At 48.0% G+C, this 106,928-nt stretch overlaps 5 protein-coding genes, 1 non-coding gene and 1 pseudogene across 16 annotated transcripts; 4 read left to right on the top strand and 3 right to left on the bottom strand.

Annotated features, from left to right (window-relative positions):
* Positions 1-7,281: 7,281 nt before the first annotated feature.
* LOC142862238 (U5 spliceosomal RNA) lies at positions 7,282-7,402 on the bottom strand. Its single transcript, XR_012913314.1, has one exon. It is a non-coding gene; the product is annotated as a U5 spliceosomal RNA (small nuclear RNA).
* Positions 7,403-20,858: 13,456 nt separating this feature from the next.
* Positions 20,859-35,766, top strand: SLC25A19 (solute carrier family 25 member 19). 2 transcript variants are annotated; one of them, XM_012778796.3, is made up of 8 exons: positions 20,859-20,959; positions 24,280-24,449; positions 24,634-24,789; positions 26,165-26,324; positions 31,868-31,962; positions 32,212-32,395; positions 33,097-33,227; positions 35,106-35,766. In XM_012778796.3, exons 2-8 carry the CDS (start codon positions 24,318-24,320, stop codon positions 35,292-35,294), a joined length of 1,047 nt encoding a protein of 348 aa, XP_012634250.1. In that variant the 5' UTR covers positions 20,859-20,959; positions 24,280-24,317; the 3' UTR covers positions 35,295-35,766. The 2 variants fall into 2 exon arrangements, with proteins under 2 accessions (XP_012634250.1, XP_012634252.1); XM_012778798.3 differs by lacking the exon at positions 31,868-31,962 and having other exon boundaries at positions 20,860-20,959; positions 26,165-26,335.
* A 1,574-nt stretch (positions 35,767-37,340) lies between these two features.
* Positions 37,341-42,127, top strand: MIF4GD (MIF4G domain containing). 4 transcript variants are annotated; one of them, XM_012778787.2, is made up of 6 exons: positions 37,341-37,475; positions 38,360-38,491; positions 40,128-40,237; positions 40,415-40,570; positions 40,658-40,750; positions 41,307-42,127. In XM_012778787.2, exons 2-6 carry the CDS (start codon positions 38,410-38,412, stop codon positions 41,532-41,534), a joined length of 669 nt encoding a protein of 222 aa, XP_012634241.1. In that variant the 5' UTR covers positions 37,341-37,475; positions 38,360-38,409; the 3' UTR covers positions 41,535-42,127. The 4 variants fall into 4 exon arrangements, with proteins under 4 accessions (XP_012634241.1, XP_012634247.1, XP_012634242.1 ...); XM_012778793.3 differs by having other exon boundaries at positions 41,276-41,524; XM_012778788.2 differs by lacking the exon at positions 37,341-37,475 and adding an exon at positions 37,476-37,599.
* MRPS7 (mitochondrial ribosomal protein S7) lies at positions 42,029-45,007 on the bottom strand. Of its 2 annotated transcripts, none has more exons than XM_012778785.3 (5): positions 44,883-45,007; positions 44,155-44,346; positions 43,992-44,055; positions 43,461-43,640; positions 42,029-42,646 (listed from the first exon to the last, which is right to left on the bottom strand). In XM_012778785.3, the coding sequence occupies exons 1-5, from the start codon at positions 44,963-44,965 to the stop codon at positions 42,425-42,427; spliced, it is 741 nt and encodes a 246-aa protein (XP_012634239.1). In that variant the 5' UTR covers positions 44,966-45,007; the 3' UTR covers positions 42,029-42,424. The 2 variants fall into 2 exon arrangements, with proteins under 2 accessions (XP_012634239.1, XP_012634240.1); XM_012778786.3 differs by having other exon boundaries at positions 43,461-43,628.
* Positions 45,008-45,105: 98 nt separating this feature from the next.
* GGA3 (golgi associated, gamma adaptin ear containing, ARF binding protein 3) lies at positions 45,106-60,182 on the top strand. 3 transcript variants are annotated; one of them, XM_012778774.3, is made up of 17 exons: positions 45,106-45,312; positions 50,687-50,771; positions 50,903-50,978; positions 52,782-52,880; positions 53,608-53,731; positions 54,013-54,116; positions 54,242-54,322; positions 54,628-54,765; positions 55,350-55,431; positions 55,523-55,639; positions 55,910-56,155; positions 56,491-56,561; positions 56,814-57,133; positions 57,267-57,484; positions 57,753-57,922; positions 58,043-58,153; positions 58,403-60,182. In XM_012778774.3, the coding sequence occupies exons 1-17, from the start codon at positions 45,273-45,275 to the stop codon at positions 58,511-58,513; spliced, it is 2,193 nt and encodes a 730-aa protein (XP_012634228.1). In that variant the 5' UTR covers positions 45,106-45,272; the 3' UTR covers positions 58,514-60,182. The 3 variants fall into 3 exon arrangements, 2 of the variants coding, with proteins under 2 accessions (XP_012634228.1, XP_012634232.1); XM_012778778.3 differs by lacking the exon at positions 45,106-45,312 and adding an exon at positions 45,482-45,759; XR_001157529.3 differs by lacking the exon at positions 58,403-60,182 and having other exon boundaries at positions 57,818-57,922.
* Positions 60,183-60,926: 744 nt separating this feature from the next.
* NUP85 (nucleoporin 85) lies at positions 60,927-101,926 on the bottom strand. 4 transcript variants are annotated; one of them, XM_012778779.3, is made up of 19 exons: positions 101,549-101,665; positions 94,009-94,102; positions 91,030-91,192; positions 86,096-86,166; positions 84,781-84,824; positions 83,405-83,474; positions 80,773-80,894; positions 73,982-74,116; positions 73,754-73,876; positions 73,391-73,522; positions 73,074-73,180; positions 65,753-65,836; positions 65,535-65,600; positions 65,203-65,354; positions 64,344-64,461; positions 64,145-64,245; positions 62,321-62,472; positions 61,485-61,586; positions 60,927-61,119 (listed from the first exon to the last, which is right to left on the bottom strand). In XM_012778779.3, the coding sequence occupies exons 1-19, from the start codon at positions 101,579-101,581 to the stop codon at positions 61,018-61,020; spliced, it is 1,971 nt and encodes a 656-aa protein (XP_012634233.1). In that variant the 5' UTR covers positions 101,582-101,665; the 3' UTR covers positions 60,927-61,017. The 4 variants fall into 4 exon arrangements, with proteins under 4 accessions (XP_012634233.1, XP_075850857.1, XP_012634237.1 ...); XM_075994742.1 differs by lacking the exon at positions 101,549-101,665 and adding an exon at positions 101,848-101,926 and having other exon boundaries at positions 60,928-61,119; XM_012778783.3 differs by lacking the exons at positions 94,009-94,102; positions 101,549-101,665 and adding an exon at positions 92,443-92,460 and having other exon boundaries at positions 60,928-61,119.
* On the top strand, positions 75,720-76,335 carry LOC142861974 (large ribosomal subunit protein eL39-like; annotated as a pseudogene).
* Positions 101,927-106,928: the final 5,002 nt, after the last annotated feature.

The following is a 106,928-nucleotide window of genomic DNA, read 5'->3' as shown; positions in this document are numbered from 1 at the left end:
AGCCCGGGGCACTATGTGCCTGGCTGCCAGGGAAGTAGGGGTGAAGCCCTGCCATGTCCGACTGCCGCTAAGGCCGGGATCCTTGCCCTCATGCTCTCAGGTGTCGCTGCCCCTCCTTACCCCGGAGCCAGTGAGTTTCAAACCCGGGAAGCTGGAGGAGAAAACACTGCTTACACTGTCCTACTCTAGCTGTAGCAGGTCATACCACATCCTGTACTGGGGTAGAAAGTGAGAGTGTTCTCTCTCCATTCTTCTTGCTCTTGAGGTTAGGTCATGGCTATCACCCCGTGTGTCCCCTGACCCATCCAGGTGAGCATGAGGGCAGCGTCAAGAAGCAAAGCAGCAGGATTGTCGCTCCTGTCTCTGCACAGTGGGCTGTGTTTGTGGCTTCTCCCCCAGCCACCTACACTCGAACTGTCCCAGGAAGCGGGGAGATTGGGGAAGGAAAGATAGCTAGGAAGGCTAAGGCTGCTGCAAAGTCCTCTGTGTCTGTCTTCTATCCACTTTTGGTCCCTTGTAGTGCTGTGCCTGTGAAATTCTCTCCACCCGCTCCCCTTCCCACAACAAAAACCAGGCCGCTTCCATTTCTCTCCCCGGGAGTCGGTGACAACATTGGGCCTTTGGGTTCCCAGCCTGTCGGTGGGAGTCTCCCTTGGACTCTGGTTATGGACATGAACTCAGCGTGGAGCGCTGGGCAGCGCCAGGAGGTGGCATCTCTTCTAGACAGCGCGTCCTCCCCTTGCTCCCTGCCATTCTGCTTCTCCTCTCCTCGCTGATGATAAAGGAATCTGGCGTTCTACACCTGGACCATTTGATTGTTTTATTTTGGAATTGGTGTATATCATGAAGCCTTGCTGAACTAAGTTTTGTGTGTATATATTTAAAAAAAAAATCAGTGTTTAAAAAGACCTATGTACTTAATCCTTTAACTCTGCGGATAGCATTTGGTAGGTAGTGATTAACTGTGAATAATAAACGTACAATGAATTCTTCACTCGGTATCTTTTTTCCCCCTTGCCTCAGTTAAAGCTACTCAAGTGTCAGGTCCAGGAGTGGGGACTTGGGGGTCCTTATTTTCGACATCTGTGGCTTACATTGCCCTGGGCAAGTGTGTGGGTCCCTTGGGGACTCAAGCTTGTTAACAGTACAGAATCTCAGACCCCACCCCAACTCCTAGGGTATTTTGGTTGAGGGCAGAAACAAGCATGCCTAGTGTTTTTGATGTAGAGAAACCACAGACCACGCTCTGGAAACTCTGGTCTAAACCAAGAGCTTTGGGAGGACCAAGAGCTTGGCTTGTTTGGTTCCTCCTCTGCCCGTGTTCAGGGGGCAGGACAGAAGGATCTGTGACGAAGCAGGTTCGGATGTGCTCACGAGCCAAAACACACTGTTGCTCACAGGCTGCTCTCAGGGTGGGAGTGGGCCCTTTCAGCCTCACAAGGCACTGGCTACAGAGACCAAAAAAAAGATTTGTTTAGGAAGCAATTGGACAGAAAAGAAATTAAACCTAAGGAATTTCTACTTGTGTTTTTGGTCTAGTTCTTAAATAGACCTCAGCACACCACCTCGCTGTAGCTGTGCTGCTTGGGTGGGGAAGTGTTCGACTACCCCCTTCCCTTCATCGACTGCGTGTGAGGAGGAACTGTACCCGGCTCCACCCTGCCGGGGTCCACTTAGCCTGGCTACCTCAAAGCCAAGCAGAAGTTTCCAACACGGGCCATTTAAGTGAAAAGGCAGCGACTGTCATTTAGCCTCATTTGAGGCTTTTTGCTCAATTCCCCACCCCTCTCCCTGCCATTTGCTTCAGAAGAGCATCCAAGTTCAAGGGGAAATAATTGCTTTTGTGCGATCATCAGTTTGGTCACAGCTTTCTTGATAATTAGGTCTCATGGGTCTGTAACTCCTGGGAAGGCATCTGGGTGGAACCACCTTCGGGAAGCTTCCCAGCATCTTCCAGAATTCCTCTGGCCGGGTGTGCGGCCAGGGAAAAGGTAAGGGTCAGCAGATGGCCTCGTTTTTCAGAATCCCCCCACACCCTGCCATGTCACTGACACTCTTCTCTACATTTGGTGGCCTGGGATCCTGTGACAGGCTTGTTGTCTTCAGACATGAAGGAGACGATGATAAACCACAGTGCCAGGTGGCTTAGGGGACATTTTGTAAAGAGAAAAAGGCCATTGCACAAGTACTCTGCCCTTCTTGGACATTTTCCATTCGACCCCCGTACAGAGTAGGTGATCTTCAGCTTGAGACATTTGCTTTACAGAAGTTCCCGGGTAACCAGGAAAATGAAAATGGAATTGTATTTTTGCACCTTGGAAATACTTTTGACGCAAGACACTGTATGTACGTGGAATACTCATTCCCCAGACCTGAGCCCTTTTACTTTCAAGAATAAAGAGAAAGATGCTCGTGGACTTCTGTGTGTTCATTTGGGAGCTTCTTAAACTTAGTCCTATGAGGTCCAGGCTCCTCGCTGCAGCCAGCAATCCAAGGCCAGTGACCTAATGTGCTCACCGCCATGGCTAGCTTCAGAATCTCAGTGATGTTGGACCTCAGGTCATTTATGACTGTTAAGAATATAATTTTGTGTGCCAACAGCACTGAGTTATGAATATTACATGATGGTCATATTGATTCAGCCACTTACTACTCAGAGCATTCCAAACTACTTTTAAAACTTAACAGTTACTTTAAAAGCCATAGTATATCCCATCCAAAAAAGAAATTACTCTTTCAAGTCTTGATTGTGGCCCTCCCTTGAGCAACACTGGTCTTAGGTCTCCAAGGACAGTCTTATTTCTTGATATTCCTGAGTAAGGGTTTAGAAAGCACAGCAGGACGGAACTGCTGGCAGAGGTCCTGGGTAGAGGTCATGGGATTGTGTGCAGAGATGGGACAATCAGAATCATCGAATCTACACTTGAATCTGAGGAACAGATGTTGGTAAATTAAAAAAAAGAAAAAAGTTTAAAAAAAAAAAAAAAAGAATCATTGACTCTAGTTAAACAATAATAGCCTAGAACTGAAAACCATCCTTTAAAAGCTCTGTGTTTCTGCTTATGATGAGGACGGGGCATTTTAGACAGGAGTCTCCATTCTCCTCATTTGCTGGCAAATATTAAATCTCTCCTCCTCAAACCACTTGTCTTCGTTCTTCTGATGCTTTTGGTAACAATTTTAGCTATCTTCTGAGTGAGAGTCCACGCTTCGACAGTGGGACTTCCAGAATAGTGCTTGCCTTGTGCTGTGGGCTGGGGTATGGCCAGAGGCTAGGGGTGGCGGGTGGAGGGCTGGCCCCTGCTGTGCTGAGGAAGCAGAGGGCAAGGAGATCTGCAGGGGGCCTGGCATATGGTCCTATGTTTATTTACCCCCTTTCAGGCGTGGTGATCCCTGCTGGTGGCATGTGCAGTGAGCCTCATTCCTGGGGCGTGTGGTGCTCTACCCTCCTGGCCCTGGAATTCGAGACGCTTTTCGAACCCCGTCTAGTTAGAGGCTGAGGAGGGCCCCTGTATCTTCTCCCCAAGCCAGCAGCCTTCCCTTTCCACTCACCCTGAGGCGTGACTGCTCTGAGTCACCCTGAAACTGGAAATTACCCCACTTCAGGCTTCTATGGTACTTGATGCAGATGCATTCTTCAGCCTCGATTCTTGCATCGTTGTGCAAGCCGTTGGGTGAGAGACTTTCCTAGGGAAGTGAGTCTCAAGGGTGGGGGCGGGGGGCTGGGGCAGAGGGGACCTGACCTAGGTATTGGGTGAAATTGGTCTGGACAATTGTTAAGAGCACAGTAGATGTCCAGGGAGGGAGCGTGGGGGTGCCTGGAGGTGGCTCCCTCCTGCAGTGAGGGCGGAGTCCGGGCGGGTTTGTGCGGCTTGGAGCGCAGGCTGGACAATGCCCGCTCTGCCCGTGGACAGCGAAGGCTTCCAGCGGCCTTACAGATGAGCCACGCGAGGAAAGGGGAGTGTCGAGAACGCCTGATTTGCAGTAGTGCTCAGACCAGAGCCAGGACCGCCTGGAGGAGGCCAAGGTCACGTTCGCTGACGGGGGTCAGGCTCTGTGGCCAAGCCTGCCGTCTGGCTGGTTCTGGACCAGGTGCCCAGCCTCCTTGCAGTCCCGAGTGGCCATGTGCCACAGTCCCAGCATGGGAGTGACAAGCTTGGTCAGCCACGTCCCCGCCCCTTTGTCCCTTCTGCTGTGGCTGGGTGCAGGAGAGCCAGCGGAGGACTCAGACCCCCGGCTAGGCTTGGTGGCCGTGAGAAAAACGTCTGACGTGTTGCGCCACGACGTTGGGGGTTCTTTCTTCCAGCAGCTCCCCCACCCTGCCTGTCCCAGAGCCACCCGGGGGGAGGAGTTAGGGAGAAACTTGAGAGGCCCATTGGAAAAGTTAGGTTTTAATGGAGGAAGTGGAAGCGCTCATTATCCTCTGAAATGTAAGGAAGCGGCAGTGACGGCCAAACCACAGGTCTCCTGAGACCGGCACCCTCGCCCGCTCCCAGCAGCCTCGGCGGGGGCCTGGGGCCGAGCTGCTGGGGGGGCCGGTCCTGCTCATTTATTTCTCTCTTAACATTCTGACGACTTCAGCGTCCTTGTCCAACCACTGGACGTGTCTGTGTTGAGACCGGCGCCAGCTGCACCCTCTCAGCTCGTTCCGGCCTCTGCTAAATGCACTCTCACTCAGAGAAGTCCTCCCTACATGTCATTAGGAATAGCATTCCTTTTTCCCTTTTTCTGAAACGCAGTCTTGCTCCTTCGCCCCAGGTAGAGTGCCGTGGCGTCTTCATAGCTCACTGCAACCTCCAACGCCTGGCCTCAAGCCATCCTCCTGCCTCAGCCTCCGGAGTAGCTGGGACCACAGACGCCACCACCATGCCCGGCTAATTTTTTTTTTTTTTTTGAGACAGAGTCTCGCTTTGTTGCCCAGGCTAGAGTGAGTGCCGTGGCGTCAGCCTGGCTCACAGCAACCTCAATCTCCTGGGCTCAAGCAATCCTGCTGCCTCAGCCTCCCGAGTAGCTGGGACTACAGGCATGCGCCACCATGCCCGGCTAATTTTTTCTATATATATTAGTTGGCCAATTAATTTCTTTCTATTTATAGTAGAGACGATCTCGCTCTTGCTGAGGCTGGTTTTGAACTCCTGACCTCAAGCAATCCGCCCACCTCGGCCTCCCAGAGTGCTAGGATCACAGGCGTGAGCCACCTCGCCTGGCCAGGAATAACATTTCTCATGTCTCCACACTTTCTATTCCTTCCCTGCTTTTTTTTCTCCATAGTCCCTCTCACTACCTCACAGGTTTCCTGCTGTGCGTGTGCTTTCTCCTCGTCCCCCCACTAGAGAGCAAGCGCCTTGGGGCAGGACCTCGGACTCTGCTGCTTCCCTGGAACAGCGCCTGAAACGCACGGGATGCACCGTAGTATTTAATCGTGCAATTTACGAGTAATATGTTCCAGGCGGGGCGCGGTGGCTCATGCCTGTAATCCTAGCGCCCTGGGAGCCTGAGGTGGGGGATCGCTTGAGGCCAGAAGTTTCAGACCAGCCTGAGCAAGAGTGAGACCCCATCTCGACAAAAATAGGAAAGTTAGCCGGGTGTGCTGGTGCTCACCTGTGGCCCCAGCTACTGGGGAGGCTGAGGCAGGAGGATCACTTGAGCCCAGGAGTTTGAGGTTGCAGTGAGCTACGATGATGCCAGGACACTCTAACTAGGTGACAGAGTGAGACCCTGCCTCCAAAAAAAAAAAAAAGCTGTACATCCCAGACGCTACGCTAGGAGCGAGCAGCAAGGCTCATGGTGCGGGCGTTCTCCCGCCTTGCAGCAGACCTGGGGATGGGACGAGTGGCGTGAGAAGGCGCGTGCGATGGGGGGACATCCAGCAGCGGTTCCACCTGTCCAGTGGTTGAGGAAGACCCGACAGCTGTGCTTCAACCGAGAGCTGAAAGCTGAACAGGACGGTTTCTCAGTGGCGGGAAGGAGTGTCTTCCAGGCAAGGAGGCGAGACAACGCTCCAAGTTCCAGAAAGGCCGAGTGTCGAGAGGAAGGGGGGACACAGGGCCCAAGGAGAAGCTGGTGCACGAGCAGGAAGTGGAGGCTGGACCAGGCAGGGCCCTGGAAGCCACAGGAAGGAGCTAGAAATGGGCACCCTGAAGGGTTTGTTTGTCTTTAAGGACAGTTTTGTGGAGATACTATGAACATATCATAACATATCATACCTGTTTAAAGTGTACCCTTCAAGCCTGAGCAACACGGGGAAACCCTGTCTCTACAAAAAGAGAAAAGCTGAGCTGGGTGTGGTGCCATGATTCTGTAGTCCCAGCTACTCAGGAGGCCGAGGCAGGAGGATCTCTTGAACCCAGGAGTTGGAGGTTACAGTGAGCTATGATGACTCCACTGCACTCCAGCCTGGGTGACAGAGTGAGACTGTCTCAAATATATATATATATATATAATTCAATGGTTTTTAATATTATTGGCAGTTATGAAATCATCACTGCGATCAATTTTAGAACATTGTCATCACCCCAGAAGAAACCATGTACCCACTGGCAGTCACTCCCCTTTTTCCCCAACCCTGCCCTGCTCGGGGCAAACACCAGTCTACTTCCTGCCTCTGTGGATTTGCCCACTCTGGACATTTCATTTAAAACAAATCATGCAACATGTGGCCTTAATGTGTCTTCCATTTAGTATGTTTTCAAGTTTCATCCGTGCGGCAGCACTTGTCAGTACTTCACTCCTTTCTGTGATGAGTAACATTCCGTCGTAAGGGTCGAGCACACTCCGTCTGTCCTTCATCAGCTGACAGCCACCTGGGTTGTTCCTGCTCCGGTTACTACGAATAGCGCTCCTCTGGGCATTGGTGTACAAGGTTTTTTTGCTTGTTTTAAAATTTTTCTTTTCTTTAACTGTTCATAGGTATGCAGATTCAGGGCCCCAAAATATTTGAGTTAAGACTCAGAATTAAGCCGGGCGTGGTAGCACCTGCCTGTAATCCTAGTACTCTGGGAGGCCAAGGTGGGAGGATGGCTTGAGCTCAGGAGTTCGAGACCAGCCTGAGCAATAGTGAGACCCTGTCTCTACTAAAAATAGAAAGAAATTAGCCAGGCAACTAAAAATATATAGAAAAAAATAGCCAGGCAACTAAAAATATATAGAAAAAATTAGCCAGGCAACTAAAAATATATAGAAAAAATTAGCCAGGCATGGTGGCACACGCCTGTAATCACAACTACCTAGGAGGCTGAGGCAGGAGGATCGCTCGAGGCCAGGAGCTCAAGTTCAGCCTGGGCAACGTAACCAGATCCTGTCCCTAAAAATATTTTTTAAGACTCAGAATCGTTCTTCTTATCCATGGAAATCTTTTGTAAAAGGCAACAGACTTAAATGATCTGAAGAGAAACCAGAGTGTCGTGTATAAGGTTTTATGTGGACATATCGTGAAAGGGGTTTGGCTTGGTTTTGTTAACCCTGCCTTACTCACTGGGAGCTGAAAGGGTTTTAGGCAGAGGAGCAGGCAGGACCCGCATGGCTGGAACAGTCGGGAAGGAGGCAACGTGAGGGACTCCCCAGTCAGCCGTCCTGACGGGGGTGGCAGAGGGGGCAAAGAGAAGCCGGCGCAGCTGAGCCGTGGTTAGGAGGGCGAGGTCGCCAGGCCCGAGAGGGAAAGGGTAGGAGGGGTCCGGCTTGAGCAGCGGGGTCTGAGGGGCTGCTGGTGGGGTGGGAACCGGCAGGAAGAGTGGCAGGGGGAGGAAGGGCCCTCAGGTTGAACGGGAGGTGCCTGAGGGAGGGCGAGCAGCTGGGAAGCAGCAGGGCTCCGGGTCCAGGGGCTGCTGGTACATCTGTGGCCCTGGAGCCACGGCCAGGGTGGGGCCTCACGTGCTCCCTCCCATGAGCAAGCCCAGCCCTGAGCACCAGGCTCGGGGACAGGAGGCCACAAAGAAGCTGAGAAGAGGCCAACGGGCAGCAAGCGAACAGGACCTCGCCTCACGGGGACTCTGCTGCGAGGACACTCCCTGGTGCCCACCCGGCCCAGGCCCCGGCTCCCCGGGGATTGCGGTGGGGTTGTCACAGCAGTCTCCCCCTGCGTCTCCACCCTCTACCCTGTCTCTGTCCCCAGCAGACCCAGAGAGGGCGAAGTCCACCCTTCTGATCTTGCGGGAGATTGGAGGATCTTGCGGGAGATTGGAGGCCTGGGGCGAGGGGCTGCACTCCTGACCCTGTGACCAGGGCCCTTAATCTCTGACCCCCTTCCTCCATCTGTTTAAAAATCAAACCAACAAGAATGTCGCCAGGTTGGTCTGAGGATCTGATGGGATTAGATATGCTTGTGTTCTGCAACTGTCAGGTGCGGCCCACGACAGGCACTGATTCCACTTACATTCGAGCCGTTTACAGTCTGCACTGGGTCCAATTCTCCAAGACGTCGGCCACCAAGTCCCTCAGAGTCCTCGGCTTTGGCCAGCATCTATCTTCCTCTCGGGTCCCAGCTTGCCACCTCTGCGCCCAGCCAGTGTCCTCTCTGACTAACCCTCAGCCCCTCCTTAGCCCCAACCTGACGCGAACGGACTCTGCAGACCCCACGTCCCCCGAGAGCCCTTTCCAGAACAGTCTAGTGAACTCCCTGCTCGCTCCAACCCCGAACCGTGAACCGCCCGCCCCTCCTCCGTGCACGTGTCTGCAGTGCCTTTGCCCAGCTGGGAGCTGCCCACTGCGCCCTCCCACCCTCCCGGACCCCCACCCACCCGTTGCCAGCCTCAGGACTGTGCTGCTGGTGGGGGGAGCAGGGGTCAGCACCCCAGACTCCAGGGTGGCCTTGGACGGGTGGCCTCCTGTGCCTTTTTTTTTTTTTTTTTTTTGAGAGAGAGGAAGTCTCACTCTGTTGCCCAGGCTAGAGTGAGTGCCGTGGCGTCAGCCTAGCTCACAGCAACCTCAAACTCCTGGGCTCAAGAGATCCTCCTGCCTCAGCCTCCTGAGTAGCTGGGACTATAGGCATGTGCCACCATGCCCGGCTAATTTTTTGTATATATATATTAGTTGGCCAATTAATTTCTTTCTATTTTTTTTTTTTTTTTTTTTTTTGAGACAGAGTCTCGCTTTGTTGTCCAGGCTAGAGTGAGTGCCGTGGCGTCAGCCTAGCTCACAGCAACCTCAAACTCCTGGGCTTGAGCGATCCTTCTGCCTCAGCCTCCCGAGTAGCTGGGACTACAGGCATGAGCCACCATGCCCGGCTAATTTTTTATATATATATATCAGTTGGCCAATTAATTTCTTTCTATTTATAGTAGAGACAGGGTCTCGCTCTTGCTCAGGCTGGTTTTGAACTCCTGACCTTGAGCAATCCGCCCGCCTCGGCCTCCCAAGAGCTAGGATTACAGGCGTGAGCCACTGCGCCCGGCCTAATTTCTTTCTATTTATAGTAGAGACGGGGTCTCGCTCTTGCTCAGGCTGGTTTCGAACTCCTGACCCTGAGCGATCCACCCACCTCAGCCTCCCAGAGTGCTAGGATTACAGGCGTGAGCCACCCTGCCCGGCCCCCTCCTGTGCTTTTGGAGTAACTGGCTCAGGAATCTTGAACAAGTTACCTGTGTAAACCTCAGTTCCAGAAATTGAGTTTGAGCAAAGAAACTGATTATGGCTGATTAGATGACACAGGATGACGTCTCTCTAGTAACCAGCATGAGGTGGCTTAGGCAATGCCAGCGCCCACACCTGGGAAGGCCATCGGAGGTTAGCTGGCCTCTTGTTCTTAGCAAGGGCAAAAGAATTCATCCATAATTTCTGTTCTTTTCTTTTTTTACTTTTCAATCTTTATCCATTCGCAGGGTACCCTGGTGATCCGTGTGAGCTTTGGACCCAGGTGTCCTTTTTCCAGAGGGCTACGTGGCTGTCCAGACAGGATGTATGAGAAGATCCACTGTCAGCCTGTGATTTGAGGGGACGCGTTCTAAACCCCGAGTGTCCGTGTGCTGGGGCCTTTTCTGGGCTCCCTGCTCCCTCGCTCTGCCAGCCTGTCCCAGGCCACACGTCCCTGAGCCCAGAGCAGGTCCTGCTATCAGCTCGGGCCATTCCTCTTCCCTTGCTCTGCTCAGAATTTCCTGGCTCTTCTCGCTTGTTTATGTTTTCAATGTAAACTTTAGAATCGGCTTGTCTCCTTCCAGAAAAAAGAGGCCTCTTGGTGTTTTTATTTGGATCATGTTAAATTTATAAACTACCATAAGAAGAACTGACGTTTTTATAATGCTGGTGTCCCTATCCAAGAACACAGCATGTCTTTCCCGTTTCATGTCCGTTGGGAATGTTCCAAAGTTTCCCTCGTGGGGGTTTTGTACGTTGCTTGTGATGTTTGTTCCCAGATATTTTATCGGCTTTGTTGATATTTTAAATCAGATCTTCTCTCCCATCACATATTCTAACTGGCTGTTGTTTGTCTATGAGGAGGTACTGATTTCTCTACACAATTATTTTTTTGGAGACAGAGTCTCACTCTGTCACCCCGGGTAGAGTGCAGTGGTGACATCATAGCTCACAGCAACCTCAAACTCCTGGGCTCAAGTGATCCTCCCACCTCAGCCTCCCAAGTAGCTGAGACTACAGGCATATGGCATGCGCCACCACACCTGGCTAATTATTTCTAGTTTCTGTAGAGACAGGTGTCACATGTTGCTGAGGCTGATCTCAAACTCTGGCCTCAAGCGATCCTCCCGCCTCAGCCTCCCAGAGTGCCAGGATTACAAGCGTGAGCCACCGCGCCCGGGCCTCTGTACAAATATTGATCTCACTTCCCTACTGAATCATCTGTTTGTAGCGATTGGCAGTTGATCTCATATGGACAAAATTGTGTCTCAATATCATGTTCAAACCCCACGACCAGGTGAGCTCCAAGAATTTCTTGCACTGCTTGCAGCTCTCCTTGTACCGGAAACGGTGCAGACAGAACTCCGTTACATGAGCAAACGGCTGAGGCTGGGGACGGCTGTGGGTCTTCCATGAGGTGCTTGCTGACTCCTGTGATGAAACCTGTTTAAATCTGTTCAAAAATCTCATCTGAACAAAATTCAAAGCATTTTGCTCTGAGTAAGGGGTAAAAGTCATTTCTCAGATGCTGTCTGGCCATCAAGTTGCTCTTCCGAACACTTTTGTAGCCTGAGAAAAGTAGCCGGTGGGGAGAAGACCTCGTTCCCCAGCCTCAACTCAAAGCACAGATGGGCGAGCAACAAACCCTCAAATGCAAACTCGGGCCTCGCTACTAGACGGGTGTGCGTGAGTGTCTGGGGCAGACGTGTGGGGGAAGGGAAAAGGGCCCTGGCAGGGGCTGAAGATGGGGAAAATGAGGTTGGCTAGGCCTCCCTGCCATTAGCTGGAACAGCCTCTGCTAAGAGAACAGAGCTCTTGTGACTGAGGCCAGAGAGGTCAACTACAGAAGGCCCCGAGAGAGCAGGAGTCCAGAGCACACAAGGACAGGTGGCCAAGATGGCTTCGGGGCCCAGCTGCGGCCTCAGTTAACACGGGCCGCCCGACTGCCGGCGGACTCAAGCCCTCATCCGACCACTGAGGACGAAGTATGAATAAAAAGAGACACAGAAACATCTTGGCTATAATAACTGGTTCTAGAACCTCATGGAAGAGAAAAATAGGAAATACATATGGAAGGAAAAAAGATAATCTTTTTTTTTTTTTTTTTTTGAGACAGAGTCTTGCTTTGTTGCCCAGGCTAGAGTGAGTGCTGTGGCGTCAGCCTAGCTCACAGCAACCTCAAACTCCTGGGCTCAAGCGATCCTCCTGCCTCAGCCTCCCGAGTAGCTGGGACTACAGGCATGTGCCACCATGCCCGGCTAATTTTTCCTATATATTAGTTGTCCAATTAATTTCTTTCTATTTATAGTAGAGACGGGGGTCTTGCTCTTGCTCAGGCTGGTTTCGAACTCCTGACCTCGAGCGATCCGCCCACCTCGGCCTCCCAGAGTGCTAGGATTACAGGCGTGAGCCACCGCTCCTGGCCGGCCGTGCACGGTCTTAATCCCCAAACCCTGTGAATGTTACCTTACAAGACAAAAGGGACATTGCAGATTTAATTAAGTACAGGATGTTGTGATGGGGATTATCCGGGACTGTCCCCGTGGGCCTGATGTGATCCCAGGCATCCTTGTAAAAGAGAAGCAGAAGCATTGGTGTCAGAGAGGAAGGCTACATGGTGAGGGGCAGGGAGACTGAAATGGTGCCTTTGAGGATTGAGGGATGGAGCCGTGAGCCAGGGAGTGTAGGCAGGAAACTGAACCCCCCCTGGAATCCTCCCTGCAGACGAGCCAGCCCTGCCCAAACCTTGACTTCAGCCGAGAAACTGATCCCTGACTTCCGACTTCCAGAATTCATGTGGTTTTAGGCCACTAAGTTTGTGTTGGTTTCCTCCAGCAGCAGTAGGAAACTAATAGACCTTTTCTGCTCCCCTACTTATTTTTGATGAGCAGAAATTTTAAATTTTGATTAAGTCCAATATGTCTATTTTTTCTTTTAGTTTCTTTTAGGCTCCATATCTTGCCTAAGAAACCTTTGTCAGTCCCCACATTGGGAAGATATTTTCCTATGCATTCCTCTTGAAAGTGTTGTGGTTTGAACTATTATTTAGGTCTTTAGTCCACGACGTGCATATGCTGAGATACAGGATCTAGGTTTCCGTTTTCCACGAGGACACCCAGTGGTCCCAGTGCCGTGTGTCTCCTCCATCAGAAATCAGAAGTCCATCTGAGTCCGGGACTATTTCTGGGCTCTCCATCCTGTTCCATTGATCTGTTTGTCCACCCTTATGTTAGTGCCGCACTGTCTTGACTATTATAGCTTTTTGGTAAATCTTGAAGTCAGGATAAGTCTGCCAACTTTGTTCTTTTGCAAGACTGTTAGAAATTCAAATTCTAGGGCATTTGAATTTCTAGACACATTTAGAACAGCTTATCCAATTCTATTAAAAAAAAAAGCCTGCTGAGATTATGCTTGAAATTATGAGACTCTATAAATCAATCTGGGGAGAACTGACATCTTAATAACAACTTGCATTTATTTTTTAAAGTGCTGTACCATACAGTTGTCCTGGAGTGGAGGAATAAGTAGTGAAACAGCTATAAACTCAAAAGATCATTTCGTACAAAGCTACAGAGATAAAAAGTAAATTATAGTCATCAGTTGCTGGGGGTGGGATGGGGTACAGGGTACTGCTAATGGGTACAGGGGTTCTTTCTGGAGTGATATAAATATATTCTGGAATTAGATAGTGGTGATGGTTGCACAATATTGTAGATGTGCTTAAAAACAACCCACTGACCCAGCTACTCGGGAGGCTGAGGCAGGAGGATCACTTGAGCCCAGGAGTTTGAGGTTGCTGTGAGCTAGGCTGACGCCACGGCACTCACTCTAGCCTGGGCAACAAAGTGAGACTCTGTCTCAACAAAACAAAACAAAACAAAACAAAGAAACAACCCACTGAATTGTACATTTTTAAAATAAGATTTTTATGTTATATGAATCATATATATATTCTTTGTTTTGTTTTGTTTTGTTTTGTTTTGAGACAGAGTCTCAATTTGTTGCCCAGGCTAGAGTGAGTGCCGTGGCGTCAGCCTAGCTCACAGCAACCTCAAACTCCTGGGCTCAAGTGATCCTCCTGCCTCAGCCTCCCAAGTAGCTGAGACTACAGGCTCATGCCTCCATGCCCAGCTAATTTTCCCATATTTAGTAGAGACTGGGTCTTGAGGTCTCCCTCTTGCTCAGGCTGGTCTTGAACTCCTAACCTTAAGCAATCCTCCCACCTCAGCCTCCCAGTGTGCTAGGAATACAGGAGTGAGCCACTGTGCCCAGGCTCTCTTCTTATTCTCTATTTATTTATTCATTCATTCATTTGTTCATTCATTTATTCATTTATTTATTTAAAAGACAGGGTCTTGCCATGTTGCCCAGGCTGGAGTGCAGTGGCTGTTCACAGGCGCCATCACAGTGCACCATAGATCCCAACTCCTGGGCTCAAGAGATCCTCCTGCTTCACAAACCCCTCAAGTATCTGGGATTACTAGGACATGCCACCCTGCCCAGCTATTTTTTTTACTTTTATTTTCTTATAGAGCTGGGGTCTCACTATGTTGTCCCAGCTAGTCTCAAACTTCTGGGCTCCAGTGACCCTCCTGAATGGATCTGCCTCAGCCTCCCAAAGGACTGAGATTGCAGATGTGAGCCACTGAGCCTGGCCTATTTCAATACTTTAAATTTTTTAGTGTGAGGTGGGAAAAAAAAATACTTTAAGTTTTTAAAAAGGAGAATTATAGATCCAGAGTACAGATTTACCCATTAAATTGTTTATGCTTATTATTATTTCTTATTCTCCAAGTTTTCCACAATGAGACAAACTACTCTTAAGGTTCAGGAACCTTCAGGCCCCACTCTATCTACCATAGTCTGCTTCTTAGTCTCGGGGCTGCCAGACAGAGTCATCCTCTGGTCAGATGGGACCAACCCGAAGTCATGGGGGGAGAAGACACAGTCTGTGGTTGACACGGAACACGCTAACCCTTCCGCCCCACACAGACACCTCTGCCTTGGTGACGGGCCCTCCCTCACGCTCTTCCTCCGCGCATTTGGTGACAGGGTGAAGACGGGTTTCCCCCAGAGCAGGAAGTTCCCTCTCGGGGAAACTCAGAAGTGGGCGATGGGTGAGGTGTGGTCACCCACGACCGTCAGTGATCTGGTCAGAGAGAAGTGAACACTGGAAACCAGAAAGCTGGAAGCCTTGAGACCCGCTAGCAAACTCAGCACCTCTCTTCTCTGCCCCTGACGTTCCCTATAGGCTACCGGTGTCTGGCTCCGCTGAGAAGGGCCGCAGACAAAAGTTCAAATGCACAAGAAATCAGATCTTGAAAGTTACTGGACAGTGAATCCTCTTTCTTTTTTTCTTGCTTAGTTTACTGGTGTTTGAGTCACTTGATGAGTCAATCTGAAAGGGAAAAAAAAGGAACCATAGCAAAGGCACCCCTATTTTGGGCCCCTGAAGCCTGTCAGAACTTCCTCTAGAATCCTCCATCGGTGGTTGATTTCTCATGATTTTCACAGACTTACAGCCCTCAAGTTTAAAACAATAAAAATGATGGGAACTTTATCTGTAAAAAACCTGTACGTGAAGGCTTATAGCATCTTTATTCATAAATGGTAAAACTTGGAAATAACCATCTTGGTTACTTGGTCTTTCAATAAGTGAATGGGGCCGGGTGCGGTGGCTCACGCCTGTAATCCTAGCACTCTAGGAGGCCGAGGCAGGTGGATTGCTCAAGGTCAGGAGTTCGAAACCAGCCTGAGCAAGAGCGAGACCCCGTCTCTACTAAAAATAGAAAGAAAATAATTGGCCAACTAATATATATAGAAAAAATTAGCTGGGCATGGTGGCGCATGCCTATAGTCCTAACTACTCGGGAGACTGAAGCAGCAGGATTGCTTGAGACCAGGAGCTCGAGGTTGCTGTGAGCTAGGCTGACGCCACAGCACTCTAACCCGGGAAACAGAGTGAGACTCTGCCTCAAAAAAAAAAAAAAAAAATACACCATCAAGTCAGGAAAAAACATGGAGGAAACTTAGATGCATATCGCTAAGTGAAAGAATGTCAGCTTAAGAGGGCAGGAATTATGATTTTCCACTGCTACCTCTCCAGCATCTAAAACAGTGTCTGGTCAAAGCAGACCCTCAATAAATATTTGTTGAATTAAAAAAAAAAAAGGTAGGCCAGGCTCGGTGGCTCACGCCTGTAATCCTTGCACTCTGGGAGGCCGAGGAGGGAGGATCAGGAGTTCGACAGCAGCCTGAGCAAGAGTGAGACCCCGCCTTTACTATAAATAGAAAGAAATTAATTGGCCAACTAATACATATAGAAAAAATTAGCCGGGCATGGTGGCGCATGCCTGTAGTCCCAGCTACTCGGGAGGCTGAGGCAGGAGGATCGCTTGAGCCCAGGAGTTTGAGGTTGCTGTGAGCTAGGCTGACGCCACGGCACTCACTCTAGCCTGGGCAACAAAGCGAGACTCTGTCTCAAAAAAAAAAAAAAAGGTAGAAACAGAGGTTCTTCACCTCACCCTGAGTGACGTGAAACTGGAAAGAAACAAGGCAGTCTTGGATGGTCAGCTGGGATGTGTATCCCCAAATCAGTCTGGTCTCTGCAAGTGTGGGCCACAATAAAAATGCTCATTCCCAGGCCCCACCCCAGACCTGCTTGATCAGGATTAAGTGTCCCTAGGTAGGAGGAGGTAATCTGCATTTTAAAATCAGCATCCCAGACCTACCTGGTGGCTCACGCCTGTAATCCCAGCTTCCTGGGAGGCCGAGGTGGGCGGAACATTTGAGCTCAGGAGTTCGAGACCAGCCTGAGCAAGAGCAAGAGCCCATCTCTACTAAAAAAATAGAAAGAAATTTGCTGGACAACTACAAATATATATAAAAAATTAGCCAGGCATGGTGGGCATGGTCCAGCTACCTCAGGAAGCTGAGGCAAGAGAATCACTTGAGCCCAGGAGTTTGAGGTTGCTGTGAGCTAGGCTGACGCCACGGCACTCACTCTAGCCTGGGCAACAGAGTAAGACTCTGCCAGACCAGCATGAGTACAAGCGAGACCCCGTCTCTAAAAAAAAAAAAAAAAATCAGTATCCCAGATGATTCTTGTATCAGCAGAAGTTAAGAATCACTTGGAAGGTTACTAAAAATGTATATTTTTTTTAGACCTGTGGAGATACACAGGCAGCAGGGCTTGGACAGCCTGTAGTCCAACCCCTTTGTATAGATGGAGAAAGTACTGCCCAGAGAAGGAAAGAGACTTGCCACAAGACACACACAGCAAGCTGCCTTCTGACTTTCAGGCCTCTTAAAAATAACTGAACAACTCAGACAGTGAAAGATGCCACCTCCCGAGCACCAACTCAGGCAGCTGTTAAACGCCAACTCTGTCTGGTCCAGGCCAAGAAGGTATTTACTCCTTCCGAAGAGGTGGGGGAAGTCCGAAGGAGCTTTTAATAGGTCTCTTCAGGGTAAGGGTCGGTGAGGTCACAGAAGGACTCACTTCCCCAAGCTGACGGGAACCGTTATTTTCTGGTTTCTTTTTTTCACATGAAATGATTTACTAAACATATTTAACCTAAAATGAAATGACCGGATTTCAAATATGCAAAAACTAGATCCAAGGTGTAATCCCAGGAAAACCGGTATCTACCACTAACCTCATCTCATTTCAGCCACCAATTTGCCACCATCTGACCTTGAGGGACCTTGGGCACGTCACCTAGTCCCTCTGGGTCCCAGCTGGACTAAATGATCTCTGCAAATCCATCCAGTTCTGACCATTTGTGGCTCCCTGAATATAACGCACTGTAAGGTTAACCTTTAGCCACAAGTCTTTCCTGCCTTATCGCTTGAGTGACCGGTAGGGAGGCTTACTCTAAAATGTGGGCTGATGTAGTCCAGAACAAAGTAGAGCCAAAGAGCTCTCTGCCTGAAGAGATTATTTGGAAAGAGGTCACCGATCAGTCGAAAAAGCTGATCTGGAAACCAGATGGACCGGCCGGGCATGGTGGCTCACGCCTGTAATCCTAGCACTCTGGGAGGCCGAGGCGGGAGGATTGCTCGAGGTCAGGAGTTCAAAACCAGCCTGAGCAAGACCCTGTCTCTACTAAAAATAGAAAGAAATTAATTGGACAACTAAAAATATATATACAAAAATTAGCCAGGCATGGTGGCACATGCCTGTAGTCCCAGCTACTCGGGAGGCTGAGACAGGAGGATCGCCTGAGCCCACGAGTTTGAGGTTGCTGTGAGCTAGGCTGACGCCATGGCACTCACTCTAGCCTGGGAAACAAAGTGAGACTCTGTCTCCAAAAAAAAAAAAAGAAAAAAGAAAACAGATGGAGCACAAAGGCTGGGCTTTCACGTGGAAAGGAGGCAACCTCAAAGCAAGGAGACAGAAGAAGTAGGGGAAGATGAAGGCAGCCCTGAAGGTCACAGGGAGGCACACTTTTTAGAAGGACAAGAAGTCAAATTTCTGTCCTAGGTTCTGTCCATTGAGAGCCACCTTTTCATTTAAAAAATTTACTTATGTATTTTTTTTTTTTTTAGAGACGGGGGTCTTGCTATATATTGCCCAGCCTGGATTCGAACTCCTAGGCTCAAATGATCCTCTAGCTTCAGCCTCCTGAGTAGCTGAGATCATAGGCACACACTACTTAACAAGTTAAATACCCTTGCCACATGATCCAGCCATTCTACTCCTAGGTCTGTACCCAAGAGAAATGAACACATATGTCCATACAAGACTTATACATAAATGTTTATAGCAGGCCGGGCGCAGTGGCTCATGCCTGTAATCCTAGCACTCTGGGAGGCTGGGGCGGCCAGATTGCTCGAGATCAGGAGTTTGAGACCAGCCTGAGCAAGAGTGAGACCCTGTCTCTACTATAAATAGAAAGAAATTAATTGGCCAACTAATATATATAAAAAAAATTAGCCGGGCATAGTGGCGCATGCCTGTAGTCCCAGCTACTTGGGAGGTTGAGGCAGGAGGATCCCTTGAGCCCAGGAGTTGGAGGTTGCTGTGAGCTAGGCTGATGTCACAGCACTCACTCTAGCCTGGGCAACAAAGTGAGACTCTGTCTCAAAAAAAAAAAAAAAAAAAAAGGGAAACTCTAAATTTTTAAAAAAATTTAACAGAAATGTTAACCAGTGCAATGTATGATTTGTATCTCAATTCAAACAAACTTTTTTAAAAAACACATTTACAGGCCAATCAGGGACATGTAAACAGTAATTCATATTTGATGACTTTAGGAAATTATTCTTAATTTTTTGGGGGGGGAAGTGACAGTTTTGTGGATATGTTTTAAAAGAAGAATGCATGTCCTTTAAAGATATATACTGAAATGTTTACTAGAGAAATCGTGTTATATCTAGTATTTACTTCAAAATAATGTTTGGGAGGGGGCAATATAAGTGTACATATAGAGGAAACAAGGTTGATCATGAGTTGGTAATTGTTGAAGTAGGGTAGTGACTACAAGTGGGTTCATTAGGCTATTCTCCCTACTTTTGTGTATGTTGAAATTTTCCACAATAAAAATGTTTTAAAATTGTGAGTCAAAGTGATTACACTAATATAAAAAATGCAATTAAAAAGTCAGGAAGAAATACTGTCCTGCAAAAGACAGATGCTAGTTGTGTAAGGGAGGTAGAATGAGTCATTTCCTCCTTCATTTCTACATTTTCCGTGTTGATAAATATGTGTGTGTGTATATATATAATATACATTTCTCTGTGTGTGTGTGTGTGTGAGACAAACTCTCACTCTGTCGTCCCAACTAGAGTGCAGTGGAGTCAGCCTAGCTCACTGTAACCTTAAACTCCAGGGCTCAAGCAACCCTCGTGTCTCAGCCTCCCAGAGTGCTAGGATTACAGGTGTGAGCCACCGTTCCTAGCCCATGTTTTTTCTTTTTATTTTTTTTTTAATTTTAGTGCATTATGGGGGTACAAGTGTTAAGGTTATATATATTGCTCATGTCCCCCTCCCCCCTCGAGTAAGATAGCGCATGTTTTTAATATTATTTTTATTTATTTATTTATTTTTTTTTATATGTCAGTGTTTTCTTTTTTTTTTATTTTGGCATATTATGTGGGTACAGATTTTAAGGTTTCAATAGATGCCCATTCCTCCCTCCCCCCACAAGTCTGAGTCTCTAGCATGACCATCCCCCAGATGGTGCACATCTCACTCATTATGTATGTATATACCCGCCCCCCTCCCACCTGCCCAGTACCCTATTACTGTAGTACCTATGTGTCCACTTAGGTGCTGCTCAGTTAATACCAGTTTGCTGGTGAGTATATGTGGTGCTTGTTTTTCCATTCTTGGGAAACTTCACTTAGTAGTATGGGTTCCAGCTCTAACCAGGAAAATATAAGATGTGCTATATCACCGTTGTTTCTTAGAGCTGAATAGTACACCATGGTATACATATACCACATTTTATTAATCCATTCTTGGATTGATGGGCACTTGGGCTGTTTGCACAGCCTTGCAATTATGAATTGTGCTGCTATAAACATTCGAGTGCAGGTGTCTTTTTTGTAGAGTGTCATTGGATATCTTGGGTAGATGCCCAGCAATGGGATTGCTGGATCAAATGGTAGATTCACTTGTATCTCTTTAAGGTATCTCCATATTGCTTTCCACAGAGGTTGGACTAGTTTGCAGTCCCGCCAGCAGTGTAGGAGTGTTCCTCTCTCTCCGCATCCACGCCAGCATTTATTGTTTGGAGACTTTTTGATAAAGGCCATTCTCACTGGAGTTAAGTGATATCTCATTGTGGGTTTGATTTGTAATATTATTTTTATAATGAGAATAAAACAGGGTGAAAAAACCCTCTATAGTTTTGCTGTCCTCGTCCTTAAAAACCCATCTATTCTCTTCCCCATGATCTCCAGGTTTCTGTTAGGCTTCCCGCTATCTTTTCCAAGTTTAGATTATCTGGGTTCTGAGACTAGTAGAGTTTTGAGGAAAGCATGTCCAGTTCAGCGCGCCTTAACCTTACGCCCCGCCTGCAGGCTGACTTCCAAACCACACGGCAGAGCAGGGCGACCTCTAAGGTCGCATCCTGGCTTCACCGCCTTCCGACTCGTGAGCGACACTTGCGCGCGCAGCGGGACTACATCTCCCAAGAGGCTTTGCGCTTCCCGGAGCGGGGGCAGCCCTTAATAGCTGAGGACTACATTACCCAGTGATGTCTTGGCGAAGGCGTTGGCTGGACTTTAAGCGTACAATCATTGGTCCAGTCCCTGTCGGGAACCGCACAGTGATTGGCCCAGGAGCCCGTCAGTTTCTGCCGAGAGCTGTTGAGTTTTGGATTGGACTGAGCAAGAAGGGAGCGAGAGCTGAGAGCGGGCATCCGGGCCGCACCGGCCGAACCGGGTGAGTGACCTCTACCTTCTCCCTTCTCGCGGTCCTTTCGGGGACCTGCACCCTCGCTCTCCAGGGAGGGACCAGGGGAGCACACAGGCGCAGGTACTCATGTGGGGGCGGGGACTCTACTCACGTGTCACACCTGACCTGAGAAGCATCTTTTGGGACGCCAGAGGCAAAACCCCGCGCACACCTCTGGGCACCTGAACACCTGGGCGTCTTCTCGGATTTAGGGAGCAAAAACACACCCTGAGGCACACCTGGACTCCTGTGTAGCCACGCGGGGACGTCTCCAGAGCCCCTCAACTGAACCCTTGGGCACATAGGCACCCACTCACTGTGGGGCACTTATGTACCCGAACACCGGGAATAAGGCTCCAGTCTCCTCCTGAAACTGAGCCAGGACACCTGCCACTGGAGTTTGCTCCTTCCCTCTCAGACGGGCAGGAAACTGACACTGCTTGTGACCTGATTTTCCCTGGGTAACGGCTGCCCCTTGTTTAATGGCTTTTCACAGGTGCCTACAGAGGAGTTCCAGGGTGGATGAGAGAGAAAAAGAATCCATGCTGGGTGGCGTGGAGGTTGTCATTGTGTAGGCAGTGTCCTCCCTGTTACTACAAGTATTCAAGAACTAGGTTAATCTTGAAGTCTCTTCTAAAGTCTCTTCATTTTACATTTAGTTTTAGTTTACCTTTTCTTTTCTTTTTTCTTTTTCTTTTCTTTTTTTTTTGCCATAACAAATTCAAACAGTACAGAATTACATAAAGAGAGAGATCGATCTATCTTCCTTCTCCCCTTCCCAACCTTTTCCCAGTGGTAACTTACCAACTATCTGTTGGGGTGTGTGTGTGTGTGTGTGGTTACAGACTTCTTCCTATGCGTTATACAACTGTGTGGAGCATACGTAGGCTTTGCTGTTTTTCTTGTACAACAATGGGATTATACTAGACATACTGTTCTGAAACCGATTTTTGTTTGTTTGTTTTGATCTACTATGGCCGTCTTTCCAAGTGAGTGTGTATAACTCAGGCTCATTCTTTGTAATGGCTGCATGGTATTCCACTGCACGGATGTCATGTAGTCTATTATTTACCTAGCCCTCTGTCGATGAGCATTTGTGTTATATTTGTGTTATTAACAATGATGCAATGCACAGTATTTCACACACCTGTCCTATCCTAGTGTTTCTCCAGATCAGTGGTTCTCAAGCAGGAGCAGTTTTGTCCCTCAGGGGATATTTGGCAACGTCTGAATGCATTTTCGATTTTCACAATGGGGATGTGGTGGTAGAGACCAGGGGCAGTGTTAAACATCCTATAATGCACAGTTCATCTCCCCAATGAAAGAATTAGTCTTCATTCTAAAATGTCCAGCCCAGTGGTGCTACCCCGTAGTCCCAGTTACTGAGGAAGCTGAGGCAGAAGGATTGCTTGAGCACAGGAATTTAAGAGTGTGAAGACACTGGTGCACTCCAGCCTGGGCAACATAGCGAGACCCTGGCACATGCATGAGTGCTCTCTAACTCTCTCTCGCTCGCTCGCTCTCGTTCTCTCTTTCGCTTTCTTTCTATATATATATAACTAGTCATTAGCTTTGAGATTGAGAAACGCTGCTAGAAAAACATAATGGAGGCCGGGCGCGGTGGCTCACGCCTGTAATCCTAGCTCTTGGGAGGCCGAGGTGGGCGGATTGCTCAAGGTCAGGAGTTCAAAACCAGCCTGAGCAAGAGCGAGACCCCGTCTCTACTATAAATAGAAAGAAATTAATTGGCCAACTGATATATATATAAAAAATTAGCCGGGCATGGTGGCGCATGCCTGTAGTCCCAGCTACTCGGGAGGCTGAGGCAGAAGGATCGCTCGAGCCCAGGAGTTTGAGGTTGCTGTGAGCTAGGCTGACGCCATGGCACTCACTCTAGTCTGGACAACAAAGCGAGACTCTGTCTCAAAAAAAACAAACAAACAAACAAAAAAAAAAACATAATGGAATTAGATATTTTTGAAATAGATATTTTTTAAAAACTAGTGCCCAAAATATTGTGGCATAGCTACTTGTGTGAATATTATTCAGCCGTTTAAAATGATATTTGTGAAGATCTTATGGCAAAATGGAAGCATGCTTATGACATTTTATGTTTCAAAAGCCAGGATCCCAGAAAAAAAATCAGAAGGAATATGTGAAGTGAAAAGTGTTAAGATGGTGGGGTTCTCTTTTCCTCTCTCCCTCTGAACTTTCTGCAAGGTCATTATTACTTCTATAATCTCAAAGTTCTTTGGTTTTTTAATACTTCACTCATTAACTATTTTTAAAGCCTTTGCTATGTGTCAAGCACTGTGCTGGTCTCTGGAAATACAGCAGTAGTTAGGTGACGGGGTCCCTGCCCACTCGGAGTCTCCTTCCTGAGTGCAGGCGACAGAGAGTGTACATTAGCAGGGGCTGTGAATGCTAGAAAGGAAATAGTACGTCTCCTGGGAGGGGTGCTCCTTAGCTGAGCTCCTTAGCTGGTGGGTGAGAGGAGCTGACCTTGGAAGAGTGAGTAGGGAGCGGGAGGGGACTGCTTTTCAGATGTGGGTGCAGAGGCGAGGCCGACAGATAGGGACTCTCGAAGCGTTTTCTAGGAACTGTTCGAAAGCACTCAGACCACTCCGGTGGGGTGAGGAAGAGGGAGAATGGTCCAATGTGAGGCTGAAGAGGTCAGCAGGTCTCTGCCAGCTGGGGCCTAGGAGCCTCGTTTCATGGCGTGGCATGGCCCCCTTGTGCCAGGCTGGGCCTGAGGTGTGTGCGCAGATGGGGGAGGGGAAATGTGAAGGGACCTGGGGGTCACTGGGCACTTCCTTTTGGTAGTGTGGGCTGGTTAGAGAATCCCAACCCCCATTCTCTGGCCCCATATATCCTCTGTCCCCCTCAGGGTTCCCCTTGGATGGGCTCACACTTTACCTCAGGCAGGGGTTTGCCATCAAGTTGCCAGATGCCATTGGAAAGCCAGCTGATTTCTGGGAGCAAACCATTGCCTGTCAAGTCTGTTCATTCGTGCAGTCCACAAATATTATGGGGCTCTTACTGTGACGGGCTCTGTGCCAGACACTGGAAATGCTGGGGTGAACGAGCGGGCCGAGGCCATGTTTCCATGGGCTTACACTCTAGTGAGGGAGAGACAGGAATCGAATGTACAGTATAAGTACCCGCGGTATAAGTGCTATAAAGAAGACTAAAGCGGTGCTACTGCAGACAGGCTCGTTGGGCGGTGGGGGCTGTTCTGAGGTGGCGATGTTTGACCAGAGTTCCTGAGAAACTTGCCTTGGCGTTCACTCCATGTTTCTTGCGTTTAGCTTGATACTGATGGACATTGTATGGGCCAGAGGCAGGGATGGTTGGCTATGACCCCAAAGCAGATGGCAGGAATAACTCCAAGTTCCAGGTGGCAGCAGCTGGGTCTATGTCTGGACTTGTCACACGGGCGCTTATCAGTCCCCTGGACATCATCAAAATCCGTTTCCAGGTACTCTTTTCCCCTTTTTCCATGCAATCGGCTAGAGTACAAGTTCAACCTTTCTTGCAAAAGCAGTTCCTAAAACTTGGAATTTTGTCAAGATAAAGCACTTTGTTGCCGTCATTACCTTTTCTGAAATTTCTCCTTCTCACCCCATCCCCATTGTCCTGACCTTTGTGATTTTGCTTCCTAGCTTCAGATTGAGCGCCTGTCTCGCAATGACCCCGGTGCAAAATACCATGGGATCCTACAGGCCACAAAGCAGATTTTGCAAGAGGAGGGCCCAACGGCATTCTGGAAAGGACACATCCCAGCCCAGATTCTCTCCGTAGGCTACGGAGCTGTCCAAGTAGGTGGCAGGGGACAAGACCAGGCCCCTGGGTCACATTGCTCAATGGAGAAGCAGAGGGAGGGTGAAGCAGGCAGGGACACTGCCTGGGGTGGGTGGCAAGAGGCAGTCCCCACGTTTCCCACTTGACTAACTGGGAACCTGCCTGACCCATTGAAGACGTTGTCAGATTGAGCTGTACCTTAGACATTCCCTTCCCTATGTCCCCACTGCCCACCCCAGGTGACTTAGATGTTGCACCTATGATATTGACTTGACACCACACCCTCCCCACCAGGGCTTGGCAAATTTCATTTTTGGAAATACCATCTTCACATATATGCTTCATCTGAACTTCACACGAGCATTGTGAGGAGGGTAGAGCAGGTGTTATGTGGATCTCAGGGAGGGTAAGTGAGCTGTCCGAGGCCGCACAGCCTGTATGGGATGGAGCTGGGATTGGAACCCAGGTTTCTTGACTTCTAGTCATTCATTCATTCCGCTGAGCGCCAGTGTTATTTCACAGTTTACAGCATGTGGCTTTACGGTGGTTGTGGTAACAGCCAACCCTTGTACAGTGTGAGCTGTGGGCCAGGCCCCTGCTGTGAGCACAGTACATGTACCCCATCATAGCAGTCCTCTGGGGTAGGTGCTGTTATCACTCCTTTTTTACAAATGAGAAGACTGAGGCAAACGGAGATTTTTATTAAATAATTAATCCAACCAAAATCACTAGCTAGAAAGTGGCAGAGCTGGGCCTCCCACCCATACAGCTAGTTCCAGAGATGTCCCTGCCTACTCCTCCTGCGACATCCCAGTGACTGCTCCAGTCAGGCGCTTACCAGATGGCCATGTCTGTGCACGTGGCACACAAGTAGATATCGTGGTGTGATGAATAAGTACGGCACCGGCTGGGCACAGGACGCCGAGCCACCTCGAGGTGGCTGAAGGCACATCCAAGTGTGAGGGTTACCCATGGAGGGCGTAACCCTCGCGCAGCCCAGCGGGCTGTGCTCCAGAGCACAGTGGCTCTCACACAGCCCTGCCGCCAGCACATTGGAGGGGTCCCCTGCCCGGAATCAGATGACGGCCATCTTTTCCCAGTTCTGAGAAAATTAAGTCAGAGAGTGGCACTTTCTGATATTAATTTTCCCATATATCTTCTTAACCTTTTGGATATTTGGCTTTACTCAAATTAAGTATAAAATGGCATCTGAGTTTCACACATAATTACATGTATATTGTATTCTGTCGCTGCTCAAGAATAACATTTCCTCACCTTTCCTCACCTCCAGGACTGGGCCCCACCTGTATCACAGGTAGTGTATTGCAGGGTGGCATTTGGTCTCAGCTGTCATCCTTTGGGCTGTTAATGACCTTTTCACTCAATTTGCAGTTTTTGTCATTTGAAATGCTGACGGAGCTGGTCCACGGAGCCGACCTGTACGACAACCACGAGTTCTCGGTGCACTTTGTATGTGGTGGTCTGGCTGCCTGCGTGGCCACCCTCGCCGTGCACCCTGTGGATGTTCTGCGCACCCGCTTTGCAGCTCAGGGTGAGCCCAGGGTGAGTGGTCAGGGCCAGGCCCGGGGAGCCTGAATAAGATGGTGTTGTTACAGGAGTTGGGGTTCTTCTCCCTGCAGAAAGTGAAGCTGGGAGAAGCTCTGGTTTTCAGTTCATCAGGCAGTTTGTAAGACTGTGACTGTGGTCAGCACCATGCAGGGTGCTTTCTGTCCTTGTCTGGAAGGAGCCCACAGCCTCCCTGGGGCAGCAGAACCTATAGGTATGAAACAGAGAACAAATAAATACCCACCAGAGGGCTGGATCAAGAAAGGCATCTCAAAAGTGAGACTCAAGAACTTATTGCTGCAGTTTGGGAGGCCAAGGCAGGAGGATTGCTTGAGGCCAGGAGTTTGAGAACAGCCTGGGCAAAAGCAAGACCCCATCTCTAGCTGGGCGTCGTGGTGGCACCTGTCGTCCTAGCTACTTGGGAGGCTGAGGCAGGAGGATTGCTTGAGCCCTGGAGTTGGAGGTTGCAGTGAGCTACGATGATGCCACTGCACTCCAGCCTGGATGAGAAAGTGAGACCCTGTCTCAGAAAAACAAAAACTCATTGCTCTATTATTGTGAGAGTGTCTTTGGTTTCTACAAAGAATGGCTTGGAGGAAATGGGATAGTTGAGTCAGACTCAAGGAAGAATTTAGTAAAAGCAAGGGATTAAATCCTGAAACAAACCTTCCTACCATAATCTCTGCTTCCTGGACATATTTAAGAGTAACATTGTGTGTGTGTGTGTGTGTGTGTGTGTTTGTGTTCTCAACCAAGAAAGAATAATTTTTCCACTGTCTCCCTTCTGCTTTAGGGTACTGTTGGTGGGAAAGGAAGTACACTTTAAGAATTTGATCTGGCCAGGCGCAGTGGCTCACGCCTGTAATCCTAGCACTCTGGGAGGCCAAGGCGGGCGGATTGCTAGAGGTCAGGAGTTCAAAAGCAGCCTGAGCAAGACCCTGTCTCTACCAAAAATAGAAAGAAATTAATTGACCAACAAAAATTGTATACAAAAAATTAGCCAGGCATGGTGGTGCATGCCTGTAGTCCCAGCTACTCGGGAGGCTGGGGCAGTAGGATTCTGAGCCCAGGAGATTGAGGTTGCTGTGAGCTAGGCTGACGCCTCGGCACTCACTCTAGCCTAGGCAAGAAAATGAGACTCTGTCTCAAAAAAAAAAAAAAGAATTTGATCTGAGACCAGTTAACAATACCTGTGGTTTCAATTCTGCCATTTCTTTCTTTGTGGTGTTTGGCGTGGAGAGCCTGAGTCAGGGAGGCCCTTTTGTTTAGAAGACAGCCTGAGGACCTATTTGGTTGAGAAGAACACAGATCTGGCTGGGCGTGGTAGCTCATGCCTGTAATCCTACCTCTCTGGGAGGCCGAGGCGGGTGGATTGCTCGAGGTCAGCAGTTCGAAACCAGCCTGAGCAAGAGCGAGACCCCGTCTCTACTATAAATAGAAAGAAATTAATTGGCCAACTAATATACATATATAAAAAAAAAAATTAGCCGGGCATGGTGGCGCATGCCTGTAGTCCCAGCTACTTGGGAGGCTGAGGCAGCAGGATCGTTTGAGGCCAGGAGTTTGAGGTTGCTGTGAGCTAGGCTGACGCCACGGCACTCACTCTAGCCTGGGCAACAAAGTGAGACTCTGTCTCAAAAAAAAAACAAAAAAAAAAACTCTTGCAATTTCCTGAGTGAGAAGAGTGTCTCTGATTATTCGTAATGAGCCCCTTTCCATCACACCTGAGTTTATGGTAATGAGGTCACTTAGAATGGAGCCCTTAGAAGGCCTCTGCATATAGCTGGTCATCAGGTGATTAGAGGGTTGGAACTTTGAGCTCCACTCACCAGTCTCTGGGAAGTGTTAGGGTTGGAGATTAAACTCTATTAAATATTATAAAAACTCTTGAACAACAAGATTTAATGGGCTTCGAGGTGGCTGTACACCCGGAGAGGGCGTGGAAGCTCCGAGCCCTGCTCCCTGGGCATCTCTTCATCTGGCTATTCACTGGTTTATAATACCCTTTATAATAAACTGGTAAACATAAGTATTTCCTTGAGTTCTAGCAAATTACTGAACCCAAGGAGGGTGTTGTGGGAACCCTAATTTATAGCTGGTTGACCAGAAGCTCGGGCCACAAGCTGGGGCTTGCAACTGGCATCTCAAGTGGGGGCCGGTCTTGTGAGACTGAGTCCCCAACCTGGGGGAGCTGACATTATCTCCAGGCAGATGGTGTCAGAACTAAATTGAAGTATAGGACACTCAGCTGGTATCTGCTGGAGAATTCCTTGGTCTGTGGGGGAGAACCCCCACACATTATGGGGACCACAGCCCTCTGTGTGCCTTTATTTTACCTTACCCTTGACTGATAATCTGACTATAGCATTCTAGGTAGCTGTCACTGTTGCTGAAGAGAAGTCCAGAACCATTCTGATCTCTGATCCTTTATATGACATTCTTCTCCCCAGCCCACTTTGGGAGCAAGACCCTGTCTAAAAGAAAAAAAAGATGCTTGACATATTTAGTCTTTTTTTTTTTTTAGAGAGATGGGGTCTTGCGCTGTCACCCAGTGCAGTAGCACGTCATAGCTCACTATGGCCTTGAGTTCCTGGGCTCAGCTGATCCTCCTGCCTCTGCTTCCCAAAGTGCCAGGGTTACAGGCATGAGCCACTGCACCCGGCCTTAGCATCCTTTTTATGTGCTTATTTGCTATCTGTGTATGTCTGGTGAAGTATCTGTTCAAATTGTTTTCCCATTTTTGTATTGGATGGCCTTTTGTTTTGCAAATATTTTCAAAGTCTGTGGCTTATCTTTTTTTGTTTGTTTGTTTGTTTGTTTTGTTTTGTTTTTTTGAGACAGAGTCTCGCTTTGTTGCCCAGGCTAGAGTGAGTGCCTTGGTGTCAGCCTAGCTCACAGCAACCTCAATCTCCTGGGCTCAAGCAATCCTCCTGCCTCAGCCTCCCGAGTAGCTGGGACTACAGGCATGCACCACCATGCCCGGCTAATTCTTTTTTCTATATATATTAGTTGGCCAATTAATTTCTTTCTATTTACGGTAGAGACGGGGTCTCACTCTTGCTCAGGCTGGTTTCAAACTCCTGAACTCGAGCAATCTGCCTGCCTCGGCCTCCCAAGTGCTAGGATTATAGGCGTGAACCACCGCGCCCGGCCTGTGGCTTGTCTTTTAATTTCTTTAGCAGTGTCTTCTGAAGAGTAAATGATTTTAATTTTGATGAAGGCCAATTTCTCAACTTGTTCTTTCATAGATTGTGCTTTTGTGGCTAATAAATCTTTGTCTAACTCAAAGTCATAAAGGTTTTCTCTCAAGAACTCTTGTTCTCTGAATCTTACTTTTTTTTTTGAAAAATAGGCCGGGCGCGGTGGCTCACGCCTGTAATCCTGGCACTCTGGGAGGCCGAGGCAGGTGGATTGCTCGAGGTCAGGAGTTCGAAACCAGCCTGAGCAAGAGCGAGACCCCGTCTCTACTATAAATAGAAAGAAATTAATTGGCCAACTAATACATACAGAAAAAATTAGCCGGGCATGGTGGCACATGCCTGTAGTCCCAGCTACCCGGGAGGCTGAGGCAGCAGGATCGCTTGAGCCCAGGAGTTTGAGGTTGCTGTGAGCTAGGCTGACGCCACGGCACTCACTCTAGCCTGGGCAACAAAGTGAGACTCTGCCTCAAAAAAAAAAAAAAAAAAAGAAAGAAAGAAAAATAGATCCTTTTCTTAAACCTTGTCTCCAGTCAGAGTATGTTAGTCATCATTTTGTGGGTGGGTTCTTTTTTTTTTTTTTTTAGCGTATTATGGGGGTACAAGTGTTAAGGTTACATATATTGCCCACGCCCCCTCTCCCCCCTCGAGTAAGAGCTTCAAGCGAGTCCATCCCCCAAACATTGCACATTTTACTCATTGTGTTTATATATACCCATCCCCTCCTCCCCCCTCCCAACCTCCTGACACCTGATAAATATTACTCCTATATGTCCACTTAGGTGTTGATCCATTAATACCAATTTGCTGGTGAGTCCGTGTGGTGCTGGTTTTTCTGTTCTTGAGATACTTCACTTAGTATAATGGGTTCCAGCTCTATCCAGGAATATACAAGAGGTGCTATATCACCGTTGTTTCTTTCTTTTTTTTTTTTTCTTGAGACAGAGTCTGGCTTTAATGTCCAGGCTCAAGTGAGTGCCGTGGCGTCAGCCTAGCTCACAGCAACCTCAAACTCCTGGGCTCAAGCGATCCTGCTGCCTCAGCCTCCCGAGTAGCTGGGACTACAGGCATGCGCCACCATGCCCAGCTAATTTCTTCTATATATATTAGTTGGCCAATTAATTTCTTTCTATTTTTAGTAGAGACGGGGTCTCGCTCTTGCTCAGGCTGGTTTCAAACTCCTGACCTCGAGCAATCTGCCCACCTTGGCCTCCCAGAGTGCTAGGATTACAGGCATGAGCCACCGCACCCAGCCTATGTACCATCTCTATCAGCTCTTCCTTCCAGATTGTTTCCTCTCTTCCTGTTTGAGCATTTTGGTCTCTGCTTTTTGCTTTTTCTAGAGACAGGGTCACGCCCTGTCTCCCAGGCTGGAATGCAGGATGGGGTGGTCCCTGTTTTTGGTGAAGCCTGTCCTGGAATGCGTGGTGATCCTTGCCTGCCACCCTGGCATTAGAAAGGGCACGCAGAAATGCAGAGTGGGAACTCTGGGTCTAGAAGCCACATGGTGAGAAGGGCAGACTCAGCCCCCACTGTCAGCGAGGTGCCTCTCCGTGCCCCCAGCTGGGCCAAGTCAGAGCCCCAGGGGTCCATTTCAAGCAAAATATGTTTAATGGAAGGGTACTAAGAAAAACAAATGTCCTACATGGTCTTCTGCGTAGATATCACCTGTTGACGGCTTAAGAAAGGTTATGGCCGGGCGCGGTGGCTCACGCCTGTAATCCTAGCTCTCTGGGAGGCCGAGGCGGGCAGATCGTTTGAGTTGAGGAGTTCGAAACCAACCTGAGCAAGAGCGAGACCCCGTCTCTACTATAAATAGAAAGAAATTAATAGGCCAACTAATATATATACAAAAAAAAAAAATTAGCCGGGCATGGTGGCACATGCCTGTAGTCCCAGCTACTCGGGAGGCTGAGGCAGGAGGATCGCTTGAGCCCAGGAGTTTGAGGTTGCTGTGAGCTAGGCTGATGCCACGGCACTCACTCTAGCCTGGGCAGCAAAGTGAGACTCTGTCTCAAAAAAAAAAAAAAAAAAAAAGAAAGGTTATTACACATGCATGTGGCAACAACTCCAAACAGCACAAAATGTTATATCGTAAATCTCCTTCTTCTCCTGGGCCCTAAACCCTATCCCCACTGCCCCCAACCCCCAGTTCCCTCCATGGAGTTGTCGCTGTTCCTCGTTTCTGTGCATCCTTGGGGGCATAATCTCCACATACAGTTGGTTTCCTCCACAAACACTGGCCACTCTTCCGTGTCTCACTGTGTTCATTTATCTGTTTGGGGGATTATTCCGTATCGGTCACGTAGATTGCATCTTCCTGTTTTAACAGCTGTGCTAGGATCTCGTGCACTGTGTACCATGATTCATGTAACCATCGCCCACAGATGGACATTATACCTTTTGCTGTTTCACGGGGTACTGCAGGTGACTCTTTGGGCATGTACTTTTGTGCACACATGTGGGTTTAATAGTTGTGCAAATTTATAGAAGGGAGGCATTGCTGGAAAACCCCACCCTTTGAATTTCTGTCCGTTTTCTGTGACTGTCCTCTTCGCAAGAGAAGTTATACTCCTGGCAGGGTTTGTGGACTCAGGGAAGTGGATGTGGTGGGCTGTGTTCTTGGGCTAAAACCCCCTTGCTGAGCTCACTCCAGTTGCACGTGTGCGTGTCCAGGTGTATAAAACCCTGCGAGATGCCGTGGTGACCATGTTCAGGACCGAAGGCCCAATGGTCTTCTATAAAGGCTTGAGCCCCACCATGATCTCCATCTTCCCCTACGCCGGCCTCCAGTTCTCCTGTTACACCTCCCTGAAGCACTCCTATGAATGGCTCCTGCCAGCTGAAGGAAAGAAAAGCGGTGAGATGCCCCCCGCCCTGCCCCCATGCCATGAAATAAATACCGATTTCCTGTCAGAGGCGGAGACCACTGTTCTCTGCACCTGGCTCTGATGTGGCAGCCGCTGAGAGATGAGAGATGACTTTGTTCTTCCAGCTCCTGCCAACACCCGTCGCTGGCATCACTGGAATTTATTTCCAGTGATTGGTCATGGTTTTCATTTTTGTCAGAAGTCCAGATTGCAAGTTGCCGGTTTTGTGGTTGTGGGTTTTTATGGCTGTTCTTGGGTGGGGCGGGGGAGGATGGGGAGGGGGGGGCATCCCAAGCCTGGCCTGGGACTGAGTCAGGCCGCACTACCTGGCGGCGTGGCTGCCTCAGCTGGGGGGTAGCTGCAGAAAAGATTCCTTCTGTCAAATTTGGATTCAGTCAAAAGGCTGCACTCAGGGATCCAGAAGGCCACATGTGGCCCCAGGGCCACAGGTTCCCCACTGCTGTCTCACACCCTGACGCCACGAGCCTGTCCAGCCTGCAGTCTGGGACCACTCCTGCCAAAAGTGGCTGTGTCCGGCTTTCTTGCTCCTAGATTGAATTCTTCTTTGAGATCAAAGGATGCTTGTGGAGTTTTGGTTTGTGATGGAGGAGTAGACCTGATGACCTTTCAGTTGCCTACCGTAGACTGTGTTTCTCTCATCCTTCCCCTCCATCTCACTTCTCTGGTTCAGAGAACCTCAAAAACCTGCTTTGTGGCAGTGGAGCCGGAGTCATCAGCAAGACCCTTACGTATCCCCTGGATCTCTTCAAGAAACGGCTGCAGGTTGGAGGGTTTGAGCATGCCCGAGCTACCTTTGGCCAGGTGAGCCGTCCCTGTGCAGACAGCTCTGACCCTTGCTGTCCCTGGGCACATTAAGGAACTGGCAGCCAGCTCCTGCCCTTTGGGCAGCATTGGCCTCCCCCCATGGCCTCTTCATGCCCAGCCTGTCCCTGGGGATCCTCAAGAACAGGGGAAAGCCACATGCAAAGCCCTGTATGTCTTGGGCACTGTGGAAGGATCCAGGCCAAGGAGGATTCAGTGCCTGCTCTTAAAACGTGTCCAGTACAGTTTGGAAAGAGGTGAATTGGATTTGAGCAACTAAGTTATATTTTAAGTGCACTAGAAGGGTATGCCAATCAGAGAAGGCCCATGGTAGGTGATGTTGTACTCTTAATAGTCACTACTCAGTTGCTCAGATTTTTCACAATTGGTTGCCCTCAGCTCCTTTTTGAACACTGATTTTGTGCAAGGCCTTGGTGGTGGTCAGTGGGGGGGGGTGGGGGTGGGGAAAAGGTACGTAATCCCAGGGCTTTCCCTCCAGGTCCTGGGGACCTGGGATGTGGAGGCATGCAGAAACATCCTGACAAAGGTTAGCAGACGAGGAGGACGAGGAACGGGGGCCCAGAAGGGAGTGAGCGCTCCTTACTTGGGGAAGAGAAAGAATTGGGTTTAGAATTTTTTTTTTTTTTTTTTTTTTTTTTTAGACAGAGTCTCGCTTTGTTGCCCAGGCTAGAGTGAGTGCCGTGGCGTCAGCCTAGCTCACAGCAACCTCAATCTCCTGGGCTCCAGCGATCCTTCTGCCTCAGCCTCCCGAGTAGCTGGGACTACAGGCATGCGCCACCATGCCCAGCTAATTTTTTACATATATATATCAGTTGGCCAATTAATTTCTTTCTATTTATAGTAGAGACGGGGTCTCGCTCTTGCTCAGGCTGGTTTTGAACTCCTGACCTTGAGCAATCCGCCCGCCTCGGCCTCCTAAGAGCTAGGATTACAGGCGTGAGCCACCGCGCCCGGCCGGGTTTAGAATTTTGATACAATTTCTTTGTAGGAAACTTTAGGAAATTCAGATAGACAAGAAGACCAAATCCCCTGTAATCCCACCATGACTGAGAGCTAATCACATGGAAGCTTTTGGTGTAGTTTTATTTCCTTTCATAAATAAATACAGGTGTACATTTTAACAAAAATTGGGTCATACTGTATATAAGGTTTTGTAACTTCCCTTTTCCATTTATCAATTTGTCCTGAAGGGACAATTCCAAGTTGGATAGGTCAAGATGGTGAGAGCCCAGGACAAAACAGAGCCTGCATAAGGCAGTTTGGCCAGAGGTGGAAGCCGCGCACAGGAGGACATGTGGGAGGTCAGGTCAGGTCAGGGAGGGAAGATGAGATCAAATTGTGGAGTGCCTTGAACAACAGGCCTTGGAACTTGAACTTTTTAATGATGTCATTGCCACTGTGAGTCAGTGGAGCTTTTGGAGGGGAGCCAGGCATGAGGAGGGCTGTGCCCTGGGGAGACAGGTTTCAACTGGAGAAGTGAGGCTGGAGGCAGGGGATTCAGGCTAGAGGGGCGGCACTGTCAGGCTGCCCAGGGGGGACCAGGTGGCATGGGGAGAAGGGTCAGAGATGCCTCTGGGAAAGCTGGATCCTTCAGAACCACAGTCAGCCAGGCCTCTGGGACAGTAAGGAGCCCTGTGCAGCTGCCAACGTCCAGGCACTTCCTTTGCTAAGATGACTTAGCCTGATTGCAATAGAAAGAATGAGGTTAACTTATTTGCTATTTTGCGTTCATTCCTTTATCCAGCAAGTATTTATTGGAGCTGTGAGGGGCCAGGTACTGTGTTGGCACAGGAGTAGAGCTGGCATCCATGTTTTCATCCCCTCTTCTCTCAACTGGAGTTACCTTTCTCTCCCCAGGTGCGGAGCTATGGGGGCCTCCTGGATTGTGCCAAGCAGATGCTGCAAGACGAGGGTGCCCTGGGCTTCTTCAAGGGCCTGTCCCCCAGCCTGCTGAAGGCTGCCGTCTCCACAGGCCTTATATTCTCCTGGTATGAACTCTTCTGTAACATCTTCCACTGCATGAAGAAGCCAGACCGAATGCGCTGAGGGCAGGAAGGGCCGGAGGTCTTCCCTGGAGGCAACCTGCCAAGAGAAGGAAGACTAGGTCTCCACTGAGGGGGCCGCCTGCCCCATCCCTGCAGGCCACCTGTCCTGAGCAAGAAGAGCCGCTGGGGGCAGGGTGGCAGCTTTGAACCCACCCGGCTAGAAGGCCACCAGAAGGGCGAGGGCTTCCCCCAGGAGCAGGCAGAGAGGAGGCAGGGCCTGGGCTGTGGAGCGCCAAGACTGCAGCGAGGAAGAGTGTGAAGCTGCTGTTTCTCCTCCATCCAGCCCAAAACCAAAGGACACAGATGCCATCCTACACTTCCCAGCCCGTCTGCTGCGAGAATTCTCCTGGTTCCGGCTGGGCCGCAGCTTGAGTGCAGAGGGCTGGCTTGGCAGGAGTCTGGTCCCCACACCCAGCCTGTGTTTCCCACCAACCTATTAACAGACAGTAAAGCTAAGCGCACACTCTCCTCATCTTACGCCTCCCTCTTCCCTGACAAATCGCATCCCTACCTTCCTCAGATTCCATTTTTCTCCATAGCTGCAGCCCTCAGCAGCTCTGCCGCTAGTGCTGGAGGAGACTCCAGGCTGAGCCGGTCACTTCCTGACCCAGTGCCCAGAGCTTCATGTCGGCACACGCAGCACCACCGGGCTGTTCCCTCCCAGGACTGGGCTGGTCACAGCCATGGGCACAGTCAGCCCTGCTGGGGTGAGGACCTTCCAACTGGGCATTGGCATCACTGCCCTGAGTGTTCCTCAGCACAGAGCAGGGTGCCACTTGTCCTTCCCATGACCCCAGAAGGGATGTGGCTCTGATACAGCCCAGTGACGGGATAGCAAAAGGAAGGGACTGGGCATACAGCCTGTTGAGGCACAACTGGGACCTAGAGCATTACCAGGACACAGGGACCCCACGGGTGTCTGCCTAGATACAGAGGAGAGGTCAACAGAACACAGCGACACCCTCTCCACCCACCCGCCCGCCTGTGGGGACGCGCTGACAGCAGGAGCAGGGAGGGAGCAGCAGGACCTTGCCTTGCCCTTGCTTCTGCCTCTCCCACCAGCGGTGGCCCTGTCACCGAGGAAGGACCTGCTGGAGCAGGCCCTGGGGGCTGGGTCCTGGGTTCCTTCTCACACCCTCCTTCCCTGTCTCTGGTCTGGGACTTTGTGGTCTTTCTGGTCCCCAAATGCCCAGGCTTCCGGGCTCTTGGCTGCCAATTCTGAAGGTCCTGGCTGCAGCTGGGGCTTCTGGCATTCAAGGCTTGGGGCTGTGGGGAGGCAGCTGCCTGAATGTATTTTTTATGACATTCCATTGAAGTAAAGTTTATTCTCTTCCTCTCTCCTCACTGGTTACTCTGGTGCAGCTGCAAGTTCTCTTCCTTCATTTCCAGTGACCACTCTGGTGGCTCTTTTAATGGGAGGTGAGAACTTTGGCAGCTTGAGGCGCCATCAGCACTTCACCCTTGTCTAAGTGGTGGCGAGGGTGGCAGTTCTTGTCAACCTTCTGGATGCCCTTTTGCAACCAGGGCAGATGCCAGGCTGACCCTGTTGTCTGAGCAGCTCCAGCCAAGAAAGTCAGGGCCAGGGGACTTGTGCTGCCTCAAGGGCACTCCCAAAACCTGGAAGGCCGCAGGTTGCCAACTGGGGCCTTTTCTCCAGGACTGCCCCCTAGATCTGCAACTCATCCCAGTGTTGTGCTTGGAGTAGGAGAGGGGGATCCAGGTTGATCCAGCCCTGGCAGGCTGGGTGGGTGGGAGCGGGACAACGCGGTATGCCCTGGGAAGGTGCTGCCACCCGGCTCCGACCGCGCCCTCCGAGGCTCCTCCTGCCTCAGTTCACCTGAGCCCAGGGGAGTGCCAGGGCGGGGAGCCCGTGCGGGACCGAGGGCTGAGGAGCGAGTCCGGCCCAGCGCCCGCCAGCCGCCCTGGTCCGGGACGGGGCCGGGCTGCGCCTGGTGAGGCGGGGCGCGACGGCGGCAGTGTCGCGGAAGTGCCGCGCGCAGCCCGCCCCACCTCGGCCCACGCCGGGGATCCCGCCTCGGCGCGGGCGGGTGGTGCGCGGGGCCCCGGCAGGGGGCGCCGGCGAGCCGGCCCCGCCCCGCGCCGCGCAAGGACGTCGTGAGCGGCCGTGGCTCCGCGGCGCGCGCTCCCTGCCCGCCGAGCGGCCCGGGCACGCGCCCGGCAGGTGGGTCGTGGCGCCCACGCCGCCCCTGCCGCCGGCGGGACGCGGGACAGCGGGCTCCGCTGCCGGCCCGCGCGGCCGGGAAGGGCGTTCCGGGCGTGGGGGAGCCGCCGAGGTCTGGAGACCCGTAAGGTCGCCTTGGTTGGCCAAAGGGGCGACTCCAGGGGGTCCTGCCTCCCGGCTCACCGTCCCGCTTCCCCTTCCCCCTTTAGAAGGAAGGATCCAGAATGGAGCTCGGGAGCTAGGAGTCCCGACTGGGTGGGCCCGGGTTTCTGCCACTCGGGAGGCCAGTTCAACCAGTCTGTCCCGGGGAGAGGCTGCCGGCACCGTGGGAGTTCGGGCTCTGACCGACAGGGGCGGCAGACGGGGCGCCCGCTCCCGCCACCCACGCGGCCGGCCCCAGCCCGGGGCTGCAGGGGTGGGTTTGGGGACTGAGAAGGTTGGGCAGAGGAGCGTGGAACTCCGCTGGGACAGAGCCCCGCAGCTTCGAGCCCCCAGACTGGTCACTCGCCCGGATCGTGCTGAGCCAGCAACTTCCAGGCCAATTTATTTAGGCAACTCTAAAGTCCACCTATCCACGCCCCCAAAATCTACCTTGGTGTCCTGCCTCCTGCTGGGACACAGAGGGGCGCGTTCATCCTTCATCTCTTTACTCTTGTGTAATCCCACAAGCGTGGGGTTCCCTAAGCTGAACAGCAGGTGCCTGGCTGGTGCCCAGTCTCCGCAGGAAGCAGAGCTTTGTGGGCCCTCGGCCAACCACTGAATGCCGTGACCGCCCGGGAGCACCTGTCCCAAGCGCTGGCCAACCTCACCCAGAGCCTGCAGAACGGGAACCGGCCCTCTGCCACACACCTGAGGCCTCTCCCCTCGCGTCCTCTGCTCCCCAGGTGCAGTCAGGAGGCCCAGCCCGGTCAAGAGCTGCTGGGACTGCACGGTCATGGGGGAGCCCAGTAGAGAGGAGTATAAAATCCAGTCTTTTGACGCAGAAACCCAGCAGCTGCTGAAGACAGCACTCAAAGGTGAGCGTGGAGCCCCTCTTGAGCTGGGGTCCGGAGCTGCAGAGAAGGGCCGTGTGGGGCAGCACCAGAGGGCTGAGCTGTGGATGGGGGAGGATGCTTCGCCCCTCCCTTCTGTTCTTTTGTTTTTTCATTTTCTAGTTGAACAAACTGAGATTTTTTTTTTTTTTTTTTTGAGACAGAGTCTTGCTCTGTCACCTGGGCTAGAGTGACTTGGCATTATCCTCGCTCCCAGCAACCTCTAACTCCTGGGCTTAAGCAATTTTCCTGCCTCGGCCTCCTGAGTAGCTAGGACTACAGGCGTATGCCACCATACCTAGCCAAGTTTTCTATTTTTAGTAGAAATGGGGTCTTGCTCTTGCTCAGGCTGGTCTCGAACTCCTGGCTTCAAGCGAGGCCAGTGCTTGGACCTTCCAGAGTGCTAGGATTACAGGCGTGTGCCACCTTCTGTTCTGAGAATAGGAGTCAATGACGTAACTCCCGAACTGGAAGACAGGCATTTAGGCCAGTATTGGGGAGTATGAATCACAGAGTCACCCGCAGTATGTACAGCCTTTTTTTTTTTTAAGTACCCATGGAAGAGAACACAGTTCCTGCCCTTTAAGCCCGTACATTTGAATTGCTGGCTTTTGCATTGCTGCAGCCAGCGCTCTTGAATGTGGAAAGCTGCCTGCCTTGAGACCGAGGTTGGAGTATTCGGCTTGGCAGAGTAACTCTATCACTTGCCCTGGCCCGATGCCTTGCCTCTAACGCTCAGGACAGAAGTCCGTCTTCAGCTAACAACCAGCAATGCCCATCACATGCCAAGCCGGGCTTGTGGGGGAGGCTCTGCGTGGCCCACTCTTGTCAGGGGTTTGTGTGTATTCTAAGAACACTTTCTGCTGTGACATTGCAGTTGGAGACTTGTCGTTCAGTGTTCCTTCTTCAACCTTGTGCCAGGAAAAGATGTGTTCCTGAGAAACCAGCATTCTTCCTTGGATAGGTCTCTACCAGCCACACAACCCTCCTTGCTTTCTCTAATTGGGTAACTAGGAGGCCGACCTCGGGGGCGGCCCCTGTGTGTGGTTTCTGTCCTCCTCTGTATACTTTCTTTTTTTTTTTTAGACAGAGTCTCGCTTTGTTGCCCAGGCTAGAGTGAGTGCCGTGGCATCAGCCTAGCTCACAGCAACCTCAAACTCCTGGGCTCGAGCGATCCTTCTGCCTCAGCCTCCTGAGTAGCTGGGACTACAGGCATGCGCCACCATGCCCAGCTAAATATATATATATATATATATATATATATATATATATATATATATATATATTTTTTAGTTGGCCAATTAATTTCTTTCTATTTTTAGTAGAGACAGGGTCTCGCTCAGGCTGGTTTTGAACTCCTGACCTTGAGCAATCCTCCCGCCTCGGCCTCCCAGAGTGCTAGGATTACAGGCGTGAGCCACTGCACCTGGCCGTCTATATACTTTCTGATCTCTTTAAATCTAAGTGTGTCTAGATTTTCGGTTTCTTGAGCAAAAAAAAAAAAAATCTAAGCATGTGATGGGAGAGCTCTGTTGCAAATAGCTCCAATCCTTCGAGAAGCAGGTGGAGGCAAATGTGGTGATGAAGCAGCTCTAGACTCCCCTCGTGTCTCTACCTCTAGATCCAGGTGCTGTGGACTTGGAGAAAGTGGCCAATGTGATTGTGGACCATTCTCTGCAGGACTGTGTGTTCAGCAAGGAAGCAGGACGCATGTGCTACGCCATCATCCAGGTCGGGAGGGTTGGGAGAGTGAAGGGAGCTGCTTTGAGGAAGGTGCTTCAGGAGTGGGCAGCAGGCCTGGCCCGCAGGACAGAGATGCAAAGGGTCTAGCTCAACGGCAGAGACACAGAACGGGTGGGGTTGCAAGGGCACCGCCCTGGCCCTCACCATCCTCTTCCTGGCTCACAGGCAGAGAGTAAACAAGCAGGCCAGAGTGTCTTCCGCCGTGGACTCCTCAACCGACTGCAGCAGGAGTACCAGGCCCGGGAGCAGCTGCGAGCGCGCTCCCTGCAGGGCTGGGTCTGCTATGTCACCTTTATCTGCAACATCTTTGACTACCTGAGGGTGAGGCCCTGCTGCCACCCTGGGAAGCAGAGATGGAGTCCCCCAGTCACCAAGCCCGGTGCTCTGACCCTCCCCCACTCCCCCCAGGTGAACAACATGCCCATGATGGCCCTGGTGAACCCTGTCTACGACTGCCTCTTCCGGCTGGCCCAGCCCGACAGTCTGAGCAAGGAGGAGGAGGTGAGAGGCCCTGGCAAAGGCCGTTGGGTGGGCAGTCTGACTCAGCCCAGAGTGCCAGCCCACCATCCATGGAGGCCTTCGAGGGCATCACTTCTGGGGCAGGAGCCTGGTGGGGGTATTTAAGGCCTGTCACAGTTACAGGACAAGCTGCCAGGTCAGGAATTTATCCAAAACAGAGCAGCCAAACCTACTGGCTCAGCAGCTTCCTTCCCAGTAGGAAACCCATGACAGGCATGGTGAGCGCCATGGGCAGCTGGGGGTACCGATGGCCCTGAAACCAAACCAGGGTCAGGCAGTGCGGGGAGGCAGAAAAGTGGGATGAAGAAGCAGTTCGGAGACAGGCTCGAGTCTAGCATGGCCAGGTGAGGGATTTTAGGCAGTTCCCTGAATTGGTCTCTTTCTATGCAAGGTGTGGGTAACACCCACTCGGTGTCAGGATGAAGCAGAAAGTGAGTGTAAAGGGCAAAGCACGGTGCCTGGCACATGGCAAATAAATGCTCTGTGTTGTTGTCTGGCCCTGCCCAGAGCTCACCAGGGTCACCCGCTGCCCCTGCAGGTGGACTGCTTGGTGCTGCAGCTGCACCGCGTCGGGGAGCAGCTGGAGAAGATGAATGGGCAGCGCATGGATGAGCTCTTTGTCCTGATCCGGGATGGCTTCCTGCTCCCAACCGGCCTCAGCTCCCTGGCACAGCTGCTGCTGCTGGAGATCATTGAGTTCCGGGCGGCCGGCTGGAAGACGACCCCGGCTGCCCACAAGTACTACTACAGCGAGGTCTCAGACTAGGCCTCCACATCAGGGCTTCCTCACCAGTAGCACTGGCCTTCTTTCTGTCCACCGCCCAAGCTGGCAGTGGAATCTCTGTCCCAAAGACTTTTAACCCCTCAAGCCTTTCAGCATCTTCCCTTCTAAACTTTCTCATCTCCCAGTGAGATGTTCCCACTGATGCTGTGGTCCTGCCCCTCCCACCCCCCACACTCAGGGGTTGGGGAAGATGACAAACAGATATCTGGGCTCAAGGCTGTCCCCCTTCTGCACAGTCCCGTCTGCCTCTCTCTCCCACCTGGGCCAGGCAGAGAAGGGCAACTCTTATCAAGTGCTGCACCATGTAATCACTGGTACAATAGCTACCTTGGTGCCTCAGTTCCCCCATCCATAAAATGGGTAACCATGGATGTCAGTGGGATGCTTTAGGATGTGAAGGGGCAAAAGCATAGCACAAGTCACACCAGAAACTGCTTTTTATACATTTTGTACAAGGACCACTTTGGAAACAAGCATATGTCCTCCACTCAGTTTTAATGAACGGTAGTACCGTCGTCACATGCTATGGCAGGTCAGCTTGAGAACTTTCTAATAAATCTTTGCTGATACTAAAACTGCTTCCTTTTATATCATCCAAAGGTCCACCTCAAGCTGAGGGAAAAGACTGGGCCCTGAGTTTTTTGGAGGAATCCTCAAATTGGTATGTTCCATCTTAACAAGGTATGGGGCAGGTAGAGCAAGTTCTAGCCTCAAAGAAAGGATTAATGGGCAGTAAACATGCTGCTCCATCCTCCCTGTAAGGCCTGCCCACCCTTAAAAACGAACTATGTCCTTAACCCACAGGCATTTTTCAGTGTGGCAGTGGCTCACACTTTCTTGCAGCAGAGGGCCCTGGGTTTCGCCTAGAACCGCTACCACCAGCGGTAGTGGGCCAGGGCACGATTGGCCTCTGCCATCTTGTGCATGTCCTGCTTCTTCTTGACCACAGGGCCCTGGTTGTGAAAAGCCTCCAGCAGCTCGTGTGACAGCTTCTCGGGCATCAGTGTTCGCCGGTGCTTATTTTCCCGGCACTCAGTGATCATCCACTTCATGGCCAAGAAGCGGCGACGTCGGTCAGCTAGGGGCACAGGGACCTGGGTAAGACAGGACACAAGCAGATTGGTCCAGGGGCCTGACAGGACTGGGGCCTCCTGCCTCCCTGAGCTCTAAGGAGTGGCCACATGTTTCCTCTGGGCCAGCTTTGGTAAGGTTTCTGAGGAAAGGGTCCTGTCTTTTCACCCTGGGTGTAGCAGACATAAGATACGTTCATTCAGCAGATACTTGTTAGACACTGGCCTCTTTCCCTTGGAAATGGAAGCTCTGCCAAGTTGATACAAGTACCAAATGGGAAAAGCACCATCCGCTGGTGTGACTTAGCCACCTCAGACCACGGTGCCTAAAAAGACCCTCTGTCCAAGAATCATTTGCCAGGCCCTCACTATGTGCTAGGTACTGTGCCAGACACTGGAAATGCAAACACTGAGAAAGTCCCTATCCTTATGGAGTTTATATTGGAAAAAAAAGAGAAGAAAACCCACTTATGAAATGAAATAATAACTAAAGGCTATGAAAGAGCTGCCTAGTTCAGTCTGGGGTCAAGCACTATGCTAGATGCTGATGTGTAAAGACAGGACAGAAGCAGTCTCTCACCAGGAGAACTTTACAGTTTAGGATACACAAGATGCTGGACATATAGGAGAGCAGGGACTCTCAGAAGATGTCATTTAGATATTTCTTTGCTTTCTTCCTTTTCCATCTTCTGAGATTTTTACACTACAGGACTCAAGGAGTAGATTTTGACAGTCCAGTCTCTAGAGAGCTATGAATCTTGGCCCAACTCTGGGCTCTCCCACTCCCCATCTTGTTTCACATGTGGGCAGCCCTTGTTTTCTTGCCCTGGCCACTCACCTGGTAGAAGTGGCCACCCTTGAGGATAGGTACTAGCCCAATCACAGGCTCACAGTTTTTCAGTGCTTGGTGGAAGATGGTGTAGGGGTTGCGTTCGATGGTTGCCTGTTCCTCTGCAGAAGCAGCATGGTACTTCTCAAACTGCTTCCTTTTCACAGCTTCCAGGGTCTGCAAAGGAATCTGATGGAAGAGGCTGTCCCAGGCTCCCAGAGGGCTTACTCAGCCCAGCTAATACCTTGCTCTTTACTCCCATCATCTGGTTCTTCCATGGCAGTGCAGCTCCTCCCTCAGCACATCCAAGACAAAGTTTTTAAGTGCCTGCCCCTTTGCTAGACAAGGACTGAGAGAGGACTGAGGTTTGCGAGGGGTGGGGAGATGGCAGTTACTGACTCCTGCAGGACTTCATTAAAGCCCCCAAACTTGCAGAGAAGTTAACTTTAATGATAGGTATACGAATCCATTATCTCTTAAGATAAACTGAAAGAACCATGTACAAAGTCACAGAGAAAAGAGGAAGGAGGTACTGCTTACCTGTGTCATGAGGGATCTGGCCAGTACTTTGTTTCCTCCTTTCATCATCATGTTGGTGAATTTACTTCAAGGATAAAAACAACATGCTTAGCTTTCCAAGATTGTATCATGGAATCCTTACCATAGACCCTCCCTGGAAAAAGAGTGTCTGTTTCCATCTAACCTGATCACTGGGTCTTCAAAAACAGAGCTTGTTTTCATCGCTGGAGCAGCTTTGATGAGCTGGGTCTTCTTGAGTTCCTGATCATACTTCTCCTCCTCAGTTAGCTCGGCCACAGGCTTGTGGTAATATTCCTTGTCAATCTTGGGATCCCTATATTCAGGACCATAGCGGCTCCACCGCACCTGGGTTACCCTGGGAGGGGGAAGAGGAGGAGGCAGGCTAAAGCTGACTACACAAGTGAATAAGATTGACTTAACAATAGGCATGTTTGCCAAGCTGCCGACGAGGGAGAGCGGTGCGGGGAACACCAACTAAACCTGAAGTGCAATAACTTTGGCTCCTGTTTCAAGAGGTAGGAGGACCTCCCCTAACAGGCGGGGAGTCTCCTTATCAAGTGCGAACGGTAAGATTAGACTCCCCGCCTATACATCTCTACCCCCACCTCCTGATACATAGACGATCCTAGCTCTTAGCTCCTTACCAGGGGTCCGCACGTTCAGTTCTGAGGTAGAACCCTAAATCAGCCACACCCCTTAAGCGAGGCGTAGTCACTAAGCCTTCAGATCGGCTCAAAGTCACGCAGTTAAGAAGCTTGAAGCAGATATCCTGGCTCCCACGGCAAGGCTCTTTCCAGGGCCTCACGCGGCCTGCCTATGGTCCCCTTCCTTCCCCGCAGGTCCCTCCGTGAAGACTCAAGCGGCGCCTCTAGCTGCCCGCCGCCCTCTCACCCTGGAAGCCGCAAGACAGCACGACGCGCGACCAGCGGCAGGCTCGACCACCCTCGAACACCCTTCACAGCGGAGGCAGCCATCTTGGCAGGCCGCGAGGACCCCCACCAGGACTGCCCGCGGCGCGCCTGAGCAAATGACGCGTTAAAGAATCCACAGGGTCCTAAATTTGAGTTTCACCCCTTTGATCTGGGCGTTAGAGTCTTTCACTTAGGGGTCCAAAGACGAGCCAAAGGAACTACCTGCCCTCTCAATATCCGTCACAGTCTGGCGCAACCCTCGGTGGCGGCACTCATTTTTCTCAGGCCCCCATGCAGGCCCCGCCCCGGCTCCTCCCGTACAGACTCTCGCGAGATTTGAAGCCGCAGGGCCGGCCCGGGCGGCTGCAATATGGCGGAGGCGGAAGGGGAGAGCCTGGAATCCTGGCTAAGTGAGTACCCGCGGCCGCTTCTGCCTGCCCTCGAGCCGCCCCCCTCCTCACCCCCATGTCCCCTCCCCGGGCTCTGCAGCGGCGCCGCCTGGCAGCCCGCGCCTGAGCTCGCCTCCGCCGCGAGCGTCCGCAATCACGCCCCTTCCGGAGCAGGGAGCCCTGGCTCTAGCCGGGCCCCAGCTCCCGCGCGCGGCGGCGAGAACTCGGGGTCCTGTCGGGCTCTCGTAGGCTCGAGGGAAGTGACAGCAAAGTTCTTCGGGCTGATATGCACCTGCGCTTTGGGGAGATTGTGGTGGGGCCGCGCCCGGCGGTAACTCCGGTACCCTTGCGCCGCAATCCTTGACGAAGGGAAAAGCTCTGGATTTGGGCCGAAGCTGCGGTAGTGGTAGGTGCTGCCGACCGTGCCCACACGCCTGGAAGCTTCGGAATTGTGACCATATATTGGAAGTGAGTGCTTTGCTCAGGCAAAATGCTTGAAGTGAGAATAATTTTTCAACGACAGCGATGATAGGCAGAGAACAGAGTTCTGCCTTTTTCCTGCAGTGACCAACCATGGTTATGTCGGTGTTGGGGACCCTCTCCCCACCCCTTCTCTCTCTCACTCTCTCACCCACACACGCGCACACGCTTGAATATCGTAATGAGTCCATTGATGACCTACTGAGTAAAGCTGAGAAGCACAGGCTGAAGCCATAACTATAGAGGCATAATTGCTGTAATTGCTAATTCACATTGCTACCAAGGAAATACTGGATTAACCTTGTTAGCGGGTGGTACTCTGCTGAGGAGTTAAGTGAACTTTCCTAAACAAGACCACCTGGAGGCCTCTTTAAGTGAAGTCAGAAATTGGGTGATGAGGCAGATAAGATGCCTAGGTAGTACCTTGTGCTGCGGTCTCTTATTTAGTAGGGCCTTTGGGCCCTTGGAGGTGAAGGCTGTTTTCTCATTTAATCAGGAGGCTGAACGTAGGTTTAAAGGGGATCACATCCCAAAAGGGAGAGTAAGGTTACACTTGCAAAATCGGCAGTTGAAGGCAGGTCATAAAGCCTTCTGTACATATGGAACTGTTCTCCAAGGAGCTCAAAGTACTCTGCAGACATTCATTAAATTCGTTACCAAATATCCTAGCAAAGCAGGTACTACGGCCACAATTTCATAAAAAGAGGACATCCTGATTCCAGTCAAATCACTTGTCCAGAACCACCCAACTGGTTATTATTAGCACAGTAGAATTAGTTTGATTTGCAGATGTTAATGGGGGATATTAGATCAACTTAAGTGACCTAAGCTGAGTTTAATAGGCTGTATTTAGAGTTATGTTTTGAAATAGGAGACAGACACACCTGTTTTTGAGGAAGTGTGGAGAAGGTGAATAGAGTGGTATCTGTAGAGCTGAGATTGGCATTTGACCTTTTCCCTTAGAGTTACATTTGGGGCAGTGTTAAGAGTTCTTACATCTAATTACCCTCTGTTTACTTTCACAGTTCTAATGACGTAATGGTGTAAACTGTACCAGTTGAATGAACCAGCACTTGGGGGTTCAGCACCATCTTAGTTAAGGTCTTTGTTATCCCATGGTCTACCTGAATTGTTGCAGAAGCCTTTGCTTGGCCCAGAGTCTCAGGTCTCTTCCTCCTTCTCCCTAGTCTGTTCTTCATTCTGCTCCCAGAAGAGCACTTCTGTTTAGTTAAGTCATTCCACTGCTGCCAAACCGACTGCCACCCCTGTAATATGGCCTTGGTTATTCTCTTTTTTGGTGTGTGGCTTCCTGATAACTTGGCCCACCAACACATATTGCTTTCTTTACCTGGAACCTCTGCTCCCCTTTGCTCAACTAAATGCTTCAAAACCCATCTCGGATTCTCCTTCCCTACAGACCATTTCTTGATTACTTCAGCCTTCTCTAAAGCCCTACCATAGTCAATTTAAGGAGTACCTGCTATGTCAGGTGTTATGGGAATTAGGAAGTTCAAGCAGTTTTTGCCTTTAGTTGGATGGAGGTGATGGTAGAGTGGATAAAGCATTCTTAAATAAAGATACAAGGCAAGCTAGGCATGGTGGTACACGCCTATAATCCCAGCTACTCAGGAGGCTGAGGCAAGAGGATCGCTTGAATACAGGAGTTGGAAGCTGCAGTGAGCTATGATCATGCCACTGTACCCCAGCCTGGGTGACAGAGCAAAACCCCATCTTCTCTTTTTTTTCTTTGTGACAGAGTCTTGCTCTGTCACCTGGGCTAGAATGCAGTTGTGTCATCGTAGCTCGCTGCAACCTCAAACTCCTGGGCTCAAGCAATCATCCTGCCTCAGCTTCCTGAGTAGCTAGGACTACAGAGTGTGCCACCGCACCCAGCTAATTTTTCAACTTTTTTTTTTTATTTTTAGTAGAGGCGAAGTCTCCCTCTTGCTCAGACTGGTCTTGAACTCCTGAGCTCAAGAGATTCTCCTGCCTTGGCTTCCCAGAGTGCTAGGATTACAGGCATGAGCTGCTGCACCTGGCCAAGACTCCATCTCTTAAAAAAACAAAAGATACGAGGCAGGAGCCTTAAGTGTTAAAATATAGTCTCTTTAAGAAGTTGGGGATAAGGGGAATGGAAAATGATTCAATGAGATGACATTCGAGCTAGGCATTAAAGAATGGGAAAAATTGGCAAAGAAAACACTAGATGCCGATGTGGAGAAAACAAACCTGTTTGAGGCACATAGTAACAGATGTTTGGCTGGTTCAGGCAGGAAGTTCCTTAAGGGCACAGTGGGAGATAAAATTGAGAATTTAGGACAAAATTCTGGAAAATCTTGAATTCCAGCACAAGTTAAATTTCTATGGTTATCATGTCCCCATTCCTCCTTTACTTGATGAAATCAGTGTTTTAGGAGGATTGATAAAGGGCTTTACATGTAGAGTGGGTTAGAACAGAAGTTCTGGAAGCCAGTGAGAAGTAGGGTGGGGTTGGGGCAGGGATAAGAAAGGACTGAAGGTAATGGGTGAGGAGAGGGAAGGAGTCGTCAACGGTGGGGGTTCTAACCTGGGTGTCTGAGGTGGGGGCACTGTCTTGTTTTGTGCACTGATTTTTTTTCCTGATGTGTTGAACCAGACAAGCACAGCCTCCTTAAGGATAGAATCTGTGTCTTGTACTTTTTCTGTAGTCCATCCAGGGTCTGGCATGCTGTTTGCTTCATTGTCTGTGGGTGCCTAACAAAGACCTGGTGATTGGCTAGGTTTCTCTTTTGATTCAGGACCCTACCTTTTTGAAGGCTGACCCTTTCCAGCCCATGTTCTTGCGTCTGCTCTTTTGTTTGTCATTTGCTACATAGAGCTTGTCTTCTCTGGACTATCTGAGCAATGTTGGGTTGGGGTAGCCAATGTTGCTCTTTCCATTCTTACATACCATGTTAAAGTCCCATGAGAGTCTAGGATAGTGATGGGATTCAGCTGAAAATGAGAGCAATAAAGGAAATCTAGAGGAACAGAAACAGAAGAGAATGAGGCTTTCAACAGAGACCTGAAAATAGACAAAAACCATGAGTCAGAGCAGAACCCAGGGGGCGGTTCTAGAAGGCAGGGGCTGCAGTGGGAGGCTCTGGTGTCACCTCTGTTCCAGGTGAAGGAGAATGTCGAGTGGGTGGAAGGTTGCGTGCATCTGCTGCAGGAAGCAGTGGGCAGATGGAGAGATCGAATCACCTAGAATTATTCCCAGAGGTTTTTTCCCATTCCTGTGGGTGGTCTGCTGGGCTGGCTGGAGAACCGGAGGAGATATTCAGAAACCGGAGGAGATATTCAGAAACCGGGGCTTTTTGTGCCCCTGTGTAGGCAGAGAGCTCCCTGCAGATTTGCTTTAGGAAAGTCTAATCAGGTGAAAGAAAGTGGGATTCTAGAGAAATAAACACAAGTGAAAAGTAGGAGGGAGTGTTCTTGGAAGTGCAAATGCTGTAGGAACTCTAACAGGCCTGTGAAGAATGTGGTGTGTGGTGAATGCCCATTGCTGTGGGGGGAGGAGCGGGGGTGCAGGGTTGGTCCACATTTTACTCTGTATTTGGAAGATGCTTTTCCTGTTGTGAACAGTAGAAGTGAGTGGGCTAATTTCTCTCCTATCACGAGGTGTATCACTGCTCTTAAAATAATAGTGTTGGGAGGTGGGTATGGCACTGCAGACCATCTTATTTTTGTATCTTGCAGCCTTTTGGTGTCATGTGAGAACTTTAAGCATCTCAAATGATAAGGATTAGAAACAAAGCCACACTAATGCCTGAGCAGACCTCAGACATGGTGGAAGAGACTCGAGGTTTCTCTGGAAGGTGATAGCTAGTGGGTCACTGTGGCAATCAATGCAGGATTGCCAGATTTCTTCCCATATGGCCACCTTTGACTAAATTAATCTCCCCTCCCTTCAAGCTTGCCATTTTGAAGTGCTTGGTAATTCTCTTTCAGGATTGAGGACAGACCTTGTCCTCTGAATATGAACCTAAAGTATCAGAATCTTCCCCGTGCAGCCAGAGCAGAAACGCTAGCTAGCTACCAGGTAGGCCCAGCCCTGACCTGGGAAGCAGTATGCACTGGGTCTAGTGGTCCTTCCCTCTGCTTGGGGGAGGTATCCGCTTAGAGCCCTGGAGCCCTGTTCCCAGTCAAGGGGCCGGTGTCACTGGTAGGATTTGGTCTTCCAGCAGGTTATTTTTAAAGTTAAGAAAACACCCACAATCATGAGAAATCAGAATTCAGACACTTTTAACAGCATCCCTCAGAGGTGGCTCTGACGTTCTGCTTTTGCTCCTTATGGAAATCTGCGTAAAGAGCATGGGTGTTTTAAATTTTAAAGGATCTACGTGTTCAGCCTTCCATTTGTCTTCTGAACCTGAAGCCCTAAATTTAGAAAACAGCTTGAGAGTGCTTTCTAGAGACAGACTCCAGATCTGAATCAGAGAAGGGAGCCCATTTAGCCACCCTCAGCTGGGCTATCCTCTGTAACCACATGTTCTATAGATAACAGGGAGGGGGGCCCAAACCAAATATTAGAGAACTTTGCATTCAGTGCCTAGAATTTTTTTTTTTCTTTGAGATAGAGTCTCACTGTGTCACCCAGACTGGAATGCAGTGGCTTCATCATCTCTAAGCTCCATGAGGTTGAAAATTTGTTTTCTTTCAAATTTTTGATTTTTAAAATAGTAGACAGAAAGCAGTATTTGTTTTTGACTGCTGTCTGATTGAACTATTGAGGCTTCTCTATTAGAGAATAAATGTGGAAGCAAAATTTTACTGCCTAAAAATTGTGAAGAAGAGAGGAGGGAAGGGAGAAGAAAAATAAAAATTGTGGAGGAAACATCTGTTGCATCCTCCTTGCTCTTCATAACAATTATCCTTTTCTTTGGTCTACCCCAAGATAAAGCCACCAATCCTTCCAACCGCCAGGAGGACTGGGAATACATAATTGGCTTCTGTGATCAGATCAACAAAGAGCTTGAAGGGTAAGTCTCAACGCTCTAATGGGGCAAGTGAGAGAGAACTGACTAGGAAAGTCAAAAATTGCGGCCAAAGTGGGGCTAGCCAGATGGCCCCAGGGCCATCGTACTGAGACTGTGGTCTGCTTGTCCCCTAGGCCACAGATCGCTGTCCGACTGTTGGCCCACAAGATCCAGTCTCCGCAGGAATGGGAGGCGGTCCAGGCCCTGACGGTAGGTTCTTCACTGTAAAGATGAAAGCAGTGAATCTACACCTGTCTGGACCCTTCCTCATGTATCCATTGGGGTCTTGGTGGTTCTCAGGGTTCATGCCCAAAAGCTCGCAGAAAGTCCTTGATACAAACTATATCTAGAACATGTCCAGTCAGCCATTCCACACGTGTGCACCGTGTCCAGCACTAGTGCTTCGAAGGTGACTTCGGTGCTTTCTCTGCCAGATAGCCACGTGGTCAATGTGAGAGGCAGAGGTGTGGAGGCGGGGAGCCCACAGGCAGGGGCCCTAAGCCCAGCATGGGGCTAGCAAAGCCTTCTTGAAGAGATGCCCACAGAGCTGTCTTGACAGTTAAGTAGGCCGGCTGAAGAAAGTGAAGTGGGTATCATTTGTTGTGTAGTTAAATACAATGCCAGTTATTAATGCAGTGTTGAGCTTCTGGGTGTGGCCGTAGGGCAGATCTTCAGTTCATTCAGACTAAGGGAGCTGAAGACATGGAGCAGTACGTGGCACTCAGGTGCTTCCAGGCTCTCCCTAGACCAGAGAGCAGCTGAGTCCTGAGGAATATAGGGTTCTGCCCTGACTACATTTGAATCCTGGAAAGATAGAAGACAGGAAATAGCACTTAGCACATGCATCTCTCTCATGTTTGCTGTAGAGCTTAGACTTATAACAATGATTCTTGGCCAGTGCGGTGCCTCATGGCTATAATCCTAGCACTCTGGGAGGCCGAGGCTGGTGGATCATCTGAGCTCAGGAGTTCGAGACCAGCCTGAGCAAGAGCGAGAGACCCTGTCACTACTAAAAAAATAGAAATTAGCTGGATGACCAAAAATATATGTATAAAAAATTAGCCAGGCATGGTAGTGTATGCCTGTAGTCCCAGCTACTCAGGAGGCTGAGGCAGAAGGATCGCTTGAGCCTACAAGCTTGAGGTTGCTGTGAGCTAGGCTGACGCCACAGCATTCTAGTCCAGGCAACAGAGTGAGACTCTGTCTCAAAAAAAAAAACAACAAAAAACCATGATTCTTAACATTGGGTGATTTTGCCCCCCAGGGGACATTTTGCAGTGTCTGGAGACATTTTTAGTTGTCACACATCAGGGTGGGAGTGTTCTTGACATCTAGTGGGGTACTGCCTGGCATCTTGTTCCTCTCTGAATGCCACTAGATGCTCAACATTCTGTAATGCACAGGACACATGCACAACAAAGAATGACTGCCCCAAAATGTCAGGCAGTCCACAGTTGAGAAACCCTGCTTTACAAAAAAGAAGCCTTAAAAAAAAGAAAGGAAATTTTTAAAAATAAAAACAGAAGCCAAGAAAGGGAGCTCTGGAGTGTGCACTCCTCATTACGAACTGTGTGAGTGCCAGGGCCACGAGTGGCATAGGGAAGCATGTTAGGGACATGAGAGTGGGGGGTGTGGTGTCATCTAGACTGACAATAACAAGATTTAAACATTCTTTCCCCCTAATGTCAGTCAACTTGTGGAAAGGACCCTGAGTCAGAGAGACTTTGTCCCTGGACCTATGTAAAATAGGAGGCCAGAGCCTTTAAGGAAGGCTACTCCCAGGACTGGCATCCAGGCTGCCTTGGTGTCTGGGTCTCAGAGTTTCTTACTTTAACCCCAGCGTAACTTCCCCAGCAGAGATTTGCAATTGTGTGAGCCAGTTGTTTAACCTGCACTGCCCCCCAGGGTGGAAGGTGGTGCAGGCTGCTTTCCATGGTGAGTTCCTTCATCTGGGGCATTTATTTAGCACTGTTGTCAGGTGAGGTCTCACTGAGCTCCTCTGTTTGGCTGTAGGTGCTGGAGGCATGTATGAAGAACTGTGGGAGGAGATTTCATAATGAAGTGGGAAAGTTCCGTTTTTTGAATGAGTTAATCAAAGTCGTCTCTCCAAAGGTCAGTCACTGGCAGTTTCCTTGCTTCTAGGGACTTCTTATGTTTCTCCCCATCTCCCATCTTAATGGCTTTCACTGCCCAACCACATCACATCCCCACAGAGCTGAGATGCTCTGTGTTTTGCCCTCAGAGAGTGAGGCCCTGGAGGTGATGGAGACCAAGTAGAACATGTGGACAGGCAGCCTGTATGTGACAGGTGCTGCGACAGTAGCTGTACGAGTGCCTGGGGTGAGGGCCTGAGTAGCTCCTAGCATATAGCAGTTGGGGATTTTTTTTTTTTTTTTTTTTTTGCCTCTCTTACGTGAATATGAGGAGCTGGGCTCCCTCATCACTCAGCTGTTCAGCCAGCCAGGTTCTGTTGCATGCCAGGATTGCGTAGCTCTGGGTACTCACTTAAAGCAGGTTTTTTTTCATGCTAAAGACATGCTTATGAACCTCCTTCAAGATTAAATGCAGTTGTGGTTTGGCAGCTTGTGTACGGAAATGCAGTGACTGGCTCCTGGCCCCCTGCCTAACCACAGACTATCTAGATGGACACAGCCAGGCCACAGGGAGGCCCCTCCCCTCCCCTGCTCTGTTTCACACATACCTTAACACCTGCTGGTGTTGAGTAGGCTTGAGGCCTGTGACTAACAGGCAACTGTGTCATTGCTGGGAGGGGAGCCTTACACTTTCTCTGCCTCCAAACTGCAGTTACTAGATTCTCTCATTTTGTTTTGCTGCTTAGTACCTGGGGGACAGGGTGTCTGAGAAAGTGAAGACCAAGGTCATCGAGCTGCTTTATAGCTGGACCATGGCCCTGCCAGAAGAAGCAAAGATCAAGGATGCCTACCATATGTTGAAGAGACAGGGTATGTGTCTACCTTCCTTTAGTTTCAAGGCAGCCCTTGAAAGCCAGCCAAGGCAAAGAAGAGAAGGGAATTCGGTGTCTCCTGACTCCTTCCCTCCTGAAGAGAACCGCATTTGCTCCCAGGGTAGAGCTCAGCAGGGTCTCAATGGGATGAGGTGTGAGCAGCCTGCCCTGCACCCTCTTGCAGGTCTTGATCCCAGGGATGTGGCCCTTGGTGTATGAGCAGGGGTGACACGGTGACCACAGCCTGAGCACTCGCTCTGCCCCCATGTGCCCTTTCAGGCATAGTGCAGTCTGACCCACCAATCCCTGTGGACAGGACGCTGATCCCCTCTCCACCACCTCGTCCCAAAAACCCTGTTTTTGATGATGAGGAGAAATCCAAGGTAAAGTACATCTAGGTCTGGGGTTTTCTCAGATTTGAGGTGGCAGCAGCAGGGGGAAGGTGGTTTTGCTTGGTGGTTCGGGGAGCAGGCATGCTCCCTTTACCTTTGATGTCCTCCTCTTCCAGCTTTTAGCCAAGCTGCTGAAAAGCAAAAACCCAGATGACTTGCAAGAAGCCAACAAGCTGATCAAGTCCATGGTGAAGGAAGTGAGTGGGCCCTGGTCCTTCAGATATGGGGTGGAGAAGCCACGCACACAGCAGAAGCTGCTGCTTCACTGGATGTCAGGCCTCTTTTGTTCCCCCTACTGCCAGCCCTTACCTAGGGCAGCTGAGGCTCGGAGGGCTTCTGGAAGAGCATAGGAGGGAAGAGCACAGGAGGGCTGGGAAGAGTATTGCTGTGAAAGGACTGTAGATTGGGTCCCAGGAACCAAGCCCCTGTGCTTATGTTGCCTGGTGGGAGTGGGAAGACCAACTGTTGAGCTCTCTTTCTCCTGATCCTCGCTGATGGGCAGGACGAGGCGCGGATTCAGAAGGTGACCAAGCGTCTGCATACGTTAGAGGAGGTCAACAACAACGTGAAACTGCTCAGCGAGATGCTGCTCCACTACAGCCGCGAGGATTCTTCAGAGGGAGATAAAGAGCTCATGAAGGTAGGCCCACCCTCGGGTGAAGAGCCGGCCTCACGGGGCTGCTCTGCAGGAACGTCCAGAACCAGCCTGTGCTGAGTGCCTGCCCATTGACGACACTGGGCTACATGCTTGGCATTCACGGCTGAGTCATCTGCATAGTGGCCACAGAAATGGTGGCATCCTCATCTAACACCTGAGGTTGCTAACTAACCTGGGATAGAAGGGCCAGGTGTAAACCTGCTTGTGTGACTCCAGAGACTGCCTGCAGTGCTCACCACTGCTGTGCACCTTTCCTTACTGCCTCAAGGGCATCCCTGTGACCCCGATGCTGATGTGGTTGGGTGGATAGTTTGAGTTCTGAGGTACATGCCAGCCTGGGAGATGGGAAGGGACTTACTGACCTTCTCCAACCATGTGATCGACTGTCTACACAGATGTCTTGGGGGACATGGTGTGGTGGCAGGAAGACGTGTGCTCTGGTCCCAGTGCTGCCAGTAATTGATCATAGTGCACTGAGGATCTTTGTTTTCTGGTCATGAATGCCAGATCACATCATCTCTGAGGGCCTTTGCAGTTGTGATTTTTTATGTCTGGGTTTCTTTTAGGAGTTGTTCGATAGGTGTGAGAACAAGAGGCGGACGTTATTTAAACTAGCCAGTGAGACAGAGGACAATGACAACAGTTTGGGTGAGTGAGGACTGAGGATGAGCCAGGAATTTGTCTGTGTTGGTGGGTAAGTTGTCATAGCCAGGTATAAGGAGTCTGTTTTCTGCTCCAGGGGACATCCTGCAGGCCAGTGACAACCTCTCCCGAGTCATCAACTCTTACAAAACAATTATTGGAGGGCAGGTCATCAATGGCGAGGTGGCTACCTCAACAATGCCTGACTCCGAAGGTAAAATGTTCTGGTTCCCCATTCTGGGCCCCCCTGACTCCCTGCCACACAGCAAGGGTAGAGCTGACCACCGTAGCATTCCACAGGACCTGAGGGCTTCTCAACTGTTCCAAGTGCTTGCCCTGCCTCCTTCAGCTTGCTTTAGTGTTCCTCGGCAGAAATGCCTTTGGACTGGGCCAGAGGCTGGATCATCAACCGCTGCGCCCAGGATCCTGCCTCCTCCTGTGCAGCCACTAGAACAACCCCTGTCCTCTCTGTTTGCCCATCTAGGGAACAATCACTCCAGTAACCAAGGCACTCTCATCGATCTTGCTGAGTTGGACACACTGAATAGTCCATCCTCTACGTCGGCTCCAGCACCCACTCCACCCTCCTCAGGCATCCCGATCCTCCCTCCTCCCCCCCAGACCTCAGGCCCTCCACGCAGCCGCTCGTCCAGCCAGGCCGAGGCCCTCCTGGGGCCCAACAGCACAAACAATGCCCTCTCCTTGCTGGACGAGGAGCTGCTCTGCTTGGGTACGTCCTAGAGGGAGGCCGAAAGGTGTTTCTCCTGGTGGAACCCTCAGAGGAAGAAGGGTCGGTGGCATCAGGAGGTAGCCTGAAGGTGTCCCAGTATGCTTATCAGGGGTGGGCAAAGAGCCTGCAGTTGTAGGGAACACAGTCAAGGTCACTGACCCTTGAGAACACCAGGGCAGTCTTGCCAGTAGACTCCACGGTGGGCCCTGTTCCCCTCTCCCTGAAGGGAGAGGGGAGCCCTCTGGAGACTGCCTAAAGAGCTCCCCACCCCTTCACCCATTGGTATCACTTGTCACCTGAGCCTTTTCTCATGGAGTTCCTTTCTCTGTTCTCAGGCCTCACTGACCCAGCCCCTAATGTTCCTCCCAAAGAGTCAGCTGGAAATAGCCAATGGCAACTGTTCCAGGTAGGGGCACACTGATGGTGGCATCACGAAAGTGTCTGAGGACCATCACTTACTAGTCTCATCTCTGACTGGTTCTTGGCTACAGTCAGCTGGGGTCTGTGTTGTCCCTTCCCTCCAGAGTGCTGCCCAGCGGGGTTGCACACCTCCAGCGCCTCTGGTGGAAGAGGGCCAGTGGCTGCAGGGCTACGCCCCTTGCCACCTGCAGCAGGCCCTCCCTGGCCTTTGCTCACCTGCCCTTTCCGTTGCCCACAGAGTGAACAGTCCAACCTGGACTTCTTCAGCCCCACGCCAGGGCCTGCTGCCTGCAGCTCCTCAGATGCTCCTCTGCTCCAGCCCTCAGCCCCCTCCTCAGGCAACTCCCAAGCTCCACTGCTGCCTCCCTTCCCAGCCCCTGTGGTCCCAGCCAGCGTTCCTGCCCCCGGTGTGGGTTCCTTCCTGTTCTCTACTGGACTGGCCCCAGCTTTGGCCCCAAAGGCTGAGCCTGCTGTCCCTGATCATCATAGCTCTGCACTGGGTGATACCACCCTGCACCACCTGGATGCGCTCGATCAGCTTCTGGAAGAGGCCAAAGTGTAATGAGTGGGAGAGGAGGGTGGGGTTGCTGATGGCTGGGCATGGCAGAACCAGAGGTTGGGGGGAGGATCCCCTTTGGCCCAACACATCTGGCTTGCCCTTTGACTTGCCTTCTGTCTTCCTGCCTCCCAGGACATCAGGCTTAGTGAAACCTGCCTCCCACTTTTCCTCTGGGGCTGCGGCCACCCCCCTGATCCCCACTACTCCAGCCAGGCCTCTCCTGCCCTTCTCCACTGGGCCTGGCAGCCCTCTCTTCCAGCCACTGGCCTTCCAGCCTCAGGGCAGCCCCATGAAGGGGCCCCAGCTCTCCCTGGCCAGTGTCCACGTGCCCTTGGAATCGATCAAGCCTAGTAGGTGTTAGAGGTGGGGAGGGAGGTGGGGCCCACAGCTGCAGTACTGTGGGGCATGCGATGGGTGGGTCCTTGTGGTGATTCCTTAGAGCCCGGTGGGGATTGCTTGCCTGCTGTGTCAGCCTTTCCAGACTCTATGAGGGAGTGTTGTATTTACCATGGCCAGGGAGCCCCTCTCCCCCAAGTTGTGGCTACAGCAGGTACCACTTGGGCTCTGTTGGGTATCTTTGGCTCTCTCCTCCCACATCCATGTGCCGACTTCTTGCAGGCAATGCCCTTCCCGTGACAGCCTATGATAAAAATGGCTTCCGCATCCTCTTCCACTTTGCCAAGGAGTGTCCTCCAGGACGGCCTGACGTGCTGGTGGTGGTGGTATCCATGCTGAATACGGCGCCCTTGCCAGTCAAGAGCATCGTGCTGCAGGCTGCAGTGCCCAAGGTACTCCCTGCTCCCAGAGGGCGGCCACTGGACAGCAGGGTATAGCCACTGGGATCAGACTGGGTTTCATCATGGGCACCTGCTGCTCTCTTCAAAGGAGCTTCTCCTCTCTATCTTTAGTCCATGAAAGTGAAATTGCAGCCACCCTCTGGGACAGAACTCTCTCCATTCAGCCCGATCCAGCCACCTGCAGCCATTACCCAGGTCATGTTGCTGGCCAACCCACTGAAGGTGAGCAGGGTAGAACCCATGGGTCCTCCCCAGATTATGACCTCAAGACCAATACCTCCCACCCTGAAGTGCTCTGACCTGTGGCATTAACACATCCCTTTGCTACCCTGGCTTAAGTGGCTGAGCATGGCTGGTGGGAACGGGGATGATCCCTCTAACACAGAGAGGGCTGTGAGAGGGTAGCAGAGAAGAGGGCATCCTGCTGAGGGGCCACCTAGGCTGGATCTCACCTGCTGCCCTCTGTCACAGGAGAAGGTGCGGCTTCGGTATAGGCTGACCTTTGCCCTGGGGGAGCAGCTGAGCACGGAGGTGGGCGAGGTGGACCAGTTCCCTCCTGTGGAGCAGTGGGGAAACCTATGACCCCAGAGGACGCTGTGATCTTCACTTTGAAGCCCAGGCAGGCTGCCCTAAGATGGGGAGTGCTCTGGTCCAGTCATTCTCCATGTCCTGATGACAGTGCTTATAGCTTTGACATGGAAACGGGGTCCTGGGCCTTTCTGCTGGGAGCCAAGCTGCTGCTGTGATAACCACTCTTTTGGCCCCCTAAGAGGACCTGTTTTTATCTACCTGTGTGACTTGAAGTGGCCATATGCCGTCGGGTGGGGAGTGGTCCCGGCGACTTCGCTACTGTCCTAGGAACATGGACCCCAGGCTTGGAGTAGGTTTTTTCTTCTTTTTACTGGCATTCACTGAAGCCCTGGGGGGTGGGGGGGAATCTCTGAGGAGAGTATCATCTCCCCTATACCCCAACAAGAACCACATCTTCACACCCCACAGAGGTGCAGCCTGAGAGGCTGTAGGGGCCCCTGCCCCGCCCACCCATTGCTATTCTGTGCTGCTCCTGCTGCCCCCTTCAGGGAGGTGGGCCAAGCCCAGTAACCCAAGATGGTGTTTGGCCCAGGGTGAGAAATGGTACACTGGGGCCCTACCTTCTGTGCGCAGCAGCATCCTGGAATGGCCACTGAGCGATGAGTTGCACGCTTATCCCTGGCAGTGGCATGCTATGTCCTATGGACATCTCAGCAGGACATGGAACTCAGCCTAGCAGAAACAGAACTTGGTCTTCTGATAGCCTAAACTAGGGAATAGGAAAGAAAATGAAGAGAACCAATATTTTCCCTTCTCCAAAAGCAGGTGAGCTTTCTGGGAAAAGCGTGCCTCCAACTGTGGGGCAGGCCATCCTACTCACTACCTCTTGCTTGGCATGAAATAAACTGCTGTCTTCCCCGTTAGAGTCTCTGAAGGGAAGGACAACTCCTACCACCCTCTGCGTCCTGCTTTGGCCTCCTCCCACCGGATGGCATGTGGTGTGGTTGGACACCAGAGGCCTCAGGGTCAAGCACGTTGCACTAGACATGTCCTGACGTGCTGCCCAGAAACCCTATTCCCAGCTACCAAGGGGCACTGTAAGCAAGATGTTGGGTCTGCAGGTGATGAGATCAGAGCCATGCTTGAGCCAAGTCACCAGAGCATGTGCTTCAACAGTGCTTGGCCCCAGCTGCTCTGACAGGTGGATGCAACCCTGGGCCAGGGATACCAGGTCTGACAAGGCAACAGGAAAGAAACACCAGCTGCCACAGAAGTTGGGGGAAGAGCACACACACAGCTGGATGGGCTCAGTGATCAGATCTCTCTGGAAAAAGGGAGGTGGCACAAACCACATTCCCTGATTCCCCCACACACACCCCTTGCAGGACTCCCTTACTCTGGATCAAGAGGTCATCTCCCTTCCCCTTGCTGTCTTTAGGAAGCAGGTTTCACTGCTTCATTAGGACAGGTAAAAAGTGAATCATTTTCACTACTTAAGAATAAATCCAAGAGCTTTCCAGAGACTGGCTTCTACAGCCCTGGGAATGTCTGTGGGATTCCTATGTGGAAATGTATCGTTATAATAAGCTTTAGACATTAAAATTATGAGTGTTACTCATTAACTATTGAGGTCACTGCTTTGTGGCAAACACCTGTACTGGATATACCAACTCTGCTGCCCTTGTTTTGCTGCATGTTAAATAAAACCATTTTCACCCTACTTGGAATCCTTCTAATGTAGACACCATTCACCCCAATGGGGAAGGTTCCACCTGTGAATTCCAAAGGTACGTAGGTGGGTTAGGCTATGCTGGAGTTGCCCGAGGTTTTTGTTTTAAAAAAGTGTCCAGGAACTTGTACTTTTGAGACAGAGTCTCTCTCTATTACCCAGGCTAGAGTGCCGCGGCACCAGCAACCTCAAACTCCTGGGCTTAAGCAGTCGTCCTGCCTCAGCCTCCCAAGTAGCTGGGACTACAGGCATGTGCCACCATGCCTGGCTAAGTTTTTCTATATATTTTTAGTTGGCCAATTAATTTCTTTCTATTTTTTAGTAGAGACGGCGTCTTGCTCAGGCTGGTTTCGAACTCCTGACCTTGAGCTATCCACCCGCCTCGGCCTCCCAGAGTGCTAGAATTACAGGCGTGAGCCACTGCGCCCGGCCCTGAACACTTTTTTTAAAAAAACAGGTAACAAAAATGTCAGAGCATATTGAATGTTCCAGATGAATCTGAGGTCAGGCAAGCTTTCAGAAGCACAAACCGCAAGGGCTCTTGTTCAAATTTACAATTATAGGGAGGAGGACACTGTATTCATCATAACACTTCATAACTTCTGGGAGTGGCTTCTCTAAGGAGACACAGGAAGACAGTTCCATGTCAAAGAGAACATGAAACAAGCATTTTCTTAACTTCTACTACCTCAGGTTCAGAGTAGACATAGATAACAACCCCCTGCCTGGACAATGGTCCATAAGAGCTTATATTTGCGAAAGAGAACATTTATTTTAAAACTCTATATACATAACCATACAGAGATACCACACTGAAGCAGCTCTCTCAGGAACCTTCCAGTGAGCCTTCTCTTATAATTGCCCCAGCAAGATTTCGTGCAAGAGCAAGTCTCAGCATTTCCACTTTGGTGGTCTCTATGTCATCATCCTGCAAAGCAGAAAGCACCAGCTTGAGCCAGCAGGAAGGATTCCTTAAAGTTCCCAAAAGTCCCACCTAATCCAAAGGTAGAGGAGGCAGAGAGATAACATTTAACATTAAGTAGTAGCTTCCAGAAAGTAAAGGGCCACTCTGAAGGGCAGGAAAGGAAAAAAAATAGGGACCAAAATACTAGAATTGCCCATTTTCTCCTAAAAGAAGTTGGCATGTCAGTTACAGGTTGAGGGAGAACTAAGGCACGAGTTCATAAGGAGCCAGTGTTTCTGGAAGGAAAGGGAGGAGAAGCCCAAGAGAGTGAGCCTTTTCCCATCTCGATAACCTCCCTTGTGCAACCATCAACCAGAAGTTAAAATGACCTGGAGTTGCTGGGCATCAGGTTCTCCATGCTCTGGCCTTCCTGATGTCAAGTCCTCCAGACACCGCATCAGCTCATATGTCTGTTCTGCTGAAAAAATCACCTAGAGGAGAAAGACTACTTTGCTTAGCTGTTCCCCAGGAAAGGCCTGCACACTGAAGGGCACAGGCCCAAGTTCAGAGAAGTTCTTTTTTTTTTTTGAGACAGAGTCTCACTTTGTTGCTCAGGCTAGAGTGAGTGCCGTGGCGTCAGCCTAGCTCACAGCAACCTCAAACTCCTGGGCTCAAGCAATCCTCCTGCCTCAGCCTCCCGGGTAGCTGGGACTACAGGCATGCGCCACCATGCCCAGGTAATTTTTTCTATATATATTAGTTGGCCAATTAATTTATTTCTATTTATAGTAGAGATGGGGTCTCGCTCTTACTCAGGCTGGTTTGGAACTCCTAACCTTGAGCAATCCGCCCACCTTGGCCTCCCAGAAAGCTAGGATTACAGGCATGAGCCACCCGCCCGGCCCAGTTCTTCCTTCTGTGCCATTCCAAAGGATGTGCTTTGTAACGAGGCCCTGGGAGGATGAAGCAGCTACTGATTCTCACTTCTGGCCCTTCTAGTCAGGGCCCTGGGCTGAGTATAGTTGGTAGACAGCTGCTTCACAGTAAGTAGTTTTCTTGTGTGAACGTGGGATTTCCCGAGGGGGTATTATGGAGGACTACGTGTGCATGCACATACATACACAACTACTTGGGAAAAAACACGTGTACATCTGCAGCTACAGAACTAAGCACTGTTGGGACTACAAAAGGTAGAGAAGAAATTTACCGCTGACTCAACCTTTACCTGTTTCTGTTCCAAAAGGGGCAGGGCGTCTGTTAGCAGTGTCATCCAGAAAGACCGAGGGGCAATCTGAGAAGTCATCAATGACAGGAGAAGAGAAGCGGCATCAACAAAACGCTTCTCTCCATATAATCGGTGGAACTCACGGTACTTTCCTGTAAAGAAAGGAGAGCAGGAGGTCACCTCCACATTCTGTTAAATGGCTTAAGTGAAACCTACAAAAGGCTGGGCGTGATATCTCATGTCTATAATCCCAGTGCTTTGAGAGGCCCAGGTGGGAGGATTGCTTAAGCCCAGGAGTTTGAGACCAGCCTAGGCAACACAGTGAGACCCCGTCTCTACAAAAAAAGAAATTAGCCGGGGTGGTGGCATGTGCCTGTAGGCCCAGCTACTAGGGAGGCTGAGGTAGAAGGACTGCTTGAGCCCAAGAGTTTGAGGCTACAGTGAGATATGATGACACCACTGTACTCTAGCCCAGGCAGAGTGAGACCTTGTCTCCAAAAACAAACAAAGCAGCACAAAAAAAGAGACATGACACGACCTTACTGGGACAGCTGATGTAATCAGGATATGGGTTGTGAATTGAATAAGTATTGTATCAATGACAGATCTCCTGATAACTTTTTTTTTTTTTTTTTTTGAGACAGTCTTACTCTGTTGCCTGGGCTAGAGTGAGTGCTCTGGCATCAGCCTAGCTCACAGCAACCTCAAACTCCTGGGCTTAAGCGATCCTCCTGCCTCAGCCTCCTAAGTAGCTGGGACTACAGGCATGTGCCACCATGCCTGGCTAATTTTTTCTATATATTTTTAGTTGTTTGGCTAATTTCTTTCTACTAAAAATAGAGAAGGGGTCTTGCTCAGGCTGGTCTCGAACTCCTGAGCTCAAACAATCTAGCTGCCTCAGCCTCCCAAGCAGCCACCTGGGAGGTGTGAGCCACCATGCCCGGCCCTTTAATAACTATTATTTTTAGGAATCACACACTGAAGTATTTAAGGAGAAAGGAGAACAATATCTCCAACTTATTCTAAAATTGTTCCCAAAAGAACTGACTGACCAATTGAGGAAAGAATGATAAAACAAATGAAGCAAAATATAAAGTCATCCCTCAATACTCACAGGGCACTGGTTCCAGGATCCCTGTGGATACCAAAACCCAAGGATGCTCAAGTCTCTTACATAAATGGGGCAGCCTTTGCATATAACCTATGCAGATCCTCCCATGTACTTTAAATTATTTCCAGATTACTCACAATACTTTATACAATATAAATGCTAAGTAAATAGCTATTATACGAATAATGAGAAGGAAAAAAGTCTAAAGCTGGGCACAGTGGCACGAGGCCATAGTCTCAGCTACTTGGAAGGCTGAGGCGAGAGAAAATTTGAGCCCAGGAATTGAAGGCTGGAGTATGTCCCATGATCAAGCCTGAGAATAGTCACTGTACAATATCACTCTATCTAGCCCGGGCAGCATAGTGAGACATCATCTCAAAAAAGTCCAGATGTTCAATGTAGACGCAGCCATCCATTCAGCTGAATTTACAGATGTAGAACCCTCGGATATAAAAGGCCAAATTTAATTGGTGAATCTGGGTGAAACATATATGGAAGCGCCTCATTCCTTATACTATTTTTGCACCATTTCTCTAAGTTTGAAATTACTGGAAAATAAAATGTTACCAAAAACTGCACATAGGGTTCTACGTAGTTTAGAGTTTGGGTTTAACAGGAAGGAAAAACTTAAGAAGTCTAGAATAATCCCTCTAACCTCTATTAACTGTTCACTTATGCCCAAGGTCTAGGGGGACAGAACCAAGAGAACTCACCCAGGAATGTCAGTCGGTCACTGAGCATCATGGCTGGCCCCAAGTTGTCAATGAGATCCAAATCAGAAAAACATCCTCGCTCACAGTAATCCCTCAGGAACCTGCAGGCCAGGCCCAGAGGAGATCAGAGCAGCATTCCCAAGCCCACTTCCTAAACCTCCCAGACAACCCCTGGAAAGCCAGCACCTGCTGAACCCACCTGTCTGACACAAGCGTGGCAAAGGCAGCGTCTTTAGCACGGATGCTCCAAGAAAGGGCGGAACCCAGGCGATTGTTGCGGACAGCTTTCATGGCTAAGATCTTACAAATGCTGCGAACTTTGCAGGGGAAAAGAGAAAAGACAAACCCTTTCACCCCCAAAATCACCATTCCTGAGCCCTACAGGGATAGAGGCGACATTCCTACAGCCTCCCCGTAGGCTCTGAACACAGCTGGGTCAGCAGAACTAGAAACTTGGGGGTTTACAAGTGGCAATTGGGCTCTCTGACCCACCAGTGGGACTGGCTATATGACCAGATGTAATTTCAGGAGTGGCAAAAATATTTTGTTTCTCCCCACATATCAGCTCCTCTATTACCTGTCCAGATATCTAAAACACTATCTTCCTTTAGGTCTAAAACACCATATGCTTTCAGAGATGGTCATGAATGTGTGAATTGCCTCTGGGCAATCACAGCTCCGGTTTTTATCATGCAACAGTGAGGAAGAAAAGAAGGGGCAGACTTGTCCATACTTGTTCCCCTCCCTGTGTTCTTCCGGAGCCACTTCCAGTACCACTTCCCCAGAGCCAGGCTTAGCTAGCAACACAATTCCCTTGGGACAGGGAAACTCGGCACTGACTCCAGGCCTGACCTTGTGGAGAAAGCAGAGCAAGGAAATGGCACAGGGCCTTTTCTAAAAGGTAACTTGCTAGATCTCTTCTCAGTCCCAATGGATCCCTTGTCCCTGCCTAGTAACTGTACTGTGCCTTAGTTTACCTGTTGACATCCACTATCTCTCCAGTATGGCTGGTGAGGAGGAGGCTGGCATGGTGTAGGCTGGGAACAAGGCCAACTCACCTTGTTCAGTCATCTGCCGCTGCTCACAAATCCGCAGCACCTTGAGGGCTTTCTGCTCGGTGTTCAGAGGGATCCGCTCAATGTGCAGCTCCAAGGAAACTCGGCCCAGCTCAGGGCAGTAGTCAAAGTAATCTACCCCCAGCTGCCACAGGCTGCAAAGGTCCAAGGAGGACACACATGAGGGTGTTAAGCCCATGTGCTGCCTTGGGGCTCTGGGGACTGGTACCTAAGGAACCAGGGACCTCAGGAAACCAGAGAACAGTCCAAGCTCAAATGGCACCTGTACGCTGAAGAGCACCCAGCATACCCCACACCCATGGGGACTTTCCTACCTGTGATGAGCAAACAGTCCTGAGGCATATTCCAGCAGGAGGAATTCTCTCATGTTGGAACCAAAACTAGAATAAAACATAACGTTAAGTCCAAGACTTTGCCAGATCCATTCAGGGCCCCCTTCCTCTGGCCAACCTCCCTTCCAGGCATTTGGCTCACCCCACGCTCAAGGACTTGGTGGAGGGGAAAAAGGGATCAGTGTACCTGGCCAACTTACTAGAGGTTGTGGGACTGGAGGAGCTTGCAGTGATCCAGCAGGTCTGTCAGGTGGGCCACAAACCACCAGTTGCTCAGGGCGATGCTACAGATTCAGACACCAAGGCAAGAAGTAAAGTCAGGGGCAGAGGCCATGTCCCACACCAGCGGGGTGTGAGCAGGAACCCCACGTTCTGTGCTTCAAAAAGGGAGGGAGGGGCCGGGCGCGGTGGCTCACGCCTGTAATCCTAGCTCTCTGGGAGGCCGAGGCGGGTGGATTGCTCGAGGTCGGGAGTTCGAAACCAGCCTGAGCAAGAGCGAGACCCCGTCTCTACTATAAATAGAAAGAAACTAATTGGCCAACTAATATATATAGAAAAAATTAGCCGGGCATGGTGGCTCATGCCTGTAGTCCCAGCTACTAGGGAGGCTGAGACAGAAGGATCGCTTGAGCCCAGGAGTTTGAGGTTGCTGTGAGCTAGGCTGACGCCATGGCACTCACTCTAGCCTAGGCAACAAAGCGAGACTCTGTCTCAAAAAAAAAAAAAAAAAAAAGGGAGGGAGGGATGTCATCTCACATCTGTTAGCATGGCTACTATCAAAATGTCAAAAGACAGTATGTGGGCTGGGTACAGTGGCTCACACCTATAATCCTAGCACTCTGGGAGGCCAAGGTGGGCAGATTGCTTGAGGTCAAGAGCCAGACCTGATCTCTACTATAAATAGAAAGAAATTAATTGGCCAACTAATATATATGGAAAAAATTAGCTGGGCATGGTGGTACATGCCTCTGTAGTCCCAGCTACTCGGGAGGCTGAGGCAAGAGGATCGCTTGAGCCCAGGAGTTTCAGGTTGCTGTGAGCTAGGCTGATGCCACGGCACTCACTCTAGCCTGGGCAAAAAAGCAAGACTCCGTCTCCAAAAAAAAAAAAAAAAAAAACTAGCATGTGCTAGTGATGGTATGGAGCAAATGAAACCTTTGTACACTGTTAGTGGGAGTGTAAACTGGTACAGCCATTCTCAAAACAGTATGGAGCATCCTTGGAAAATTAAAAGAACTGCCATGTGATCCAGCAGTCTGATCTCTAGGAATATATCAAAGGAAATAAGATCTCAGAAAGATATCTGCACTCCCATGTTCATTGGAACATTATTCAAAATAACCAAGATGTGGAAACATGTCCATTGTGATGGATGAATGGATAAAGAAAACGTGATATATGGTTATATACACAATAGAACATTAGCCTTAAAAAAAGAAAATTCTGGCCGGGTGTGGTGGCTCACCCCTATAATCCTAGCACTCTGGGAGGCCTGGGAGGCCAAGGCGGGCAGATTGCTCAAGGTCGGGAGTTCGAGGTTGCTGTGAGCTAGGCTGACACCACAGCACTCATTCTAGCCAGGGCAACAAAGTGAGACTCTGTCTCAAAAAAAAAAAGAAAATTCTGCCGTTTGTGACAACACAGATGAACCTAAAGGACATTATGCTAAGTGAAATAAGCCAGACACAGACAGACACACACTGCATGAGCTCAACTTATTATGTGGAATCTTAAGGCTGGGCGTGGTGGCTCACGCCTGTAATCCTAGCACTTTGGGAAGCCAAGGCGGGCGGATTGCTCCAGGTCAGGAGTTTGAAAACAGCCTGTGTGAGACCCCGTCTCTACTAAAAATAGGAATTAATTGACCAACTAAAAATATATATACAAAAAATTAGCCGAGCATGGTGGCGCATGCCTGTAGTCCCAGCTACTCGGGAGGCTGAGGCAGTAGGATCACTTGAACCCAGGAGATTGAGGTTGCTGTGAGCTAGGCTGACGCCACGGCACTCACTCTAGCCTGGGCAACAGAGTGAGACTGTCTCAAAATAAAAACAAAAAACATTGGCCGGGTGCTGTGGCTCACGCCTGTAATCCTAGCTCTTGGGAGGCCGAGGCGGGCGGATTGCTCAAGGTCAGGAGTTCAAAACCAGTCTGAGGGGCCGGGCGCGGTGGCTCACGCCTGTAATCCTAGCTCTCTGGGAGGCCGAGGCGGGTGGATTGCTCAAGGTCAGGAGTTCGAAACCAGCCTGAGCAAGAGCGAGACCCGTCTCTACTATAAATAGAAAGAAATTAATTGGCCAACTAATATATATAGAAAAAATTAGCCGGGCATGGTGGCGCATGCCTGTAGTCCCAGCTACTTGGGAGGCTGAGGCAGAAGGATTGCTTGAGCCAGGAGTTTGAGGTTGCTGTGAGCTAGGCTGACGCCATGGCACTCACTCTAGCCTAGGCAACAAAGTGAGACTCTGTCTCAAAAAAAAAAAAAAAAAAACCAGTCTGAGCAAGAGCGAGACCCCGTCTCTACTATAAAATAGAAAGAAATTAATTGGCCAACTGATATATATATAAAAAAAAATTAGCCGGGCATGGTGGCGCATGCCTGTAGTCCCAGCTACTCGGGAGGCTGAGGCAGAAGGATCACTCGAGCCCAGGAGTTTGAGGTTGCTGTGAGCTAGGCTGACGCCACGGCACTCACTCTAGCCTGGGCAACAAAGCGAGACTCTGTCTCAAAAAAAAAAAAAAATTAGCTGGGCATGGTGGCGCATGCCTGTAGTCCCAGCTACTCGGGAGGCTGAGGCAGGAGGATCACTGGAGCCCAGGAGTTTGAGGTTGCTGTGAGCTAGGCTGACGCCACGGCACTCACTCTAGCCTGGACAACAAAGCGAGACTCTGTCTCAAAAAAAAAATAAAAACAAAAAACATTATGTGGAATCTTAAAACAAAAAATTCAAACTAATAGTAGCAGAGAAAATGGTTGTCGTTGCGGGCTAAAGGGTGGGGGAAATGGTGAGATGTTGGTCAAAGGGTTTAAACGTTACAAGGTGATTATGTCCTAGAGATAGCATGGTGACTATAATTAATAACATACTGGCCGGGTGTGGTGGCTCACACCTATAATCCTAGCACTCTGGGAGGCCAAGGTGGGCAGATTGCTTGAGGTCAGGAGTTCGAAACCAGCTTGAGCGATACCCCGTCTCTACTATAAATAGAAAGAAATTAATTGGCCAACTAATATATATAGAAAAAATTAGCTGGGCATGGTGGCACATGCCTGTAGTCGCAGCTACTCGGGAGGCTGAGGCAGTAGGATTGCTTGAGCCCAGGAGTTTGAGGTTGCTGTGAGCTAGGCTGACACCATGGCACTCACTCTAGCCTGGGCAACAAAGCGAGACTCTGTCTCAAAAAAAAAACAAAAACACTGTATACTTAAAATTTGCTAAAAGAATAATTCTCAAATGTTCTCACAATACACAAATAACTATGTAAGATGATATACTAATTAGCTTGATTGTGGAAATCAGTATACAATGTATATATATCAAAACATCATACCTTAAATATGTATACCTTAAATATATATAACTTTTATTTGTCAATCATGGTTCAATAAAGCTGGGAAAGAAAATGGGAGAGAGGATGGGCTATGTGAGCTTCCTAGAGCAGCTGCTGCTACTTGGATCTCTGACAGTTATGGCAAAACCACTAGAAAAGCCAGTAGGGAAGCTGGGAGGGCCCCAGAGCTAAGGGAGCCAACATATGCTCCAGTCTGTGCAAATGCTACCCACAAGAAGGGCATAGACAACTTCCAGTGTCTCCCCAAAGGGATCCAGCTACCTCCAAGGCTGGAGAGAAGTGACCAGTGAAGGCAGAGAACACCACAGCTAAAGTAACCGATGAGACTTCACAAAGTGCTGGAGGAGGCTACTGCAGTCTCTCTGCAGGGTTCAGCAAGTCTGAGCCAGTTAAGTTTGGGATATTCACATGCATATACAGAAGAATTCCAACAGAACAGCCTCCACACAAGTGGGCAGCCTCCAGACAGGTGGGCAGCCTCAATATTCAAAAATGGGGAAGGCTTAACAGCTCCGAAGTAGCCTCTGCTGAAAATAGGGGAGAACTCTTTGTAGTCAGGAAGACCTGATACAGTGATGGTGACTACCCTGAGGAAGCAACTGTAACCCCTAAAGGACCGTTTACCCTGCAGTGAAGCCACTGTGACCCCCTTACCCTGACTTCTGCGTTGCTTTTTGGTGGCTCTGCAGTAACTACTACCCATCACTCCCACTGCCTTCTGGAAATAGGGCATGTGGTTTACACACACTGCTGTACCCTGCATCTAAGATTATGGGCTGGGCCAACACAGGAGCAAGAAGATTCTAGATTAGACAGACATTAAACGGGACCTCTCTGTGATTTTTGAAAGAAGACCTGTGCCTTTTAGTGTGATACTTTTGGAGGACTTGAAGGGCACCAAGGAGCTGCCAACATCTTACTAACTCAGTCCCAGGGAAGTGGACACCAGCAACCTGTTTCCTCTTGCTAGAGAGCAAGGAACTGGCTGATCCAGAGGAAGTTGTAAGCCAAAGGGGAGGAAATGACTTCTCAGAGGACTTCTGCGGACGTCTCCTTTCAGCTGTTGAGGCTGACAGGCAAACCCATGGCCTCTGCTTTAGGACCTCTGGCTGTTCTTTCTGTCCCTTAAGGTCTGGCACAGCTGACATGGGGGTAATCAGGTACCCACATAGAAACCTCCTAACGCCTTTTAAAAGGATCCCCACCTTGGCCAGGTGCAGTGGCTCACGCCTGTAATCCTAGCACTCTGGGAGGCAGAGGCGGGTGGATTGTTTGAGCTCAGAAGTTGGAGACCAGCCTGAGCAAGAATGAGACCCCGTCTCTACTAAAAATAGAAACAAATTAGCTGGACAACTAAAAATACATACAAAAATTAGCCGGGCATGGTGGCACATGCCTGTAGTCTCAGCTACTTAGCAGGCTGAGACAGGAGGATCGCTTCAGCCCAGGAGTTTGAGGTTGTTGTGAGTTAGGCTGATGCCACGGCACTCTAGCCCGGAAAACAGTGAGACTCATTCTCAAAAAAAGAAAAAGGATCCCCTTCATCCACCTCTCACAAGGTAGGGTCACAAACCAGCTGATATCATACTCCAAGCAGTGAGGCTTCCCCATAACACCAGCCCACTAGCTCAAATCCAGACAGACATACACTCCTCTCTTCCCCCCAGGAACTATACATGGGTCTGACTGATACAACCCATGAGAAAACGAGTGCTCTTAAGACCACACAGCAACTCAATCTTCACCCATCTGGGAGGGCACACTTCTAAAACTACATAGTTTTAGAACTGTCTGAAGACATTTCAGCCCTTTTCACAACTCCTGGAACAAGATCTGCTTTTTGTTTGTCTCTCAGAAGGGGATGGGAGGTAGCTTCCTGATCAGAAAATTGCAAACAAGATTTATAACTAACAAACTTCGGATCCTTTCCTGCTTGTAGGAGCAGAGAGATGCCTAGACTAAGGGGCTGGGAGCCTAATCCTTGTTTGTGACCAGCATGAGAATGACATTATTTTCTGTGGGACTCTGAAAAGCCACCCCTCTTCACTGGTACTTTTCTCTTTCTTGTCCTGCCACTGGAAACAGCAGGATGCTTTCCCCTTTTATAGTCCCTACACCCAAGATACTCGTTCTGCTCAAATCAATTTTGTTCCTAAAACTCCAGATATGTCTTATGAAGAAAGCCCTGGTGGAACGCACTCAATGCTGTAACAGACAGGAGATTTAGGAATACCTGTTACTTAGAACTACAGGCAGAGACACCAACAAAGGCAAATGATGGTGTGTCATTTTAAGTTATTCTAACTTCTCCATGCAGGGAATCCCCACACTGCTCAGAGGCCTGTGAAAAGAATACTGACACAGAACTAGTCTCTGTCCCCCAAATCAAACATAATTTTCTTGATGCTCTGGCTTTCTTTAGGCCCAAACAAGAACAGCAGTTAGCAGGGTGGAAACCCTTCCTGTGCCTACATCTACTAAAAAAGAGCCAGTTGAGGTCAGTGAATTTGATATTTGAGCAAGACCATCTGTGACCATTCCCAACTTTGTCCCTTCCCAGCATTCTTCATTGCACACCCACTGTGTAGGCTGCATCATAAGAAGAGTATAATCTTTCTGTTGGTGGTGGTAAAAAGATAAGGTCTCACTACATTGCCCAGGCTAGCTTTGAACTCCTGGGTTTAAGGGATCCTCCCATCTCAGCCTCCCAAATAGCTGAGACTACAATTCATTATGTTTTGACACTCTTTTTCCTAAGCCTTGCTAGAAATTCAGTATAATAATGGAACACCCTTTTGGGAAGAGGTCTGGAAATTCGGAAAATACCCAGCCTGGAGCCCTATGGTTTGGCAGCCTTGCCTCACTAGAGTGAGCCTGCTGGGAGGAGCGGTCCCCTAAGGTACCGCATGTCCATGAGGTGCCAACAAACAGGCTTGCTGGCTTCTTCTAGATTTTAAATATCAAAGTCATTTCCTGCAATGTTATTTTAAATCAACATCCCTGAAATGGAAACAGTTATAAATATGGTAGCCCTCAACCCTCAGGAAAGCTCCCAAACTCATCCAGAGTGAAGTCATTATCTACCTGTATCTGGCCAGGCAGGGGAGCAGGTGTTATGATTTGAATGGGTCTTCTCCAAAATTCCAGTGGTGCCAATGTGATCATTTTAAGAGGGGGGCCTTTAAGAGATGATCAGGTCATGAGGGCTCCTCCCTCATCAAGGGGATTAGGTGCCCTTATTTTTTGTTGTTGTTTTTTGAGACAGAGTCTCACTTTGTTGCCCGGGCTAGAGTGCTGTGACGTCAGCAACCTCAAACTCCTGGGCTCAAGCGATCCTTCTGCCTCAGCCTCCTGAGTAGCTGAGACTACAGGCATGTGCCACCACGCCTAGCTTATTTTTTCCATATGTTTTTAGTTGGTCAAATAATTTCTTTCTATTTTTAGTAGAGACGGAGTCTTGCTCTTGCTCAGGCTGGTCTCCAACTCCTGAGCTCAAATGATCCTCCTGCCTTGGCCTCCCAGAGTGCTAGGATTACTGGTGTGAGCCACCATGCTCGGCCTCTAGGTGCCCTTATAAAGAGACTTGACTGACAGAGGGAGTCAGTCCACCTCCTGCCACATGAGGACAGTGTTTGAGCTGCCATCTTGGAAGCAGAGAGCAGCCCTCACCAGACACCAAACCTGCCAGCACCTTGACCTTAGACTTCCCAGCCTCCAGAACTTTGAGAAAATAAATTTCTGTTCTTAATAAACTGCCCAGTGGCAGATATTGTGTAATAGCAGCACAAGGTAGACTAGGACAGCAGGTCTGTGGGAAGAAGTATAAGGAAGGAACAGGACATTCCAGGAATAGATAGTGGCGATGGCTGCACAATACTGTCAGTGTACTTATGCTGCTCAATTGAACACCTAACAACAGTTAAAGTGGTGGTGGGCCAGGAGTCCTACCTGCACTCCTTGATCACTTGGTGGATGTCAAACTCAAAGGCAGCCATCAAGATGTTGTCCAGGGGTTCTGGGCTGCTCTCACCGCCCAGAAACAGGTCCAGGCTGGACTGTGAAAAGGTGATGACCCACTCAATCCCCAGGATGGAAGCAGAGATTCAGAGGAGGGCTACTGAATAGGGAACCCTAGAAAGGGTGGTAGGTTCCTTCAAAAAGGGCCTTCCTGTTCCCCTGGAGGTGGAATTCAAAGAGGCCACATATCCAGAACAACCCATAAGAGAGCCACCAAGACTCCCCACCCCCACACAGAGTGCACTCACCTGGGCGTAGAAGTGCAGATCAATGGGTTTCACTGTGGGATGGGAGTACAGGAGCCGGGTCACTAGGAAATGATACCAGTTACTCAGCAGCTCCTTCTGCTCTAACAAGGCAGCTTCGTCTCCCAGCATAATCTGAGGAGAGAAACATTTTGGCTGAGCTCTGTCTTCCTCTCAGGAGCAACTTCTCTAGAACTCTCCTGATCTCAAGTAGGGCACTAGATTTCCACCAGAATCTGAAGGCTCTCTCCTTCATGGCTGAGTGACAGATAGCCCTGTCCAAGGAAGACCAAGCTCCTGCCACTGATGTGTGCCACAGCCCCGAAGGGAAGCCAATCTGGGCTGACCTGGACTGCTCCCACAGACCTTGCAGAGAGACTCCAGGTGAGGGCTGGCAGCAAATGTGCCATCCTGGAGGTGCCGCTCACATTCCTCGTGCCAGTGCTGCCACTTCAGCTCCAGCTCTGTCAGTGTCTGAGTGTTACCAGGCTAAAGGGAAAGATTGGCTGTAAGACACCATCCCACCCAAACCCGTTACGCTTAACCCATTATCCACCTCCCATGACCAAGCAGAACAAGGCTGCTGCCACGTACACTGAGAATGGGCATTGTCCTCATCAGATCCCCCAAGATTCGGCACATGCCTGCAGAGGTGGGGCTGGTGTCAGCTTCCTTGGAGAGCATCTGTCGGGCCTCATCCAGCCGGCCCTGTAGCACCAAGACGGTCACCTGGGAGGAGATCCGGGACCATAAGCACTGGTAGGAGGTCCAGCCTTGCCAAGGCGTGGGGAGGCAAGTGCCCTCAAACCTACACTTTGGCTTTCTAACTCTTCAAACATAGGCTTGCTTCTGCCCCATGAGTCAGCCCTAAGAAGAAAAATGGCCCCTTCCCTCCAGAAGTATTTATTCTATTACATCCAATTTCACTGCTTTACCACCTTCACCATGTTTTTCAAACTGCCGGTTGTAGCCCATTACAGACTGTAACCAGCTTTTTAAAAATAAATGACTAGCTCTCTGGGAGGCTGAGGTGGGCGGACTGCTCGAGGTCAGGAGTTCAAAACCAGCCTGAGCAAGAGCGAGAGACCCCGTCTCTACTATAAATACAAAGAAATTAATTGGCCAACTGATATATATATATATAAAAAAAATTAGCCGGGCATGGTGGCACATGCCTGTAGTCCCAGCTACTCGGGAGGCTGAGGCAGGAGGATTGCTTGAGCCCAGGAGATTGAGGTTGCTGTGAGCTAGGCTGACGCCACGGCACTCACTCTAAGCAAGACTCTGTCTCAAAAATAAATAAATAAATAAATTAAATGCTTCCTTTCACTTGAATGCTTAAAGAAAAAAAAAGTTAAAAATATTATAATGAATCTAGGCCGGGTGCGGTGGCTCACGCCTGTAATCCTAGCACTCTGGGAGGCCGAGGCGGGAGGATTGCTCGAGGTCAGGAGTTCGAAACCAGCCTGAGCAGGAGCGAGACCCCGTTTCTACTATAAATAGGAAGAAATTAATTGGCCAAGTAAAACATACAGAAAAAATTAGCCGGACATGGTGGCACATGCCTGTAGTCCCAGCTACTCGGGAGGCTGAGGCAGGAGGATTGCTTGAGCCCAGGAGTTTGAGGTTGCTGTGAGCTAGGCTGACGCCATAGCACTCACTCTAGCCCAGGCAACAGAGTAAGACTCTGTCTCAAAAAAAAAAAAAAAATATTATTAATGAATCTAAAATAAAAATTAAAAAAAATTATATATATATGAGATGGGCCGGGCACGGTGGCTCACACCTGTAATCCTAGCACTCTGGTAGGCCGAGGCGGGCAGACTGCTCGAGGTCAGGAGTTTGAAACCAGCTAAGAGCAAGAGCGAGAACCCATCTCTACTATACATAGAAATTAATCGGCCAACTAATATATATAGAAAAAATGGGCCGGGCATGGTGGTGCATGCCTGTAGTCCCAGCTACTCAGGAGGCTGAGGCACCAGGATTGCTTGAGCCCAGGAGTTTGAGGTTGCTGTGAGCTAGGCTGATGTCACAGCACTCTAGCCCAGGCAAGAGAGTGAGACTCTGTCTCAAAAAATAAAAGAAAAGAAAAAATTAGCCGGGCATGGTGGCTCATGCCTATAGACCCAGCTACTCCAGAGGGTGAGGCAGAAGGATTGCTTGAGCCCAGGAGTTTCAGGTTCCTGTGAGCTAGGCTGATGCACTTTAGCCAGGCAACAGAGTCAGACTGTCTCAAAAAAAAAAAAAAGAATAAAAAATAAATTAATTAAATAGAAAGACACATCTTTCCATCCGCTTTCCTCCCCTTTGTTTGACTCCATTTCTTGCCATGTCTTCTTAAAAGACTTTCAGGATCAAGCAATTTGTGGCCAAGAAACAATAGCAAAATCGTCCCATTTCCTAATAGATTTCAGTGAAATTGATAATACAATCAGGTACAACTTCAAGAGGAGACACTTTAGATGAACCAAGCTGGATCTATAAAGAACTACACACGAGCAGGCACACATACTTAGGCCACATCAAGGTCACTATCATTTTACCACCTCAAGCTGACAATGTCACCACTATATGGACAGTTGGAAATGCTTTATTGAGAAAATGTTTTTTCTCTTTGTTTATATCCTCTATGCTAGTAGGCTGGTTCAGTAATAAACATGAGACTTTTTGTTTGAGAAAAAAGGAAATAATAGAAAATAGAGTACATCAGAGAAAAGTACTGGTTCATAAAAACTTCAGTTCAGCCCGGGCGTGGTGGCTCACACCTGTAATCCTAGCACTCTGGGAGGCCGAGGTAGGCAGACTGCTCAAGGTCAGGAGTTCAAAACCAGCCTGAGCAAGAGCAAGACCCTCGTCTCTACTCTAAATAGAAATAAATTAATTGGCCAACTAATGTATAGAAAAAATTAACTGGGCATGGTGGTGCACGCCTGTAGTCCCAGCTACTCGGGAGGCTGAGGCAGTAGGATTGCTTGCCCAGGAGTTTGAGGATGCTGTGAGCTAGGCTGACGCCACGGCACTCACTCTAGCCTGGGCAACATAGCAAGACTCTGTCTCCAAAAACAAAACAAAACAAACTTCAGTTCAAACATAAGTATGTGTTTTATACATATTTAATATATAAACAGTCTTCATTATTCATAGTCTATGACTTTACCTACTTGTTAAAATTTATTTATAACCCTCAAAGTAACATCCATAGCATTTTCACCATCTTTTGCAACATGTGCAACACAGCAAAAACTTTGAGTTGTTTTGACACACTTTTCCAGCAGAGGCCAAACAAGGTGATGATATCCTGTCGTCTTGTTTCAGCTCTCATACTATAAATAAGTATCCTTTCTGTAATATATTTAATGTCACATTTCAGCATTTCTGTGAATTTTCTTGGGCCCTCAAGTATAGTGTTGAAGTACTATCTAGGGTTCCTATGTGTAAGAAGGCTGTGAGGTGTTAGATAAGCTTCACTCAGGCATGTATTTAAAGTGCTGTTGGCCCCAAGTTCAATGTTAATGGATCAAAAATATATGTGAAATAAATTGTCTATAAACAAAAACACACCTAACACAAGGTGATATAATGATCAGGTGACAAAAACGTGACCAGAGGCTTGCTGGAATCTAACGCTGTACTTCCCCTATGACCAATGGTCAAGGCAACCTTATAGACCCATAACTACCACAAATAATAAGGATCGGCTATACAAGTATATATGTAAAATACACAAAGTAAAATTTTGACTATAAGTCAGTCATACCTAAAAGTGACAAATATATGAGGGCTGTCCGGAAAGTATCCAGCCATGTAATATAGAAAAACAGAGACATTTACTGAAGAAGACATAAGATACAAGAATCATTGTACATAGGACAACGACACCTCAGTCCCCTTCAAGGTAGGCACCTTGGGACCTCACACAATTCTCCCAGCATCTCTTAACCTAACCCGCACACGGTTGAACATTCTCAGGTGCTCTGCTTGTTGCAGGCCTTCCAGAACATGGATCACTTTCAACAGATTCTCAGCTATCTTTCAGTGTTCGTGTCACACTTTCATGTGCACTGCACTCACTGCATCCTCCCCAAAAGCCTTCTGAATCATCCTAATAGTTTCTGCAGAGAAACAGTCAGGCTTCATGCACAAAGTCTGATGCTGATTCGTCGCTCTACTCAGTCATGTTGAATGCAGCAGCCACACAGTACACATGCTCACTTAACGGTGTCTACCGCCCCACTGACTAGTACAGTGAGGTCGTCATTGCTCATGCATGCATATTCCAGTCCACTCTCCTTGGTTGTCAGGTTACATGGATGTCAAGATATCTCGCAAAGCGTTCTTGTTACATTAACAATGGCTGGATACTTTCTGGACAGCCCTCGTATATACACTGACAACTCCCAAGTTTTTTCTCTCTAGCCTGGACTTCCTTCACCGAATTCCAAATGTATATATCCAAATGTCTAGCACTATCTCCACTTGGATCTGAAATAGGCCTCTTAAACGTAACACCAGTTCACCTCCAACTCACCAAACTCATCCTCCCACATCTTCTATTTCTTACATACCCACATCCAGTCAATCCATCAGCAAATCCCATCAACTCTCTTTAACCAGTATCTAGTAACACCACCATCTTCCACCTGGCTTAGCACAACAGCCTCCAGATTTATCCATTTCCCTCCTTGAGCTATTTCCAACTTGGCACAAGGAGAGCCTTTGGAAATCGGAGTCAGACCACAGCACTCCTTTCTCAGCTCTGCAATGTCCCGTCACCCCATCTGACTAAGGAGTAAAACAGTAGCTCTTACTGTGCATCAAAAGACAGAATCTCACTCTGTTGCTAGAGTACCATTATGTCAGCCTAGCTCACAGCAACCTCAAACTCCTGGTCTCAAGCAATCCTCCTGCCTCAGCCTCACGAGTAGCTGGGACTACAGGCATATGCCACAAGCCCAGCTAATTTTTTCTATATATTTTTAGTTGGCCAATTAATTAATTTATTTATAGTAGAGACGGGGTCTCACTCTTGCTCAGGCTGGTTTCGAACTCCTGACCTTGAGCAATCCTCCCACCTCGGCCTCCCAGAGTGCTAGGATTACAGGCGTGAGCCACCACACCCAGCCACATTTATGTTCTTGACTGATTTAATCATCATAACAGTCCTATGAAGCAGATATCATTCTCTCTCTTATACAGATGAGGACACTAAAAGCTGTTAAGGAACTCACTTAAGATCTCACAGCTAGTAAGAGGCAGAGCTGGGATGCTAACCCACACACTTTGGCACCACAGACCATGTTGTTAACCACTCTGCCTGCTACAAGACTCTCCAAAAGCTAAAGTCAATTCCCAGTGACAGCCCAGGAAGCCCTCTCTGATCTAACCTGGTTATTTCTCTGCCCTCATCTCCCCAGCTCTTCCTCATGCTTCCACCCCTCCCACCCCATCCTACCTCTAGGACACAGCATTGGCAGGCTGTCTGGAATGCTTTCTCCCTTCATTGGCTCTCCTCACCTCCTTCGTAAGGAAGGCCTTCCTTGACATCCCCCTCCAGGATTCCCAGTACCCCTCCCTTCTTGATTCCTTCCCAGAGCACTTCACTATATGCCATACTACACATCACTTATGTGTTTCTTTTCTGTCTCACCACCCAGCATATAAGTTCCATATGGGTAGGAATCCTTGTTTTGGTCAGGGTTGTTTCCTGCGTGCCGGCAAATAGTAGGCACTGAATAAATTACTCAGTGAATTAACCAGAGACTCAAACACACTTGGCCCAGTACTTCCTAGCAAAGGCACTCCCCTTACCCGCAGAGATCTCCCAGGGGCAAAAGGCCCAGAAATAGCCCCAAAGGCAACAACTCCTTACCTGATTTACAGATTTTATTTTTTTTTTTTTTTGAGACAGAGTCTCGCTTTGTGGCTCAGGCTAGAGTGAGTGCCATGGCATCAGCCTAGCTCACAGCAACCTCAAACTCCTGGGCTCAAGCGATCCTACTGCCTCCGCCTCCCGAGTAGCTGGGACTACAGGCATGCGCTACCATGCCCAGGTAATTTTTTCTCTATATATTAGTTGGCCAATTAATTTCTTTCTATTTATAGTAGAGACGGGGTCTCGCTCTTGCTCAGGCTGGTTTCGAACTCCTGACCAAGAGCAATCCACCCGCCTCAGCCTCCCAGAGCGCTAGGATTACAGGCGTGAGCCACCACGCCCGGCTTTTTTTTTTTTTTTTTTTTTTTGAGACAGAGTCTCACTTTGTTGCCTAGGCTAGAGTGAGTGCCATGGCGTCAGCCTAGCTCACAGCAACCTCACACTCCTGGCTCAAGCAATCCTTCTGCCTCAGCCTCCCAAGTAGCTGGGACTACAGGCATGAGCCACCATGCCCGGCTAATTTTTTCTATATATATTAGTTGGCCAATTAATTTCTTTCTATTTATAGTAGAAACGGGGTCTCGCTCTTGCTCAGGCTGGTTTTGAACTCTTGACCTCGAGCAATCCGCCCACCTCGGCCTCCCAGAGAGCTAGGATTACAGGCGTGAGCCACTGCGCCTGGCCTGATTTCCAGATTTTATTACTTTTTTTTTTTTAGACAGAGTCTCACTTTGTTGCCCAGGCTAGAGTGAGTGCCGTGGCGTCAGCCTGGCTCACAGCAACCTCAATCTCCGGGGCTCAGTGATCCTACTGCCTCAGCCTCCCGGGTAGCTGGGACTACAGGCATGCGCCACCATGCCCGGCTAATTTTTTCTATATATATTTTTAGTTGGTCAATTAATTTATTTCTGTTTTTGGTAGAGACGGGGTCTTGCTCAGGCTGGTTTCGAACTCCTGACCTTGAGCAATCCGCCCGCCTCAGCCTCCCAAAGTGCTAGGATTACAGGCGTGAGCCACCACGCCCGGCCAGATTTTATTACTTTAATCAACCTTTCATTATTCCAGTTGACTAGCAACCTCTTCCCTCCCAATTTGGTCACAATCAGTAGAGGTAAACGGAAACACACACTATTACATACACACACTGACTTCTAAATTGATAATCCAAAATGATTTGTAATGCTCATTTACATCTAACCCCCATTTCCATCCTTAGCCCCATCAGATTTGTAGTACCATCACGTCTCCTCTTCCTTAGATCCACAAAGAAATCAAATTTCCCTTTTCACTGTAAAATCTACAAAGCAGTATTTTTCTTACATGGTACTTTAGTTTTAGACTTTCCCACAGAGCAGGGGAGAAAATATCTAAGAAAGTCTCCATAGTCACAGATTCCAAGAGCCAGCCAAATGCTAGAGGTCCAGTTACCCTCAGACCCTTCCCCCCAGGGCACTGGTTATAGCAGAACTTGAGATGGGAAGTAGGGGCCCAGCCTGCAAGAAGCCCTTACCAATTTCCAGAAGTTCTCATGTTTGCTTGGATTCTCACTGCCCAGAACATCTGCCGACAAACTGTCCACCTCACACACATGGAGTCGGACCCAGTCAAGGAGGTGAAGGAGGAGAGGGCCAGCTGGGAGGAGAGATTCTTGTCACACACAAAAACCTCATCTTCATCTTTGACAAGTTCTACTTTACCCAAAGTACAGAGACCATTAAGACAGACAAGCTGACGAGGCAGGAAGTATATTCATTTTAAGAGGTCATACATGTGGTCCTAATAACTGGGCTAGGAAAAAGGAAATGGAGTTCCTTAGGCCAGGCCACTGCATCTTTCCCAAATCCGGGAAAGGGCTGAACTTGAGACCTAGACATCACCACCCCTCCTAGCCAGATAATTCACAAAACCCAGGTATGTAACCAACGGCCATTGACTAGCAGATAAGTATGCAACAATAATAAAAACATAATATAGTCGTCCCTTGGGATCCATGGGGGACTGGTTTCCAGAACTCTCATAGATACCAAAATCCTCCAATGCTCAAGTCCCTTATATAAAATGGTGTAGTACAGTCTGCTCTCAACATCCACGGATGTGGAACCTGTGCATATGAAAGGCTAACTGTAATCTACTCAAAACCTACTGAAGGCTGGGTTCATGCCTGTAATCCTAGCACTTTGGGAGGCCCAGGTAGGAAGACAGCTTGAGCTCAGGAGTTCCAGACCAGACTGAGCAAGAGAGAGACTCCATCTCTACAAAAAATAAAAAATGAGCCAGGGACAGGTGTGGTGGTGCGTGCCTGTAGTCCCAGCTACTTGGGAGCCTAAGGCAAGAGGATCGAATGATCCCAGGAGTTCGAGGTTGCTGTGACCTGTGATGACACTACTGCACTCTAGCCTGGGCAATAGGGACCCAGTCTCAAATAAAATTAATTGATTAAATAAAAAATCTGGCTGGCCGTGGTGGCTCACGCCTATAATCCTAGCACTCTGGGAGGCCGAGGCGGGCGGATTGCTCGAGGTCAGGAGTTCGAAACCAGCCTGAGCAAGAGCTAGACTCCGTCTCTACTAAAAATAGAAAGAAATTAATTAAGCAACTAAAAATATACATACAAAAAATGAGCCGGGCATGGTGGTACATGCCTGTAGTCCCAGCTACTCGGGAGGCTGAGGCAGTAGGATCGCGTAACCCCAGGAGTTTGAGGTTCCTGTGAGCTAGGCTGATGCCACGGCACTCACTCTAACCAGGGCAACAAAGTGAGACTGTCTCTAAAAATATATAAAAAATTAAAAATAAATAAATAAATAAATCTACTGAAGAAGGTAGGCTTCTGAACAACTAACTTTAATTTTTAAAGTAGATCAGTTCTTTAGCAGGAAGGCCGAGCGCAGTGGCTCACACCTGTAATCCTAGCACTCTGGCAGGCTGAGGCGGGCAGATCGCTCAAGGTCAGGAGTTCGAAACCAGCCTGACCAAGAGTGAGACCCTGTCTCTACTAAAAATAGAAAGAAAGTAATTGGCCAACTAAAAATATATAGAAAAAATTAGCCGGGCATGGTGGCGCATGCCTGTAGTCCCAGCTACTCATAAGGCTGAGGCAGGAGGATCACTTAAGCCCAGGAGTTTGAGATTGCTGTGAACTAGGCTGACGCCACAGCATTCCACCTGGGCAAAAGAGTGAGACTCTGTCTCAAAAAATAAATAAATAAATAAAGTTCTTTAGCAGGAGTATGAATAAAATACTATGGCTGCATAGAGGTTAATACTCATGTAAGGAAAACAGATAAATCATTAAACGAAATGCAAAAAAGCTTGCAGTAGCTCCACAAAAGTTCATTCAGGCCATAACACTCTACTGACCACAGCTTAAAGATCAATGGAATAATTCCTACCGAACATAGTTAATATACAGGGCAGCCCTGCCCCAATCAATAGTGACAGAATTTTCAAAGAATTCTTCATTGCCTCCCGCCACCAATCCCTTCCCACATCCTTAAAACTTTAAGGTTGACTAGTCCATGATATAAACACTAGTTTCACTCACTAGTTTAATATTTGTTTTCACTTACTAATTTTTTTTTTCTTTTGAGACAGAGTCTCACTCTATTGCCTGGGTTAGAGTGCCATGGCATCAGCATAGCTCACAGCAACCTCAAACTCCTGGGCTCAAGCAATCCTTCTGCCTCAGCCTCCCGAGTAGCGGGGACTACATGCTCAGCTAATTTTTTCTATATTTTTAGTTGGCCAATTAATTTATTTCTACTTTTAGTAGAGACAGGGTCTTGCTCTGCTTTCAAACTCCTGACCTTGAGCGATCCTCCCGCCTCCGCCTCCCAGAGTACCAAGATTATAGGCATGACCACCGTGCCCGGCCCACATACTAATTTAATATTTATTTTTTCAGTACTTTTCAGGTGTCATCAGCCAAATATTTTAGGTTTCTAGAAGGTACTCTGTATGATTCTTTTTGGGGCATCTGACAAAATGTCAGGTTTCTTTGGGTGTTTTGTAGAGATTTCTGATGGTTATGATGAAGAAAAGCACTGGAAAGAACATTCTCGGCAACAAAACACATGCGCAGGAAAGACAAGGAGAGAGCAGAGGATACATTTGATGTTTTGGCAAGATAGTCTGATGCTCACCTGGGGCTACTTCAATAAACAGAATCTCACACAGATTCCAGATGAGCTCCATTGCTGATAAAATGGAGACCTAGGGAAGAAACAGAGACAGGTTTTATCTGAAAACATTTCTGAGATTTACTGTTAAAGCAAAGGAATAAAACAGTCCTCGACTCCAATGATGGTCATTCCTTAACCTGACAGTTACCGGTATTCCTATAGTAGGACTTCCCATTGGGCAACTAGCAAAAAGATTTTAGGTAGTGGGAAGGAGACAAATATTTTATTTTAATGTGCACTAGAACAATTTAAATAACATATCACACCAATGTTCTTGATGAATTGTGGTCTAGGAAGGAGCTTTGAGTAAAAGGGAGAGACAATTTTTAGAAAAATATTCAGCAAATAACAAGAAACACATAGATAGTGCATGAAGTTGGTATTCCAAAGACTGCCTGATACAAGACCCAAAAATAAATCAGACCCAGACCCTGGCCCTGGGAATATGCAAGCTCCCTGTCCCCACCCACCATCCCTCTGTCCATAGACACCATCATGCCTTGTTCAAAAGGGAAAAACAAGCCGGGCGCGGTGGCTCACGCCTGTACTCCTAGCACTCTGGGAGGCCGAGGCGGGCGGATTGCTCGAGGTCAGGAGTTCGAAACCAGCCTGAGCAAGAGCGAGACCCCGTCTCTACTATAAATAGAAATTAATTGGCCAACTAATATATATAGAAAATTAGCCGGGCATGGTGGCGCATGCCTGTAGTCCCAGCTACTCGGGAGGCTGAGGCAGCAGGATTGCTTGAGCCCAGGAGTTTGAGGTTGCTGTGAGCTAGGCTGACGCCACGGCACTCACTCTAGCCTGGGCAACAAGCGAGACTCTGTCTCAAAAAAAAAAAAAAAAAAAAGGGAAAAACAAATGTTTTCAGAGACAGTGCATTATTCTCTACTCACAACAGACTTTGAAAATATCAAGATTCTACCAAGGAAAGAGAATTTTATAAGTCATCTTCAAGCTCCAACTAAAGTATAATCATTTGCAATTCAGCAAAAATGTTGAGTTCATGAGTTGAACAGAGTTTAGGAGACTAGGAAGTGATTCCAAAAGCTCAGCTCTCTATCTCATGACACCTCAACAATGCAACATGGTTAGGATTTATATTTTCCATAAAAACTGAAAACTCATACAAGTATTTACCAAGCAGATCCTTGTGTTCAAACGTCAAATACCCTGGAAGGGGATAAGATGACCCCTGCCATCCCCAATGAGCTGCCTATCTACCTGAAAAGAAGAGAGACTTCTGCCATAACAGGGACTGCAAAGCCACCCCAGGTGAGTGCCGAGGATCCACAAGGACATGTGTTGCCAAAACAATAAAGGTAGCTTCCCCTTACCTGGCTGCTGAGTTGGCGGCCACTGGCTGGATCTTTAGCAGCAACTAACAAAACACAAAACATTTTAAGTTAGCAATGGAACTTTTTTCTTTTGATACAAAGTCTCGCTTTGTTGCCCAGGCTAGAGTGAGTGCCATGGCATCAGCCTAGCTCACAGCAACCTCAAACTCCTGGGCTCAAGCGATCCTTCTGCCTCAGCTTCCCAAGTAGCTGGGACTACAGGCATGAACCACTATGTCCAGCTAATTTTTTCTATATATTTTAGTTGTCCAATTAATTTCTTTCTATTTTTAGTAGAGACGGGGTCTCGCTCATGCTCAGGCTGGTTTCAAACTCCTGATCTCGAGCAATCCACCCACCTCAGCCTCCCAGAGTGCTAGGATTACAGGTGTGCAGCACCGTGCCCAGCCTAGCAATGGAACTTTTAGTCTTATTATAGCTTCATATACCCGGTTCTATGGCTTCTGCCTTTGTTTAACGACCACTCATTTTCACTACAGAATTTTTTTAATGCTTCTTATTCTTTTGTTGTACATCAATGATTCTCAGACCAAGGCCCTCAAGTTACAAGCAGCACTTTCAACTGCAACACAGATACCATTAAAGTCAACACAGATACCATTAAAGACAGAAAAACACTGTCAAGTTATATGAGATTCTACGGGGCACCTAAGAACCATGAGGTACTCATGGTTCGTGTGACTTTAAACCACCAAGGTCAAAGAAGTAGGAAGACAATTTTTAAGGAGCCTTAATTTGGCCCTTTAGCCTCATACCATTTAAACAGTCCATCAACTCAATACATTCTAACTTAAAAAAGACACTCAAGATGTTTATCAAAAAATTAAGGATTATAAAAGGTAGGAAAGTAAGAATTTTGGACTGTGATGTCAATCAGAATTTTAACTAATAGTATTTATACCCAGATAAACACTTCGAATCATGCCACGCCTGGCTCACGCCTGTAATCCTAGCACTGTGGAAGGCCAAGGCAGAAGGATTACTCAAGGTTAATAGTTCGAGACCAGCCTGAGCAAGAGCGAGACCCTGTCTCTACTAAAAAATAGAAAGACATTAGGTCAAACAACTAAAAAATATATTGAAAAAATTAGCCAGGCATGGTGGCACATGCCTGTATTCCCAGTTACTCGGGAGGCTAAGGTAGGAGGATCGTCTGAGCCCAGAAGATTGAGGTTGCTGTGAGCTAGACTAACGCCACAACACTCTAGCCCAGGCCACAGAGTGAGACTCTGTCTCCAAAAAAAAAAAACTTCAAATATTACCACCCACCAACCCACCCACCCAAAATCCTTACTTGCAACCTGGTGCATTTCCTCCATACACGCTCTTATGACTGATCGGTAGTTTTTACTCACACGAACCAATCTACAAAAAAAATAAAATGACATACAAGATGAGCCTGGAACATCTTGTGGTCCCAGAAAGGAAACATTCACAGAAAGATAGGAATTTGCTGAAAGAAACAGGAGAGCCATTGTGAAGGAGCTCCTAATATTCCAAAGTGGGAAAAATTGGCTGGGCGCGGTGGCTCACGCCTATAATCCCAGCACTCTTCGAGGCCGAGGTGGGAGGATCGCTCAAGCTCAGGAGTTCAAAACCAGCCTGAGCAAGAGCAAGACCCTGTCTCTACTAAAAAGAAATTGGCCAACTAAAAATATATAGAAAAAAAATTAGTTGGACATGGTGGCACATGCCTGTAGTCCCAGCTACTCCGGAGGCTGAGGCAGTAGGATTGCTTGAGCCTAGGAGTTTGAGGTTGCTGTGAGCTAGGCTGACGCCACAGCACTCTAGCCTGGGCAACACAGAGAAACGCTGTCTCCAAAAAAAAAAAAAAAAAAAAGAAAGAAAAATTAGCCACGCACAGGTATGGTAGTACACACCTGTAGTCCCAGCTACTTGGGAGCCTAAAGCAAGAGGATTCCTTGAGCCTAGGAGTTGGAGGTTACAGCGAGCTACAACGATGCCACTGCACTCTACCTGGGGTGACAGAGCAAGACTCTGTCTCAAAAAAATACACACACACACACACACACACACACACCATCCATGAAATACAATATCTATGAGTCCATACTGATATTAATTGATACAGATAAGATCCACTGATGTACACTAAAACTAGTGGATGAAAATCTGAGGATAAGTAGGATTTGCGTAGTCTCAAAGCTCTTCCCTTAAGACACTTATTAGTTAAAAGGGAAAGATGGTAATGTTGCAGTGGAGAAACCCAGCAGAAACCACTTTAATAGTCAAGGTCAACATTGCCAGTAATAAAATACCAACATCATGAACTCCATGCATGGTATGATGTGCTGAGAAGGACACATCACCACTTCTATGGTATTCTTAAATTCATAGCTTTGTCCAACTATGAAAAGCATGTGATAAACCCAAACTGAGGAACATTCTACAAAATAATTGATCAATATTCTTCAAAAGTACCAACGTCATGAAGGAAACTAAGGAGACCCCATCTCCACTAAAAAAAGGAAAAACTTTAGCTGGGCAACTAAAAATAGAAAAAATTAGCTGGCCATGATGGCTCACACCTGTAATTCCAGCTACTCAGAAGGCTGAGGCAGGAGGATCACTTGAGCCCGGCAGTTTGAAGTTGCTGTGAGCTAGGCTGACACCATAGCAGTGTAGCCCAGACAACAGAGTGAGATTCTGCCTCAAAAAAAAAAACCTAAATGCAACTTCATTTAGTTGTAGAAGAGAAAAAAGAATATTAGTGGAAAAATTGACAAAACTCAAACAAGGTTTTTAGTTAATGATGCTGCATCAATGTTAGTTTCCTGGTTTTAATAACAGTAATGTGATTATGTAAGATATTAACATTAGGGAAGCTGGATGAGGAATATACAGAAACTCTACTTTTGTAACTTTTCTGTAACTCTAAAATTAGTTCACTCTAGCCTGGGCAACAAAGCGAGACTCTGTCTCACAAAAATAAATAAATAAAATAAAATAAAATTAGTTCAAAATTAAAAGTTATTAAAAGGAAAAGAAAGAACAAAACAAACATCCACAAGAAAGCAATTGGCTGTGAATTCCCAAGACGCAGATCTTTATATAGCAGAGAAAATATTTGTTCTGGAGGAAGACACCTAAAGGCCACCTATTGGGCCCCATTTTAGGCCAGGCGCAGTGGCTCATGCCTGTAAACCTAGCACTCTGGGAGGCTTAGGTGGGTGCATTGCTAGAGGTCAGGAGTTCGAAACCAGCCTGAGCAAGAACGAGACCCTATCTCTACTATAAATAGAAAGATATTAATTGACCAACTAATACATATAGAAATAAATTAGCCGGGCATGGTGGCACATGCCTGTAGTCCCAGCCACTTGGGAGGCTGAGGCAGTAGGATTGCTTGACCCCAGAAGTTTGAGGTTGCTGTGAGCTAGGCTAATGCCACAGCACTCATTCTAGCCTGGGCAACAAAGCGAGACTCTCAAAAACAAAATAAAAAAAATAAAAAATAAAATGAATAGTACCTACATTCTGTACTTGGCTTACTACAAGGCTAGAAAGAGGTTAAGCAATTTGCACAAACTGTTTCCCCTACTTCCTCACTACTCTGCAGAGAACTCCTATTACCACATTTTACAGTCCAGAGTAAAGGCCCACATAAGTAACTTACCTGAACAAAAAAACAAGGTGATATATTGTCCTCCATGTACAAAATAGGAGCTACCATCTCACAAATAGTAGGACATACACATGTTCACTCATTCATTCAGCATACTATACAAAGCACCTACTATACTGATACACCAGGAAATGAAGGGAAAGAGGAGCCATACAAATAAGATAGGTTCCCCTGCCTTCAAGGAATTACAGGACTTTTGACATGTTTTTTTCCAGAACTATTAATAGATTTCTGAGTCACCAATATTCCGTACCAGTCTCTTACAACCAATGACCACGACCAAGCACAGTGGCTCACAACTATAATCCCAGCCCTTTGGGAGACCAAGGTGGGAAGATCGCTTGCGCCTAGGAGTTCAAGGCCAGCCTGGGCAAATATAGTGAGACACCATTTCTACACAAAATATTTTAAAAATTAGCCAAGCATGGGTCGCATGTAACTGTAATCCTAGCTATCTGGAAGGATGAGGTGAGAGACTGCTTGAGTCTAGGAATTCAAGGTTACAGTGAGCTATGACTGTATCACTGCATTCCAGCCCAGGGAACAAAGTGAGACCTTATATCTTAAAAAACCACTAAACAATAACCACTCATGCACTTACAGACAGAGAAGGTGACCAGGGTATTATTCAGAATGAGTCATTTATAAAAAGCTTATCAAGGAAGCAATATACAACCACGGTCCATGTCCTAGCCATATGGACACTGATAAAAATCTAACATAGTGAGTTCTCAAAGTCCTATGTGCTTGGGAATTACCTGGAGACTTCAGGATTTAACCCCAGAGATTTTGATTTCCATGATCTGTGGTGGGGCCCTGAAGTCTGTTGTGAACAAGTATCACCCTGATATCGATACAGTTAAATCATGAACCACAATTCAAAAAATCCTAAACTATAAATAGTACAATAGTTTTCCGTCTCTCGCCAAATAAGGTATCAAAAGTTTTTGGGGGCCAGGTGCAGTGGCTCACGCCTGTAATCCTAGCACTCTGGGAGGCCGAGGCGGGCGTATTGCTCGAGGTCAGGAGTTCAAAACCAGCCTGAGCAAGAGCAAGACCCTGTCTCTACTACAAATAGAAAGAAATTAATTGGCGAACTAATATATATATATAGAAAAAATGAGCCGGGCATGGTGGCGCATGCCTGTAGTCCCAGCTACTCAGGAGGCTGAGGCAGGAGGATCACTTGAGCCCAGGAGTTTTTAAGGTTGCTGTGAGCTAGGCTGACGCCACGGCACTCACTCTACCCTGGGCAACAAAGCAAGACTCTGTCTCAAAAAAAAAAAAAAAAAGTTTTTTGGTGTTTTGGGAGATTGTTTGTTTTTCCAGACATGGTCTCACTCTGTTGCCCAGGCTAGAGTGCAGTGGTATTATCATGGCTAAGTGCCACCTCAAACTCCTGGGCTCAAGAGATCCTCCTGCTTCAGCCTCCCGAGCAGCTGGAACTACAGGCATGTCCTACCAAGCCCAGCTAATATTTTTTTTTTGTAGAGATGAGGTCTTGCTATTGCCCAGGCTGGTGTTTTTTCCTTTTTTCAAGACAGGGTCTTGCTCTGCTGCCCAAGCTAGAATGCAGTGGTGCAATCATAGTTCACTGTAACCTCAAATTCCTGAGCTCAAGCAATCCTCCTGCCTTAGCCTCCCAAGTAGCCAGGACTACAAGCATTCACCCTGTTACCCCGCTAATTTTTTAACTTGTTATAGAGAAGGGGCATCACTATGTTGCCTAGGGTAGTCAAAAGTAATTCTTTAAAGATAAAACTTTCATTTTTATATTAATTTCAAAATCCCAACAAAGGTAGTTCATTTAACGAATCTGGCCTGGCACGGGGGCTCACGGTTGTAATCTCAGCACTTTGGGAGGCCAAGGCAGGATTGCTTGAGCCCAGGTGTTGGAGGCTGCAGTGAGCTATGATTTTGCCACTGCACTCCAGCCTAGGTGACAGAGCAAGACTGTCTCTTACAAAAAAATAATAATAATGGGCCAGGAGTGGTGGCTCACGCCTGTTATCCTAGCACTCTAGGAGGCAGAGGCAGAAGGATCGCTCAAGGTCAGGAGTTTGAAACCAGCCTGAGCAAGAATGAGACTCCATCTCTACCAGAAATAGAAAGAAATTAATCGACCAACTAAAAATATATAGAAAAAATTAGCCGGGCATGGTGGCACATGCCTGTAGTCCCAGCACTCGGGAGGCTGAAGCAGAAGGATTGCTTGAGCCCAGGAGTTTGAGGTTCCTGTGAGCTAGGCTGATGCCATGGCACTCTAGCAAGACTCTGTCTCAAAACAAACAAAAAAAAAAGATTCTCATGTGCTTGTTTGGCCTAAATTTTCTTCTTGGAGGGTAAATGAAGTAGGAATATAAACAAAGCTTATCAAGCCAGCCAATCAACAGCATTTATGCATTCCCTCTAAGACTTCCTAGCCCTGGTGATATTCACTGCCCAGTACTGAGGCCAAAAACGAGAACCAGGAATCCTTATTTCTCTAGGCAACCCATCCAATGCACAAAAGGACAAGAATGCATTTCATTTGGTTTTTCAGTTTAGTTGTGGGCTTCAGCACCTATCAGAAGCTGACTTACTGTGCTTTTCTGGATTTTCCAGTCAATTCTTCTTCAATTCTCTGGAGGCCCACAAAGATTCCATGGGATTCATTGAAGAGTTTTCTCAAAATTTTAGAGTAAACATCTACATCCTTCCGGATGATATAAATAAAGGGGCAGTTTGGCACCATCTCTGGCTTTTCTGAAACAAAACAGGAAAAAAATTTTAACATCTATCATCATCCCCAAAAGAGAATCCACACTAAAAATTTTAATTGAGTACCTAATTATAAAAGCATTAGCTTCTTTGCTACTGATTTCACTTATTAAAAAAATAAGGTGATATGGCCGGGCGTGGTGGCTCATGCCTGTATTCCTAGCACTCTGGAAGGCTGAGACAGGCGGATTGCTTGAGGTCAGGAGTTCGAAATCAGCCTGAGAGACACCCCATTTCTACTAAAAATAGAAAGAAATTAACTGACCAACTAAAAATATATATACAAAAAGTTAGCCGGGCATGGTGGTACATGCCTACAGTCCCAGCTATTCGGGAGGCTGAGACAGAAGGATTGCTTGAGCCCAGGAGATTGAGGTTGCTGTGAGCTAGGCTGATGCCACGGCACTCGCTCTAGCCTGGGTAACAAAGTGAGACTCTGTCTCAAAACAAACAAACAAACAAAAATAACATGATATGGATGATCATTTAGCCACACATGAATTTTTAAAACATACATGTTTATTCTCAGCCTTTATTCCTCAGCCCACTAGCACATTTTGGAGCTTTTGCCTCCCTCCATCAACTGAAATATGCTGGAAAAGAGAAAGCTCACTTAATATTAGCTTATGAAAAACTCCACAAATAAAATAAAGCTAAAGTTTTACATACAACTTCAAAGTGAAGCAAATATTTTTATATTACTTTACATTATCACTGCCCCTAAACAAAGTATCAAAAATTGATTATAATAGTTTGTCAAACAGGTTGTGACTGATGTTCAAAGGACATGTCTTAAATTTGATTTCAATAAGTATAAGCAAGCAAATAAAGAAAACATTGAGTTTCCAACAATCTAGAAATGTTGATAAACTTTCCCATTCAATATGAAGAGACCATTTGGATATATTCATAAAAGATTCTCTCCTGAGCAACAGCACTTTGACAGATTCTATTGCTCTGCCAAGATTGGGGTCTTCAACACACATAAGGATTTAGCAACAGAAGGGAAAATTCTTAACTATAAAATCAAAGAAACTACATCACTTAAAAATTATATAAACTGCACATGATATAATTTACCGACTTTCATTAGTTCATGTCTGTCATCTCAGCACTTTGGGAGGCCAAAGCAGGAGGACAGCTTAGGGCCAGGAGTTTAACACCAGCCTGGGCAACACAGTGAGACCTTGTTTCTACAAAAAATAAATAAATTAGCCAGATGTGGTGGCATGTACCTGGAGTCCTAGCTAATTAGGAGGCTTAGGCCGCAGGATCATGTGAGCCCAGGAGTTCAAGATTACAGTGAGCTATGATTGTACAGCACTGTACTCCTGCCTGGATGACAGAAGATGACCATCTTGAGAAGAGGGAGAGGAGGGAGACGGGGAAGAGGGGGGAGAGGGGGAGGGGGAGAGGGAGAGAAGAGAAGAGAAGAGAAAAAAAGAAAAGAACTTTCACATTTGGATAATGAAGCTATCAAAGATTTGCAGGAAAATCGCTTCAACATTTCCTGAGATTTCTCTCTTGAGAAAAGAAAAGAACACAAACATTAAGATTTCAGGGTAGATTTTTTTTGATCTTTCTTAATTTTTGTTTGTTTGTTTGTTTTGAGACAGAGTCTTGCACTGCTGCAGGCCAGAGTGCCGTGGCATCAGCCTAGCTCACAGCAACCTCAAACTCCTGGGCTTAAGCGATCCTACTGCCTCAGCCTCCCAAGTAGCTGGGACTACAGGTATCACCACCATGCCTGGCTAATTTTTTCTGTATATTTTTAGTTGTCCAGCCAATTAATTTCTTTCTATTTTTAGTACAGACAGGGTCTCACTCTTGCTCAGGCTGGTTTCGAACTCCTGACCTTGATTGATCCTCCCGCCTCGGTCCCCCCAGAGTGCTAGGATTACAGACATAGCCACCACGCCTGGCCCTTTCTTAATGTTTTATTGTATTTCTTTTTTTAAACATGAATTTGCATGTTATGCTTGGAGAGGGGCCATATCTATCATTTCAATTTTTGTATATGTGCTCTTTTTTTTTTTTTTTTTGAGACATAGTCTCACTTTGTTGCCCAGGCTAGAGCAAGTGCGCCACCATGTCCGGCTTTTTTTCTATATATATTAGTTGGCCAATTAATTTCTTTCTATTTACAGTAGAGACGGGGTCTTGCCCTTGCTCAGGTTGGTTTTGAACTCCTGAGCTCCGGCCACCTCGTCCTCTCCGAGTGCCAGGATTATAGGCATGAGCCACCGTGCCCGGCCAATTTTTGTATGTGTGCTCTTGAAATACAAGATTTCAGTTTTATCTTGCTACTATTGGGAAAAAAGATCCACATCAAGTAGCTGATGGAGGCCGGCCCGGTGGCTCACGCCTGTAATCCTAGCACTCTGGGAGGCCGAGACAGGCGGATTGCTCAAGGTAAGGAGTTCAATACCAGCCTGAGCAAGAGTGAGACCCCGTCTCTACCATAAATAGAAAGAAATTAATTGGCCAACTAATATATACAGAAAAAATTAGCCAGGCATGGTGGCGCATACCTGTAGTCCCACCTACTCGGTAGGCTGAGGCAGGAGGATTGCTTGAGCCCAGAAGTTTGAGGTTGCTGTGAGCTAGGCTGACGCCACGGCACTCACTCTAGCCTGGGCAACAAAGCGAGACTCTGTTTCAAAATAAATAAATAAAAAGAAAAGAAAACGGGGCAAAATAAGTTCAATCACTTCATGCTTCAGCTACACAAATCTAAGGTAATAAAGAGAAAAACAACCAAATGTGCCAAGATGAATAATCTGGAAGAAAAATAAACCCACCTTTTATGTTGAAGGAGGTTTCACACACCAGCATCTCCCCTGGACCCCAGTCAAAACATATTTGCTTCTTCTTGGAATTCACACCTGGAATCAACTAGTAAAAAATAAAGCACAGAAACTGTTATTCTTCCTGAAGGGTTTGTTTATCAAGCCTTCCATTGACTTGCAAGTACAATATATCCTGTTGTCTTAGGTTCTTGGAAACTGCTACAAGGGAAACATACAGCAGGTCCTCCAATAACATTGTTTCCTTCAAGTCGTTTCATTATAACATTGAAGGGAAAAATTGGTTTCATTACAAGCTTGAAGTCCTAGGTTCCACCAACCTATCCACCTTAAGTACGGACTTATTTGTACTTTTTTTTTTTTTTTGAGACAGAGTCTCGCTTTGTTGCCCAGGCTAGAGTGAGTGCCGTGGCATCAGCCTAGCTCACAGCAACCTCTAACTCCTGGGCTCAAGTGATCCTCCTGCCTCAGCCTCCCGAGTAGCTGGGACTACAGGCATGTGCCTGGCTAATTTTTTTTTTCTATGTATATTAGTTGGCCAATTAATTTCTTTCTATTTATAGTAGAGATGGGGTCTCGCTCTTGCTCAGGCTGGTTTCGAACTCCTGACTTCGAGCAATCCGCCCCTCGGCCTCCCAGAGTGCTAGGATTACAGGTGTGAGCCACCGCGTCCAGCCACTTGTACTTTTTAATTCTAGAAATCAGTGGTCATGGAAGTTAAGTATACTCTCCATACACAGGTGTATGTGGTTGAAATCTGCCTAGTCTGTTAGACCACGCACAGTCCCTGAATAAGCAAATGACCTTTGCTGGGCTCCTCAACCCAGCCTGCCATCTCTCAAGTGAAGAGGAAAGCTACAAAACTACATGCTAATCACTTCTTTGTTGGAGACAGAGTCTCACTCTGTCCCTTCTGCTAAAGTGCAGTGGAGTCATTTACAGCTTACTGCAACCACAAACTCCTGGGTTCAAGCAGTCCTCCGGCCTCAGCCTCTTGAGTAGCTAGGAGTACAGACGTGTGCCACCATTCCCGGATCTTTTTTTTTTTTTTTTTTGGTAGAAATGGGGTTTTAAACTCCTGGACTCAAGCTATGCTCCCACCTCTATCTCCCAAAGTGCTGGGATTACAGGAGTAAATCACCACACCCAGGCTAATTTTTCTATTTTTTTTAGAGATAGGGTCTCACAATATGCCCAGACTGGTCTTGAATTGCTGGCTTCAAGTGATCCTCCTGAGCTTCCCAAACTGCTGGGATTACAGGCATGAGCCACCACACCCAGCCGTAATCAATTCTTTTTTCTTTTTTTGAGACAGAGTTTGTTGCCCAGGCTAGAGTGAGTGCCGTGCATCAGCCTAGCTCACAGCAACTTCAAACTCCTGGGCTCAAGCAATCCTACTGCCTCAGCCTTCCCAGTGGCTGGGACTACAGGCATGCGCCACCATGCCCAGCTAATTATATAATATGTATGTGTGTGTGTACATATAAGTTGGCCAATTAATTCCTTTCTATTTATAGTAGAGACGGGGTCTCACTCTTTCTCAGGCTGGTTTCAAACTCCAGACCTCAGGCAATCTGCCCACCTCGGCCTCCCAGAGTGCTAGGATTACAGGCGTGAGCTACCGCACCCAGCCCCTAATCAATTCTTGTAATTTAGTGACCTGTGGTTCAGAAAAAGAGAAGTTAAAAACTTTAACAAGAGGCCGGGCGAGGTGGCTCACGCCTGTAATCCTAGCTCTCTGGGAGGCCGAGGCGGGTGGATTGCTCGAGGTCGGGAGTTCGAAACCAGCCTGAGCAAGAGTGAGACCCCTTCTCTACTATAAATAGAAAGAAACTAATTGGCCAACTAATATATATAGAAAAAATTAGCCGGGCATGGTGGCTCATGCCTGTAGTCCCAGCTACTCGGGAGGCTGAGGCAGGAGGATTGCTTGAGCCCAGGAGTTTGAGGTTGCTGTGAGCTAGGCTGACGCCACGGCACTCACTCTAGCCTGGGCAACAAAGCAAGACTCTGTCTCAAAAAAAAAAAAAAAACTTTAACAAGATTAACTATGATAGCATCACCGCACTCCAGCCTGGGCCACGGAGATCCATCTCAAAAAAAAAAATTGGGGGCTGGACGTCTATGCCATCTCTGTGTTGGTGACACTAACTTTTTCTCTCAAACTCAGACCAATCCCTTAGAGCCTCAGCTTCACACTAATCCACACACCTATAGGTAATCTAACCTATAGAGCTATATTTATAACATCAAGAGCCAAAAAGCAGCTCTTGATGCCCATCCTCAGCCCCAAATCTCAATGGGTGCTGGCACTAGAACAAAGCCTTCCCTAACTGTTAGGAACAATCCTGGATTCTTCTCTTTCCCTAACGACCTATGTTCAATCTATCAGTAAATCCTGTTCTACTCTGAAATAAGCCTGAAGCTAACTACTTATCCCTCTACCTATCTAATCCAAGCCATCAACAATTCCTACCTGGACCACTGCACCAGCATTTCTCAGTGCCTGATTCTCTCATATGGTTATTACTGTACTGTAATTAGATAAAAACTCACAAGGCAAGAGACTTTAGGATTCTCATTTGCTGCCTAAAACAGAACCTGGCACACAGCTGGCACTCCATAAATATTTTTTGGCAGACAATGAATTTGGCTGGCAAGTCTCGTCTTAAGACACGTGTATTCAGTCCTTAGGAAGACCTAACGCAGCGATTTAACAACAAAGCAATGTTTATTGAACCTTTTTGTGTGCCAGGCTCTAGGAAACAACAATGCATACTACAGTCTTTGCTCTCCGGAAGCTAGCAGTCTTTTCAAGACAATCAATAAACAGGCAGTCAGAAAAACAGGGAAATGCTAAGCCAAAGGTATATACAGACACATAGGAAAGTATTTGACTTAGCCAACTCTTAATGGATGAGTAGAGCAGGCAGAGGGAAAGTGTTATACACAATGGTGCTGGAGCAACTGGCCATCCATATCTAAAAAATGAACTTCATACCATATATAAAAATTAACTAAAAAGTTAATCACAGACACAATATAGCAGTACCTATAATACTTGAAGAAAGCATAACAGAAAATCTTTCTGACCTTAAAGCAAGCAAAGATAAGACATAAAAAGTACAAACTATAGAAGACAAAATTGATAAATTGGACTTCATTAACATTAAAAACTTCTGTTCTGCGAATGCTTGTTAAGAAAATGAGGCCAAGCGCAGTGGCTCATGCCTGTAATCCTAGCACTTTGGGAGGCGGGCGGATTGCTCAAGGTTAGGAGTTCAAAACCAGCCTGACGCTGTCAGAAGAAAAAAAAAAAAAAAACCAGCCTGAGAGAGACCACGTCTCTACTATAAAATAGAAGAAATTAATTGGCCAACTAATATATATAGAAAAGATTAGCCGGGCATGGTGGCACATGCCTGTAGTCCCAGCTACTCGGGAGGCTGAAGCAGCAGGATTGCTTGAGCCCAGGAGTTTGAAGTTGCTGTGAGCTAGGCTGATGCCACGGCACTCACTCTAGCCTGGGCAACAAAGTGAGACCCTGTCTCAAAAAAAAAAAATAAATTATTTAAATAAATAAATAAATAAATAAATAAAGGCAAGCCACAAACTGGGAGAAAATATCTGCAAAACACATATTTGATAAAGGACTTGTATAAAATGTATAATAAACTCTTACCAAAAAAAAAAAAAAAAAAAAAGAACTCTTACAATCCAATAATAAAACAACCTGATTAACAAAATGGGCAAAAGATTTTAACGCACTTCACAAAGATATACAAATGACCTATAAGCACATAAAAAGATTCTCAATATCTTTCATCACTAGGGAAATACAAATACAAATCAAACTGATAATGACCTACTACTATATACCCACCAAAATGGCTAACATTAGACCGACCACACCAAGAGTTGGTGAAGATGTGGAGTAACTGAAACACTCATACTTTGCTGATATAAAAAATAATATAACCACTTCAGAAAACTGACAGTTTCTTTTAGATAAATACGTATTGGGAGAAGAGAGAGAAGGATGAGAGGAGGGGGTGGAGAGGAGGGGGAGGGGGAAGCAGAGGAGGAGGCTGGGACGCCAAAACCAGGCTTGTGGAACAATGTCCATAGCTTCCACATATACTCACCATCAAACTGGTATTAACTAAGCAGCACCTAAGTGGACACATAGGTACTACAGTAATAGGGTATTGGGCAGGGGGGAGGGGAGCAGGTATATACATACATAATGAGTGAGATGGGCACCATCTAGGGGATGGTCATGCTGGAAACTCAGACTTGTGGGGGGAGGGGGGAAAGGGCATCTATTGAAACTTTAAAATCTGTACCCCATAATATGCCGAAATAAAAAAAAAAAAAGAATGTCCATAGCTGCCTTATTTACAATAGACAAAACTGGAAACAATGCAGGTGCCTATCAGCAAAATAATAGCTGTAAAAACCATCATATACTCATACAATGCATTAATACTCAGCAATAAAAAGGAACAACCTACTGATTCATACAACAACATAGATGAATCTTGAAAACAGGCTGAGTTGTTAGAAGACACAAAAAAGTTAGAGATCGTATCAAAATTCAAGAATAGAGAAAACTGGGAGGGGGGAAAGGGCATTTATTGAAACCTTAAAATCTGTATCCCCATAATATGCCGAAAAAAAAAAAAAAAAAAAAAAGAATAGAGAAAACTAACCTAATGGTGATAAAGTCAGAAAGCAGTTGAGGGGCAGGAAATGATTAAAAAGGTGTCTGGGTTTCCATGGGTGCTTGAACCACATGAAATTATATGCATGAGTATTTTTCTGGGAAGAGAACTTACATTTAAAAGAGTCCTTTAACCAAAATAATAAGACCACTGATCTACAAGAACTCTCAAAATCATTCTACTGTCTTTAAATCTATGCTTAAATATCCTTGAATCTGCTAATTTGTAACTTCCTTTCCTTTGTGTGCCTTGATAAGAGGAAGCAGTTGCCTGAAAAGCAGACGCAACTGCTATGAAAGATAAATTTGCAGTATTTTGGATTATTCATCAATCTGTTTAGAATGTGATTAGAGTAGGCCAAAGAGCAAATTTAAACTCAGATAATACTGAATTTGAACTTGCAGAGTTGAATTTCAAACTCTAGACAATGGAGTTCTATCAAGACAATGCCAACCAGTTTTCTACCTGGGCTCCCTAATACAATGTGAGCTAGGGTATCACAAGCACATCACTACTGGAAGGTAAAAAATTGGTTTAGAGCAGGGGTCCTCAAACTTTTTAAACAGGGGGCCAGTTCACTGTCCCTCAGACCGCTGGAGAGTGCGCACTGTGGGCCCAGGACGAGTCAGCTGCTAAGCAGGACAGGCAGTGGCAGCAAAAACACCCACAGGGCCGGATAACTGAGAGGCAGCCTGTATGTGGCCCACAGGCCATAGTTTGAGGATGCCTGCTTTAGAGCATCGTCATCCCTTTTGTAAACACATAGCTCAGTATCAGAGTAGAAGCGATCCAGGGTAGGACAGGGTACTGGAAAGGTTCCTCCATCCAAAGATTCTGTCATAAGTGGAAAATGCAAGATGACATATAGTTTGAAAAAAGTTCCGGTAATTCTTATTTTTTAGACAAAGTTTGGCTCTGTTGCCCAGCCTGGAGTACAGTGGCTTGATCATAGCTCACTACATCCTTGAACTCCCGAGTAGCTAGGACTACAGAAGCTGGCCAATATCCCTGACTAAATTTTTTTTTTAAATGGAGACAGATCTCCTTATGTTGCCCAGGCTGGCCTTTTTTTTTTTTTTTTTTTTGCTGACAGAGTCTCACTCTGTTGCTTGGGCTACAGTGCCGTGGTGTCAGTCTAGCTCACAGCACCTCAAACCTCAAATTCCTGGGTTCAAGCAATCCTCCTGCCTCAGCCTCCGGGTAGCTGGGACTACAGGCACTCCCACCATGTCCAGCTAATTTCTATTTATACTAGGGACAGGGTCTCACTCTTGCTCAGGCTGGTTTCCAGCTCCTGACCTTGAGAGATCCTCCAGCCTCGGCCTCCCAGAGTGCTAGGATTACAGGTGTGAGCCACTGTGCCCAGCTGAGGCTCGCCTTTTTAATCTCTGGCCTCAAGAGATCTTCATCCCAAAGTGCTGGGATCACAGGCATGAGCCGCCATGCCTGCCCTCTCTAATTCTTTTTCTCACAATGACACATTCCTTGATGGATATTTAACTATTTAAAGTACTTCATATAAGGCCGGGCCCGGTGGCTCATGCCTGTAATCCTAGCACTCTGGGAGGCCAAGGCAGGCGGATTGGTCAAGGTCAGGAGTTCGAAACCAGCCTGAGCAAAAAACGAGACCCGTCTCTAATATAAATAGAAAGAAATTAATTGGCCAACTAACATATATAGAAAAAATTAGCTGGGCATGGTGGCGCATGCCTGTAGTCCCAGCTACTCGGGAGGCTGAGGCGGCAGGATCACTTGAGCCCAGGAGTTTGAGGTTGCTGTGAGCTAGGCTGCCGCCACGGCACTCACTCTAGCCTGGGCAACAAAGTGAGACTCTGTCTCAAAAAATAAAATAAAATAAAGTACTTCATATATGTATTTAGTAATTAAACATTCCACAATAGTAAACTTATAGAGAATAACAAAGTTACATTAACTGCTACCGTACTTAAGATCTCATCTCGTTTTGTCTAGATATGAGCCCTATTCACTTTTTTGTTTTTGTCATAGACTGAACTTAAAACTGTAGGCACTTTAATTTTCTAAAAAGCAAAAACAAGTTCAGGTAAGTTAGAGTTTAGTGGGACCTACAGGTAACCAAGAGCTAAGAAATGCAGAACTCTGAAAGCCTATAATGGGCAGATATGTGACCTAGTCAGAGAAGTCTCCCATGAGAAAGAGGCTGTTAGAGCTTGTATTTGCAAAACGTGCAGGAGATAAACCAAAGAGAAAAGATTAGAGCATTCCAGGCAGCGGGAACAGTGGGCATTGAGTATCTAATACCCATGAATTTTATAAACATCACAGATCATCCACATTTGGCATACTTTCTGGAGAGTTCAACAGAATTGAACGCAGAGCAATAAAAATAGCAATAGTCTCCTGAGAGAACAAACACGTTTAACAAACCTCGAGCTACACAAGCAAAACCCAAGCTCATGGTGCTGCAATGCAGAGATTAGCATAGCTAGAAGGAAAAAAGCCCCAGTTCCTCTGCTTGGTCTGAGCCTATTCGATTGCCCTAGAGGAAAATCAAGGAAGTAGAAAGGTCAGGAATACAAGCGAGGGGGCGGGATGGAGAAGGGTCTCTGAAGCCAGGGTTCGTTGTGTACACAAAGGAACAGAAACCTAGCCACCACTACGGCCCGAACGCGGGCACCCAGTAATGTTGAGACCTCCCAACAGTGGCAGCTGAGCCGCTGGAAAGGGACCGGCGCCTCGAGGTTGGCAGGGAGGTAGACAAGCCTGAGGTAACGAAACAAACACAGTCTTAGAACCGCTAGGGCAAGCTAGCCTGTTTGGGGCGCCCTTACAGTGACTGTCGGCTCGCCATCGAGCTCCTCCATAGCTCCGCACCCCAGCCGCCTGGAACGCGCCCGGCTGCCAACGCTTCCCGCTCAGGCCTCCCGCTCAGAGCCCGCTGCGAGAGAAGACCCTGCCTGGGCGCCGCCCGCAGCGCCTGCAGGCCCAAATCCCACAACGCTGCAGGGACTTCTCTCAGCCACGACCCACCCTTCTGCGGCCCTCGACACGCGTCCCTCTTTCCTGGCCTCAACAGCACATTGGGGAAAACAGCGCCAGGGGCAACCAGCCTGCACAGTAACCATCTCACCAGATCAGGCGGCGCCGAGGACAGCCCCGCGCCGGGCGGGGAGAAGGGCCCCGGAGGCAGCGGGAGTGGATGGAGGGGGCGGGGCCCCGGAGGCGCTGAGGCTGCGCGTACTGGGGCTGCGGTGGCCGCCCTGGGGCTTGAGTCCCGCTCAGGCCAGGCTAGGTCTCCAGTGAGCCCGCGACCTCTCCCAACCTCTGGGTGTCCTCACCTCTCCCTGGGCTCCACTTTTGTGTCGTCGCAGCCGCTTCTCCGAACCGCGACGGTCCAATGGTTTTGTGTTAGAAAGCAGGTGCCGCCACTCCCACCCCAAGAGACACGTGGACAGAATTTTTTTTAATATTAATTTCTTTTTATTTCCTTTTTTAATTTTTTTTCTTTTTCTTATTTTACCTATGGCAGAGAGTATTGCTATATGAACGTGGACAGAATTGATGCAGCTGAAACAACTGTGAAATTGAGACAGCTGGGCTTGCTTAATTAAACACAAATACTGATTTTGTTATCTTTCTGAAGAAAAGCAGAACAAAGCCCTCAAATCAGTGCATCCCTGGCCTTGTTATAGAAAAGTCAAAAGTGCTCCAGCAATTTAAAGGAGTTAAATTGCTTTTTGTATAGCATATAATACACCAAGTAAGAATAGTACTGGTTGGTTATACATTTTATAAGCAACTTTTTTTGTGTTTTTGTTGTGTTTTTATTTATTTATTTTTTTTGAGACAGGGTCTCACTTTGTCGCCCGGTCTAGAGTACAGTGGTGCAATGATAGCTCACTGCAACCTCAAACTCCTGGGCTCATGCTGTCGTCCTGCCTCAGTCCCTGAGCTGGGACTACAGGCACTACTAGCCACTACGTCCTGCCTAAGGTTGTTGTTTTTTTTTGTTTTTTTGTTTTTTTTTTGTGGTAGCATTGAGTGTCTGGCTATTTTGCCCAGCCTGGCCTTGAACTCCTGGCCTCAAGCCATGTTCCCGCCTTGGCCTCCTAAAGTGCTAGGATTACAGGCATGCACTCAGCCCAGATAAGCATCTATTTGAACAAACTGAAGATATTTCATAAGTGTTAGGAAACAATCTCTAAAAATGTAGCAGCTTTTATTTAGGGGAAAAAATTTGATCTGAAAACAAGACAAACCTATCAATGTCTTACCTGGGGAAAAGACTTCTTTCCCTGAGATTATTCTTTTTTTTTTTTTTTTGAAGACAGAGTCTCGCTTTGTTGCCCAGGCTAGAGTGAGTGCCGTGGCATCAGCCTAGCTCACAGCAACCTCAAACTCCTGGGCTCAAGCAATCCTCCTGCCTCAGCCTCCTGAGTAGCTGGGACTACAGGCATGTGCCACCATGCCCAGCTAGTTTTTTCTATGTATATTAGTTGGCCAATTAATTTCTTTCTATTTATAGTAGAGATGGGGTCTCGCTCTTGCTCAGGCTGGTTTCGAACTCCTGATCTTGAGCAATCCGCCCACCTCGACAGCCCAGAGTGCTAGGATTACAGATGTGAGCCACCGCGCCCGGCCCCTGTGATTATTCTGAATGATCTATCTGAATTGGTGGAAATAAGGTGATGTGGAGTGATGAGGAAAATCCTGTCACCTAAGAATTTGTTCTAAGGAAGCACAGATTGTCAAGGAAAGGAAGAAAAATCCTATGGCTATCACAATTTCATCCAAATCCCTGTCCCTTAGCACCACATGTACTCACCAGCAAATTGGTATTAACAGATCAACACGTAAGTGGACATATAGGAATAACATTTATAGGGTGTCAGGCAGGTGGGAGGGGGGAGGAGGGTATGGGTACAAACATAACGAGTGAGATGTGCAACGTTTTGGGGATGGTCACGCTTAAAGCTATGACTTGAGGGGGGAGAGGGGCATGGGCAATATACGTAACCTTAACATTTGTACCCCATAATATGCTGAAATTTTTAAAAAGAGAAGCACTCTGGGAGGCCGAGGTGGGCGGATTGCTCCAGGTCAGGAGTTCAAAACCAGCCTGAGCAAGAGCGAGACCCCGTCTCTACTATAAATAGAAAGAAATTAATTGGCCAACTAATATATATAGAGAAAAAATTAGCCAGATATGGTGGCGCATGCCTGTAGTCCCAGTTACTCGGGAGGCTGAGACAGAAGAATTGCTTGAGCCCAGGAGTTTGAGGTTGCTATGAGCTAGGCTGACGCCATGGCACTCACTCTAGTCTGGGCAACAAAGCGAGACTCTCTCTCAAAAAAAATAAATAATAAAAATAAAAAATAAATAAAGTCACTGGGCCTCATTGCCAATACCCTGCTTGAATCCGGCAATGAACAGAGAGGTAGGCTTTGAGCACTAATGGAGCCAGTAGAACTTAAAATTGTCATACCAATGTCAAGGCTACATAACTGACAGGCATTTGGGAACCCTTATTTAGGCATTTTTGGCATTCGTGAAAAGTAGTAAAAAAGTAAGTACTATATCAGTCAATGAACATTTATTGATCACTGGCTCTCAGGAGTTTGTTATTTGCTGGGACTATAAAAATGAAATGTGATATACCTGCACACAAAAACCTTACAAGAGTATTCTGTAAACTACATTTGTGCAATATGTATATCAATAGTCATTGGGTATAAAGTAGTGTCTGATATTTATTTATTTATTTATTTTTATTTCGGCATATTATGGGGGTATAGATTTTAAGGTTTCAATAAATGCCCATTCTCCCCTCCCCCGTGTCTGATATTTATATCAATATTCAGTGAATGGGCCTAGTACAGTGGCTCACACCTGTAAGCTAGCACTCTAGGAGGCCAAGGTGGGAGGAGCCAAAATCAGGAGTTCAAAACCAGCCTGAGCAAGAGTGAGACCCTGTCTCTACTAAAAAATAGAAAAATTAGCTGGTGTCATGGTTCGGGCCTGTAGTCCCAACTACTCGAGAGGCTTAGGCAGGAGGATCGCTTAAGCTCAGGAGTTTGAGGTTGCAGTGAGCTAGGCTGACACCACAGCATTCTAGCCTGGGCAACAGAGTGAGACTGTCTCAAAAAAAAAAAAAAAAATCTGTGAATATACGATATGGTGAAATGGAACAATATTTCCCTACATTTTATACACTGCATGACACATTTAAGGAATTATATACAGGTTGAGTATCCTTTATCCAAAGTGCTTGAAAAGAGAAGTTTTTCAGATTTTGGATTTTTTTTTATTTTGAAATATTTTCATACATGTAATGAGGTATCTTGGGGATGGGATCTAAGTCTAAATACAAAATTTATTTATGTTTCATATATGCCTTATACATATAGCCTGAAGAAAATAGGTAATTTTATACAAAATTTTTAATAATTTTGTGCATGAAACAAAGTTTGTGTGCATTGAACCATCAGAATGCAAAGGTTGGCCAGGTGTAGCGGCTCATGCCTGTAATCCCAGCACTTTGGGAGCCCAAGGCAGGAAGATCACTTGAGGTCAAGAGTTTGAGACCAATGTGGACAACACAGTATGACCCTGTTTCTAAAAAAAAAAAAAAAAAAAAAAAAAAAGCCAGCTGTGATGGCCCACACCTCATACCTGTAGTGAGCTACTTACCAGTCTGAGGTAGGAAGATCCTTTGAGCCCAGAATTTTGAGGCTGCAGGGAGCTGTGATCATCTATGAGTAGGCACTGCAGTCTAACCCGGGCAATAGAGTGAGACACTGTCTCAAAAAAAAAAATTAGTTGGGCATGGTGGTGTGAGCCTGTAGTCCTAGCTACTTGGGAAGACTGAGGAGGGAGGATTTCTTAAGCCCAGGATTCCAGCCTGGGTGACAGAGCAAGATTCTCTTAAAGAAAAAAAAAAAAAAAAAAAAAGGAAAGAGAAGGACAGCAAAGGTGTCAGGTGTGGAATTTGGAATTTTCCATTTATGGTATCATGTCAGCAATCAGAAAGTTTTGGATTTTGGAACATTTCAGATTTTGAATTTTTGAATTAGGGATGTTCAACCTGTACTAGATTCTTGACATTGACTGCTAATACAATCTTGGGTTCTATCATCTTTTCCATGACCCAAAACATAAAATTGGAAAGTTTCTACAATAGCATCACCATTCTGTCTCCAGATTTCCTGCAGTATTGAGGAATTCTTTTTTTTTTTTTAATTTTTTTTAATTTTGGCATATTATGGAGGTATAGATTTTAAGGTTTCAATAATTGCCCATTTCCCTCCCTCCCCCCAAAAGTCTGAGTCTCCATCATGACCATCCCCCAGATGGTGCACATCTCACTCATTATGTATGTATTTACCCGCCCCCCTCCCCCCTCCCACCTGCCCAATACCCTATTTGAGGAATTCTATATTCAGTATTCCTGCAGTATTTGCAGAGACAACTCAAGTAGTCAACTAAACTACATTAGAGTGTGAAGGAAATTTGATGGTATAAAGTACATACAGTTTAGTCATCTGTATTTTAAATTTAGTTATATGTATAGGGTTTTTGGTGAGGATTTAAAGCTCTCAATGAGACTCTGTGATTCTTATTCTCTTACCCCTTTCAGAAAATACATTTTTTCCTTTAGTACTTGACCCTGGGGAGTATACTCTCTCTGGTTCACCCTATTTTTACCCTCTACATCTAACATTCACTATTGATATTTAATTAGGTTCCTGGAGGAATTGGGCCTTTCCCGTCCAAGTTTCTAGTTAACTCCTCATGGTGACAACTACCCACTGTGAACTCCCTCCTCATTCATTCCTTTACTCACACAGTAGGATCCAAGGAACTGTGATAGGTGCTAGGAACAAAACTGAGAACAAGACAGACAGATCTCTGCTTCCATGGAACTTCCATTCTGCTGAAGGAGACAAAAACCAAAAATTTAAGCTAAAACAACTTTATTGGGCCGGGCGTGGTGGCTCACGCCTGTAATCCTAGCACTCTGGGAGGCAGAGGCGGGAGGATTGCTCGGGGTCAGGAGTTCAAAACCAGCCTGAGCAAGAGCGAGACCCCCGTCTCTACCATAAATAGAAAGAAATTAATTGGCCAACTAATATATATATAGAAGAAATTAGCCGGGCATGATGGCGCATGCCTGTAGTCCCAGCTACTCGGGAGGCTGAGGCAGGAGGATT

Source organism: Microcebus murinus, chromosome 18 (genome assembly GCF_040939455.1).
Source record: "Microcebus murinus isolate Inina chromosome 18, M.murinus_Inina_mat1.0, whole genome shotgun sequence".
NCBI classification, from domain to species: domain Eukaryota; kingdom Metazoa; phylum Chordata; class Mammalia; order Primates; family Cheirogaleidae; genus Microcebus; species Microcebus murinus.
Note: the sequence above shows the minus strand (reverse complement) of the source record. Positions and strands in the feature narration are given on the sequence as shown.

Bases quoted from the DNA above. Each gene is read 5' to 3' on its own strand.
- MRPS7 (XM_012778785.3), bottom strand. From the start codon at position 44,965: ATGGCTGCCTCCGCTGTGAAGGGTGTTCGAGGGTGGTCGAGCCTGCCG. The intron at 44,056-44,154 runs GTTAGATGGAAA...TTATCCTTGAAG, and splicing joins TTTGAAGACCCAGTGATCAG to TAAATTCACCAACATGATGA. The intron at 43,641-43,991 runs GTAAGCAGTACC...CTCTTCCATCAG, and splicing joins CCAGATCCCTCATGACACAG to ATTCCTTTGCAGACCCTGGA.
- NUP85 (XM_012778779.3), bottom strand. From the start codon at position 101,581: ATGGAGGAGCTCGATGGCGAGCCGACAGTCACT. The intron at 94,103-101,548 runs GTAAGGGCGCCC...ATTTTTTACTAG, and splicing joins ATGGCGAGCCGACAGTCACT to TTGATTCCAGGTGTGAATTC. The intron at 74,117-80,772 runs GTAAGGGCTTCT...ATCTCCTCCCAG, and splicing joins ATGAGAACTTCTGGAAATTG to GTGACCGTCTTGGTGCTACA.
- MIF4GD (XM_012778787.2), top strand. From the start codon at position 38,410: ATGGGGGAGCCCAGTAGAGAGGAGTATAAAATCCAGTCTTTTGACGCA. The intron at 40,238-40,414 runs GTCGGGAGGGTT...CCTGGCTCACAG, and splicing joins TGTGCTACGCCATCATCCAG to GCAGAGAGTAAACAAGCAGG. The intron at 40,571-40,657 runs GTGAGGCCCTGC...CACTCCCCCCAG, and splicing joins ACATCTTTGACTACCTGAGG to GTGAACAACATGCCCATGAT.
- SLC25A19 (XM_012778796.3), top strand. From the start codon at position 24,318: ATGGTTGGCTATGACCCCAAAGCAGATGGCAGGAATAACTCCAAGTTC. The intron at 26,325-31,867 runs GTGAGCCCAGGG...CTGTTTTAACAG, and splicing joins CACCCGCTTTGCAGCTCAGG to CTGTGCTAGGATCTCGTGCA. The intron at 33,228-35,105 runs GTGAGCCGTCCC...TTCTCTCCCCAG, and splicing joins CCCGAGCTACCTTTGGCCAG to GTGCGGAGCTATGGGGGCCT.
- GGA3 (XM_012778774.3), top strand. From the start codon at position 45,273: ATGGCGGAGGCGGAAGGGGAGAGCCTGGAATCCTGGCTAA. The intron at 45,313-50,686 runs GTGAGTACCCGC...GTCTACCCCAAG, and splicing joins GAGCCTGGAATCCTGGCTAA to ATAAAGCCACCAATCCTTCC. The intron at 58,154-58,402 runs GTGAGCAGGGTA...CCTCTGTCACAG, and splicing joins TGCTGGCCAACCCACTGAAG to GAGAAGGTGCGGCTTCGGTA.